Below are 139,392 nucleotides of genomic sequence, written 5' to 3'. Positions count from 1 at the left end.
CTTAGGAATGGTTTGATTTTAATTTCAATTTTAATCGAACCAATTTCGGTGTAATTATGACTCAATTCTAACTATAGTCCGGTCTAATTAATATAGTGGGGTAGAGATGACCTATTGCCAATAGCATTAGTAAATTTGTCTGCATTAGAGGTGCATGATAATAATGATGATGATGATGTTTCTGAGTGTTTAATTATAATATCAAGCTAAGCTTTACCTAAAATTAGAGGGATAATCAGGAGATGCCTATGTAAAGGGAAAGGGTAAATTAAAGGTTAATATAGCAGTGAGTTATTCTATAGCATATTGGATTGTGCTTGAGCTTAAGTAGGTAGGCCCTTTAGCCTGGTAATCTTTATGGGGTTTTGGGGCATAATGCTTCCCACTTTTGAATACTTGCTATATATTCTTTATTTTTCTCTCTTCTTTTCAGAAATGCCCACTCACTCTCTCTCTCGAGCCATCACCCATCTCTGCAAAGAAATAAAAGAAAACTTCTGAAGAATAATGGTCCACGCTAAGAGTCTCTCTCATCATAAACAACTGGCAATGTGATTAAGGTATGCGAGTGCGAGCATTGTACTGTAGCTACTTTGTAAAGTTGGTCTGAGAGATTATTAGATTCCAACCCCACTATCCAATATCTATGCACAGGATTTTCCAAAAAGGATATAATAGTGTAGCTAATAGTCTTAAAATTTTTCTTGGATTTGTATGACATTAATTAGGGTTTAGGGATACCTGCCGTGTGTAATTGGGTTTTGTTTTGTAATAAGGCTGCCATGACCATGCTTCTTGAAAGAAGAAGTAATAATAAAATTAAGAAATGCCTCAAAAACTGCTACTGTTAATTGAAGTGCCATTGTAATTTTTTTTTCAATTATTTATTTTATATTTTTTAAAATTATTAATTTACTTTAATATATATTTTTTGCTGATATAAACATTGCAACAACAATCATTTTGATTGCAGAAGGAGGGTACATTGTACTAAAAGATGTTTTGCCCAATTGCCCTACAAGCATATTGAACAAAGAAAGGCCACCACATCTTGTGAGTGCCTCCTTTGACAGTAGACGATGCAGATGGGTCATCATCTGTTTGGGAAATGTGGAGACCTTGTGCTGTTATCTTGGGCGATATAAACCATGTCTGCTTTCTCTTGACTATCTTTTTATTTATAGCAGAAAAGTATATCAAAATATTATGGCTTTCTTTCTAAAAGCTAGACATTATAAAAGCTTTCAAGCTAGCTATAGAATGGTCATAATTAAATTGTTGTTATATATATCATCACATCCTCAACTAAACATCAAATGTTTTTGTATTGTTAACATCTCATGATATGTATACGTCATGGTTCATGGACCAGTTACCGCATTAACTTTATTTTTTTTTTAATTTAATTTATTTAAAAGCAAAATACTTATATTAAAAAAAAAAAATTATAATTTAATCTTTAAATTCAAACTCCTATCGGTATTTGTTTATACACTTTTACTTTATTTTTATAATGTAATGTGTGACGGTAAATATAAAAAATTTTATCATCAAAAATATAAAATTTGATGTCATAAGTTTATGACAGCAATATATAAATTACTGTATGTTATTGCTACAAAATTATTACGGTAGGTATTTTATAATAAAATTATAATTGCTGAAAAAATAATTATTTGCATTGTTAAAAAAATTTATTAATGGTTGGACAATAATGATGCTTAGAAGAATCAAGGGCTTCACGGTTTAATTGACTTTCTATTTAGCAAGTAGTGTGTCTTAGTAACGACAAAAAAGGCATGTTTTGACCATTATGTATGGGAAATCATTTCATTATATTTAATTATAATGTAAAAGAGTAGTGGCTAGGCTATCATCCAGACAGTAAGGATCAAGAGCAAAATTGCATTATAGAGATTAGAGACAACGCAAGTACGTAACCAGCTCCTGCACCGACAATCCACCAGACAAGCTACACTAAAATTGATCAAATATTAACTGAAAATGACATGACCAAGCAAATTAATCACTGCATGCACTAATCGATTTTCTAGACCTTTTGTAGGACAGATTGAACCTGTTTTTTTTTTCCAATGGGTAGAATGGGAGTCAAGTTCCTACAATTTACATGGTTTCACATCAGTTTAATTTGCTGGTTCTTTTATCATAAAATGACCATTATATTTAAGACAATTTAGTAAATAAACGTGCAGAAAAGTTGAATTTTGTTTGAATGATCCATCGTCCATTTGCTGAGGGTATCTGAAGGGAGTCTAGATATCAATAGAAGGAGAGTTTCTTAACTTTGGCGTGATAAAAAGCTAGAAGGGAAAGAATAAGAATTTGATCCTTTATGTATATAGTCTCTATCATCAATCTTTGAACTTTTGTTAACACGAGGAGTCAAAAATAACATGAACTAACGGTAGATTATAAACCAAGCAAGGTATCATCTTCGAGCTCTGTATAACCCAAAAAAAGAGAGGCATCTTCACATTCTTTCATCATGTTCTTTAAGCTACTTTAATTAAAGATTAATGAAAGAAGAAAGGAATTACGAATATGATTATCCCATTGAATTGCTGATAACAATATAATCTCTTTTCGTCTAGACTAAATGCCCCAAACATTTGTGAAGAGCTCAAGTTCCAACAAGGATCTCTAGCCAGCAAATTTGGAGCTTTAGATAAAGAGGAATGTCATCAACAACGAGGGAAAGTTCAAGAGCTGTAAGAGAGGCTTCTTGCAATGGGATTGTACGCCGGATGGTGAGTCTGCCTCGGAGTATTATCGGAGGATTTTCAAGAGTAATGGGTCATAGTATAGGTCGAATAGGAATAGGATCAGGAAGAAGAGATCATAATCTAGCATTAGACTTTCAACTGCAAACTCCACAAGAACCCCTAATTGTACCAGAAGAGTGGACCTTTCTAGACACTTTTGAGCAGCAATATGGCTCCACTCATCCTTTCTTCTATGCTTGCCATTTCATGGATGCTTTAAAGATAGCAGAGAATGAGCACAAGTTTGTGTTCTTGTATCTCCACTCGCCCCACCACCCTTTCACTCCCTCTTTCTGTAGGGAGACTCTATGTTCAGAATTAGTGGTACAGTTTCTTGATGCAAACTTTGTTTGCTGGGGAGCACTTGCAGATAAAGGAGAAGGTTTGCAGATGGCTGCAACCTTGCAACCTCCGAGCTTTCCGTGCTGCGCGGTAGTGGCTCCGGCTGCTGGTAATAACTTAGCAGTGCTGCAAATGGTACTGTTTATCCATCCCCGTCATATATTTTTCACTAGTATATATACAATTACCTTTGTTGAGTGGATTGAATTGATTATGTTTAGATGGAAGGGCCAATTTCCCCAGCAGAGTTGGTGGAGATTCTGCAGAGGACAGTAGAGGAACAAGGATCAGCCTTTGGCAATCCAAGAGCAAACCAAGAGGAGAAGATTAGAGCAAAGGCCAAGGAAGAAGAGAAGATAAGAGCAGATCGTCAACTTAGAGAAGAACAAGACGCAGCTTATCTTACAGCTCTGAAGATAGATAAGGTGTGTGTCACATGCCTTGTTTATTTATTGGGCTTCCAAATTGACAACCACCCACGAATATTTTTTTTTCCCTTTCCAGGAGAAGGAAAAATCCAAGAACTTGCCTCCAGAGCAAAAGACTCAGGGACCAATTCATACTTTCCCTTCAAATAAAGTAGATTATGAGAAGCCTCGGCGCAATCAAACACAGAAGCAATACTACGGTAAAGCCAAAGAAGCTCCCACTATTAGAGAAACTCAATTTAAAGAAACTGCTACTCGGTCTAAGGATCCTCAATTATCACAGGTATTGCTATAATTAATCATGGAAGCTTTCCATTTTAGTTAATAAACAAGCTTTATGATTCAAATGCTTGATTAATTTCAGATTTTGATACGGTTTCCGAACGGTGAAAGAAGAGAACAGAGTTTCTTCTGCTCAGATAAGGTCCAGTCAATCTACAAATACATTGATTCATTAGGCCTGCCTGGCATTGTCAACTATAGATTGATATCAAGCTTCCCCAGAAGAATCTATGGTGTCGATCAGATGGGAATGACACTTAAGGATGCTGGACTCCACCCTAAAGCAACCCTTTTCCTAGAGCTTCTGTAGTACAAGTTCTTGCACACCTGTATGGAAATGACAAAATAATTAAAACTTGTTTAGCAATAATTAGCATCCCATTTATGTCATATATCTTGCTTTTTAATCTAAAGGATTTGCGTTATCATCCGAAGGAAATATACAGTAGAGCCTAACCACTACATTATGACGCCTACATGTTAGTGCTAATGGTGATCACACACGTGAATGTAAAAAAGAAAAAGGTATATTTCAATGGGCGCATTGAATAATTTTAACCATTGACCTCCTTGTTGCCTTGTTTCCCTCGATCCAAAAGTTTGAGCACAATAAGACTTTTAACTTTAATCAACTCTTCTATCCACAATGAAATAAAATTCAATGGAATCATTGTTGTTGTCTGTAAGAAATCATGAATTGTGAAACTTTGGAAATACATATCCTATCTATATGCTTTACTCAAAGATGAAGCTTGCACATATATCACCTCGTTCATAATACCATTTTTTTCTGAATGGAATTATACCTTATCCAACTTAATGGATCTCCTTGCCAAGAAAGGCATACTGCTATAGTAAAAGTGCTAATTGACTTCTTCCAACTTCATTATTTTCTGCTTAAGGAGAAACAAGGCAACAGTGTTTTTTTTTTTTTTTTTCCAAGAAATGATTTCCTTTGTGGAAACTAAGAAGAAGAAGAAGAATGAAATCCTTCTTGAACCCGCTAGAAAAGTAAAAGCAAGAAAATTATTAGAAAGAGAAAGGAGTAGGCTAGTGGGTATAGTTAAAGTGCAAGATTTTTCTTTACTGCAATGAAAATGAGGAAGAATATATGGATATGATATTATTCCTATCCTCCTTTGAAACAAAATCTATATACATTAAAAAACCCTAGAACAAAAGGGAAGCGGAATAACAGCAATGAAAGATAATTATAAAGTTAAATAATAGTAATATTTTGTCTAGAAAGATAATAAGCTGTTTCAGAAGTAAATTCTAATGATAACTTTTGACTCGATTGCCTTTAGAAATTCATGCTTGGCTGCATATGACAAATTCCACTCCACTTATTTACCTTCTTATTATAAAATATAAGTTAAGAGAAATGTTATAATTCACCCATTTTCTTTGAACTCATCTCGTGTTCTATATACAATTAAGCCACTCCACCGTTGTACTATTACCATAAACAAAATCTGAAAGGGCCGTGCAGTGTCTCAAATCCGATAGAACCCTAAGAATTAAACACGTACAAGAGAATTAGCTAAAAAATAAAACCCATTAACATTAAGGGACAAAATCAAGAACCCTGCCATGATCAAACCTAATAAAGGACAAGAAGAAGCTAACAAGATTGGCTTTATATGGTATTGGCAGGCAACAATTTTTGGCTACCAATAAGCATGAGACATTTTGTGGGCCAGTAAAATAAAGAATGTTTTTAAATTCATATGTAAAAAAACAGTTTACATCCACTAATAGATGTTACCTGCTCTTCCCTTCTATTGCCTACATCGTATACAAGAAAGGACAGGACTCTGTTAAATCTGTTGGAAAAAGAATACATTTCTTCTTTCTCCCTCCATTTTGATTGTGGTGGTTGGAAAGATGGCGTTTTCCAAAATCATCTTCAAGATGATTGCTCGCTACAAGGGTCACACGACATGAAATGAAAGTAACGCGCTTGAGCTCTGTAACTTGGGCTGGGCTTCTGGGCCTCATGTTTTCCTAGATTTCTGTTGGAGGCTCATGATTGCTTATTGAGATTTGCAGTCCAATAACATGGCCCATACCACAAATCTGATAGGCTCCAAATATTAGCCATATAGTCCAACAACTCCGGCCCGATCTCATAATGGCGCTGTTTGCGTCTGCTGCACCAAGTAAAGCTGTTTTCTTTTACCAAAGAATTCCCGGGAAAACAAACAAGCACGAAAGAAGCACTACCATTCGCATTCTCAAGCTCGAATCGAATCCCCAAAACTCCCAAAGGTTGTGAATTGCTTGACAAGATGGCGGTTCGCACTTCCCACAGTCTAGGCCACCCATTACTCGCTCCCATCAATGTGACTAAAACTCCCTCTCGAAACTGCAATTTCTGTGTCCAGAATGAGGCCCTAGTCAGTCTCACGAGGTAAATAATTTTCATTCCCTTTCACGCTATACTCTTGCGTCACTCTTCTGGCTCTGTTTGGTTGCTGAGAAAAGCTACGAACAAGACCATAAAGTCTTGAACTTTTGTAGCACATAACTAAGATTTGAGATTTATTGCTTTCAATAACTTGACAAGAAATCTACCTTTTTCTATTAGTTGCTTTGGAATTCAAAAACCGATAAAAGCAAATAAAAGAAGCAATTCGAAATTGTTATTTGTCATATTTGCTTTCCTTTCAATTTTTCATGCACTTTACTATGGTGGATCCTTATAGCACCTGTCCCTCTCTACCTAGCAGCTAGTTTCAGAGACAAATTACAAGCTTGGAAAGGAGCATCATAGTCTCCCAGTAGGAAAAAAATGGAAGAGATGATGAAGACATGAACACATGATCCTCTGGTTTGTAAAGGACCGGAAGTTTTCTGTTGAAGACGTTGTATCCTCAATCAGCTCATTCTTGCGTTCACAACGCCATATTTTTAATACATATGTACAAGACTCATTTTGCTGCTTTTGAGTAATGTAGTTCATCCAAAAGTCAGCGTTTAGTTTTCATTCTACACTCACCAGAAATGGCGTCAAGAATTTGGCGTGTCCAAATTGACTGAAGAGTCGGTGAAGAGCGTAGCAGACACTGGAAAAGCCTATGCGCATGACTTTCTTGATATCTTTGATAGACCAGTGCTCGTAGTGGTGCCATCCAAGGACTTCCCTGGTGTAAGTTCTGTGGTTGAATTTGCCTGTTTTCTCATTTTACAAATCTCTTTGCTTTGTAGGAAACTGTTATTTCATTTGATCAACTGTCACATAAATGTACAACGTATTTATTTTTCTTTTCAGTCACAAAAGAAAGAAGAAATGCGTATTTTGTGTATATGTTTAGCCATTTTTAGGTCTGCATTGCCATTGAAAACATAATCCACAATATTGACCTTGTAAATGGGAAGTTAAGCTTGGAAAGATATTGGGGAAGGCCTCACCTGCTTTTCTAAATCATCAATCTAATCAACTCAAGAAAGCCTCCTCACTAGTTGGGGTTCACTATTGAAACTAAAATATATCTTAGTTAAGATATTTTTATTATAGATGTTGGAATAATTTCTGGTAAGGTGTTTTTTCATATTCCTAGATCTCCCCTCTTATACATATTGTTATTCTCTTACAATGTGGTGCCCAGCTTCTAGTAACATTTTTTATTGATGACTGCATTATTTGGTTTAGATCCCAACAACCTTGTTTTCTATAAATTTCATAACTCAAACTACGATTCATTTGAATATGGCGTCAATCATTGCTTATGGTGTGGATTCTAATAATAAGCATATAATGGGTGATATCAGGTGCATGATCCTATTGAGAATGAGAAGTTGTGTGTCTTTCTAGTTGAAAAGGCATTGGCGAAGCTCAATTCAGGGTATTTGTTCCCTCTACTTATCTGTCATATACTCAATTCAGTTGTCATTTTTTTATCAAGTATGCCTTTAATGCTTCACAGTTCAAATTTCTTTTTGTACGCTAATGCTCCAACCTCTGCAGGCATATTTTCTGTTTATCATCCTTCATCACAGATGACACTGCTTTAACCAATGTCATGTTAGCCCAATCTGTTTATTGGCACGTAGTGCTGACTATCATCACATCATCCTAATTCCATTTCCCTCCTCGTCTCATGACTTCTATCTGAATATTTGATTGACTAGTAAAACTATGAACTGAAACCCATTTGAAATGAATCATTCTACTGCTCTTTGATACTATATTCTGCTTTTCTGCACTTCTGCATATTTTTGTTTATTTCAACTAATCATTTGTTTCTGAAGGTGAGATTTTGCGCAGCGGAAACTGCAAGGAAGGAATATTTTGCAGAAGAAACTTTGACAGCAAACTTCAGAGATTAAGGGCATTCTCAGTTTCCATCTGTTTGGCTTGATTCTGGAGTTATAATACTGATGTTCAATGATGATTGAACTTGTTAGAGAAAGAATAAATTTATATTATTAATTTTTTTTTATTATTATATATTATATTATTTTTTTTTACACAAAAAAAAACTACAATACATCAACAAAATAATCTAATATATTTTTATTTTATTTATTTTATGATTTTTTTATAATCCAACACTCCCCCTCTCCTCAATCCCATATATATTGTGTGATAATTAGTTATTATTTTTTTTTTTTTAAACAATACAATTATATTATCTTATGGGCTAAAAAACACACACACAAAATCCTGGACGATATCATGTTAAATAAAAGAGAGATTATATTAATTTTAAATAATATAATTTTAATTAAATTTTATTATATATATTATTATATTATTTACAAAAAAAATGAGAAGTCAATGTTGCAATCTAACCACTTATATTTATATTTTTTCGATGTGAGATTTATAATTTCAACAGAATTTAATATACCCCATTTGGCATTAAGGTTCTGAGACTGGAAAAAGCTTTTCATAAAAATATTATTTTAGATGCAGTTCAAGGAAATTGTTTTGTTGTTTTGAAGTTTTTATGATTAAAAAAATGTTAAAATTTAATTTTAAATTAACTTGTAATTTTCTCTAACTAAGAAGTGCCCATGTCACAACTTTACCTGCTGGTGAATACAGAAGGAGCAAATTGGACCACTCAACTGACATGGACCTTGCAGCAGGCATTAGGTGGCCAACATTTCTCCTTTGGCAAAATCCAGGAATCGCATTTTCATAAGGCCATTAGTAATGACAAAAGGTAGCTTACATGGTATTTTGTATCTTATGATTGTACCCATTCATGATTCTTTGAAATGATAGAGAAGGACGTTGGAGTATAGTGTTTGTATCAACTGTCAATTATGGAAGGGTTCTTGCATTACTAGATTCCATTTTATTAACATGTTAAAGATAATCAAAACATTATATTTGGCCTTGACATAAAAATATTAAGAGAATGTTTGGTTTGATTATTTTAATTATAAGTCAATTTAAAAGTAAGTAACTGAGTGCTTGATAAAATTACTTATTAAGATCTCGTTTCGTTCAAAATGGCTTATTTATTGAGAAGGTCACTTGTTGATAGGGAAATTATTTCTTAAGAAAAATGGTTTGAATCTATTTAATTGGTATGTTTAGTGGCTTGGAAATAAAATTGTGTTAAAAGGAAAGTGACAATAAAAGTGACATAAATACCTTTACTTCAAATATAAGTATAATATTAGATACCTTATGATTTCTTATTGTTAGAATTATGATTTCAAATTTTAATATTATTTCTAAATTGAGTGAAACTCCTAATTAGATTTGGATTAAAGAAACTAACACTATGAATATAAGTATTATGAGAATGTTATTTGGTTTTGCTTATAGAGAGTAGCTTTATAACGATGATTATTTTATAAATAGTAAATAAGTGAAAAGGGTAAACCACTTAAATTATTGTATTTTTACTTTAATTTTTTTATAATTTATACACTTTCGTGATGCATAACACTTATTCATTAATATTTTTAATTTATAAGTCAAATCAAATACTATTTTACTTATAATTTTTTTAACTTATAAATATATTTACTTAAATTATAAATCAAATTAAACAATTTTTTTTTTAAGAATCAATTTAATCTTCTAGAATGGGCCCATTTGGGTCAAATGACCCTACGCGATTTGGATCACATATTTGTGTGCTTACTGCTTTTATATATGCGATGCACAGAACAATAACAACGCATCAATAACTCCAGCCATAATGTTATCATCCTTCATCTCACTTTCATGCTTCATGTCATAATCCAGTCCCCTAATATAGCCATAACACGTCATTGTTATAACACCCTTTTATTTTTTTTGCTTAAAATAAATATTAATTATTTAATGGGGTGTTATTACATGCAATTCTTTATACATTTATAAATTAACAAGTATTTAATTAATTTTTTTTATTTAAGTAATTGAGTGACAGTAGACATGGATTATATTTGGATTTAGATTGACCGATTAAAATTAAAATAGAATTGAAATAAATTAAATTTAAATTTAATTAAAATATTTTCAAATCGAATCAATTTAAAATTAAATTGTTCACTTTATTTAGAACATATAAAACTCATAATTTTTTTTTTATAAAATAAAGTTATTACATTTTTGTCACGACCCAACCTATGGGCCGGACCGGCACTAGAACTTGAGCCAGTCTAAAGCCTCTGAGGCCCATAGTAAGCTTAACTATTCCTCAACCAAATTCTAAAGCCCATTTGGGCCCAATTTCAAGAATTCAACCAGACAGAGTCCGGCCATAAAATGGACTATTTAACGGGAAGTTTTTTACTCACTCGACCTGTAAACACAATATATAATAAATTGGGGAGCTCAGTTCACCCTCAACATAATCAAAATGTCATAACTCAAATGGGAGCTCAGCTCCCTCATCCAATCCCATCATGCATACAGTTAATAATTTTACAGGTCCAACATAACTTTTATAATACATGCCAAAAATAAAAATAAGTGCTTCTAACACAAGCGGAATCTAAAATTTAACTCAATTGTATAAAATACATTAAATAATATCAATGGACCTGCGAAGAAGAAGAGCAGGTTAGCCACAATAAATAATCCTCTTGTAGCCCAGAAAAATAGATGAACAGAAGTGAGCATTTGACTCAGAGAGTAAAATATTAATTTTAACCATAATCTTTATAGCTATCTAAAGCTAATGCACCCTGTGGAGTAAAATGCAACATCGTCATAATTTTTATATCATAACAACAAAAAGGCAATTTGGAGCACTCACACACCCAACACTGTCAAACAATACATATATGGGAGTTGATCCCCTATACAGCCCTCTTAATCCAACCTCTGCCAGTGAGTGTCTCTCAAGCCGGACTTTCGCTTAATAAATCAAATGCAGAGTCCCAGCGAGTGTCTCTCAATCCATGTCTACTCCGAAAGACCGAGTCCCAGCGAGTGTCTCTCAAGCCGTGTCTACCTGTCCTGTCCATATCCAATACCATACCACACGCACACCACGCACACACACTGCTCCAAATTATCACAAACAACATCCATGGCACTTCAACAATTATGAATGCAATATAAACCGTGTCTAGTGTTTAACTATATAGATACATATTTGTAAGTGATGCGTGGGCATGCTTGAACATATAATAATATCGAAATTACAAATAAAATTAATATTTTACTCACAGACTTAACCGAAGTCACTGTGGTGGTTGGGCGGAGGAGGAAAGCTGTCCCGGCTCACATGACAATTTTATTACAATTATTTAATACATTTAACTCAATATAAACTAAGAAAAAATCAAAGATGTCCTAAGTCGTACAGAAAATCTGGCAGAGTCTCCCCTATACCTATGATCTACCCAACCTGCAAAATGGTTCAAATAACACTTCTAAACTCAACCCATATCTCATCATCATTATATGGCCCCTCCTGGGCCCTCCAAACCAAGCAATAATCACAACATCAGACAACTCAATTATAAGAATTCAAAACTAATATTTTTCAAAAACTATCCAAACTAACTTTAAAAATTCTATAAACCTGCCACGTGGTCCTTAACAACATTATAAGGCTATTGCAATAGGAATAGTAATTTTCTTATCATTCACGAATATTTTATAAATTTTATTCTAACCCAGTACAAGGCAAAAATTGAGTAATATAGAGTTCGAGTTTACCTATGCTAAATCTGACAACTGGAACGCGTCCAGAACGTCTGAAAATGGTGGGGTAGCCTATAATCTTGACCCGGTTCTGAAATAGTTCTAGCAGCTTATCTGCTCGGCCTGAAATTACAGATCCGGGCGACGATTGAATTTTCACGAAATGAAAGTACATACGCGAAGTCCACAATACTAGGTTTAGAATAATATATATATATATATATATATATATATATATATATATATATATATTATTTAAAAATTAGGGATGTTACATTCTTCTCCCCTTATATAAAATTTGTTCTCAAATTTTACACAAGGTAGAACAATGACACATAGTTGCATATCAAACTTATGAGTACTTACTGCGCATATCCCGCTCTAACTTCCAAGTGCATTCCTCCATAAATTAACTTCTCCACAAAACTAACCATAGGGATTTGCCTTGACCAAAGTTGTCTCATCTGATAGTCTACTATAGCTACTAATTGCTCCTCAAAGATCAAATTCTCATTTAACTCCACTGTGTTTGGTCGCAGCACATGAGAAGGATCGGGAACATACTTTCTAAGCATGAAAATATGGAATACTGGGTGGACATGAGAAAGGTTTGGTGGCAACTCTAACTGATAAGCAACTACTCCCACTCTATCCATGATCTTAAAAGGTCCTATATAACGGAGTGTCAATTTGCCTTTTCTTTTCAAATCTCATAACCCTTTTCATAGGAGAAACCTTCAAGAACACGATCACTCATTGCAAATTTTACATCTTTCCGCCTTGGATCTGCATGGATGGTTAAAATTTTTTATGTTTATCTGCCCCTGTCGTAGTATGCCAGCTACCATCCTCCTTTTGAGTCTAAACCATCACATCTGACTACTCGCTTACCCCTCTTTTTTTTTTTTTTCATTTCTAGTACTCATTATAACTCCACTACTCTCGACTTGATATCTGATAACTTTAATCAACTTTGGCGCTTACCTCACTTTTATTACGCCCTAACATGTCTCTTAGTGACTTTAGTCCTCATTCCTTTGTTTCAGTAATCTCTGTTCCCCAAAAACATGACTTATGTTCCTTGCCCTATAGTATCCTATGAAATGCTTTCCTGTAGTACCTATCATATACATCTAGTTCGAAACTTTTACTTGTCCTATGACCTCAATGGTCAATACCTATAAATCTTCTCACTCCCATGATACTTCAAATTTTCAATCTCTTTTGTGTCATTACTAAGGTCCTTAGACCAGTTCCTGTCCATCTTATGTAACTAGTTATGTAGAGCTCCATCCAAGTGTCAAGCGTACCCTACACCACTTATCAATATTGGAAAGTGAATTGAGTCTCTTTTCTTATAGGACAAATATATTTGTATTCCCTGACAACCTAGTTAATGCAACTTTATCGTTTTCCACTCCTTCTTTGGAATTGAAATATCTAGACTTCTTCCTAAAGCTTCTTAGTATGTGGCATACTTCTGACACATTGGCACTTAGATCGAGGCTCTACTACTTCTTTAATCTATCATCTCATAATAACTTATTTCAAACATCTCTTAGTGTGTTCCTAGCATACCTATTCCTTCTCATTCTCATCATTATAACTAGCTCTACCGAGCTTTCTTCCTGTCCTTTGGATCTTATCCACTTTTTTTTTTTCTATTTCTGTTATCGTTGATATCTTTTCAACATGTTGTACTTATTCCTTAATCTTAGTCCTATCTCACCCTGACACATTTTCCTTCAAGGATGTCCATCCCATCATCAACTTTAACTTTTTTTTTTTTATTTCTTAGTCCTATCTTGATTACTAGTTCCATTACTTCGAGAATTCTAACTTTATGATTGACTCCTTCCAGCACATTCTTCACATTACTTAACACTTGTAATTAACCATAGAAAATTCTTTTTGTATCCCCTTTCCCAACTTACCTATTAGAACATTATCATTCCCTACCAACCTTAGTAGGAAATTGCTCATCCTGGATGGATAGGAGCCCCATAAATTATAAGTTCCATCTGAACTAACACGGCTGTGGGAAATATATGCCATGCCTTAATTCTGAACAAGATACTTCACGTGTTCATTCTCCTTAATATAATCATATATATTGCCCATAACTTTCCAAACTTCAGCCTCAACTTTTCCCATTAGCAACAATTTCATTCCTTGTAACTCATTAGCAAATAGCACTTCTTCCAACTTATAGTTTAAAAGGGTTGTAAGCCCTAGTAATTAGCTCGATTTAACTCCTGTCACCTCTCTGATCATTCTTTCATACTTAACATTAGGTACACCATTATCGTCATTTTCGCCTTAAAAGATTGGATATGTACTAACGCCCATCAAATTTTTAATTAATTAGGTCACTTTGACATAACCTCTCTTCTTAACATAATCTCCTAGAATCGAAATACGAGCCAATTTGAAAAGAAGGAGAAATGTTCTCCCACCATTTATGGTATACCATTGTTTGATAAACAAGATTTAGCTCATACCCCTTAGTCTCCCTTTTTAGTTTCATTATTTATTTGTAATTATTGTGCGTTATTATAAGATATCAGTTGTATCTACCATTTGTTATACTGTTGTACTACCTGACATGTCATCTTAGAATTTACTATTTCCTTTTTACTCTCCATTTATCTTCCATACATATAATTATTTGTCCAACGCTCCTTATACTTAGTTATATTCTAGAAGATAAAAGCACTCACAGATTCTTTCAGATCTACTCCAATCTTACCAACAATCACTCCTCTAATCCATGTACTTCTCAATATCTTATAATTACACCTATACCTATCTTGTCCTATTATGACCGTTATTAGTGTTCTGCTACATATTATCATACTATTATTTATTTATTTATTTATTATTACTCTTTTTTTTTACATAATTATTCTATTGATCAAACTAAAAATATATGTCCAACTCCAATTTTTGACTCTAGGTCTCACCACTCTAAATTTTAATATCAAGCCTCTGTGACATTATCCCTCATCTTGCATATTTATATACCTTATGTTGACTTTTATCCAACTTACTCCTGCTGATCTTGCTTCTTTATCTGACAATACAATTCAAGTTACCACAGCACGCTCAACAGTTACTACCTACTTTGGTCACACACCTCACCTAATTTCCATTATACTGTCAACAACCAAAAGGGTTCTTATGTCATTGCCCCATTATCCTACCTTGGGGGTAGAAAACAGATAAGGTATAATCTAGATCCTGTAACTCTAAGCTCTAAGCTCAGGCTCCTAACACTACATCAATTATGACCTACTTTAAGTCCTGTACTTCTGGGTTCCATAACTTAACAATGTTCTTTCTAATGCCATCCTTTTCTACGTTATCTATCCTTTTTTTTTTTATCTCATTTACCCTTCCTATAACCACATTCACCTCCTTGGTATTTTGGCTCTATTCTTCCTAATCTTATCCTAATTTGTTTTTCCAGTTTATTCTTTAGCCAACTCTTTTTATCTTACCCAAATTCGAACTTTCACTCTTCCATCCTTTAGCTCTATTTTCTTTTTGAACCTGATTGTCATATCAGAAACTTATACCTTTCCACTATCCCTACCACATCATCTATACCTTAATGTTACTCAAAATTGATCCTCTAACTACCCTAGCTAGATTTCTACTAGCATTCAGGCTATCTCTCCTACTGCATTTGAACCGCACTCCATCTATATATATATATATATATACATATTCTATAATTTATCGATGCTAACTTTTGTCCTTTTTCTTTTACTTTATTTGGAGTATACTTTAGTCTTAAGCATTAAGAAGCTAAGGATGAACTTAGGGAATAGCAGTCATACTTCTCCTGCGCGATCTCTATTCTTACCCTTTTGGACTAAATACTACTCCCTACTACCTTAGGGAAGGGATTTGTAGCAACTCTAATTTTTCATATCCATTTAATTAGCTGAAACTTAAAATACTAGGTATCCAAACCCGTCATTCAATTTAAAGGCTTACATACATCTTGATCTTACATGTTATAGTTCCTACCTAGAACTTGTACCCTCTCCAGAACACCTGAGCTAACAACTCTCTATCTCACGCTATAATCCCATCTGGGACACTACTCCATAAGTCATCATTATCAGTGATAACCTTTGATCCCTTCTAAAAAGATAGGACATTACTATAACTTACTGCAACAAAGGTACTACATTTACCACCTTGCCAAAACCATGTCAAATTAATAACTCTCTTATCATATCATAGCTCTGTAAATCATCAATTCATAGTTCTGACCTTCCCTAGGTAGTAGGGTTGTACTTTACACCTTGCTGATACACACAAGGTATACTATTCTCACTAAGCTCTAAGCAAAATGTCTGTCGTACTGCAAAAACCATCCAAAATTCAATATCGAAGACTAGATGGTCTCACTCTATAGATGTCACATTTACTTTGCAACTAATCCGCAACCTCTGGTCTGACAGCAACTCTTGATGTAACTCGAGCTCAAGTTAGGGTAACCGAGTTACTAACTCTAGTTACCACCCAATTGTGACCTTTCGATATTCTAGCTCTGTATCCCTAACCAGGAGTTCCCAACTCCTCTGCAGATATAGAACTCTGTTCTGGCATAATTGTACCAAAACAGAGGCCATCTGCAAACACCCTCATTATGGAGCACCATGGGGATGCACGCAGCTCTACACAATAATCTCATATTGGTACTGTAATCTGTAACTTACAGAGCAGACATCGAGAATATTGTATAGTTACTACAATAAGTCCTGACAGACTAGGTCTCCTAATCTCTTATCTCTCTTGAATCTACTATTATCATAAACTTACTATGACTAGGTCATCCACTAACGACTGCCAGCAGTGGTATCCTCACCCTTATCTAGTGCAACTATACTATCAAAACTCACCTTTATGTACTCGTGCCTAACACCAGATAGGCACAACACTTAGACCCATACTAATAGAAATATAGTGTTTCTTGGAGAACGTATTTCCATGGTAGACCTCAACATGTCTGCTAACTCTATTTCACACTTCTATGTGCTTCACAAAACTGAGGTGCTAAACTGAAGCATTCTTATATTAACCGAGGAATAACGCAGAATCTAGAAATGAAGAATTACAGAAAAAAGATGAAATAGAATCCTATACTCCGCATGTGACAACTCTAGGTGCACACTTTCCCATGAATCTAAAGCCTAAGCTCTGATACCACTTTTGTCATGACTCAACCTATGGGCCAGATCAGCAGTAGGACCTAGGCTAGCCTAAAGCCCCCGAGGCCCGTAGTAAGGTTAACTATTCCTCAACCCAACTCTAAGGCCTATTTGGGCCCAATTTCAAGAATTCAACTGAACAGAGTCCGGCCATAAAATTAACCATTTAACGGGGAGTTTTTGACTCACTCGACCTGTAAACACAATATATAATAAATTGGGGAGCTCAGCTCACCCTCCACATAATCAAAATGTCATAACTCAAATGGGAGCTCAGCTCCCTCATCCAATCCCATCATGCATACAGTTAATAATTTTACAAGTTCAACATAATTTTTATAATACAGGCCCAAAATAAAAATAAGTGCTTCTAACACATGCGGAGTCTAAAATTTAACCCAATTATACAAAATACATTAAATACTATCAATGAACCTGCTAAGAAGAAGAGCAGGTTAGCCACAATAAATAATCCTCCTATAGCCTGAAAAAATAGATGAACAGGAGTGAGCGTTCGACTCAGAGAGTAAAATATTAATTTTAACTATAATCTCTACAGCTATCTAAAATTAATGCACCATGTGGAGTGAAATGCAACATCGTCATAATTTTCATATCATAACAGTAAAAAGGCAATTTGGAGCACTCACACACCCAACACTATCAAACAATACATATATGGGAGCTAATCTCCTATTCATCCCTCTTAATCCAACCTTTGCCAGCGAGTGTCTCTCAAGCCGTGTCTACCCCGAAGGACCGAGTCCCAACAAGTGTCTTTCAAGTCGTGTCTACCCATCCTGTCCATATCCAATACCATACCACACGCACGCCACGCACACACACTGCTCCAAATTACCACAAACAATATCCATGGCACTTCAACAATTATGAATGCAATATAAAATGTGCCTAGTGTTTAACTATATAGATACATATTTATAAGTGATGCGTGGGCATGCTTGAACATATAATAATGTCGAAATTACAATTAAAATTAATATTTTACTCACAGACTTAACCGAAGTCACTGTGACGGCTGGGTGGAGGAGAAAGGCTGTTCCGGCTCACCTGAGAATTTTATTACAATTATTTAATACATTTGACTCAATACAAACTAAGAAAAGACCAAAGATATCCTAAGTCGTGCAGAAAATCTGGCAAGTCTCCCCTATACCTATGACCTACCCAACCTACAAAATGATTCAAATAACACTTCTAAACTCAACCCATAACTCATCATCATTATATGGCCCCTCCTGGGCCCTCCAAACCAAGTAATAATCACAACACCAGACAACTCAATTATAAAACTTTAAAACTAATATTTTTCAAAAATTATCCAAACTAACTTTAAAAATTCTACAAAACCTGCCCCGCGGTCCTTAATAACATTATAAGGTTATTGCAATAGGAATCGTAATTTTCTTATCATTCACGAATATTTTAAAAATTTTATTCTAACCCAGTACAAGGCAAAAATTGAGTAATGTAGAGTTTGAGTTTACTTATGCCAAATTTGACAATTGGAACGCGTCCAGAACGTTTGAAAAGGGTGGGGTAGCTTATAATCTTGACCCGGTTCTGAGATGATTTCAGCAGCTTATCTGTTCGGTCTGAAATTGTAAATCCGGGCGACGATCGAATTTCCACGAAATGAAAGTACTAATTATTTAAAAATTAAGAATGTTAAAATTTTATTTAAAATAAAATAAACACAAAAAATCATGGTAGAAGAAGCTTTTAGAATTAAAAAAAAAAACTTCTTTTATACTCTAAAAAAAATTATTATTTTTTTTTTAATTTATATGAATTCATGTTACTATCACTCTTTTGAAAATATTACAAAACGTCAAAACCTATCCATGGGCCCAGCATTTTGACAAAGCTGGCCAGGCGGGCTACGGTCAGGCTCAAATTTGAAATTTAATTAGAATTAAATTAAATTAATTTAAATTTTTGATGAATTAAAAAAATAATTAAATATGTATCGGACAAATTGAATTTCAATTGATTTGGTTTTAAATTAAAATTAAAATTTTATTTTTTAAAAATGTTTTTAACCATGAAATTTATTGAAACTGTAATAGGGACGGAAACCGAGAAATTCTTCAATTCAATCCGTACGGCCTTAAAATCGTGATTTCGATCAAAAACCGAACCGGGGTCACCGGATCAATGAAACCTGGGGGAAATGGTAAATTCGTCATGCATAAGCCTCATTAGTCCTTTTATGGATGGAATGCTTTCAACGGAATAGCTGCTCGTTTCTGGGGAAAGAGGAACACAGCACAGAGAACGTAAGGATGAAGAAACCCAGGTTCTTGATTGCAGTTTTGACCTTGCTATATTTGGTGGTGCAAGGAATCCCGTTCGAGAAGCCCCAATACGAAATAGTACGCGCTGAATCAGAATTCGAGGTCAGATTATACGCTCAATCCACATGGATGGCTGCTTCGGTCACTGAAATCTCTTTCGAAAAGGCAACCTTGGATGGCTTTCACAGGTGAACTCCTACAACCCATAATCTCTCTCTCTCTCTCTTTTTTTTTTTTCCTGTTAATTTTGATTTTCGATTGCTTTGGACAAGGGGAAATAGTTTGGGTTTCTTAAATTTTGATTATCATGGAAGATTAAACCCATGTTTGGTTGATGAGGAATCTGAGGAAAAGAAATGGAATCAGGATTGAATTATTCACTTTCCTGAATAGCATAATCTTGGATAACTTTCTAGCAATACAAGACATAACCTTTCTAGATTCACTTTCCCAGAAAGTGTGCATATGTTATGCGTTCTGATATTTCATTTTAGAATTCCCAATTTAATGTTATCCTGTTGTTCTCCTTTCAGGTTGTTCCAGTTCATTCAAGGTGCCAATCTAAATTGGACTAGGATTCCAATGACAGTTCCTGTTGTGACTGGTATAGTCCTAGGAGCTGGGCCGTTTCAGTCGTCAGCCTACTCTGTTCTATTTTACTTGCCTGCTGAATTCCAAGATGACCCCCCGGTCCCTATTCCTGAACTGCACCTGAAACCCTTTGCTTGGGACAGTCATTGTGTTGCTGTGAGAAAATTCTCAGGATTTGCAAATGATGATAACATTGTCCCAGAAGCTAAAAAACTTGCTGACAGTTTGAGCAGGTCTCCATGGACCAACACAACTTCTGCAGAAAGTAAATTTGCCTACTCCATTGCTCAGTATGATTCTCCATTCCATTTCATCGGGCGTGTTAATGAAGTATGGGCAGATGTCAATGCAACTGGGGGTTGTGAATACAGTAATATAGCAACTTACTGAAGCCATTGTTAAGTCACTGGGTTTGACAGTTGACTAATGTATTTGCGTGCCTGAAGAAGCCAGCTAAAGATATATTGCCGTTAATTAAGTTCCCTCTCTGCGTATATATTGAAGTCTGTTTCTATGTAAGACCTGAAACGTATTACCACATGTATTTTAGTTCAGCACGTGTATTATAATGTACTTTAATCCTGGAAATAATTTTATGCACTATATAGTAGTTTGATAATTTAAATTAATCACTTTTTCTTTGAGTTTCATATGTTTATGCCATTATGACTATGGGGAAAACAAAGAAGCTAGCAATATTCTGGTTTCTGGGAACAGAAAGAGGTCACTAAGAATGATATAGAGTTATTTATTTGTGAAAACCCATATACATTTATTATTTATTATTATTTTATTTTAATTAGCTAACAATAATTTAATATATTTATAAAAATATATATATATTTTATTAAATGGTCTGTTTATTTATTTTTAGATATATATATTATTTTTTGAAATTAAATATATATCTGCAATCTGAACAACCCAGTTCAATAATAACTCTTATCCCATTCTACACCTAATAGAACTCTTGAAATATATATATACCCTAATAATCCCTTCTGCTAAATTTTGCTCTCAAAATCTGTTTGTCACCTCTTTTTTCTATCAAATACTCTCAACAGAGAAACCCTAAATTTTTACTTCTCTATTTATCACATTCGATTCTGTTTTCAAGGTAAGAATTCTCATTCTTTATTCAATAATCGGTGAATTTAATTTTATTTTATTTTCTTGATCTATTACAACTACTCTAAAAATTTATTTTCGATCATTGGTATTAAATTGGATTGATCATAATTGCTGTTGGATAATAATTAATTATTATTATTATTATTATTATTATTTTATATATATATAGCCTCTCGTCCCACGACGTCCCGTTCACCTCGTCCCGTTCACGTTTATATTTATATATATAAAACTGTTCATCCACATGCACCTCGTCCCGTCCTCCACCACAAATCCAATCCGCAAATATATATATAAATAAAAGTTATTATATTAATAAAAGTTATTATATTTTATTATTATTTGATATTTTCTTTATATTTTGGGTATGTAGGAAATTCAAATATTTATTCTGTCAGCTGAAATTGTCTCTCTTTTATTGAATCTAGCTATTATTTTAGAGTTTCCAGGTGAGTGGTAATTATAGTACATGGCACCGTTTTAGTCCCTTTTAAAATTTCTTAGCATTAAGTTTGTTATTAAATGAAATTTTAAATCAATATTTTAACAAATATTTTATATGTGATTTTCTAGAGTTTTATTTTATTATTGAATTTTATTTCAATTTTGATTAAATAATTGATTTTGTCAACTATCTCTGCATTAGACCCATTAGGATTAGAGCATGTGCCTTTAATGTATTTATATTGATTGATATTTGACTATAAAATTTATCGATGTGTTACTGAATTGATTTGAGATTGATTTGATTTTATTGACTCTCTGAAACTATTGAAATACACTATTGGAATTGCACTATCAGTTATTATTTGCTATCTGAAATTTTTTATTAATTTTGATTGATTTGTACAAATTGATTTTCTGTTTTGAATTGGTACCTGTGCCCAGTATCTGTTTCTGTTATCTGGCCCCGCTGTAACACCCCAAGATTTTAAATTTTATTATTTATGAGTATTTTTGATACTTTAATTTTATTTAAATTTTAGGAATTTTTTTGAGATTTTTCGGATTTTAAAAATCGGGTTCGATTTTCCGAAAATATAAACTTTGATGATTTTTAAAAATTAATTTAAAGACCACGTGGCAAAACTAAAAATATATTTGGAGTCTACGTATTTTTCTGAGTTTTATGGAATTTTTTCGGAATTTTTGGACCTCGTTTTCGGTCCCGAGGCAGAGTAAAAATTCAAAATTTTGTATTTCGAATCGAACCGGCCGAATCGAACCGGACCGGATCGGACCGGTCGAATCGGACCGGTCTTCTTCTCTTTTTCTCCTCCCTCCCGCGCGCGATGGCCCTCTCCCTTTTCTCTCTCGTTTCTCTCTCCTCCCCGCCCCCAGCCACCAGCCCAGCCCCAATGACCGGCCGCCGCCATTGACCGGCCGGCGTACGCGCCTAAAAGCGGAAAAAGCGCGCGCCGCTTCAGCTTCCCCGGCCAAATCCGGCCGATCCGGCCACCGATTGGACCGGGTCTTGTGTCAAAAATCATCTACTCGGCGAGAGCTTTCCATAGATACCAAGAACGCCGAAATCCATCGAGCGGTTTGTCCGATTTTTGCTCGGGAAGATTTTAGCCCATTTCTATTTTTGGGCTAGATTTCTCCAAAACCGTGAATCCCACGAGAAAACCGAGGCCACCAGCACGCTCCATTCGTCGAGAGCTTCGCAACGACATAAATTTCGAATTTTTCCAACATCGTTTTTCGGTGGGCCCCACGGAACTTCGCAGTGTTTTTCCGAGCATTTAATGAGCTTAGAAAATTTTGAAAAATTTATGTACTAACCCCCGTGTTATGGGCTTCGTGTAGGTATCTTCGATTCGCGGAAATTCGACAGTTGACCGGGTCTGCAAATTTCAGGCCAGACAGACCCGATACCGGAAAAGTCTCCAAATTGGACCGAGGTTTTGGCTACCCCCCCATTGTCAGACGTCCCGAGTGCGTCCCCGAAGTCGGAATCGGAAAAGGTAAACCCGAACCTTGTTTTTTCGTAATTTTCTAGTGCTTAAATAGGATTAAAAATCCATAAAATATTCGTGGTAGCTTAGAAAATTACGATTCCTTTTGCAATAGCTTAGTAATATTGCTAAGGACCGCGGGGCAAAGTTTTATAATTTTTAGAGCTTGTTTGGGCAGTTTTTGCAAAAATGATCAATAATAAGGACTAAATTGAAATTTTGCATATTGTGACGGATGACTGATTTGATGGGCCCAGGAGGGGCTGTGTAATATGATTGAGTTGTGGATGTATGGATTGTGAGTATAGAAGTGTATTTTGAGCCCTTTTTGCAGGTTGGGTAGGTCCTAGGTATAGGGGAGACTCTGCCGGATTTTCGGCACGACTTAGGACGTATTGGTCTTTTTCTTTGTTTGTATTGAGTCAGATTGTATTAAATAAATGTAATATGATTGTCAGGTGAGCCGGGACAGCCTTCTTCCTCCGCCCAGCCGCCTCAGTGACCATCGTCAAGTCTGTGAGTAGAATATTAATTTTAATTGTAATTTCGATATTATTATATGTTCAGCATGCCCATGCATCACTTATATGCATATATTTATGTAGTTAAACTCTAGGCACGATTTATGTTGCATTCATAACTGTTGATGTGCCATGGTTGTTGTTGTGGTAATTTGGAGCAGTGTGCGTGCATTGGCATGCGTGTGATGTGGTGTGGACTATAGATAGGACGGGGCAGTCACGGCTTGAGTAATTCGCTGGGACCCGATCCTTCGAGGGGTAGTCACGGCTTGAGTAATTCGCTGGGACCCTCGATTTGGTTATTAAGTGGAAGTCTGAGCTTGAGTAATTACGGCACTGAGGTTGGATTTAAGAGAGTCAGATAGGATCGGCTCCCATATGTTATGATTGATACTACAGGTGTGTGAGTGCTCCAAATTACCTTTTGATGTTATGATGTGAAAATGATGTGGATGTTGCATTTCACTCTACGAGTGCATTAGTTTTAGATAGTTATAGAGATTATGGTTAAAATTGATATTTTACTCTCGAGTCGAACGCTCACTCTGTTCAAAAATTTTTACAGCCACGGGAGGATATTTTGTTCAGGTTAACTCGCTTTTCTACTTCGCAGGTTGTTTATTAATATTTGTGTAATTTTATTTACTCCTAGAATTTCCGCATGTGTTAGCAGTAATTATTTGAATTTGGTCTGTAATATTATTATCATGTTGGACCTGTAAACTTAATATTCTATGTCTGTTTTGATGGATTGGATGAGGGAGCTGAGCTCCCGTTTATTATTATGTTGATGAGTATGTGGAGGGTGAGCTGAGCTCCCCAATTGACTATATATTGTGTTTACAGGTCGGGTGAGTTGAAAACTCCCCGTTGGAAAGTCCATTTTATGGCCGGACTCTGTCCGTTTGTTTTCTTGATATTGGGCCCAAATGGGCCTTAGAGTTGGGTTAATGAACAATTAGGCTTACTACGGGCCTCGGGGCTTTAGGTCGCCTGTGTCCTAGTGCCGGTCCGGCCCATAGGTTGGGTCGTGACAGATGTGGTATCAGAGCTTAGGCTCCAGATTCTTAGGGAATGTTGTCTAAAGTGTTGGGAAGAGTCTACTAGGAGTCACATGTGGAAATATAGGGTCCACATTCGTCTTGCATTGTCATCTTTGCTTCTAGTTTCTGCTCCATATGTTATGTATAAATATGAGTCTATAGAGCTGTGTAATGAGCAGTTTTGAATTTTTGTGGGCTAATGTCTTGAATTTCAGAAAATGCGTAGAAGCGTGAGAGCCGCCATCGCACTGTAACTGGATGTGCCCGACGAGGTGTCGGCACAGATGAGGCGCCGCCCGAGGAGGCGGGGTAGGAGGCCTAGAGGCTCAAGTAGAAGCGGTGCCACCGATTCAGAATGATCCTTTATGGCACAGTGGTCCCATGGACCCCATGGCGGCTACTCTGATGCGGCAGAGAACCATCGACATGATGGCGCGATATATGGTCCACCCTCCACAGCAGCAGCGATCCACCGCACCAAGAGAGGAATCTTACAACAGATCATAAATTTCAAGAAGTTGGTGCACGTACTTATGATGTGTCGAGCGATGCATATCGGTTTTGGATTCTCGCAGACAGCAGAATGTAACTACATTGGTGATAGAAGATTGATAGAGTGTATGCAGCATGTCATGGGGCCTATGCCTAGACAATGGATGAATGACTACGTGTTACCCCGGATGGAGGGTTTGACATGGGCTCAGTTTGTGGAACTTTTTATCAATCGGTTTGTGCCAGAAAGCTTCAGAGATCAGAAGCAGTGGGCCTTTGAGGCCTTAAGACGAATGGCAGTGCAGTAGATGAATATGCTACAGAATTTCTGGAATTGAGCAGATATGCCCCTGCAGTAGCTACAGAAACTATGAAGGTGAAGAGATTCCTAAAGGGGCTTGACAGGAGGTATGCGAACCTGGCCATGATGTCTAATCAGTCTTTTGATGTGGTGGTTGATCGAGCCAGACAGATTGAGATTAGCTATGCTGCGGATGACAGCGGAAGAGCAAAGAAAAACAGAGCAGAGGGTTCCTCAGGTGTCCCTTCCATGGGTACTCCGGACAGTGGTGGCCAGAGTAATTACAGAGGAAAAAGTAGGAACAAGAAGAGTGGTTTTAGACACAAACCTCGAGGATTCAGACCAGTGCGGATCGGCGGTGGTCACGATTCAGTGCAGATTTTGGGTGCAGTTCAGATCCTCCTTGGCACCTTGTGCACAAGGTGGAAGAGGACATTGGACCTTGTTTGATGGGTTCAGAGTATGCTTGAGTGTGGCCAACCGGGTCACTTTGCTAGAGAATGCCCGTTTTCAGTGAGCCACAGATGGGGTCACAGGGTTCTGTTGCAAATGGTCCTCGCCAGTTGTATCCAGGTGCTTCCAACATGGCGGCGATCGATTCGGGCCAACAGGCCGAGGACAAGGGGGACGTGGATTTGGAGGCGGTCAGAGGTAGAAGTCGATCGTGGTTACGCCACTCGGGGTAGGGGTCACGCGCGAGTTTTCACCTTGACCCACGGGATGCTCAAGCTTCAAATGCGATTGTGGCGGTATTCTTCCAGTGCATTCTTATGAGGCTCGTGTTTTAATAGATCCGGGTGCTACGCACTCATTTGTCTCCCCTGTGTTTGCCATGAGGTTGGGTAGAAATCCTACAACTTTAGAGTGCCCTTTGTCGGTAGCTACCCCACTTAGTGACAACATAGATGTGGATATGGTTTTTCCGGGTAGTCCAGTGATAGTGGATGGAAAGATCCTCCCAGCAGACTTGGTTCCTCTACCAGTAATGGATTTTGATGTAATCCTGGGGATGGATTGGTTGTCAACCCACTATGCCACCTTAGACTGCAGGAACAAAAAGGTGTATTTCCACATACCTGGTGTGGAAGAGTTTAGCTTTGATGGTGACAGGAGCGTGGCTCCATATAATTTGGTGTCAGCAATTAGTGCTAGAAAAATGTTGAGGCGTGGATGCCAAGGGTATTTGGCATTGGTGAGAGACACATCTGTAGAAGGTGTCAACATGGAAAATATTCCTGTTGTCAGAGAATTTATGGATGTCTTCCCAGAGGAGCTTCCAGGGTTGCCACCAGGAAGGGAAATAGAGTTTTGCATTGATGTTGTGCCGGGTACAAACCCCATATCGATGCCACCTTACAGGATGGCACCAGCAGAATTGAAAGAGCTGAAGGAGCAACTACAGGAGCTTTTGGACAAGGGTTTCATACGTCCGAGCACTTCACCCTGGGGTGCTCCTGTTCTATTTGTTAGAAAGAAGGATGGGTCATTGAGGTTGTGCATTGATTATAGACAGCTGAACAAGGTGACTGTGAAGAACAAGTATCCACTTCCTCGGATCGATGATTTGTTTGATCAGCTCCAAGGAGCTAGATTCTTTTCCAAGATAGACCTACGATCAGGCTACCATCAGTTGAGAATCAGGGATGAGGACGTGTCCAAAACGGCTTTCAGGACAAGTATGGTCATTATGAGTTCTTGGTGATGTCTTTTGGACTCACTAATGCACCAGCAGCCTTCATGGACTTGATGAACAGGGTGTTCAAGCCATTTTTGGACCGTTTTGTCATCGTATTCATAGATGACATTCTGGTATACTCTCGGACCGAGGAAGAACACGTGTGGCACTTGAGGATGGTGTTGCAGACGTTGAGGGAGCACCAGCTATATGCCAAATTTTCAAAATGTGAATTTTGGCTAGAAAGCATCTCATTCTTGGGACACGTGGTTTCTAGTGACGGCATTCAAGTGGATCCCAAGAAAATTGAAGCTGTAACTGATTGGCTTAGGCCTACAACAGTCACTGAGGTGCGAAGTTTTCTGGGTTTAGCTGGCTACTACAGGCATTTTGTGCAATATTTCTCTAGGATAGCAGCTCCCCTAACTAAGTTGACCAGGAAGAATGTTCCATTCATTTGGACAGATGACTGTGAGGAGAGTTTCCAAAAGCTTAAGGAGTGTCTAACCACTGCCCCTGTGTTGACACTACCTGTGAATGGTGAAGGATACACCGTGTATTGTGACGCCTCCAGAGTTGGCCTAGGGTGTGTTTTGATGCATAATGGAAAGGTAGTGGCTTATGCTTCAAGGCAGCTGAAGAGGCATGAGCAGAACTACCCCACCCATGATTTGGAAATGGCGGCTGTAGTCTTTGCACTTAAAATCTGGAGACACTACCTGTATGGTGAAGTGTGCGAGATATACACCGACCATAAAAGTTTAAAGTACATCTTCCAACAGAGGGACTTAAACTTGAGACAGAGGAGATGGATGGAGCTTCTGAAAGACTATGATTGCACCATCCAGTACCACCCTGGGAAGGCCAATGTTGTGGCAGATGCTTTGAGCAGAAAATCTTCTAGCAGTTTGGCGCACATTTCAGTAGAGAAGAGACCATTGATTCAGGAGGCACATGAGTTGATGGATCAAGGTTTAATCCTAGATCTTTCAGATGAGGGGGTATTGTTGGCTCACTTTTCAGTGAGGCCAGACTTGAGGGACAGAGTTAGAGTTTCCCTGCACAGAGACCAACAATTGATGAAGATCATAGAAAGAGTACAGCAAGGTGAAGGTGGTGAGTTTGGATTTGCCAATGATGGCGCCCTAGTGCATGGTTCTAGGATATGTGTGCCCGATGTGGACAACCTCAGGAATGAAATCATGCGAGAGGCACACTACACACTTTACAGTGTCCACCCAGGTTCCACCAAAATGTATCATGATGTGAAAGATAGCTACTGGTGGAATGGCATGAAGAGAGACATAGCAGACTTTGTGTCCAAGTGCTTGACTTGTCAGAAGGTGAAGTTTGAACACCAGAGACCGTCAGGGAAGCTGCAAGAGCTCCCTATCCCAGAATGGAAGTGGGAAATGATCACTATGGATTTTGTGACTGGGTTGCCTCGTACCACGCGAGGATATGACTCGATATGGGTAATTGTAGACCGTCTGACCAAATCAGCTCACTTTTTGCCTGTAAAGACTACCTACTCTGTGGCACAGTATGCCCGGCTCTACATTCGAGAAATAGTCAGATTGCATGGAGTTCCGGCTTCCATAATATCTGACAGAGGGCCCCAGTTCACTTCTCGGTTTTGGAGAAAGTTGCAGGAGGCACTTGGCACACAGTTGAACTTGATCTGACCTTCCACCCTCGCATGCAGACGGACAATCGAAGGACAATCCAAACACTGGAAGACATGCTTCGCATGAGTGTTTTGGATTTTGGAGGTCAATGGGATGAGCAGCTAGCTTTGGTGGAGTTTGCTTATAACAACAGTTATCACTCCAGCATAGGGATGGCACCCTATGAGGCATTATATGGAAGAAAGTGTAGGTCTCCTCTGTGTTGGACAGAAATGGGGGAAGCGAAGGTGCATGATGTAGACCTAGTGCAGTACACTTCAGAGGTAGTTCCTTTAATCAGAACGATCAAGACACTTCGATGAGCAGAAGAGTTATGCACCCAGACGGAGGGATGTGGAGTTTGCGATGGCGACTATGTATTCCTGAAGGTTTCTCCAATGAAGGGAGTCATGAGATTTGGAAAGAAGGGCAAGTTGGCACCTCGGTATATTGGACCTTTTGAGGTTACGGATAGAGTTGGAGCAGTTGCCTACCGGTTGGAGCTACCACCCAACCTTTCTCACGTTCATCCCGTGTTTCACATCTCCATGCTCAGGAAATACATTCCCGATCCTTCTCATGTAATCGCAAGGATGTGATAGAGCTAAAAGAGAACTTGACATTTGAGGAGCGACTGTAGCCATAGTGGACTACCAAGTGAGGCAGTGAGATCAAAGCAGATCCCTATGGTTAAGGTTTTGTGGAGGAGTCGATCGGTGGAAGAGTGCACTGGAGTCGAGCAGGACATGCTTAGCAAGTACCCTTATCTGTTCAATGTATAATCATGTGCTTTATTCTGCCTTGTGTAAAAAATTCGAGGACGAATTTTCTGTAAGGGGGGAAGAATGTAACACCCCAAGATTTTAAATTTTATTATTTATGAGTATTTTTGATACTTTAATTTTATTTAAATTTTAGGAATTTTTTTGAGATTTTTAGGATTTTAAAAATCGGGTTCGATTTTCCGAAAATATAAACTTTAATGATTTTTAAAAATTAATTTAAAGACCACGTGGCAAAACTTAAAATATATTTGGAGTCTACGTATTTTTCTGAGTTTTATGGAATTTTTTCGGAATTTTTAGACCTCGTTTTCGGTCCCGAGGCAGAGTAAAAATTCAAAATTTTGTATTTCGAATCGAACCGGCCGAATCGAACAAGACCGGATCGGACCGGTCTTCTTCTCTTTTTCTCCTCCCTCCCGCGCGCGATGGCCCTCTCCCTTTTCTCTCTCGTTTCTCTCTCCTCCGCCCCACCATGGCCGACCACCACCACCCCAAGATGGCCGCCCCACCAGTAGTGGCCGCCCCAACGGCCGGAAAACGCGCAACGCCCCTGCGCGCATGCCGCTTCAGCTTCCCCACAATCCCGATCCGGCCACCGATTGGACCGGGTCTTGTGTCAAAAATCATCTACTCGGCGAGAGCTTTCCATAGACACCAAGAACGCCGAAATCCATCAAGCGGTTTGTCTGATTTTTGCTCGGGAAGATTTTAGCCCATTTCGACTTTTGGGCTAGATTTCTCGAAAACCGTGAATCCCACTAGAAAACCGAGGCCACCAGCACGCTCCATTCGTCGAGAGCTTCGCAACGACATAAATTTCGAATTTTTCCGACATCGTTTTTCGGTGGGCCCCACGGAACTTCGCAGTGTTTTTCCGAGCATTTAATGAGTTTAGAAAATTTTGAAAAATTTATGTACTAACCCCCGTGTTATGGGCTTCGTGTAGGTATCCTCGATTCGCGGAAATTCTACAGTTGACCAAGTCGCAAATTTGGGCGCACGGACCGATCTGGAAAAGTCTCCAAATTGGACCGAGGTTTTGGCTACCCCCCCATTGTCAGACGTCCCGAGTGCGTCCCCAAAGTCGGAATCGGCAAAGGTAAACCCGAACCTTGTTTTTTCGTAATTTTCTAGTGCTTAAATAGGATTAAAAATCCATAAAATATTCGTGGTAGCTTAGAAAATTACGATTCTTTTTGCAATAGCTTAGTAATATTGCTAAGGACCGCAGGGCAAAGTTTTATAATTTTTAGAGCTTGTTTGGGCAGTTTTTGCAAAAATGATCAATAATAAGGACTAAATTGAAATTTTGCATATTGTGACGGATGACTGATTTGATGGGCCCAGGAGGGGCTGTGTAATATGATTGAGTTGTGGATGTATGGATTATGAGTATAGAAGTGTATTTTGAGCCCTTTTTGCAGGTTGGGTAGGTCCTAGGTATAGGGGAGACTCTGCCGGATTTTCGGCACGACTTAGGACGTATTGGTCTTTTTCTTTGTTTGTATTGAGTCAGATTGTATTAAATAAATGTAATATGATTGTCAGGTGAGCCGGGACAGCCTTCTTCCTCCGCCCAGCCGCCTCAGTGACCATCGTCAAGTCTGTGAGTAGAATATTAATTTTAATTGTAATTTCGATATTATTATATGTTCAGCATGCCCATGCATCACTTATATGCATATATTTATGTAGTTAAACTCTAGGCACGATTTATGTTGCATTCATAACTGTTGATGTGCCATGGTTGTTGTTGTGGTAATTTGGAGCAGTGTGCGTGCGTTGGCGTGCGTGTGATGTGGTGTGGACTATGGATAGGACGGGGCAGTCACGGCTTGAGTAATTCGCTGGGACCCGATCCTTCGAGGGGTAGTCACGGCTTGAGTAATTCGCTGGGACCCTCGATTTGGTTATTAAGTGGAAGTCCGAGCTTGAGTAATTCGCTGGCACCAGGTTGGATTTAAGAGAGCTGTATAGGGGATCAGCTCCCATATGTTATGATTGATACTACAGGGTGTGTGAGTGCTCCAAATTACCTTTTTGATGTTATGATGTGAAAATGATGTGGATGTTGCATTTCACTCTACAGGTTGCATTTCACTCTACAGGGTGCATTAGTTTTAGATAGTTATAGAGATTATGGTTAAAATTGATATTTTACTCTCTAAGTCGAACGCTCACTCCTGTTCAAAAATTTTTACAGGCCACAGGAGGATATTTTGTTCTGGGTTAACCTGCTTTTCTACTTCGCAGGTTGTTTATCAATATTTGTGTAATTTTATTTACTCCTAGAATTTCCGCATGTGTTAGCAGTAATTATTTGAATTTGGTCTGTAATATTATTATCATGTTGGACCTGTAAACTTAATATTCTATGTCTGTTTTGATGGATTGGATGAGGGAGCTGAGCTCCCGTTTATTATTATGTTGATGAGTATGTGGAGGGTGAGCTGAGCTCCCCAATTGACTATATATTGTGTTTACAGGTCGGGTGAGTCGAAAACTCCCAGTTGGAAAGTCCATTTTATGGCCGGACTCTGTCCGTTTGTTTTCTTGATATTGGGCCCAAATGGGCCTTAGAGTTGGGTTAATGAACAGTTAGGCTTACTACGGGCCTCGGGGGCTTTAGGCTGGCCCAGGTCCTAGTGCCGGTCCGGCCCATAGGTTGGGTTGTGACACCCGCCGTGTGGACTATCACGGTATTAGGTTGCATTGTCGAGTCATGCAACATTGCAGTTTATGGTTTTCATTAGTATCATATGCATTGATATCTGTGAAGGAGGAGGAAGGTATCTAATATCTGGTAGCGCGCTTACCATCTGGCCTTTGGTGATGTGAGGTATCATCACCCTGGTGCACTGTACCATAAAATTTTTATTGAATGAATTTATTTTATATATATGTATTATGAAATTATTTTATTAATGATTTTGACAGCATGAGCATGATTTTATTGAATAGAAATTTATTGTGAAATTAATCAAGCGTCTGCCTGTTCCTATTCCGTTGTGTGCTATAATTATCATTCACTGAGCATCTAGCTCAAACCACGTTTTCTCGTCATATCTGTTTTGCATCGTGAGAATTCTGCAGTTTATCCAAATATTCAGTCTATTTTCTGGAGAGGGACAACTTTGATTTGCTCTCATGGTATGCCCGAATTCATGTTTTCTCGGGCTAATAATTAGTTTAGTTTATTGAACAGTTTAAGTTTTTATTTGAAATCTGTAGAGACTCCGCAGTTTACCTATGGGATATTTATGATGTTTATTCAGCATTTTATTTATTTGGATTTTGTCTATTTTTGGAATTAGTGAGTGACAATATATTCATTCAAGATATTCTGATAAGGCTTGCATGATTTAAGAATACTTAAATTATGCGCCGGTCACGGTTCAGAATTTTGGATCTTGACATTATTCATTATAAGGTGCTCTTATAAAACCAGAAGTATATTTATACATTTTGGATATTGTGTCCAGCAAAGTAATTAAGAAATAGGGGTTTCATTGTTCAATGTCTAAAATACAATTATTTTGGAGAAGTCATTATAAGTGATCGTCCAGAATTATCTAAATGTGTAACCTGGGATATCCATCAGATTTGACCAGGAAAAATGTAGTTCTAAAAGAATGACCTTTAGCATCATTGCAAGGATGTTGATGGCTTGTGTATGTGTGTCTTTATTAACAAGAGGGGCATACAGCCCAACAATAGCTGACTGACTTCCATGCAATCTCTCCTTATTTCACACAGGCCTCCTTACAGCAGACAAGTCACTGAGGTATTTTGATATATTACCCTCTTTCATGATGCTCGAGTTTCCAAACAACAGTACTGTCCAAAGTAGTTTTGGTTTTCTGGAAATGTTGCTCAAGTCACCCCATGATTCTGAGCACAGATGCTCACTTTCTCCCAAATCTTGGTCAAACTTGCTCTTGGGACCAGATCTACTATGTTGTAAACAGCTAAAAAAATCCTGAAAACGCATGAGTGTCCAGACTCCAGTTCGGTAAGCTGTCAAATTAAGGATATTACTGCCTGCAGAACACAAATTAAAGTTACAATAAGAGCTTTCGGTGTAAATCTTAAATATTTCTTCAATGTGAAAAAGGTATAAAAGAAAATGCAAGTTGCATAAACCCATTTGATTTCCAAACAAATCATTGGTATGTGGGCTGGACTAAACTGCAAGTCGGAATCCCAGAAGTTAAAACATCACAGATGAATGCTGGCAAGCATGTATCAAGAATTCCACAGGTTTCAACAAATATTTCCTTAATTTTTCATCATGCCATGAATACTGGGCAGGGCTTGCCCATATTAAGTGTTTGGATACATCATAACTGAGAAGACCTTCCAATGTATACACCTATAAGGTACTAAGTACATGCCAACTGAACATGTATTGCTCTTTGTACCCAAAATAAAAGAACCCAAATCTAAATTGTAAAATGATTAACATCTTCAGAATTAAGACTAAGGATTCCTAATGCTGTCATGAAAAATTTAGAGCCGCAGGAACATGCAGATTTAGAGACATCCAAGTGTCAAAGATGCATACTGGAGCACATATTTGAGTATAACTTGTGAAATCTACCATTGTAAGAAGACAGCCTTGCTTTGCAATTAGCACGAACTGTTGGCCGCGACTGTGATCAATCTAAACTGCTTAAGTTAATAACAGCAGCCCTGGCAGTTCCTTTGCATGCTCCCAGTTTGGATGTCCAACCAAATAAATATATTCACTTATGTGCCTCTGAACTCTCAAGTTCTTTTGATGAGTGATGCTAGGCCCATTACAAGCATAAGAAGCATAATTTTGCGGAAAACCAGATATGAATATTTGTCAGGATCTCCTTCAACGAGGCTGAAGCTGATGGGCTAAAACCGCCCTTGAACCGAACTTAAATCAGCCTGGAACCGCTCAATTTGGGCTAAATTAGGAAGCCAGAGAGCATTCAGAGGAAAGGGGATATTATTTTATTAAAAAATAAAATAATTAATATTATAAAATTATTCTTTAAATTAATAAATTTTATTTTTATAAGGTATAATAAATAAATTATTATTATAAAAAAGACAATATCCTTAATTTGAAACACAGATAAAAATAGAATGCAAGTATATTTTTTACCTTTCTGATAAGACTAATACAAGGTTAGTTAAGAAGGGTGCGGAAGCATTGTATGAACAGTGATGGCAACAATTGAGTAGCCGCTGATATGATTTGATGGGGCGGGCTGAAAGACACTGATTTATGGTTTTTAATAAATTTGTCCTCACAACTTTACGGCGGAGGCCTGCCCGCCGGCCTGCAGTGGCTGCTTGAGTAACACTTAAGCCATTTCTTCATATTCCGTTGAATTGTCCCTCACTCAACACCCTCAATTGTGGTAACCACCGTACTCTTGGGCCATAATTAAAAAAAAATTATAATTTTCTTATATAAATCCAATTTCGATTATAAATTTTTAAGAAAAATGTTAAGTAATTTTCACTTTCTTTAATTAATAATAATATTATATTTTACCTAATTATCCACCCAAAAAAAAAAAAAGTTTACCTAGCTATCTCTAAATAAAACTATATATATATATATATATATATATATATATATATAGTTTTTAGAAAAAAAAAATACATTTTTTATAATATAATAAAAATATATATTTTTTAATTCAATAGGGGTATAAAAAATAATTTTTATTACTATTTCAAATATCCTTCCAATTTTCGGGCTAGTAAGTTTATATTTATATCAATATTAGGGGAAACCGCTTGGTCCTGAGCTCTGTCGCCCTCTCTATCATTCTCTGCGATCTAAAGAATCAACACTCTTAATCGAAGCGTTCAGCAGCACGGATCTGTCTCTCTTCTCTCCGATCACTTAGGACCCGTGAGAGCTTTCTATCGATTTGCTCTTTATCAATTTTCAACTGGACATCTCTCTCTCTCAAAATCTTTTTCCTCTCTAGGGTTTCCATATACACGTTCCCTCCCCCAATTGAAAAAAAAAAAAGAAAAAAAAAACTCAGGCAAGTAATTCTTTTCAAATTTCATCAACTTTTTCATGAAATTGTTTATTAATTTATGGCTATGTTTGTTTGTCGAGAAAGCGAGGGGAAACCAGGGAAAAGAGAGAGATGATATTTTTGGGATTTTGCGTAACTGCTACTTAGCCACTGCGTTTGTTTTAGTTTTCTTCGCCTTGATAACGTATTAGCGGGATGAAGCGGTTCCTGTTCCGGTGGGCGAGATTGGGGGATTTTGTGTAGAGCACGATTTGATCTTCTAGAGGACCCTATAAACTTGCTTCTGTATTTTTTTTTTTTTGGCTTTATTTTGTATGGTGACTGCTCCGTTTATTGGATTTTTATCGTGCTGTGCATTGTTACACATGGCGGTTTCAATTTTGAGAAAATTATTCCCTAGCTGCGTTGTTTTATTTTGTGGGTATATATATATATATGGCGGCACGAAATCAGGCAGGAGTTAAAAGTGTCTGTTGGAAGAGCATTATTTCAGTGAAGTTTCTAATGCTTTTCCTGATGATGATTTTTTTGTTGCCAGAAATATCAAATGTGTATGAACTGTTTGGATTTTATGCATGTCATACCCTCATCCTCAATGTTGAGAGTGTGGTGATCTTTATATAAGGTGAATATGAGGGGTAACATGTTTTATGGATTAGATAGTTGGGAAATGTAGTTACATGTTTATGATGTAAGCAAGCTGTATGGGAGTTTGAGATGGTCTCTATTGGAAGATGCAAAATAATATCATTTGAAATTAAGACAAACTATTACAAAGAAGACAATGTTGATTGTGGAGTTTGTTTTGATGACCTGTTGAGATTATTGACACGCCACCTAGAAGGAGCCTCCACACCTCCTCTCCCAACCCATTCTACTGACAAACAAAAAGGGTAGAAAGATTAATGACAATATTGGATTTGGTGTGGTTATTGGAAATTTGTTATGGGAGAGTCTTTGTTGAATTAAGTTGAGCGAAGGGGATTAGGAAAGGGATGATAAACTGAAATTTGGACCATCCTTGTGGTGTTTTGGGTAACTGACAAGTGAGCCTAAGTTGAAATGGTCTAAAGAAATGATAAGCTGTATTAGAAGGTATATGAAGTGGGTTCCCTTTTCCCTAGGTGGTTATTATAGATCAATTAAAATGTTGGAGAATGCTTCAAAAGTATCAAGCTCAGAAGGTATTGGATTTATTATATTAGTTCTCACTTGTTTGAGGAAATAGGATTATGAAGTCCTAGAGCAGGTTGTAGATGATTACAGCATAAGATTGGCATACAGAGATTTTAAGTTGGGTCCTTAACTGGGTTATGTTGCAGTACTTTCCCCAAGACAAGTAGCATATGCCATGTTGTAAAGAGAATGCAATGAATATCTAAACTAGGGTTCTTAACTAGTTTGTTTTGCCAGTAGTTTCCCCAAGACAAGTAACATATGGTGGGGAGAATGCAATGGATATCTAAACTATAGCTTTGCCCTTATAAATTAACAGGCATGCTTGATTCTATAAATGGTAAAAACCAATGATGAGGGAATCTTGTTTATTTTTATTTTCTGAGGGAGAGTAGAAGTGGTGTTCTTACCTAATCTTTGTGCTAAATGCAATGGAAAATATGTGTTTATGGATCTGTATATGCACTTGCCTTTGTTTATGTTTTTAGATACCAGGTTTGATAGCCACATGCACCTAAGAAAATGATATGCACTAATACATATAATTTGGTAACTTGTTTGCCATTGACATTGTATGGATTATAGATATGCATGCATGCACATCTGGACACATAGATATACACGCGAAAACACAAAACATAGACACCTTAAGAAGCCATACAAGTTTTTATAAGTTCTTACACTTTCTGTTGGGCCCAATGTTGCTTAGCTCTTTTTGTTTTCTCTCTCTTGTAATTTGAAGAAAAGAAATCATTACTTGTTGGACCATTTTTTTTCCTTCCTTAGTTATTTAATGTATGACTAAGTTTTTCCTGTGTCTGACCTGTCTGAATTAGATCCCACAGGTGTGTATATTTTTCATCTGTTTTCTTGTTGAAATTTAAGAACAACAAAATTTGTTTCCTTGTAGAACATTATTTCCTACTTGAGAAACTTCTATTCTTCCTTTTAACCATGCTTTTTATTGCATTATATCTTACTGGTTTATTTCTCATATTTCCAGGTTCTGCAAATTATTTTGATTGACCTTGCTATGACAAGTGAATTATGACGTCAAGTATGTTGAATGGAGAGAGAAGGTATGGGATTTGTACGCATTTTCAATTTTAATGAACTTTAAGCCCTAAAATATCTTTAGTAAATGTTCTTGCTGCTTGAGTCCTAGTTTTACAGTGAACATGGGAGCACAACCGCTCTCTCTTGGGTTGGAGGAGGGTGGTTTGGGGCAGAATCAATTTTATCTCTTCCGTTATCTACACGTAATGAAGACTTGTGAATTTTCTTCGTTGTCAAAAATTATATTAAATCTTGGGAGTTGGAATACCCGGAAAAAATTGCTTACCAAAACTTTACTAATTGTAACTATAAAGCTACTTAGAACTGGTCCGTATTAAAGTCAAGGGAGATAAGAAAAGTAAATGGTGCTGTAGCAATTAAATATCTATGGTTTGTTATCTAATGATTATTAGTTGCAGATGGGCCTCTGCAAGAAGAAGTGGCATGACTGTGTTGGGGAAAGTTGCTGTTCCCAAGCCTATCAATTTACCAAGCCAAAGGTATTATGTTTTAGGTATTAAGGTTTGGTAGGATTGACAATAAGAAGGCTCGTGGTTTGTCCCTAATCAAATTTCATGTTTTCTTTCTATTGTTTCAAGGTTAGAAAATCATGGCCTGGACCCAAATGTTGAAATTGTTCCCAAGTGAGTAACTCGGCTACTATTGTGGGTTTTCAAATGGCTTTTGTTGAATATGTCTGTTAGTGCTCTTTTTAATCTTCATAAAATGCATTTGACTTTGTTAATTTGCTTTTTTTCATTGTTCCGTCATTGGCTTGTTGCTTCCCACACAATAGGGGTACCCATAGTTGGGGCAGTAGATCATCTTCTTCCGCATCAAATGCATGGGGTTCTTCCTCTTTGTCTCCAAATAATGATGGTGGAACTGGTTCACCAAGCCATCTTAGTGGCCGCCCTTCATCTGGTGGAAGTGGCACTCGACCATCAACTGCGGGTAGTGACAAAGCTAATGAACCTATTGTTAATGCATGGGGTTCAAATTCTAGGCCATCATCATCTTCTGGAGCATTGCCATCAAATCAGACATCACATGGAGCATTGCGTCCTCGTAGTGCAGAAACAAGACCTGGTAGCTCACAATTATCGCGGTTTGCTGAACATTTGTCTGATAATTCAGTGGCATGGCATGCAATGGGAACAGCAGATAAGTTGGTGTGTTTTTAATCTTAAAGGGCACTGTTTAAATAATCATTTGGTAATAGTTATTTTTTTCAATGAAAATTTTCACTTCAATCTTTGCCATCAAGTGTTTGATATGTTACATTATTGCAATATACTCTGCTTGTTTTCATGGCTGTGTGTGCGCATTTCATTTTCAAAACCCTGTTTTTGTATTCTGTTATTTGTATGGGAGGCAATTTATATCCCAACCTGTCAATAATTTGTAGAAGCCAAGGTAGTCAAATGTGAAAGGTGCCTGATGCGTTTGGGTGCCAATTCTTATAATAGTTGATTTGATCGGTTAGGAATATTTAGAATGGTGATAAAAAAGAATATGATTGAATTATTATTACTGGTTTACTAACCTAGAAAATCATTCAATACAAAATTAATAAACAATAGTTTTCACACTAAATTTGGAGTGTTTGATTGATTAAAAGTGGGAAAAGGAAAAAAAGAGAGTACAAATTCTGAAGAGAGAGAGAGAGAGAGAGAGAGAGAGAGAGAGAGAATATATAACTAGCTATAGGGACTCATTCTAGCAATAAATATACACTGCTATCCTATTTATATTTCTGCCTAAAGTAGATGCTTTAATTTTTAAGTGCCTTACAATACCATTAGCTTTTCCTTTCTTTTATTAACAGTGCATTACAATGCTCAAATTGATTGCTTTTCCACCCTTTCAATTATATATATAAAAAAACCATAATTAAGTGGAGGCTTTTTGTCTGTCAACACCGTCTCTCATTACCATAATTGGTTCAGATGGGGAAAAGAAGTGATTTTAGATGATACTGTGAATAAATTCAATATAAGGAGGAAGAATGCCTCTGCAGCAATAGGTTTGGTTTATCTGAGATGTGAAGAATTAATTATGGTTATTTAATTGATGTGTTCTACAGTCATACATGTAATTTGCGTTGTACTTGTGTGAGGCTTTCAGCAGCTGCCAAACAGAACACCAACCCATTTCCTCCTGTCTATCTGCTGGGCTTTATTCATGCTCTGTTTCTTTCTAAATTGCCTGACTTAGCATTATTGGCTGTTATGTGCAGGGAGTAACATCCTCTAAGAACGATGGGTTTTCTCTGACTTCTGGAGATTTTCCAACACTTGGATCAGAAAAGGACAATTCCGGAAAGAATGCAGATTCTCAAGGTTTTTTTCTTAAATATTGCGTTATAAGTTAATACTGCTGCCTTGTTCTTTGACTTTGGGCCATAGTTGTCAAATCGAGATTTGAATCGAGAATCGAAATCTTCATTTTGTCATTCAGAATTGAGAATCGAATCATAAGGTTCAATAAAAAATTCTCAAAATTAATTAAAAATGATATATGTTCTAAAAAACAAGTAAAAAAAATGATCACAATGACAACATTTTGATAAATGTAGAATTATCATTTAGCTAATGAGAATGATGCTATATAATAGAACAAAATATTCTTATTGTGTTTTGTGATTTTATGTTATAAATGATGAACTCTTGAATTATGGACAATGATTATCATTGTGCATATACTGAAACTCCCATTTAAATTTGAACAGATAATTAAACAACAAAAAAGGATAGTGGGTCAAATTAGAAGGTCAGAATATATTAATACAAAATGTTATAATTGGACAACTATAACTAAAAAGTATATTAACAAAAAAAAAAAAAAAACAGAAGAAAAAAAGAAGAGGGATAGGGAAAAGAATGGCTAGTGGAAGAAAAATAGTTAAGGTTTTATATGCACGTTTCACAGTGAAAAAATGAAGTGAAAGATTAAATTTTGAAGTTGAGGCCTAACAGCCCTCTAGAAAATGAATTGACTGAATCGGTAGATTCATATCAATTCAGCAGATTCACCATCGAATCGTAAGATTTGGTTAAGATTCAGGTACATTTGAGATTCACTCTATAGATTCAAGTCGCTAGGGCAGGAAATCGAATTGAATCGTAAGGTTCAAATCGAGAATCATAAGAATTTAAGAACAGTGCTTTGGGCTCGTTCCATGATTGGTACAATGCTTGTAGAGTAGTTATTAGTTTGTTCTCCACACAGCACGAAGAAAACTTGCAATGTTTGTCACTTCATAATATTTCATTGCTTAATTACTTTTATCAAGTTTATGCACTGTTATATTTATGTTGGTATTCTTCTGAAAAAAATTCTTCTATGTTGGTGTTTCCTGGATCTTTTATTTGTTTTTCTTAGTAACATTAAGAAACATGCTGGTGGAATGGAGGAGGGAGGGGGATTCTTGATTTGTTGATTTCCCCTCTGTTTGGTATTTTTTATATTAGTTATACTATACAACATTTTAAAGCTTTGAAGAATTTCTTATAGCAATCATATAGTCAACAATATCTATCATGTTGTGTCTTTCATATTGTCATGTTTGTTTAAGCTGGTTCTATTTATGTTTATGCACAACCTGTCAAGTATGTGAAAGTCAGTTAATTGGATGTTTTAATAAGATGCTTCATGGATTTTTCTTTTCGATTTCCTTATTTACTATTTATTACAGATCATGATTCTCATGGTCATCCAGGCTCATCTTCTGCTAGTGTAACATCCAGGAAGGAGGGGACTGGGGATTCTGCAGGTTTGTATTCTTGTACTTGATTTTTATTTTCTGGTTAGAATGCTGCAGTATTTTCTATACATGAAATATATCCGTATCTCAAAATGGGTTACTTGATGGTTATATGGTTGTTTTGGTTTTTAAGGTGATGTTTCTGTGCATGCGAATGTGAAGAGTGGAGCTGATGGCCCCTGGAGAAGAGAGAATTCTCTGTATGGTGAAGATGTAGCCAGGACCAATGTGGAGAAGTGGTATACTGATCACCAACCATATCCTAATTCTAGTATTCCCCCTCAGCATTATGATTCTTGGCATGGTCCTCCCGTAAATAATCATCCAGGTGGGGTATGGTGTAGAGGACCTCCGGGAGGTCCACCATTTGGGTCTCCAGTTGCACCTAGTGGCTTTCCCATGGAACCATTTCCTTACTACCGACCACAGATTCCCCCTCCTGCTCTTGCCAATCCACAGCCAGTTCCTCCACCAGGAGCTGCGCCTAGAGGCCCCCACCCAAAAAATGGGGACATGTACCGACCTCATTTGCATGATGCTTATATGCGACCAATTGTGCCTCTCAGGCCTAGTTTTTATCCTGGACCAGTGCCTTGTGAGGGCTATTATGGTCCTCCCATGGGCTACTGCAATCCCAATGAACGTGATGTTCCGTTCATGGGAATGGCAATGGGCCCTGCTGCATATAACAGGTATCATGGTCAAAATATTCCTGATCCTGGCAATTCTCATGGCAGAACCAGTGGATATGGTCTGAGTAGTAAAGCAATGGTTTTGGATCAAGTGGAACCTGTTCATCCTCAAGATATTCGAGGACCTTACAAAGTTCTTCTGAAGCAGCATGATGGCTGGGAGGGAAGAGATGAAGAGCAGAAGTTTGATGACACCATGAAAACTAATGCATCATATCCTCTGAAGGGGGAGCATACAAGAAAGTCATCTTGGGAGAATGACTGGAGGGCAGATAACAGAAAGGATCATGAGTTGGAAGCAAGAAGAATGGCAGTTATTGAGGAATCGTCTTCTGAGGCTGTTGACAATCAAGGAGTTGTCCCTATGAAAGTGAAGTCACCTGAAAGTATGGGGAAATTGAACGCATCTTATGACAATTCAGTTAAGAAATTTGAAGATGCAGCTTCTAATGTTCCTCAAGTATTAGCAACTCCTAAAGATTCCAGTCTGATTCAAAAAATAGAAGGTTTAAATGCAAAAACCAGGGCTTCTGATGGACGACAAGATGTTAAACCTGTCTCTAGTGTGGAAGAGCAGAAGAATAAATTTCAAGTTGGTAATGTCTTTACTGGTTGTTCTACAAATGAGGCAGTTGTTGGTTCTTTATCTTATGAAAAGACTTGTGTCAGTGGAATTATCAATTCTGCCCCACATGAAGACTGCTTTTCTGCTGGAGTTAGGAGCCTCGAATCAACAATAGTGAGTGGAAGTGGAACAGCCATCCCCAGGTCAGTTTGTACCTTGCAGGCTTTCGTTGATAACATAACTATTATTCAATTGTTGGAGAAACGCTAATATGCAGATCCGCAGGAGGTCCTCTCATGGCATGCATGGTAGAGCTGATCATCGTGGTAAAGGAAGATTTAATACTCAAGAAGCTGATGGGTGGCGGAAAAAATCTCAAGTTGCAGATCCACAAAGCATTGTGTCAACTGTACATTGTGAAATTTCTTCTGTTAACGGGCAAGACCATAATTCAGCAGAGGCTACTCAGAATTCTGTGATGCATCCTTCAGTGAAGGACGATGGAGAATCCATGGCACCAAACTTTGAACCAAGTGACAGCCAGGCACTTCTTTTTCCCTTAATTTTTTTAATGCATTCTTCTATTATATATCTGCTATTATTGACCGACAATTGTGCTTTGTGATCAGCGGGCTAAGATGAGAGAGCTAGCCAAGAGAATTAAACAGCGAGAGAAGGAAGAGGAAGAACGGACAAGAGAGCAGAGAGCCAAGGCTCGTGCAAAATTGGAAGAGTTGAACAGGCGTACACAAGCAGGGGAAGGTGTAACTCAGAAGTTGGAAAATGTTCCTGCCATTTCTATCCAGAATAGGCAAGAAGAATCCTTAAATCTTGCCCAACCAACCATAACTACAAGCAAATCTGGAGCACCAAGTTCATCTTTTGATTACAACCCAAATACTGTTGCACAGAGTAGGGAGAAGTTGGAAACTCTTCCTAGTGGTGTTGTCCAGAATAGGCATGAGGTAGCCGCTACTGCTGGGCCACCAATTGTTGTTTCTAGCAAATCTAGGGCATCAAGTTCAGCTTCGGGATCCAGCCCAAGTATGGCTGTGCATGGTGAAATTAGCATGAATACTGTTGACAAATCCATCAGTATGGCAAGCAATGTGCCTCTTGAGACACCAAAGATTGTAAACAATGAATCTGTTGGGGTGCATGAGCAATTGAAGCCATTCCAACCAGAGAGTAATAATGCTGATGCTGCTCACAGCAGTAGTGCACCACGGGTTAATGACAGTGGTGCTTCTAAGCAGAAGCGTACAGGCAATAGACAAAAGCAGAATAGCCCCTTGGAAAAAATTTCCAATGAGAAATTGAGTTCTTCCTTTGGAACTGAGGCATCAAAAGGCCATACTGATATGGTAGAGAATGTTGCTGATGAGATTGATTTGAACTGCGAGTTAAATTTGCCTAGCATCGCAGCTGAGTCTTCAGTACATCATAGAAGGAAGAACAGGAATGGGAAGAACAGGCACAAAATGGAGGCGGCGCTGTCTGCAGCAGTTTTACCATCCGTGATATCAAAAGATACAACAACTTTAGACACTTTGGTTGAAAGTGTTAAGGCAAAGAGTTCTGAGTCTAAGATTTCTGAATCTATTTTGGATCCTAGTGCAGTCTGTTCCCCAACTGATGCAAATGATGCAAATCAATCTTCAGAGCTGCGCTCATCATTAACAAATGAAGAAACCCACATCAGAGTGAATAATCAGTGGAGATCTCAGCATCCTCGCAGGATGCCGAGAAATCCACAAAGTAATAAATCAGCTGAGAAAAACCACAGTGGTGATGCTGTTGTATGGGCTCCTGTGCGATCACAACATAAAACTGAGGTTTCTGATGAAGCCAATCAGAATAGCTTAGTTGAGTCTGTTCTGTCCACAAAGAGTGATCAACAGGTGCAGAATAATCCAAGAAACAAGAGAGCGGAAATGGAGAGATACATTCCAAAGCATGTAGCCAAAGAACTATCTCAGCAAGGTGGCAGTCATCAAGCAGTTGTTCCCTCAAGCAATGAGATTACATCATATGAAACTGCTGAAAGGCCCGAGTCTGGTTCTTTGGGCATTGAAAGTTCCCAAACCTATGGTACAGCAACTGTGATGTTTAGTGCTGCCATGGAATCCCGGAATGGGGACGTCGGGCAGAACAAGTTGGGAAAAGTGCATGGAGCATGGCGTCAACGGGGTGCAGCTGAATCAACTACTTCAAATCTGAGTAGAAGTTTTCAGAAATCAATCGAGGATCATCAACAACAGAAACCAGATGTATGTTCCACGAAAGAGCAACCAAGGAATTCTGATGAATGGAATGATTCTGATGGATGGAACATGCCTGAAAATCCTGATACAGCAAGTACTGTTCCTGTTTTAAAAGAACAGGGGGTGACTGCCAGAGTAAAGCGGCAACCACACAAGGGTCACAAGGGCACAGGATACAATCACAATCCTGATGAGAAGAGAACTAGGGGGGATGCTGATAAAATGTACATACAATCTGTGGTTTCTGAGATACATCAAATAGACTTATCTGTAGCTTCAAAAGAAAATCATTCGGCTGGGGAACGATCAACGTCTCAGTGGCAGCCTAAATCTCAGCCAATTTCAGCCACTAGTCAACGAGGAAGCCGGATCACTAATAGCTTGAATGAAGGCAGTGAAGGTGGTAGGGCTATTAAGGAGTCTACTCAGCATGGGGAGCCACTTTTACCTCAGCCAGATAAGGATGCTGCTGCAGTTAGGCCTCAGTCTCACCATGGTCAGTCGCCGTCTGAAAAGAACAATTTGGAAGAAGCTCCAGCTGTTGGGCATCAAGAGCCTAAGAGAGAAAGGAAGATAGCTGCACAGAGAGGACGTCCTGGTAGCCCTGTTGAATCATCATCCCCTAATATGGACATTCGGCACGACAAACGCATGTCTTCAGGGTTCCGCAAAAATGGAAATCAGAATAGCCGATTTAGTAGAGACCATGAATCTCGTGGAGATAGGAGTGGATCTGGGAAAGATAGCAAGCAACATAATGTACATGCAGTCCGGGAGAGAGACAGACATAATTCACATTACGAGTACCATCCAGTTGGGCCCCACAACAGTGGCAAAGCAAACAACTTGGAAGTTCCCAAAGATGTTTCCCATAACTACTCTGGGACAGGGTATAGAGAGAGGGGCCAGGGTCACTCGAGGCATGGTGCGGGCAACTTTTATGGACGGCAAACTGGCAGTGTTCAAGTAGATGCTGGTCACGACTAAGGTGAAATTCAGAGAGGGGTTTTTTGGTAGTGCCTAAAACCAGCTTCCAAAGATATTTGTGGCTCGATCTCTAACACTTTCAGGTATTTTGGTTTGGGTAGTCATTTTCAATTGTAAATATTTTTTAGTCATCCCAACTGATATAATATGCATTGAGCAGGGCTTGGAGTATGCAGAGGGTGTCAAGGCCAAAAAAGAAAATATTGAATTATGGGAGTTGCTTGATGTGGTTGATTTCTTTTCATTTTTTCTAAATGTATCTGATCTGATAGGGTTTTAATTTGGTCACAGTATGCATGCTGTGGAACTCTCAATGTGTTTTGAGCAGTGTATTCAGTTATCTTTATTTCTTTGCTCTTAGTATGGAACGCTAGATAGAATTTAGTGGAGATGGGAGCTTTTCTGGTTCTCCTGTTTAATTTCAACCTTCTCTTTTTTTTTTTTTTTCTTCTTTCGTTTGGCTCTGTTAACATTGCAGGATATTCCTCTCTTCCCCTTGCATGCATTGAAAGTTTGATTTTCCGGTGAAAAGTGTGCACTAATGTAAATATCTTCGAATGAGCTCGTCCATCAAGTCCTGGAAAAATAAATTGGATTATTAAATCAAATTCAAGTGTTGAGGTGTATACTTTTTATTATAATGATAGCAATGTACGTCAAAAGAATTAATGCGCTGAAAAAATTATTGAAAATTTTATTGATAAAATTTGAGTTTAAATTAATTATTCAAAATTAGTTGGAGCAATAATCATTGAATTAGTAAGTCATTGGACATTTGATTTTTTTTAGATTAATTTTTTATTTGGTTTAATAAGAGAATTGTTCCCATTTTATTTCAATTAGTAATTTACTAAATGGATCCATTAGGTGGATCCGAATTTAATAACATTAATTGAAAAACATAAAAAATATCCGTGAGAGCATAAAAAAAAAGTAGAGGTATCATTAAAAAAAGGAAATTATATTTAACATTTTGACTCGAAATGTACTTATTTTAATGAAAAAAAAGATACTGATGTCAAGTTTGAATTGATATATATTTTCTACTTATTTATTTTTTTTATATTATATATTTATATTGAAGGCTATCTAAATAAATTTATTTTCTATTAATGAAAAAAAAACATAATTTGATTCTCCAAATTTTTAGCATGATTTAATTAATTATAATTAATTTTTTTATTAATTTAATTCTTAAATTTGATAAATTAGATTAATTTGATATGCAATTTGACTGCGTACATTTTAAAAGCAAAATTAATTAGAAATTTTTCATATTTTACAATTTATTCTTTAAGTTTTATAAAATGCTATAATTTAATATGTTTTGTCTCTAAATTTTTAAGTTATTATCATTTTTTTATTATTATTAAAATATAAAAGAAAATATTATTAAAAAAAAGAAAAATCACTATAATTCTGTTTAGCATTAAATTTTAAAATTTAAAATTATTTTTTTAATAAAAATATTATTTTAAATATCATTAAAAAAATTAATTTAAAAAAAATTATTTTATTATTTTAATATTTTTATAATTAAAATAAATAAAATTTAATATTAATTATTATTTAATACACTCTAATTAATATATTTAAAAAAATAATTTTCTCAATGACAATTTCAACGACAATACTAAATTGATCCTATAAATTTTTGTAATATCAATTATTTTAATAATTATTAATTATTTTAATAAATATAAATTATTTTATTAATTATTTATTATTAAATATTAATTACTAAAAAAATATTTAATAAAAATAATTATTAAATTAATTATTAAATATAAAAATCTTATCAAGATGCCTTCTCAGCCTCTCTGAATTCTCTCTGAATTGGGAGATTGCTTTTCATGAACTAAATAGGAGTGCCGAAAAGGGTTTAGATCAGAAGAGCAAACCAAGGGCCTCTCTCCTTTCTTGGGTCTTTACTGTACCTCTGAAGCCTGAAGCTTTTGCAGTGAAATTGTTATCCACTGTTAAAAGAAAATCCATCCAAGCTTAAAGTTTCCTTTCTAAAAGCCCCAAATAATTCTTCAACCAAAGATTTTCTCTCTCCTTTTCACTTTCTGTCCATTCTGTTTATCAGAATCCAAATTGAAGACAACAGAAGCAAAAAGTTCTTTTCTTTTTTCCTTCCTCGCTCTTGCCATTTAATATCATTTACAACTCAAAAGAATTGTGCTTTGGCGAGTTCATGAATTCATGTATTCAGGTCAGTGCAGATTTTATGTTCTTCTCATTTATTAGCTTAGCCTTAATTCTTTAATTTAAAGCTTCAATTTCTTACTCTTTAACTTGGGGGTTTTTTACTTGGGGTTTTCTTTTATTTAGAATTTTTTTATTTCTTTATGGGATGTGCAATTAGCTTATCCTTTTGCTTTCTGAGAAAAATTGACGGAAAGGAAAAGGGTACGAAACTTGAAGCTTTCTACATTTGCATAAAAGGGAAAATTGATTTAAATGAATTCAAATTGTGTTCTATGGCATAAAATGAAAAAGCTCAGCCTAATTCAGTGGATAAAGAAAGGGAAAATTTGCGATTAGCTCTTTATAGCAAGTCAACTCAGGCTATTAGGTTGTTCTTGAATTTTGAAGATTGCATGTGAACAAACAGCTTGGGAATTTATAGTTTTTTTTTTTGGCGCTAAAAAATTTGTTGTATAATTTATCTCATTTGTCTTTATTTTTGGTTCAAATCACTTTTTTTCCTTCTTGCTGATATATATATTTTTTAAGTAAATTTTTATTGAATTAGGTTTTGTTGAGTAAATGATGGATGCTTAAAGTGGAGAAAATGGCGTTAGTGACCCATCAAATGAAGGTAATTTAAGAAATGTTAACTGAAATATTTACTGCCATCTGAGTCTTGGATGAAATGCAACATGTGTGGAGGTTAATGCCCATAAGTTTAATCTTTAAGCTAATTGTCCTCGATGAATTTGGGCCCTAATGTATTTGCAACAAAATTGTACTATATCATCAATGTTAAATTCATCGATTCTGCATGTACAAGAACCCTTTGGTAATGAAACTGAATTTTTAGTTATTAGAGGGTCTTGTCATGTTTAATTCAACCTCTTTTTGTATATATATCTTTTTTATTTTAATATTTTGTATTTAAGAGAATTGATGCATGTCCATATTTTGTTTATGGAAGGTGAATCAATCATTGACCTTGTGCCGTGTTCTTTTAAGGCTAGTTATCTGCATCACGTAAAGTTTTTGATATATTACTTTGGCAAAATGTTTCTTAGTGGCAAAGGAGGTGATTTATTCAACTTCATATTTGATTTTCCTGCTGAGTCTCTGAATTTTGAAGCTGAATTTGGTGAAATTGATACCTTATGCATGACTCGTAGAAGATTACACTTTAGTGAAGCATGTGTTTGAGATGAATATAATGGAGGAATAAAGCAATGCATTTTTTTTTTTCGTCATTGTCATCTTTGCCCCCCTTTTTTTTGACATATGCTTCTTATATTCCAAATATTGCAATATAAGGAATACATGTAAGAACATATCAGTCAGTCTTGTATATGGTCTGTTTATGATCAGTAGCTAATTTTAGGCATACTATTATTAAACCTCAGTCATGTCCTAGAGCTAAGTTCATGTGATCACCCACAGCACATAAGTTAAAGCCAAGGTGGTTATGAACACACAGTTTTGCAAACTCCTGCCTTTAGCACTCGAATATTTTGTAATTATGTTGGCTTCTCAAGTTATAAAATAGCTTATCAGATTCAGATTACAACTATCTAAATTTTGGTGATATTACTTTTGCCTACAATTCAGAGCTCTTATGCAACATTTCCAGTGAGGTCTTTATCATGGAGCAAAGGGTTCAAATTGAAGCAACATGTAGCAACGTGTCACATGTTTGGAAGAACAGATAGGCGTTTCCCAACAAAGTGTAATCTTTGTTTAAGGTAAGGAATGCATACAAAATCTTTTTATTCGTCATCATTTTTTTTTTCTTTTTTTTTTTTTTGGGTCTATCCAAATGGCTTAGGTTTAGAGTTCTGCAGTCACTTTGATGACAGCATACTGGAGAAGAATGTTTTCAGAGTTCATTAATTGTTTACAAGATGTCAAGGAGCTTTGTTTCTCTAAACACATGCACACACATACTGGCATGTGCATGTCCTTCAAATCACATTCCTTTTTGTCCCCAGTGAATGTTAAACACAGAAATTGAGTTAAATTATTTCCACAGTGTAGGGGCTTGTGTTCATGGATCCAAAGTGAAATTTTTGAAAATTTCAGCCTTTAAAGGAAGTGCACAAAATAAGGAATCTGGAAATAGAGCAAATGGATCTGAAGTTGCCAAGAATTCTGTTAATCTTTCTTATGTACCAAAAGAAAGTGGGGAGACCATAATGGAATCTCCAAAGTTTCACAGTGTTCCAGTTTCTTATACCTCTGATGGAAATGGGGGGATTGCAGGATCACCTGCTATTCATAAATTATTCAAGAAATGGTTGAACATGTTGCGCACAGATTCCCCAAGTCAAGTGGCTGATGAAATTTTGAGAGAACCACCTTCAAGTGAAGAATTACAACAAACTCAGAATACTGTTCAAACCATGGAAGGACATGAGATTCTAAAGCCAGTTTGGTTTCACTTTTTGGGACTAGATGCAACAATAAAGATACCCTTACTGATTTTGTAAGTAAAATGATAGTGATATCTGCAAGGCTCTTTACCTGCTTCTCTCTGTGCATTTCTTGCAAGATATTTCCTCTGTTTTAAACTACAAGATGAAAGTAAAAAATTGGTGAAAGCATGCCATGACTTGTTGTGCAATTTCATTGATCTATTAAATGTTTTTATTTGGTAATTTAAATGCAACATATCGTTCCACGGAGAAAAGAATAAGAAAATGTGAGAAATTGATTTTAATCATTACTTGCACTGCTGAAGGAGAATATAGCTTAAAAAATAGTTAAAAATTTTATTATTTGGTTGATTCCGCTACTTAAAATTAACTTCTTAATTTTTTTGTAACTCGCAGAACTGGCATTGGATTTTAATCACAAACTGAGAACCACTGCCTGTTATGTGCAAGATTGATAATATTAAAAAATATGAGTGTTATTCTGTTATTTATTTCTAGAAGTTAGCAGCTTTACCCTTGTGTTATTATGTTGTATGAAAATTTCAGTGCTGCTAATTGCTGTGCTGTATTTGCAGCATCCCTCTGTACCTTGCAGTCAACGTCATTTATGGGGTTGATGTGTCAAAGGAGTTGACTCCTTTGTGGATTTTGGGGCCACTAATTGTTGTGTTCTACATCAATGTGCTCCGAGTTTTGTGGACTCTCTATGTCTTCAGCTTTAAGCAGACAGTTAAACTAACAAAAAACTTGCCTACTTACTATTTGGTGGCCTCTAGCTATATTTCTCAGGGGAAGCTTAAACAAGATGTAGAAGCTCGTGTGTTCCAACCTGTTGTAAGCATTAAGAACCTAGACTACAAAGAGTTATCAAGGAAAAGGTTGAAGGAATTTGAAGAGTGGTTCATGGATATGTACCTTGATTTTGTGGAATCTATATGGCCCTATTATTGTAGGACTATCAGATTCTTAAAGAGGGCTAATCTGATTTAAATTGGTGATGTTCACGTTAGTTTTCATAAGAAAATGTTTGAGAGCTGGTTGAGATTTTTGAAATAGAGCTGGCAAACCCCATTTTAGACTGGGGTTCTTCTTATGTCTTCAGCAAGTCAAGGATCACAACAAAAGCAGATTTTTCAGATTTCTGTTATTTTGTGGGGCATTCCTGCGCAAGATTCCAATCACCTTGTTTCTTTTTGTATTATGTTTTCAACATTATTGAGTTGTAAATGGGCAATGGAATTTGTATCATTGTATGTTTACATGATTGGCTTTTTATGATATTTTGACAGTCATCTGGTTTATTAAGAGTCTGTGAACTGACATTCATTTTGAGTTTGCTAGGATATTGGAGTCTTGAACTTTGGAGACTATAGATGAGAAAATGTGTTTACTTTCTGGAGTATTTATTAATTCTGAGTTAAAAGATGTTCAACTTGCTGCTGCTTCCCGGAGTAGAATCTTCGGTGAAAGAGCTGTGTTTTACAGCACGAATTCTTTGGACGGGTGTATCTCACCTGTGAGTTTCACCAATCTAATGGACTTGTCCTAGCTAAAATGTTCAAAACTATCCTGATCGACTAAAATATTGTGCGTGCAGGACATCCAATGATTCAATTCAAGTTTCAAACTGCAAATTTGAGCAGCAAATTCTTTGGACGGGTGTATCTCACCTGTGAGTTTCACCAATCTAATGGACTTGTCCTAGCTAAAATGTTCAAAACTATCCTGATCGACTAAAATATTGTGCGTGCAGGACATCCAATGATTCAATTCAAGTTTCAAACTGCAAATTTGAGCAGCAAATTCATTGTGGTAGTACATATTATATTTATTTATTATTATTATTTTTTTTTCAATCTCTGGCTCCAAAATTTCTAGCGTAGAAAATCAAAAGGGAAAGGATGGAAAAGGATGAAGGGGATGTAAGATGACTGGTAGGAAAGTAATGTCAAAATAATATTGATAAAGAATTAAAGATTTAGCAAACAATAGAGCTGAATGGCACTGATTTATCTCAATTAGTTTTAAATTCCTTGTTATTATCGTTGTCTTTGCTTCAAAATTAATTACAAATTATGAAAAAGAAAGAGAAAAAAAAGTAAAATATGGACTGCACTAATTAACGGTGAGAGGCCCATCTAAGACGTTGGATTGTCCAAATTCCACTGCTTTATTTAAGCTCAAATGATATAAACGAAGTCGTCATCTCTCCCTCCCTCACTGCTCCTTCAGAAACTCCAAAGTATCCCAGATTCCTCACATTTCCCACCATCTCTCCCTTCCCCTGATAAATTTCTCATATGGGAATCCATAAACTCCCTTCAATTCAAATGGGCTTGTTTTGAAATAGTCAACACTGTAATAGACTGCGCTGGTTTTTGCCTCGGCATATGTACCAGATAGATTTATATGGCTGCTAAAGTCGGTTCTTCTTCATTTTCCTGCGTCGCCACTTCACTTTCTTCTCCTTTTAACCCAAAGCGAAGCTCCCAGGTATTCTTTAAATTCCTCTATTATGACTCTTCTCTCTCTCTCTCTCCCTCTCTCTCTCTTGAATTTTTTTTTAGCATTGCTGAATTGTGTTATTAGTTTATATTGGCTTTAAGGCTGGGAAATTTAATTTTTAGTGTTTCTATATTGGCTACTTTTGGTTCTGGCGATATCCATTTGTTGTTGACTAAAACTTTTTAACTATGGCCTATCCATGGCTCGAGTGGAGACGCTATGATTTTCTACTCGGCGATACATTTTTTTTTTTCAAATGGTCTAATTAATAATAATATAAAAAATGCATTATGCTGTTCTTAGATTATATAGTCACAACAATGGAAGTGAACTATTTGTAGCAGTCTATCAAATAATTATTGCTTAAATGAGATGCCTTTAGGATTTGATTTATGAAAGACAATTGATTGTAGGACACTAGATGTGCATGTATTGCAAAGGGCTCGTACCTTAGTTTATTATGAAAGTCTTGGGATGCTTGTTCGAGAGTATATAAAGACTTTGCAATTTATGTAGTACTCTTGGTATAGGCTTTTGGTAGCTATTCCTATGTTGAATGGGTAAAATTATCTAAGAACTTGCTATCCAGTAATTACTGCCTGTTACATAAAATTAGTTCATTGCTTTCATGCTTGAGCATACTGGGATTCATAGTTTTTTTTAAAGAGCATAGAGGACTAGTTATTGAATTTTTCCCTAATACATAGGAATGTCATTCTTTTGTATTAGAACTTCTATCATATCAATGGTCTCGAGTTGTTGAGAACAATGAGAAGTCTTTTCTCCTCTAATCAACTTATCTCAACTCAACAAAGCCACAATCCGAAGCTAGTTTAGGTTGATTATATGGATTCTTTTCTCTACTCAGCCTTCCCTTAATCAATGCTTAAAGAATACAACGTTTTTATAATAAGGATCCATATCATGAGAGATGGCTGAATTTTAACTTGGCTGTCAACCTATCACAACCCTTCTCCTTTATCTGAGTTTGGAACCGGCTATATTTTGCTAAGCTCACATAGGTGGAGTTAATCGATGCTTAAAGAATAATTTCTTTTTTTTTCTCACAAGCTTTTGCTGTACGATTTCAAGTCAAGAATTTGTCATCACCTCTGTTTTTTCATATTTATGTTGTTGCCAGATTTTTACTTGTAAATTAACCGGCTTAAAGTCATGAATTATTGTATCATGTGGGTTCTAATTGTGCTTTATTCAGTTTGAGAGTTTTCATTTAAAAGTGATCGATTGATACTTGAATTGATATTTTTCAATGAATTTCATTCACTGCCTGTGCCATGTTACACCATACTTACCCAAGAATGCTCTATATGAGAAGTTCTATGAAAATTTTCTGAGATTTATCACTTTAATTTTTTGTTGTTCAGCTCAGCTTGGTGAGAAGTCCAAAAGTTGAACTGCATCATAATGTTCAGAAGCTGAGAAACACTAAAGGTAAACTTTGTAACTAGATGAACAAATTTAATATGCATCTAATATATTTTTCCGATGCTACTAATAGTACTAGTTTTGGAGCCTTTGTACAGTTATTGACAGGTTTGGTTTCTCCTGTTAAGCTATTAAAATAGTTTATTAAGACCTGAGATTTTTTACTTTTGATTTTATGACTGCTGTGTAAAATTCTGAACTCATTATTACTGCTCTGAATATGTTTTCTAATAATATTTTTCTGGTGTGGTGAGTAGTAAACTCGTGCCAATTCATAGGCGGGCTGCTAAAATTAAGCGGAAATCCCACAAGACAAAATGTGCTTTGTGCAACTTCTCAAGGTCAGGCACAACACAGTGAGGTCCAATCAGATGAATTGGAGCCAGAAGATGAAGATGATAATTCTACTGCTGAAACTCTCTCTTCTATAAGCATGTCATTTAATCACTCTCAGAGAACTGATGGAAAACCAGGTTTAGTTTCATTTTATAATACCCCTTATAAGAAAGAAGATGTAGTCATTAAATCTAATGTGCAAAAGGACAAGAGCAACCTATTATGGTTTGTGGGTCCCGCTGTCCTTGTGGCCTCTTTTATTTTCCCCTCACTTTTTTTGCGGAGAGTACTTTCCACAGTATTTGAGGACTCTTTGCTTACAGGTGAATGTCCTTCTTTCACATTCTCTTTCTACTTTTAATGTAAATAATTTCTTTCAATGAGTTCTAATTTTTAGAATTGACAAGCTTTAAACAAGTGAGTAAATACAATGAATGATGCACAGAAGAATGAAAATATACTAATTTTGTTTGTAAGAAGGGGTTCGTTTATCAATTTTCAGTTATTATATTTTAATTGAAGGAGATTTAGGTGATATTTGGTATGGTCATTTCCTTTATGTTTTGTACAAGTGGCTATTATCATTTTTTTTTGACATTTATCCATGCATAACTGCAAAAAGAGAAGTCATAGCGGATGCTAACAACTTGGAAATGAGAGGCAAAGGATGTTATCTAAAGACACCTGAAATTCTATTAAAAAAAAAATTTTTGAATTTTGTGGAACTAGTAGATGACCTTCCTGAATCTGAGTATTATTGACTGTTTAATAATAGGATATTGGATTTGAAAGATGATTTAATAAAGTTGGAGGCTTTGAAGGTAATTGGAGTACTGTTGTGGTTTGTTATGGTGATTGAACAGGGAATATTATAAGTAACGGACAGTATTTATCAGGAAATGGATGAAATTTGAAGACCAAGTCTTTCATGGGCTTTCACAGCCAACCAGCCTGACCTTGCCAAGACCCACAAACAAGCCAGTGCAGCCTAGGAAATACGTTTTCCTTAAGGTCCAATGTGGCCAATGATCATGTCCATGGAAGACTGATTTGGGAGTTTTATGACCTGGTTTAAGTTTTGGCTCAGTGTAGAGCAGATGTGAAATAGTGGCTATAGGTAGTACAAAATCTTGGCAGGTTTTGGAATTGTTGGCTGTAATTTTGTTAAATTTATTCCTCATGTATCACATTAATCTATTCTTTTGCTGTTTTGATTGAACTATTCTATTCTATTCTATTCTTCTGTTATTGCAGGTTATTTCCTTTCCCTTACGTAAACAGTTCATTTTTCTGTATCTGCAGATTTCCTAATATTGTTCTTCACAGAAGCTCTTTTCTACTGTGGTGTTGTGGTTTTTCTTTTGCTCATAGACCATTTAAGGAGGCCCATGGAACTGGAATGTGCTGAAAATGGTGGCACAACCCTGGTCCCCCATTTGGGACAGCGAATTTCTTCTGTTGCTACCTTGGTACTCAGTCTTATAATTCCTATGGTGACTATGGGCTTGGTATGGCCATGGACCGGCCCTGCAGCTTCTGCAACCCTTGCTCCATACCTTGTTGGTATTATTGTTCAGTTTGCATTTGAGCAATATGCCAAATATCGGAATTCACCTTCAAGGCCTGTCATCCCAATAATCTTTCAAGTAAGGAACCAACTGCTGTTGTGTCTTTCTGACCAATTTTTCTCAGAGTTCCTCTATATGGATTAAGAAAATGGAAGAAAAAGAAATCATTATATCCTTTGATGCTTTTGGTTTTACAAATTATTTACATATCAGATTTATGCTCTGTATAGAGAATCAAGGTTAGTAGAACAGATAGTGGAATATAACACAAGATAGGCATAGAGAACAATAGAAGATATCATAGAAGGAGATCAATTAGAAAGGAACAGGATAGGAGGAGAATCAGGGTTGACACTTGGAATGTTGGATCACTTACAGGAAAATTAATGGAGCTTGTGGATACCTTGGAAAGGAGAAGGGTGAATATTGCTTGCATTCAGGAGACTAAATGGGTAGGAAAGAAAAGAAAAGAAGTGGGTAATTCATGGTACAAACTGTGGTTTATCGGAAAGGAGAGAAATAAAAATGGAGTGGGCATAATCATAGGCAGGATATTGAAAGATACTGTAATAGCTGTGAAAAGTGTAGGAGATAGAATTATACTAGTAAAGCTAGTACTAGAAGGAGAAATAATAAATATAATTAGTGCTTATGCCTCACAAATAGGACTAGATAGTGAGAGTAAACAAAGGTTTTGAGAAGTTATGAATAATCTAATGCAAAGCATACCGAATAAAGAGAATGTTTTCATCAGTGGAGATTTGAATGGACATGTAGGAAGTGATAGGCAAGGTTATGAGAATGTTCATGGAGGTTTTGGATTTGGCAACTGAAATAAGGAGGGAAAAAACATTCCGAATTTTACAATGGCATACGACCTAATACTAGCAAATACCTACTTTATAAAAAGAGTTACATTTAGTGACTTTCAAAAGTGGATAACATAGAAGCCAAATTGACTTTCTCTTAACTAGAAAGACAAATAGAGCTCTATACAAGGATTATAAGGTCATTCCGGGAGAGGCTTTTACAAGTCAATATCGGTTAGTGGTCTTGGATGTTAAGTTTAGAAACAATTCAAGTAAGTTTAAAGAAATAGTGTAGCTCAAACAAAGTAGTGGGAGTTCAAAAGAGTAAAGCAAGTGAAGTTTAAAAATGAGCTTCTTGGTCCGAAGTATGGAAGCTGGATATGGAGGCCAATGGTATGTGGATACAGATGGCATTAAAGATTAGAGAAGTAGCTAGAAAAGTACTTAGAGAGTCTAGAGGACATGGACCACCCTCAAAAGTGAGATAGTGGTGGAATGAGGAAGTATAAAAGGCAGTGAAGAGAAAGAGAGAATGGTATAAGAAATTACTTAGTGTGATAATAATGAGGAATATGAACAGTACAAAATAGCAAAGACAGAAGCAAAAAAGGTAGTTAGTCAAGCAAGAGCGCAGACCTTTGAAAAGTTATATGGGAAACTTGGAACTAAAGAATCGGAGAAAGATATTTATAGATTAGCAAGGATGAGAGAAAAGAAATGTCAAGATCTCAATCAAGTTAGGTGCATTAAAAATAAAAAAGGAAAAGTGTTGTTGAAAGATGAGGACATTAAAGAAATATGAAGAAATTATTTTGATGATCTCTTTAATAATAGTCAAAATAGTAATAGCGTGAATATAGACTACAGAGCAATAGAAAAGAATGTGAATTATACTAGAAGGATTAGATCTTTAGAAGTAAAGGAAACACTTAAGAGAATGAAAGTGGGTAAAGCTTGTGACCCGATGGAATACCAATTGAAGTGTGGAAATGTTTGGGAGATATGGGAGTGACATGGTTAATTAAATTATTTAATAAGATTCTAAATTTAAAGAAAATGCCTGATGAATTGAGGATGAGTATTTTAGTACCTATTTTTAAAAATAAGGGAGACATACAAAGTTGCTCAAATTATAGGGGAATTAAACTTATGAGCCATACTTTGAAGTTATGGGAGAGAGTTGTGGAACATCGACTACGTCGTGATACTTCTATCTCTCCAAATCAATTTGGCTTCATGTCTGGTCATTCAACTATGGAAGCGATTTTTTTTATTAGAAGTTTGATGGAAAAATATAAAGATGTGAGGAAAGATTTACATATAGTTTTTATTGATTTGGAAAAGGCTTATGATAGTGTTCCAAGAGAAGTCTTATGAAGAGTGTTAGAACAAAAGGGGGTATCTATTAGATACATACAAGTGTTGAAAGACACGTATGAAGGAGCAACTACTATTGTGCGCATTGCGGGAGGGGACACAAGAGATTTTCCTATCTCAGTTGGATTACATCAAGGTTCAGCTGTAAGCCCTTATCTTTTTACATTAGTTTTAGATGAATTAATGAAACATATATAAGAGAGTATCTCTTGGTGCATGATGTTTGCGGATGATATAGTTCTGATAGATGAGACGCAAGAAGGAGTCAATAGAAAGCTAGAGTTTTGGAAAAGTACTCTAGAGTCAAAGGGCTTTAAGTTAAGTAAAACAAAGACCGAATACATGCATTGCAAGTTCAGTGAAGGCCGAACTGATGACAAGGAATGAGTTAGTTTGGATGGAGTGGTACTCTCCCAAAGTAATCACTTTAAATATTTTGGCTCAGTCCTTCAAGTAGATGGGGGATGTGAGGAGGATATTAGTTATAGGATTAAAGCCGAATGGTTGAAGTGGAGACGTGCCACGGGAGTTTTATGTGATCGCAAGATTCTCAATAAGTTGAAAGGAAAATTTTACTGTACAGTCATATGATCGACCATATTATATGGTAGTGAGTGTTGGGCGCTGATGGAGTTGTATGTGTCTAAGATAAGAGTTGCGGAGATAAGAATGTTAAAGTGGATGAGTGGCCATACTAGACTAGATAAAGTCCGTAATGAGAGTATTAGAGAAAAGGTAGAAGTGGTGCCAATTGAGGATAAGTTGAGAGAAGGGAGATTGAGGTGGTTTGGTCATGTGAAGCGTAGACATTCGGAGGCTCCAGTTAGACAAGTAGAGCACATTAGGGTAGAGGATAGAAAGAAAAAAAGGGGTAGACCTAAACTGACTTGGAAGAGAGTAGTACAACATGATTTAGAAGCATTACACATTTTCGAGCATTTAACTCAAAATCGTTTAGAGTGGAAAAAGAGAATTCATATAACCGACCTCAATTTTTTGGGATAAAAGCTTAGTTGAGTTGAGTATAGAGAACATATTTCGTCTCAATAAATTTGGGCAGCTTCATAAAAGAAAGTTATGATTTAACTCTCTTATTCAAAAGATGGCTATCCCTAAATATAGGATATTCTTTGTGATTAACAGGTCTATAGATTGCACCAACTGAATAGAGCAGCACAACTGGTGACAGCCCTATCATTCACAGTGAAAGGAGCTGAAATGACCTCACACAATTTGGAGATAAGCAGTTCATTGGGTACACTTTTGAATGTCCTTCAATTCCTTGGTGTTATCTGCATTTGGTCACTCTCAAGCTTCCTCATGAAGTTTTACCCATTCGCTGGCAGGACTGCAGAGTGATATTCAATCAATATTAGTTTAAGAAATGGTAAACTTGACACCATCATTGTAGAGAAGACTCTAGTTGCTATTGATTCAGCTAATCTTTACATGTAGGGGTTATAACTCGTTTTCAGTATGGTTTTGCTTTGTGAGAATTTGAAACTAAAGCGTCCACCTTATCCAACACATAGTAAAAGGTTGTGGCAGGATTACTTGAATGAAGATACTAAATTCTTTTCTGCTTTTCACTGAGAATCTCAACTTTTGGTCAAGGTTTTTGGTTTAGAATCATGATAACATCTTTTTCAGGGTTTCCTAGACATCATGTTTATATTTGTTGCCCTTGCTTTTGGTTCCTTTTAACATTCAAGTTTGTAGCTAATTCCTTGATTGATTAGTTGGTGTATGGTTATTTAAATTTGCAATTCTTTGGACCGTGCCCTTCAGATATGTCTCCTATCCAGTTTTTATCATATGATTATTTAGATGATTTCACTATTTTTCAAATAATTAAAATTGCTAACCAGTGGTCAAAAAGAATATTATCTTGATTATAGAAGTATTATCTGTTCATGGGCCTAGGGCTTTGCCCAACTCCTTTGGGCTAGGACAAGGGTGGAAGGTCTGGGCTTGGGCCCTGCCTTGAAAACTTTTTTTCAATATATATATCTTTTATCGATTTACTGAATATGTTTTCTTAGGATGGAAGTTGATATGATCGCATAACAAACCCAGACTGTAATGGAGGCCTTTTTTCATATAAAATACATCGCTTTATTAACATCATCTTTGTTGTTGCGTCAATCCTTCAATTATTTTACCTTCTTTGGTTGTATCCCCTTGTTGCGTTACATTCCTTCTCTCAATGTTTTTATTTTTTTTTATTTTTTTTAATAACATAATTATCCCTCCTTTTCATTGATAACTTCTTATTCTTTCTAGAAAAGAAAAAGGCTTCGATTTTGTAGGACCTTGGAAAATTATCTCAGGATGATACATTTTCTTCTTTTTCCATTTTTTTTTAAAGGAAAAAACATTTTTTTGGCGTGTTTTTGTTGTTAACCAAATTCAACTGCACATCTTACAAATATATCTTCAGCATGCAGATATGCACAATGAGAACGTCTTTTACAATGTCAATGTAGTGCTAGTGCATGTGTGGAGAGAGAGAGAGAAAGAGAGAGAGAGAGAGAAGGGTATGTTCAGTGCAAAAGGTAGCCATGGCATTTGGGCAATATTTACTCCTCTGCAAAAGCAAAACGTGCTTAAGCACTTGGGTAGCAACATGATCCTTGTAGGAAGTACCTTGCTTCCATGCCAAGAAAATTTTGATGGGACAATTTCTATTGGATTTCCATTTATAAAGGTTGTCTCTGCTTAGATCCCCCAAAGGTTAAGCAATGGTGAAAGTATTACGCCACCACTAAAAGCCATGCTAATATCCTTCCAAATTTTAAGTGAACTTCCTTGTCCTTGTACGTTTTGGTTCTTTTTAAAAAGAATCCTTTTAATGCTGTGGGGCAAATTCTCTTTCTCCGTAAATAAGACATAATTGGACCCATGAAGGAGTTGTTAATTATGCAACGCCAAGAGCACATGGTCTTGACTCTTTTATGGGTTTGAATATCATCAACTTTGGTTTCTACTGTAAAATTGATCGCGGTTGTTTTGCTCTTCTGTTTTCTTGCTGTATTCAATTGGGAATTAGGTAGGGAGAAGGGATTTGATATCTGGACTGTACACGAAAAATTCAACACAGAATATAATTTTGCAGAGAATTTGGAAGTTTTCAGATTCAATGCACGCATTCACCTAAATTCAGACCATTAAGAAAATAAACTATTCTACTATTACATTCAGGAAAATCATCACAAACCCACAGAAGACAGGCCGATTCTAGCCATTATTCCAAGGCAAGCCTAATCAAGTTATTTTGATTGCCAGCTTTTCAACATCAAGAAATTGTTGATGCAAACCCAAGTGGGTCATCTTTGTCTGACACTAATGATTCTTTGATGCATGTATAATTTCGGTAAGATAATGGGTTTAGACCTATTTTAAGTCGACAATTGTTGAACTTTGATTGACTGTATCTCCCAGAAAGTCAAATTCTACTTGATCTTTTGGATCACTTCTTGTGGATTCTTGCAAAGGCATATGGAAAACTATAAAATGACTAGAAAGACCCTAGCTTTGGTGTATTCTTTCAAGTGGGTATTTCACTGTACAGCAATACCCCATCACTCTACCTTATCGGCACACGTTTTCCCACCTTACAGGTAGTAATTCATGGTCCTCACATTTCATGATTGACTTGGGAGAAAAAAGAGGGGGGAAATTGAAAAAAAAAAAATCCAACCTGTAAGCAAAACTTAGAAAATATGTGAAAAGAGACTGCCATGAGTCAAAGGCTTAATTACGCTGTTAAGTGTTAATGCATTATTGTTCTCTTTCTATGCAAATGATGATTAGGTACGTTTCTTCAACCCACTATATAAACTTCAAAGCTTTCATCATCCCAGCAGTTTGAACCTTTTTATTCTCTCTCATTCAAATTCCCTCCTTTAATTTCTCATTTCATCTCCTCTGTCTCGTCTTTCTGAATGTGTTCAAATTGAGCTTCTCTTGCTTGTTTCTTCTTAACTTTCTCTTTCGTTATGGAACTGAGCTTCCCAGGAAGCAATAACGAATATTTGAAAACAAGTATCTGATACTCCCATCATTGTGATGAAACTTGAAATGGGTAGCAGTCGTGTTTCTCAGTTGATGCTGTTTTCAGCCATAGCTTTTGCTGTTCTTGCTGCTGTTCATGGTCTTGGTGGAGATAATTCAACAGACTCCTATTGGCTCCTGAGGATAAAATCAGAACTGGTTGATCCTTTACGAGTTCTTGATAGCTGGTCTCCAGGAGCACATATGTGTAGCTGGAATGGAATTACATGTTCACATGATCAAACTCATGTTTCGGGCTTGAATTTATCCTGCTCAGGACTATCAGGTTCCATTTCGCCCGAGCTCTGGCATCTTGCTTCGCTTGAAACACTTGATTTATCTTCAAATTTCCTCGCTGGCTCGGTTCCTTCTGAGCTTGGAATGCTTCAGGATTTGAGAATACTGCTTCTTTATTCAAATTTTATCTCTGGTAAGATTCCTGAAGACATATACTCTTTGAAGAAATTACAAGTTCTTAGAATAGGAGATAACCAGTTCTCGGGTGAAATTACACCAAGTATTGGCAACTTGACTGAGTTAACAGTTTTGGGTCTTGCTTCTTGCCAATTTAATGGAAGCATTCCGGTTGAGATTGGTAATTTGAAGCATCTGGTATCTCTTGACTTGCAGAAGAACAATCTCAGTGGCCTGATTCCAGAAGAGCTTCGTGGCTGTAAAGAGCTCCAAAATTTTGCAGCATCAGACAACAGGCTTGAAGGGGAAATCCCTACTTCAATGGGAAGTCTCAAATTACTGCAAGTATTGAATTTGGCAAATAACAGCCTTTCTGGCTCAATCCCTGTCCAGTTAAGTCATCTCTCCAACTTGAAGTACTTGAATCTGCTAGGAAATAGATTGAGTGGCCAAATTCCTTTGGAGCTCAACCGCTTGGTTCAACTTGAAAAGCTAGACTTATCAATGAATACTCTCTCAGGACCCGTAAGCCTATTCAGTTCCCAATTAAAGAATCTTGAAACTTTGGTCTTGTCTAACAATGACCTGACAGGCAGCATTCCAAGCAATTTCTGTCTCCAGAATTCAAATCTGCAGCAACTTTTCCTGCATCAAAACAACCTGACAGGAAAGTTCCCCTTAGAGCTATTGAACTGCCCCTCTTTGCAACAACTGGACGTCTCTAATAATAACTTTGAAGGAGGGCTGCCATACGGCATCGACAAACTAAAAAACCTCACAGATCTTAAACTCAATACTAACAGTTTTAGTGGAAAGCTGCCTCCTGCGATCGGGAACATGAGTAACTTGGTGAATTTTTACCTGTTTGACAATGTGATCACGGGAAAACTTCCACCAGAAATTGGCAAGTTAAAGAGGTTGAGTATTATCTATCTTTACGATAACCAGCTGTCAGGAGGAATACCAATAGAGTTGACAAACTGCACCAGCATAACAGAAATTGATCTCTTTGGAAACCACTTCACAGGATCCATTCCCCCAACCATTGGGAAGCTTAAGAATCTGATCGTCCTTCAACTGAGGCAGAATGATTTATCAGGTCCAATCCCACCAAGCTTGGGCTACTGCAGAAAGCTTCAGATATTGGCCTTAGCAGATAACAAGCTCTCTGGAACATTGCCACCAACTTTCAGATTCCTTTCAGAACTTTATAAAGTTACTCTTTACAACAACTCCTTTGAAGGTCCTCTTCCTTCATCTCTCTTCCTTCTAAAAAACCTGCAAATTATTAATTTTTCTCACAACAGGTTTCGCGGAAGCATTTATCCTCTCTTGGGTTCAAATTCTCTGACTGCCTTAGACTTGACCAACAACAGTTTCTCTGGTCCTGTTCCTTCTAGACTAGCCATGTCAAGAAATCTTAGTCGTCTCCGCCTTGCGCACAATCATCTTATTGGCAATATTCCTAATGAGTTTGTTGAGCTCATTGAGCTTAGATTCCTTGATTTATCATTCAACAATCTCACTGGAGACGTGTCACCCCAACTTTCAAACTGTAGAAAACTCGAACACTTGCTACTTAGTAATAACAAACTTACGGGCATAATGCCTTCCTGGTTAGGGAGATTAGAAGAACTTGGGGAGCTAGATTTCTCATCCAATAACTTTCATGGAGAAATACCTGCTCAGCTTGGGAATTGCTTAAGATTACTCAAGCTTTCTCTTCATAGCAACAACCTCTCCAGCAAGATCCCGCAAGAGATAGGAAATCTAACTTCTCTCAATGTCCTAAATCTGCAAAGAAATAACCTTTCTGGCTTCATTCCTTCGAAAATTCAGGAGTGCAAAAAGCTCTATGAACTGAGGCTGTCTGAGAACTTCTTGACGGGTTCTATACCACCTGAGTTAGGAAGGCTGACGGAGTTGCAAGTAATGTTGGATCTCAGTAAGAACTCTCTCTCCGGTGAGATTCCATCTTCTCTAGGAAATCTTGTGAAGTTAGAGACTTTGAACCTCTCTTTCAACTACCTCCAAGGAGAAGTACCTTTTTCACTTGCAAAGTTGACCAGCCTCCACATGCTAAACCTGTCAAATAATGATCTCCAGGGCCAACTTCCTTCCACCTTTTCCGGGTTTCCACTTAGTTCCTTCGTAGGTAACAACAAGCTATGCGGCCCACCATTACTATCGTGCTTGGGATCACGGGGTCGAGAGAAAAAAAGCCTTTCCAACGCTGCAGTTGTGGGTATTGTAGTGGCCATTGTCTGTACTTCCACAGTAATTTGCTTGACGATGCTTTACATAATGGTAAGAATGTGGCGAAACTGGAGAAGGGTGATGATATCGAGCTTGGATGGCGGAGGAACTGAACAAACAAGAGAGGAAGATGAATGGGCTTATGGAGAGGAAAAAAGAAAGAACGGTGAATACTGGAAAGTGAACTCCATGGCAATGAACCTTCACTAGATATCCAAATTTCTAGAATTTGCATTTTTCCTTTCAAAATGGATACAGAACCCATAAGAAACAGACTGGCTTGAGATCGAGTCTTTTTTTCTTCCTCCTTATGCTTTCGCAAAGGCTGTGTTTTTGTAAAATTCTATCCTTCTCGCTTTCTTTTTACTGTTCCTTTGCTATTGTAATGATAATAGTAACAGTTCAAAATTTAGAGAATTCCAAACTCCATGGCTAATATGTGCAACTGTGGCTGGTTTTGTGATGTCTTGAACAACTCTGTACGTTGAAAGTCTTGTTGGTTATAATCACCTATGCTTTTATTTGAGGATTTATGCATATATGTAGACTCATTATTGTTGAAAGGATCAGCCAAGCTACCGTTCATGGGCTTGAAATGCTGTCGTCAATTTGCTGTCATCACAGTCTCAAAGACAAGAAATTGAAGAGGTTCTGCCCTCTAAGTCAATGCACATTTGATTGCGTGATTGGATTCAGATCCACGATATGACTTTTCGATTCAATTTATAACTTTCAAAAACCATTTCAATCCTACCCACCACTCTTGAACATTGCAGAATTTTTTTTTTAAATATAAAAAGATTAATTATTATTTTACTTAGTTCATATTATTTCTAAATATAAAATTTTAATTATTTACCTTTATACTTTTTTTTAATGAAAAAATTATAATATTTTATAAAAAAAATTAATTTAAATGGAAATATTTTGATAAGTCATGTCATAATAAATAAAATTAAATTAAAAATTCGAATATAGAGATAAGAATCTTAGAATGAATGTGAAATGTCTGCCTCTTTCTCCTCAATGGGGCTCTAGTAACATGGAATATATGCTAGTGCCTCCTCTCCTAATCTTTGATCGCTCTTCTAATGAAAATGTGCGGCTAATATTAAAACATCTAAAAATTCAAAAAAATAATAATAATAAATTTCCAAATTCACAATCATGAATGACACATTCAATCACCAACAAGCATTGATGTGTTTCAGTGGCCAACCACCACAATCAACATATCTACACTCATGTGATGTGCATATACATAATATAGCATAATCAATATGAGACCGTGATTTACTCGTGGTTATTAATAATATTTACATATTATTTATAATTTTAATATTAAGCTTTTACAATTATAATAATTTATATATTTTTTTTTATTTTATTATATTTACATTTGTTTAAATTTATGTAGATTTTTATTGAACTAAAAATTTTTTTTTATTAAAATGAAATCAAGTATAATGTAAGTTGATAATAGAAAATTGAATTCAAAGTATTAATTAGTAAAAATAAAAGTATTAAGATGTTAAAAAATTGTTAAACATAATATGTTAATAAAGAAATGGAGGGGAAAAAATAAGGAATAAATTCAACTTTTAAGATAATATAATGTAAAAATAATGATAAAATCAAAAGTTTTTTTTTTAAAAAAAATAGTGATAAAATGGACTCAAATTAAATTTTAAGAGTTTAGTTTAATTAAATATTAAAATTGTGTGATCGATTATAATTTAATTTAATACATATCAACCATATCGGTTTGATTTGAAAATTCACCCTTCAAACCACCCACCCCAAACCATGTACTTCAGCATATCATGGTTTCGGAGACATCATTGTTGGGTAAGTATGGGCCAGAAAACCCAATCTCAACTTGACATTTTAACAATACCATTATCTGAGCCCAAAACTAACCCAGAAATTCGACTCAATACTTTTTTTTTTTTAAGAGAGAAAATTAATCCATTAATAAAAAAGGCTTTAAAGTCCAATGGGTGGCAGGTAGAGCTTTGATGGTCTCTCATTTTCTTGTAGCCATCAGAGGGACTGGATGCTCTAAGGCTATATCGGTAATGTCCTCCTAAGAACTTGCATGCAACCACAGAAATGGCATATTAATTTTGGTGACCCTCCCAATATCGGCCGGATTTTTATTTATGCATATATCTCACTCGGAGGTAGAAAGGATAAAACATATTTGTCTGAGCGAGAAAACTGGCGATTCCCTACTCAGAAAAGGCAAGAAAAAGTCTCGATTAACAAAGAAGAGTAATCTAATATCATTAAAAAAAAAAAGAAAGAAGGAAAGAAAATGAGAGAAAAACCTCTTTCTAGAAAAATAGAGAGAAACACAATCTCAATACCTTTTTGTAGAACCACATAAATCCCTTATTCAATTTTAATAAATTATTATGAAATTTGAAAACAAACATATCAATGTAAAAAATGCTACTTTGTGAATTATGAAGGATTTAAAAGGGGTAACCAAATTACAAATGGACAAAAATATAGAAGAGAAAAACAGGAAAAGAAAAACGACTTTAACAGCGTATCCAAAGTTACATCCGAACAAATAATTACAATATAAGAAAAATAAACTCAACATTCTAATGGATGTGAATGCATTCAATAACTTTAGCAGGTTTAAGAATTTAGATAACTCTTCTATAATTCTTTATTTGGAATGTATTTTTAATTTAATAATAAATTCTATTTTCTTTTTTTTTAATTATAAAATGATAAATTTTTCACAACTAAATACCTTTTTTTTTCTCAGCTAAATACCTCTTGAAATTGCAAAATAGTGTGTTTTCTCCCATATATATATTTTATAAAGATCTATACATGTAGATGGACGTGTCTTTAATTAGGGGAAAATAACCCAAAAAATATATGAGGTTTTGTTTGAAAAAAAATAAAAGAAAAACCTATGTGAATCTTCCCCCTCCATGGAAAATTTCAGGTATCATAAGCAGTTAAGCATCTCTACATGATGAACCAACCTTGTCTTTCCATTTTATGTGCAAGAAACCTTCAACTTCAATGGCTTCAACACCTCATTCTTCACTCGCAGATTTTCTTGCTCGATCAATTCTTTTGCAACCCACTTCAGGCACCACAAAGAGGCCTGTTTCTTGACTTGCATTTCTTGAATATACACTATACAGTGGTCCTTTTTCAAAAACTTGGAAGGCTATGAAATTGATGCTATCTTGGCTCAGACTTTTCTACTGAAGCACTATTCCATCCGAGGCTAGCCTTAACGAATGAATCTTGGGTGCCATATGAGGGCAGTCGGGTTAGTACTTGCCGATTTATGGTCATGGAAGAACTCTTTGTAAGTGAAACTTTTGTAATAGAGTTTGGAGTGGAGTCATCTGCACTAAGCACACTAGCATTCAAGAATGGAGGTTGCTTTGGCGAAGGGATTTCGTATTCTCTATTGGTTAGCATCTGAACTACTTCAGCCATGGACGGTCTTAGTGAAGCAGAAGCTTGTGTACATAGAAGTCCTATTTGAAGTACATTTTCTGCATCTTTCCCAGGATGTCTATCTGTAAGCCTAGGATCTATGGCTAGAGCAACTGTTTTTGCCTTGTAATGCTTCCAAACCTGACACCATGCATAACAAGAAAGCTATGTCACTTGACTAGTTTCTGCTTGATCAATTACAACTATCTGATAGCTATTTTAAAATATGGCCTAAGATGGTCAACCATAGCAAGTTTCCAAGGCCAGAAAAAAAAAAGAGGAGTAAGAATCTTACAGAGTGCAAAATTGAATTGGATCCCTGTGAGTAAATGCTGTTCTTTTTGCCAGTAGAAATCTCCAGGACGAGAACACCAAAACCATAAACATCTGCCTTTTCTGTTAGCTGTCCTCGAATAAGATACTCAGGAGCCATATAGCCCCTGCAAAAAAGAAAAAGAAAAATCATCAATTAGAAGAACAGAAAAATGTAGACCAAAAGTAAGAGCAGCTAGTAACTTGAAATGGGATGCTAAAAAAAAAAACTTGAAAGGAGATTGTTTCTCTTACAGTGTTCCTGCAATGCCAGTGCTAATATGAGTATTATCGGTAGCAAAGCAACGAGCAAGTCCAAAATCAGCAATCTTTGGAGTAAGCATCTCATCGAGGAGAATGTTACTGGTTTTTATGTCTCTGTGAATAATCTTTACTCCTGAACCTCCATGAAGATATGCAAGCCCTTCTGCTGTTCCAAGGATGATATTATACCGCTGCTGCCAGCTTAGAATATGTATTGTGTTATTCACTGCAAAGAATGAAGGTTATGTTATTGTTACTTTGTCACAACTCAACTATAACACAGGAGTTGAAAAATGAGGAAATCAGAAGTATGCATCTAACAATTCTATTCTGCTGCTGCTAAAGATAATAAATAGATCAAGTTGGGCAGCTTACTGAAAAGAATTTGATCAAGGCTCCTGTTGGGTACATATTCATAAACAAGAAGGCTTTCAGGGCCTTCAATACTGCAACCCAGAAGTCTTACAAGATTTTTGTGTTGAATATCACTAATCAAGTTCACTTCATTAAAGAACTGATCAACCCATTGCCGTGTATTATAGACCAATCTCTTAACTGCAACCGTTCTTCCATCTGGTAGATTTCCTTTAAATACAGAACCGGCTCCTCCTTGGCCTAGTTTCATTTCATTGCTGAAAAAATTGGTTGCCTTCTCAAGCACTTCATACTTGAAGTTCAAATTAGACCTGGTTGAAAGGCCCCTGATGTTGTTTTGTTCTGCACAAAAGCAAGAGTAAATCATGTTAGGACACAGGACATGGATGATTATAAATTCAAATCGAAAGACTATCAAGGATATTGTTTTGTGGTTGAAATTTTACTTTCTCTCCTCTTTGATAATCTCTCATACCCAATAAAAGCACCGAAGGAAGCCAGCACAATGAAGGCGGCTGCTGCTAAAGCAATTGCTGCTATTATGCCAGCTTTAGTGCCTGTACAAGTAGCAAAACATGTTAAATAATAAGAAAACCTGGCAGAGATGGAATAACAGCAAACAACCACTCATTTCTAAGATTCCCATAAGCAGAAAGCCAGAAATTACAGAATAACAAAAACCATCATCAAATATGATTTAGCCCTTCCAAGCAGAGGATAAACACATTTAAGACAAGGCAATTTAATCAAACTAAACCCAAATTTTGAAGAGAAATGGAGAGAAAGACAAGTAAAAGCCAATCTTACCATGTTGATCTGCTGCTTCTGAGCTGGTGTTAAAGAATCTCTCAGTAGAATATCTCATATAACAACCGGTAAACAGAGCCTGGCCCTGTGCCCCAGGAGCACACCCCTTCAATTGTGAGCCTGCCTTGACCAAGCAATCTCTGCACTCCCCATAGGTAAGCGAATTCCAACACTGAGCCAATGCATAAGCTGGAACATCTCCTCCTTTTGCCACCACAGTGGCAAAAGTTCCATTAAGGAGGGCTTTCTCAGTGACATTCGTGATCACTTCTGCAACCTTTTTCCTAAAATCCATATGCAAAGAGCTATCTATCAAAACACCTGTTGGATGGCTACAGTTCACATTATCATATTTAGGGTCGATGGATTCATGGAGGAAGCTGTAATTATCGTAACGAAGAAAGCAGCCATCAAGAAAGATACGAGCAGCAGTGCTAGGGAGGCAACGTGGGAGCTTTACTCTGCCCTGGCTAAAACAGAGTTTGCAATCAAGGCTAGAGAGATCACTGTGGCATTGGGCTAAGGCATGGACCTGAGGCAATGGCCAGGTAACAGCAGAATGTCCCCAGTTTCTACTAGACACTTGTTGTTGGATAGATTCCATGACTTTAACAAAATTCGGAACGAAAGACGTGGAGACGGTGGAATTGAGGTCGTCCGTCAGGGAACCACAGGTAAGTTGGATTTCAGAGTTACGTGCAGCAGAGGAAGACAAAAAGAAGAAAATTGGGAAAATCAAGAATACCCATGAAAGATTCTGAAGGATTAAGAATGATAATTGCATTGAAATCAAATGCGATTTGCTCTAATTTGTGCTATTTTCTCTCTGTTTTGCTCTGTTTTCCCTTTTTTATATCTAAGGTGAAAGAGAAGCGAGCGCATTGGATCATCACCTTCAATAGGATAATCTTTGCTGCAATATTTCTCTCCTTGCTCTCTTCCTCCCCCTCTCTTTCTCTCTCTCTATGGAATTGTGAGAGTTTCAGAGGGAACCGGAGAGGGAAAGAATATTATTTGGGATGAATTATGGGGTGGTTTCGTGTAAGAGAAGTTTTTCTGTTTGGTTTTGTTGCATGCTTCGTAGTTTCTGGTTACGTTGCTTGGCCCTCCAGGGAGAGGGAGAGGGAACAAGCTTGAATCAATGACCCAGATTTGGTTTCTGTTTTCCTTAATTAGATTATCGTTACATGAGCATCACAAACATTTTACATACAGCATTTCTATGTTAATCGCATTTATGGATCAGTGTTTTTTTTTTTATTTTTTTAAAGGAGTAATAAATTAATTCAAATCATTCAAGAGAATACATCCAAGAAAGTCAGAAGGATCAACCCAAACAAAAACGCTGTCAACCACCTGAACATTCCTAGCAAGACTGTGTGCAGCACTATTTGCTTGCCTCCTAATTCATTTAATAGTGAAAGAAGCACTATGAGACAGTAATTCTTTACAATCAGAGGTCATAGAGCCAAACTCCGAACGACCCTTGATTTGATGGGAAAAGCCGTTAGATGGATCACTGGGTTCTATACCTTTGATTTAAAGGAGTAATTATATGGTAAAGCCATTATTCCACGTGGACAGTTTATATATAATGATAAATTAATTAAATATAAGTATATATTTAGAATGGTTAAGTATTTTTTAAGACTATTATAAAATAATTATTGTTTGATGGGACTCTTTGATCTATATTTATTTATAATTTTTTAATTTAAAAAAAATTATTATTTAGAAACGGTTGGTAGAGTGACTTATAATTTGAAATTTTGATTTAAGTTTTGTTCAATAATAGATGTAACCACTTTATTTTATATTAAATATTTAATTAATAAATAAAGTGACTAAGAATTTGGAGCTAGTCTTGTTACTTAAAAAAAATTAACGTTTAAGAGACTCTAATATTATATTAAATTATTAAATTTAAAAATTTAAATTTATAAGTGATAAAATCAAAAATAATTTTATACCTCTTTAAATTTAAATAGACTCTCTTACAGTCTAATTTAGAATCATAATTCTAGAATCACAAATAGATTGAAATTGATAAAAATCATATTAATAAATAAATCTTATTTAACTTAATTTAATTTAATCCAACTTCAAGTTAAAATCAAATTAAAAAAAAATCAATCATTAAATTTTACCAAAAATAAAATTGAAACTCGAATAGATAAGTGCGTACAGTTGAATTTCAATATCCCTCACTTTGAACCAAAATAACCCTGATTTTAAAGGCATACACATTCCATATTTTTGGCCAAAACCATAAATTAATTTTAAGTTTGTTTGACATTATTGTTAAAATTATTATTGAGAAAATTATTTTATTAAATACACTAATTAGAGAGTATTAAAAAATATTTTAAAATTAAATTTAATAAATTTTTATTATAAAAATATTAAAATAATAAAATAATTTTTTCTAAATTACTATTTTTAACAGCATTTAAAGTGATATTTTTATTAAAAAAATAGTTTGGGCATAATTTTCTTTTAAATAAAGAAAATGTCAAGATTTTAATACCTAGTTCTTATATTAGTAATCGATTTAATTTTTTAAAATTTAACTATTCTAACCAACGGATTGGATTCAATTTCCAAAACTATCATTTTATTCAAACCTTTACCATGTTGCAATGCTTATTATTATTATTATTATTATTATTATTATTATTATTATTATTTTAAAAATTAAAAGAAGGAAAAGGGTTTAACGTAAGTATAAAAAAATTTATCAAAATTTTAAATCCAATTTAAAATAAATAGAATTCCAAACTAGAGAGATGAGAAGAGATAAATAGAAAGAATTTAATTAATAAGTGTTAAATTGAGTTTTAACAGGAGAATTCATAATTTGAAAAGTCCAATGCTTGTCATCCATAAAGACAATTCTACTTTCTTGAGTAGCAAGTGAAGAAAACGTACCTTGTAGTCAAAATTTCAATGCCACGTTTCTAGCTATGTAATTAGATTTTCTTTCAAGTCAAATATAAAGAATATTCGTCATAATATGTAAAAAAAAAAAAATTATAAATTTTGAATGCGGTAAAGATTAGTGAGGGATTCAGAATTTTTTTTTTTAATGAGTCTATTTGATATGTTAAAATTATTAAAAGAATAATATAAATTATATTATTTTAAAAAACCTTTATAACATAATAGAATAATTATAAATATTATTAAATATATTTTTTTATAAATAACAAAAATTTTAAAATATCTCTAAAAAAATTGCTATCAAAAGTGTGTTCTTGAAAATAATTAATAATTAATAAAGATATGATAATATTTAAAAATACTTATTGCTTTAAAAAAATTTATTTATTATTTTTTTTATGGTGTAATAGAGTATTTCTTTATTTTTATTTTATAATTTATAAAATATTAATCTCTTTAATATGAGTAAATTGAAATCAATTTCGAACTGAAATCGATGATTTTAGTTTCAAGGTGAGAGCTATTAAAGTTGGATTGAAAGGTTTTTTTTTTAATTTTAATTTAATTTAATTTAAATTTAAATTTAAAATTAAAAAGAGTTTGAATAATTTGAATGATGAGAAGAATGCTATAAATTTAAAAAAGAGTTAAATTACTATTATAATTAATTGTATGAAAGAATAATTCTATTATAATAATTTAAATTTAATTTTATAAATTTTATTGTAAATATGGGATAATTATTTATAAATAAAAATTATTCATTTATTCTAAAAAATTGAAGGATGGTTATATTTATAGAAGGCAATGGGATTTTTTTTTTTTTTTAATTTTCTAGAAAATATTAGCTTATGTATGATGCCTAATTTGACTTTTATTCAGCAACTCTGGAGCATTTTTTGCCATGGATTTCAACAATGGCTTGCTATGGCAAGAAAAAGATTTATTTATTATTAAAAGTAAAAGAAAATATAATAAAAAAATGTCAGGTTTCAAACTCCCGTCAATTTGCTATTATGATAACATGATCAAATGCTTCTAGACAACACGATTTTATTTATAAGGAGCAGGTATTCAGAGATTCAAAGATGGCATTATTATAACACCAATTCCTTCCTTCGTATTCAATAAATTATTTTTCAAAATAAATTAATTGACATAATCTTTTAAAAAATAGTGAACAGTGAGTTTGTCTGAGCTAATTATTAGATATATCATGAGTATTAAAATTAATATTTTTTATCTCATAAAAAAATAGACCCTTTCGATAATATAGAGAATAAATTTCACATAAATATATAAAATGATACATATACATCAAGCGTGCACCTAGGCTTTCATTGTCACTGTTATATACATATATTAAACTTTTTTTTTAATAAAAATACCATGAACTTTGGATTTTTAACACTTGTACCATGCCTTCTACTCCACCGTCAATTTTAACGTTGAAAAATATCCAAAAAAAATTCCAAATTTTACATTTTTCAACAATTGTACTCTAAACCTTTTTTTTTAATAAATATATGCTGAATTTTGAAATTTATTACAATTGAACCTCACCATTAGTTGTCCCACTAAACACTAATAGAGACGCCAAATTAGCACCTCTAATCCCCATAATTGATGAATTAATGAGTTCTTTTCTAAGGCTGCCAAGATGGGTCTGGTTCAATTGTTGAGAGGGGATATTGATAACAAGTGAGATTGAGTTTTCATAAGAACAAAATTGTGTTGGACAAAGGTGAGCGTCATAGATGATAACTTATCAAGATAATTAAGTGATGGAAGTGGTGTTATAAATAAATTTTTTGTCTTTTCTTTTAGTGTAAATTATGTTTAATTAGTATAATTTGAGGATTAAAATTGCTAACTGATATCTCTATTAGATTAAAAGAGACAACGAACGATGGGATTTAATTGTAATGAAATTTAAAATTTAGGGTACATTTATTAAAAAAAAACAATTTTGTGTACCATTGTTCAAAAAAAAAAGCCAAGTTTAAGATTTTTTTTAGACATTTTTTATATTGACGTAGCAAAATCTTTTATCTTTAATCGTGGAATAGATGAGGGGATACAATTATTAAAAATTCAAAATTTATGATATTTTTATTAAAAAAGAATTTGGAGTAAAATTGTCAAAAATCTCAAAATTTAAATTTTATTAGACATCACCCCTTTTTATAATTATAAAATTTATCTCAACTTCTTTTTTGGTGCAGACTTAATACCATTAAGCGTAGAAAAATTTAGAGGTCGATTAATGTCAAAGGTTGGTAGAGGGAAAGATTAAGTGCATCTTCAAAACCAAGGAAAGTCCAAAAACCGTGAATGGAGTCTTCACAAGAACTTGATTTTTGATTCTAGAATGATGTTTATCAGAGTTAAATGGCAGTTGTTGTGAATCTAGAATGAAATTCATGGAGGACCATTTATTGTGCAGGCCAACAATTTTGAACTCATCAAATTATCTCAAGGAATGTTGCTGTCAACCTACTTTCTTCACCAATCACCATGATCATTATTGCTGACTTGTTCTGCCTAAGATATATCTATCCTTGTCAATTTTTCCCCTCTAAAGAGGAAAATCCTATATATTTATTATGATTTGATTTTGAAATTAAGAAAATATTATTTTGCTATCTCATCTAAAGAGAAAAACCCTATAATTGAAGCATTCGTGATTCTAGAATGGAATTTAGATGAACCATTAGTTGGTGCAAGCCAACAATTTTGAACTCGTCAAACCATTACAAGGAATGCTGTTGTCAACCCATTTTCGTCTCCTATCACCATCATTATTGCTTACTAGTTCTGCCCAAGATACATAGACCTATCATTGTCAAATTCTCCCCCCCTAAGTGACAAACCCTAATTTACATATTTATTATGATTAATATTTTTATTTATTTCTTAACATAGTTTAAAATATATGATTAAACTAATCATTTTCACGATTATCATATTATTACAAATAAATTAATCTGCGTGACATACATACCTCATAATAGCATAAACCTTCTAGCAAATACTTCAAGAATAATATTTAGTGGGGTCGGATTCTCCCCATCAGCAAATAAACAGAATTGAACACCTACATTGTTAGATAATTGAAGTGATAAATTAAGCATTAGCACTTGATTTGGCAAGCATCAGCTTGAATTTGTCCAAGAATGTACAAAAAACGAGCCAAAGTTAAAGCAAAATCCCCCGAGTCCTCAGTCATTCATGAAAAATGGTCCATATATACTCTCCACAACAGCAAACTGCATGTTCTCCGATGGTTTCCAATGCCTCTTCCTTTGATTTATAAACCAGTTATTTATCTGCTTCTGATCTAGCCCTGTTGCATCAGCGAGAGCGACCTTATCTGCTTCCTGCAAAAATAAATATTCAAGGCTTCAACTGCTAGTTCCTAAACCTAGTAATTTGACATTAAGTGCTAGAGATAAATTAGGGTTTCAAGGAAGGATTACTGTTGGGTATGGCCACTTGTAATGAATATTCCACCAGTTAAGTAGGATTTGCCTTGCTTCCTTTGGCAGCTTTCCCTTTTTCTTCTTCTTTGAAAACTCCTGCTTTAGGGTACTTATGTAGCCACTGTATTTTCGTAACAGTTTGTCCTTGAGCTCTCGATCTTCATTTGCACGTACACAATCCTGCACCTCTGCCTCTACCTCTACCTCTCCTCCGCTCAAATCCTCATCCGTTGAACCCACAGCTTCATCTGGTAAGAGAATGACATTAGAAAGAGAAAAACGCCCACAGCTGAAAAAAATACTTGTTAGCATTAATTAATGCACAATTAAACTCATGTACATTACACTTCCCTATCTAATTACAGTTCCATAAACTCGTGATTAAGAAAGATAAAGAAAGGGTCCAGTCTCTACAGTTTATTTAATGTCAGGATAAGCTCGGACCATTGAATACAAGGAGGCACTCTCCTAATTGTTAAATTTTAATTTATACTTTGTTAACTATAATTAAAATTTACCTTGTACTCCTATTTATTTCTGACAAAAAAAAAATCAAAATTAAGTAATGATGACCCAATTCACCTATCAAGAATTCAATACAGCCCACGAGATCACAACCACAGATGACATACGAAAGACTGCCAGGGCAAACAAGACAAGTAATGTAATATACAACCTAAAAAATCTACCATAAATATGAATGATCAGTTATCTTAAAAATTAGCAAAACAAGCTATTTTAAGCAGAGACAGTTATCTTAAAAATTAGCAAAACAAGCTATTTTAAGCAGAGATTGATGCTTAATTAACGGAGGAATTCCACTGAAAGGAATATTAATGGTGCCATTAGTCAAAATTTTAATTATTTCGTTGAAATTGGATCCAGCAACTGAAAATGTGAAACCAGCCCAACAAAATTGGAAAATTGACCATGGCAACAGCAAATGCCGTGGGAGCTCAAAGGCAGTAGCAGGAGGATGTTAAAAGAGGCCGTGCTATGGTAAACAAGCAGAGGAAGTGGTGTAGTGGGCCCCAATGAGTAGAGAACACATGGAGGAGGCAATGGCAAAGATTCCATGTCTCCGTGGATGTGATGTTACTTGCACCATCACCATGAAATGCTGCATGGGCATTGGGACCCACAAACAATTTTTTCCCTTTTTTTTAATGGACACAGTAAAAGGCATTGGGACCCACAAACAATTTTTTTCCTTTTTTTTAATGGACACAGTAAAAGCGACAGAGAGAGAGAGAATTTGTGATTTGTTGGGTCGCGTCGCATACAGTGAAAGGGGGTGGCGTCCCTAGGAAAAGAAAACAGGGAAAACCATCATCAGAACGAGTAAATCAAAGCCAGAGTACAGAGACTAGAGCTAAAGAGATAACCCGCAAGGCACGCACTCCTCTTCCCAAATGATATCTTTTTAACTTCACTGACAAAGCTTCTACAATATATCATCTCCCTTCTTCACCGCGTCTCCACCTGCCGCTTTGCATAAGTTTTAAAAGGTTCTCCGGTCAAAGCAAAAAACAATGTCGTTTCCAGTTTCCACTACGGAATCATTGTCTCTTCTTCATTCCTGAGCATACATTAATAAACTCCCCAATTAAAGTGTTAGATTTAAATTAAAAAGACAAAAATCAGAGCCTTGTCCTTGATGCATGCAATGACACAACAAAAAATGACAACCTGCTTTCTGCAAACGTGACAATCCCAGATAAGAAATGACTGGCTCTAGAATCCAGATGCATTAGTTCGGGAAAGAGGAGGTTTTATGACACGAGAGGTTTTTAGTTTCTTGCTTTTGACCACTGGTTCAAAGCAATTGCAATGAACTTTCATGTCCTGCTCCACAAAGGAACAAATCTAGGGAAATGTAGGAGCAGGAAAGACTAGGAGTGATTTATCAGAGACCACCGAAATGATGGACCAATGCGCTTCATTGTTTCAGAACCTGCCTCGCAGCGCTAACTGCGGGGGGTCCTTGTGTTGTGGTTTACGACTTTCCCTATGCGAACTTCATGTCCATAATGCCCTTCAGACATTAATTTTAACCTACACATTCCCTCCACTCTACGAACTTAGAGCCAAAACTGTAACATGCATCGCACAGACGCACAATGGGAAGCAATATATGATTATGCAGCTGGAATAGAAGTTAAGGGTCAAGTTGAAGACGTTTTACAAAGAGGGAAAAACAACACTAGAAACATGCAAATGGGAATTGAATGTTTCCACTTTAAAGATAATTTTTAGGTATTTATGATCTTTAACGTCACCGGTGGTAAACCCTGATCAAAGATGAAACTACATAACTTTGAATACAATGTGGAAGCACCTTGCATGCTGAATGAAAGAGACAAAACATGTAGTCTTAAACGTGTCCGAGTTCCTATTTGTGAAGTTGGGAACTAGGGAGGTGGAGCAAGAAATGAAATGAGAACAAAAGAGGAAGTTTTAATTATATCCTTGCTATATCTTAATAACATTAGGTCTAAACCTTAAGACTTCAATAACACTCGTCCAGCCGACAATAGCATACTGGCAAGCACACCAAATAAGCTATATATGCTTAATGATGAACAGCAAGCATAGCAAGTTCAATCGGAAGAGATTAAAATATGTGCAGAAAAACAACAAATTTTCAACTAGGCTAATGGGGAAGTTAGAGAAAATATATAAAAAGAAATTTTGTCTAGCTGTATGGAACTCGATTACACAGCATCTACACCTCGGTAGCTACATGCCAAATCCTACTTACGTAAATCTATGTAAGCAAATCTGTAGATTTTGATAGAAAACAGTCTATTAGGTTCTATTACTTCACTAACATTTTAGAAAGCTTTATAAATTAAACCTTCGATATGATGAACTCACAAAATTCACATAATATCATTAGAGACTTCCTCTGGTACTCTTTTGCACGATGCATATAAAAAAAAATGAACTCCAAAAAGGAAATGTAGCTGGCTTGAGGAAGAGAAACAACTAGATGTTACCATATAGCATTAATATAAAAAAAATAAAAAAAATAAAAAAAAAAGACGAGCAAATCATCTGGCTTTGCTAAACACATCAACATAATGTCAATTTAGCCTAGGCACCAAAACTTTGTCTAAAAGCTTTAACATAATTCACTTAACACCTAGAATACCGCACATAATGTAACAATCCCGTAACATCATTAAAACCCAAAATCATGGAATGAGTAGAGCTTTCTAGCTAGTGAGACAAGGAAATGACTAGAACAAAGGACCCTGAGCAAATTGATTTTGAGTGGAGCAAGAACCTTCAAGACAAAATCTACTCTCAACATTAGAATTTTAATTTTAAATACGAGAAAATAATATAATAATTCAACCAATCAGGGTATAAAGTTTTTATTCCAAAACAAAATCCATAACCTCCATGCCAACAACTGGAAACAGTGCATGAAAAGCAGCTTTATCTCGAAGAGATGATACTAAAATTAGCCTGCAAACACATTATATAAGTGATCTTGTAGCCATCGCCACAGAAAAAAATTACTAAAACTGCAATTCTAGAGACAAAGACCATCTGCAAAAAGTACAAAAGCAAATGGCTCCAACCATTATAGAATTATATTAAGCCTCAAAAGCAGGAGATCAATGGAGATCAAGTATCTTAAAAGGAAGGAATAGACAGACAAAGAAAAATGCGAACGATATCCTAACACGAGCAGATGTTTTCCTCCTCCTTTTTCTTTGCCCAAGAGCATGTGTAATATTTTAAAAACCTAAACCCTGGTAGTTCAAGTCTGCCATGATATCTTGTCGTTGTGAGATTCAGTTTGCAATCTAATTAATCTAATGATGTGGATGATTTAACAGAAAAGAGACTTGCTTTCAGTTTAAGCTTTATTTTATAAGGTTGCAACTCCCTGCAACTCTTCCCAATGAATTGTTTATGTGCAAAGAAAACAGTTCCCAGACTTTTCACTACATGGATGCCAGAATTAATCCAATGATCCTAAGACCTTTCCCGAGGAACACTTTTCAATTCCCATCTATGGCATGCACTACAACTCATGCTCCATTGAAGCTTTAATCTCTAATCACAATTCAAAATAACAATAAAGTTGACCACCACTTGTTTAAATTAAACCGCCATTGCCATTTGCACGCACACCAGTAAAGAGCACTGTATTTATGAGTCAGCATTGTCTTAACATTATGAAGTGAAGAGGGACCATGAGCCGCTTTAGTTACAAAAACACTAATGTTTTTGAGAGAAATGAGCATCCAGAACTTGTAAAAGCATTTCCCCTAGTACTTCCATTTTCTTAATTTTCTTTACAATTTGCAGCAACAAATTAAATGAATTCACAGGTAAAAACCTGATAAAAAGCAGTCTGGATGCATACTCAAATATTATATTAAAAAGGTGTGTTCCAAAAAAAAATGATAAAATATTTTTTCAATTGACATGAACAACAAATGTGATGTTATTAGCTTAATAAAACATATCAACAGACTATTACTTCTACATATCACAGTAAGCTCAACAATAGGACTACTAGCTTTGTCATCAAGAGAACCCAGAATGTCAGAAACTTCAAATTATTTAAAAATTCCAGACTGAAAATTCATTTCTACTCCAATTTTATACTGCCTAGCCTAGAAAACAACGAGGGAAATAAAATTAGAAACTGGAGAGAACAAAGAACTACAAAAGTTTCAGTGCTGTAACTTTTAGAGCTGTTCTCCCCCTGATTTTTATATCCTTGAAGGTTGAAGATATTTATTCAGAGGAGAAGAATAAAATTTCTTCCATGAAGAACCAAAAGGAAGGGACATATATATAGAGATGAACCAGCCAACCATTCCGACCCTAAGCTAATTAGGTAAAGCTACATCTTCCCTAATGTCGATGTATTCGATGTAGATCCATTTCTAAGAGAAGGGTTTTTTTTTTATTTTAGGGTTTCGATTTTTTTTTTTTTTTTGGAGTTTGCTATAGCATTGCCACATATGAGATGAGACCTTGGTTACTAGTTTAACCCTACACAAGAAGAAGAACAAGAAATGATGTAAAAGGTACAGATTTTGTCCAGATCCAATATGGGAAATTGGCCATGAAAGCAAACACTATTCTTCATGTGAGTTTGTCCGGCTAAAGTGCGCTAGGTTTTATGCTAGCGTGCGCCTCGCCTCTATCCGATGTGGGTTATCTCTATGTGAGATCATATATATCATAATCCATACTCTCAGAAAACTAAACTCTGAGAAAACTAAATCCAAAGCACAGACATCCAAAATAAATAAATAAAATAAAATAAATCAAGACTGGATGTGTATGTTTAAGAGAGAGAGAGAGAGAGAGAGAGAGAGAGAGAGAGACCAGAAACATGGGTTCTGGAAGAACTGTTGCAGAGGGTATTTAACTGTGCTTCAACATCGTTCAAAAATGTGGTAGCTTCATTGAAAGGCCTTGAGAGATCTGATTTATACTTCACCAAAACGTCGCAATAAGTTTCCTACAAAGAGAAAATTAAGAACAGATCATTGCTTTAGCCATCTGAATTATGAAGAGAAAACCTAAAGAGCAAGATATCATAAAACTACATTTGAAGGAGGAAACCTAGAGCCCCAGAAGCAAGATATCAGATAAAAAAGAAAGCTGGGAATTAAAGAAAAAGACCAATATACGGCGCAGTTTCTTCATTAAAAATCAATAATAATAAATTAAATAATACTAGTAAAGAAGTTAACTAGAAATAAAAGCCAAAGAAAGGGGAAAAGAGAAAAGATGAAGGAAATAAAGGCCACAAACATGGAAGGAAGAGGTAGACAGAGAGAGAGAGAGCTCGAGAGATAGAAAGAGAGAGCTGGTAAATATTTTATTAGGGTTTGGGTATGCAGAAGTAGTAGAAAGAAAGAAAGAAAGTTTCTGGAGAAAGAGAGAGAGACAGACCATGAATTCGTCGAGCTCGGGATCTGCACCCAAGCAAGAGGGAACAACGGTGGACCTCTTGGAAAGGTCACTTTCCTGCCGGATTTCATCTAAGAGATAAGCCATCTCCGGTGGTGCTCCCACCTGCGACGAAGAAGCCATGTTAGACGATATTTATTATTATTACCCTTAACCAGTAGCATAAGAGTCTTTCTTTCAACTATAGAAGAAAAAACTTGTCAAAAATAGAGCAACAGTTGACTGAAGAAACTACACATGCAATTGCAACCACGAACATTGAAAACACTGGAGAAATGGTTCCAACTCTAGATTTCAAGGATCAAATTGAGACTGTACAAACAATTACTAGCTCGACTCCAAGAAAGTGTCTATTTTTTTTTTTAATTCTTGATCAAATACTGCTTAATGAAGTACTTCAAATGATGAAAAATCAAAATTTTGTAACTAGAATAATCTTGCTTCCTCATAATTCTACCATTTGGCACCTATGGAAAAACCAAGACTCTCCTATCCACTGGGCCTACTTCTAACGTTGCCATTCTGGCTTTGCTCGAATTTATATACTTTTGTTTGTTTGAAAAGAAAGACAACTAGCTCAAAAGCCTTGTACATATAATACCTTCTGGCAATCAATATAAGCTTGAAGCAATTTCGGGTAAAGAGGGTGAGATGCAATTTTAGCCCTAATTGCACTAGAAACCTCCTCTTCTGAACCAACGTTACCACCACTACTACCACCACCTCTCTGCATCTCAGCCACCATGGAAGCAGCGTCAGACACGGAAGAACCAGAAAAGAAATGGTCCGATCCCACAACAGGAAAAGACGAGACCCCAGGAGACGGAAAAGCATGGTAATCAGCAGGAGCAGGAATCATATTCTCCGGCACCACCACCTGCATAGGGTAATCAGTAGGGGCGGAGTTGAAAGCGTACAGCTCATCCATGGGTCACCAAGAGAAGTATTAGGTAGAGAAAAACTGTCTTCTTGTTGTTGTTATATAGGCAATGAAGACGGACAAGAAAAAAGGACAGTGTTTATATAGCTCCACAACCACAAGGAAAGATGAAGTGCAATAGAGAAAGTGGTGTATCTGTAGCAGCAGCAGTAGTAGATGATAATGAGCAAGTGAAGAGAAAGTAGGAGTAATGTCCCTTCCCTTTTTAAGTGGCGGAAATATATAGAGAGATGAAGAAAAAGAGATTATTATTATTATTAATTATGGGATAATAATCTTTAAGCTCTTCATTGAAGAAAGCTACGCTTTCCTTTCCATGGTTATGTCTTCGTGACGCGCCTTCTCTTCTTTTGAACTGGATTCAGACGCAAGATCTTCTGAAAATACAAGAGATTTTGAGCCAATTCACAGCTTAAGGGGAATTTATTCTTTCAGGTCAAACTAACTTTTTTTACCGTTGACTTTGATTGTGCTCAAACTCGAATCTTTAATTCATTGATTAAGGTAAGCCTTCTTTTTGTCAATTTTTTAATTTAAATATAAATATTCAACCTTTGATAACATAAAATTTTAACTATAATGAGTTTATTATGTTATATAAGAAAAATGTTTAGTGTAAGTAATATCTGCACTTTTTTATAAATATATAATTCTCGCTGTTGTTGTGATCTGGGGTGCCTTTAGATATTGTAGTGTGTTTTGGACCAATTGGTGAATAGGATGGCTTCGAAAGACTACTAATGAGTACTGGACAAACCACAGGAGGATGATGACCACCACTTGTTGACCTAAAGAGGGCTTTTATGGATAAATGTAGGTAATATGCAAGACAAGAAAAAATCAAAGAGCAAAGTGTGGCTTTCTTATTTGACATTCCCATGTCTAAGGTAAATAAATGAGAATGGAGAAAGTAAATGCTAAGAATAAATGAGTTTTAGAACATTATATATCTAGTACTTGTAGAGAATTGTTCAGTATTGTCTGACCAAAAAGAATATGTTATATGGCTTGTTAAAATAAGTTGATAAGCAGCTGTTAGTATTATTGAATTGGCCTTATGAGCAGAAGTTTTGTTTGCAGCTCTTATAAACAATAACGGTCACCATTATACAATAAGATTTTATTGATGATTATCTTGAGATAAAGGTTCTTATTTGAGTAAGAATTTTCTTAAATTCGTAAATTCTTAAAGAGTATAGAGCACTTCATGGAGCTTGCAGAGCTCTTACGTACAATCATGGTTTTTGTGTGCAGATCATAGCAGCAATGGTCTTGAGCTGTACCTTCTCAAGCACCTAGACATAACTTTAATGATGGTAGATGATTTTTATACCTCTAGCATTAAGATCGTGATCGTTAATCTATGATTAGCATTCATCAAATTATGTGAATATTATTCAATATAATTAAAAATTATTTTAAATATTGCAAGAAAAAATAAATTATTTTAAAAGTTTTATAATTAAAATTTAAAATAAATATTTTTTAACAATAATTTCAATAATAATATCAAACATACCTTAGATTAAATTATAAAGATACTTCCTTTAAAATACTGTTATTTTTTTTTCTAATAAATTAAAGTCTAATGGAGACATCTTTTTGTTAAACTAGGTCAGAATTCTAAATGTGGGATTCCTTTGCACAAGTTCCATCATGCCCAATATGGCCTATGTAGTAGAAGGAAGTCTATATTTATTCTGATCCTAATTAATCTATAATAGTTTATACAGTAAATGATAATTATAATCCATAATTTGTTTATAAAAAAAAAATCCTAAACCTTTGAATTAGACAAATTAGGGTCTTCCTCAGCCTCCATGGCTAACAATTAAACAAAATATAAAAAAAAAAAGAATAATAAAGAGTGAATAGCACAAGAAATTAATAATAAAAATAAAGAAGGAAAAAAGGTCTGGGCATTTGAAAATAGGGATTTCTTTCTTCTCTAGTTGGTGGAGAAGAGGAAAAATATTCCAATTAAAAAAAAGGAAAAATATTTGATATTCCCATTTCCCATATAATTATGATTATAATTTTGATCATATACATCATTAGTTGCAGCCATAGTGGAACTCAACTTTACATTAAACTATGGAAAAGCACTCATCACCATACCATTGCTGATGACCGTTGAATGTCCAATTCATTAATGCCACAACCCCTTTCTTTTCAAGTACCATGTCCATTTTTTTTGTCCAAAAGTACTAATGTCATTTGAAGAAATTAGTTTGAAGAAATTTTATAGAGAGGAAGGAAAGGTGGAGAGAGGAGATTTATTGTTTTAAATTCTTATATGCATTATCATGCGAAGGTAATTAGGGGAAAAATATGTAATAAGTTTCTTATTTATTGTGGTGGGAAATAATTTTTTAAATGAGATTAGAGGATCATAAAGTATTGATTATATTTTGACGGCTCTATCATCATGCATTAATAAATAAATAAATCAAACCTCAATTCATCATAGCAAAGTAAGCCTTTTATTAACAAAAAATTAGACGGCCGAATCAGGGTTAAGAAATGTGATTAAATTCTAATTAAAATTGACTCACTAGGAATAAAAGTATAGACCAATTCCCCATGAACCTAATTAAGAATAATAATTACTAACCAAACTCATCTTCTTTCCATTAAGCTGCCCACTGATTAATAATAATAATAATAATAATAATAGCATGATACACTAGTAGTATTTAAACGTTTAATATTACAAAATTATATTCAACCATGAGACTAGTAGTATAATGAGGTCTGTGAGTATATGAGTAACCTAATTAGCTGATCAAATACATTATTAAGAAAAAAAGAAAAACTCAAATAGCATAAAAATATACTAAAAAAGCGTGATAGAAAAACTCTTTATATTAGTCTAACGTATAAACTTGAGAAAAATTCAAATTTACAGGCCTTGAGGTAAAGAGGAGAGACACCTTGTTAGTTGCACTAACAAGCACAAGCCTAGCTACCTACATTGCAATGTCTTTGTTCAAACAATTTTGAAGGTAGGAGCGTAGGTTATTGCATCCTAATTTGGAAGTGCTATTCATATGCCTGGCATTGGCAATGCTTGGAGTTGGAGACCTTGCCAACCCTCCAGAGCCAGAGGTAGACTAATCCCAAAATTCTGGCACAGACCAAACTTAGATTATGCCAACTTCTGGCAAAAAAATCTCGTGCTTCCCTTTCAAATGCACTGCAACTGTATCATGGATGACCAACTAGGCTAGTGTAGTTGTATCACATGCTCAAAGTTCAATTTTGTGTTGATTGTGCTCGCCAACCCCAATTTTTACTCTTAATTAAAATGATATATGTGAATTTTCAAACATAATAGAATTTTTTAAATTGTAATTTTATTTTGATTTTGACACTTATTCGGACTGTCATATTTTTTGATCTAAAAAAAATTAAATAAATTTAATTTATCATAAATAAAAAAACATAACTAGATATCTCATCTATTTTATTATGTGAATTTATATTATGCGTTAAATCCATAATCGTCCTATTAGAATTTTCCATTTTCAATGACTTTATTTTTCCGTTCTTTTCTTGCAAACACGCTACTTTCAGTCAATAAAACGGTGACGTTTTACTCGATGCTTACCCTTTTTGGCGCGTTTTCTCCTTAGCCCTCACCTTACCCTCGCAGCGTGTTCTTTACAAGGGCACTAATCTGGGTCGACAAGCTGTTTGATATAATGCCTCAACCATTTGAACGAACAACATATCAGTAGAGGACTTTGTTCGGGCTTGGATATGGAAGCGGCGCACTACTATCTTGATGGCAATGCAGATGCGGTAGAGTTTTGTCCACATGACTTGTACCGCCACGTTTTAGCGGCCGCAACTTACACGCTGCAAGAGGGTGATCGGCCGAGCCGATCTGGAAGCATTTCGCTCTTCGATGTTGATGCTGATGTAGGCCGCTTCGATTTGTTTCATCGCGTGGAAACGGCTGGGATCTTTGATATTAAGTGGAATCCTGTTGGAGGCACGATAGATAGGCCAATGCTTGCACAAGCTGATGCCGATGGGTGCTTGAGAATTCATGAGTTAGAGTGCCTTTCAGATGGAGAAAAAGGTAGGTAAAATATGAGAACTTTAATCATGTGAAAATAGATAATTTTGGGATTTTAGAAATAAAAAGGGAAGGGAAGGATTTGATAATGAAATTTTACTTAATTTTAGAGTTCTCATTGCCTTATCCATGCATTTTCAAGATACAAATGAAGCCATTCTCATACTTGATAGAAGTGATATTGAGAATGAACCCCGTTTTGACGTCTTTGGCAACCACATCCACAGTACTCATATATAAATCTGATTATTTGTTTTTTGTTTGTTTTTGGTTGGTTTTTGATAACTTCTTTTTATTTATGAGGCAGGGGGCTGTCTAAGAGAGATTAATGGTGAAAAAATCAGCTCTTCTATGTGCCTTTGCTTGGATTGGAACCCATCAGCCACATCCATTTCGGTTGGAATTTCAGATGGTTCTGTCTCAATGGTCTCCTTCTCAGAGTCACAACTCTATGTAAGTCAAGAATGGAAAGCTCATGATTTTGAGCTATGGGCTGCTTCCTTTGATATGCACCAACCACAATTGGTATACACTGGCTCGGATGACTGCAAATTCAGTTGTTGGGATTTGCGGGATAGCCCTCCGAATATGGTATTTCAGAATTCAAAGGTTCATAAGATGGGTGTTTGTTGCATTGCAAAGTGTCCTAGTAACCCTAATACCTTATTTACTGGTAGTTATGATGAGTATCTAAGGCTTTGGGATGTAAGATCAATCTCAAAACCAGTAAACGAGACATCAATTCATTTAGGGGGAGGAGTTTGGAGAGTCAAGCACCATCCATATATTCCAGGTCTGGTCTTGGCAGCTTGTATGCACAATGGGTTTGCAATTGTAAAGATTGAAGATGACAAAGGTGAACTGATTGAAACTTATGGAAAACATGGCTCCCTTGCTTATGGGGCTGATTGGCAAAGAAGAGAATTGTCTCAAGGGGACGAGCAGAAAAGCAGTGTGGTGGCTACTTGTTCCTTTTACGATCGGCTTCTGCGGGTATGGATTCCAGAAAATAGTAATGGTATGTGACTGATTGGTTCAGTGCAACTAAACATGCTGCCTTAGTATATTTCAATTTCAAACCATGTGTTGCCGCTGGTTTTGGGGATGTTTTGTTGTACTTTGTTATGTATGCATCATCGATGCTGTCCAAACCTTTTTTTTTTTCCTTTTTCTTTTGGTTTAGTAATTTACAATAAGAATTTCTAGTTGTATCTACTTTAGAGAATTGAATATGGTAGACTATCGAGAGCAGAACTCAAACTTACATCCTTAAAGCAAGGGCCCCTAGTGTCTTTACTTTTCATGATTGTGAGGGCTTTTCATTATGCTGCTTATAGATATCAATGGCATACATGACTTTCGTATATTTTTATTTAATTTCCGAAATTGTTATTAATTCCTATTTACTTTAGGATTGTTGGGTTTTCCGTCACCCACATTTATGTTCTATCCTGTTATAGTAGCGCTAATGTTAATTGTGGTCTCCTATTCTTTTTGATGTTCATTGGACTCATTTCTATCATGTCTAAAAGAAGGTGGAGGTGGAAAAGATGGACATATCATTGGTGCTAAAGTAATCAAAATTTTCATTCGCATAACATGTATACTTGGTGTATGGTGATGAATATTGCGGAGAATCTTTTCAAAGTCGCCTATCATTTTTGGTGGTCGCTTAGCTTTGTTAAACATAGGTCATATATTGTTTGATGTGGTTTTATTAAAGAGGGCCACTTTCATCTGTTAAACTAACAACTTTGCTACAACCATGGTGGACAGTTTCTCATTTTAATATGCATAGTCACCCTAGGCATTGCCAAATTTCGTTGAGGATTTGGCTTTGTTTATGGCATTGCTAATAAATACTTGCAGTCAAGAGGTTGCATAGCTCAACTTCTCAAAGTTGAGAGTTGAATACAAATCTAAGCATCTATTTTCAGGGGAAATTGAAGGACTAGACGAAGAGATTCTGGGTTAGGTTGCACCTTTGCATCCTGGTCTGCCTGGTTCCTTGATCGGGAGTTATATTGTACCAATTTTTCTAACCAAATTTCTTAATGGGTTGTTTCCATCTGTTGACATTAATGGGGATCATATATGCCTTCTCATGGTCCACTTTTACAGGGTATTCTCACAGACTGGCCTTTTTAAGAGGCTTCCAAAGTCCACTAATTTTTGAAAAGACAAAAATTGATTGTCAAAATAGTTAAAGAGTTTAAAATTCAATAGATTCAACTAATGTACTATTTATTTGATATATTATTTAATAAATAATAATTTATATATAATCTTTTATAAATTAATAATAGTGTATTTAATTATAAAAAATTGATACTTTGATCTCTCTCTATATATATATATAAAACAAATTATTAAAATAGATCTAGTAAATTTTAATATATATTTTTCTTCTAAAAAATAGTTTTATAGCACAATAAAATTAAAGAAAACTGATAAAATTTTTACATTGTAAAAGAAATTATTATAAAAATAGTTAAATAATTAAAATTAAATAATTATTCAAAATAAATTATATATATAAAAAACAAAATGCATGCATTTTATAGTTTTATTAAAAATTATAAGTAAATTAACATATTAAAATAATTAGGGTTTAGAGGAGTACTTTACAATGGAAAAATAGTTTAGTTATTTTAATTGTATTCCTAAAAATTAAAATATTTTTTATTTATTTTATATATAACAATTTAATAAATGTATATATAACCTAAGAAAATATATTTTCTTATATATTTTCTTTTTAAAATTAAATTATATGTATTAAATTATTATTTTAATTAATAAAATATAATGATTTTTAAAATTAAATTATCAAAGTTTCTCCATAATTTAAATGGTGTTCGACTTAGGAGTTAATTAATTGGGAATATAAATTTTAAACAATAATCTTTTACAATATATATATATATATATATGCAAAATTTTGGTTTAGTTTAAATTACAATTAATTTTTAATAGCTTTTTCTAAAAAGGTTTGAATGGACCAACGAAGAGATCAAATTTTCGGTTCTTTTCAGTTGAATCGGCTATACCGACGATCCATGTTGGCTGCCTGGTAATCGAGTTCTGATATGTACCTAACTACCCATAATAAATTCCTAGGCATGGATTTATTGCAGTAGCTGAGACCAGCTCATTCATTTCTATGAGACTATATTACATTTCTCAATCATTCTTCTATATGGTCTCCTCTTTCAGTGCTTCTAATTAAGCTCTATTTTATTTTATGTTAAAAGGGTATCTTTTATTTATTTGTTTTTTTCACTTTCTTTTTCTGGCGCAACAGAGGAAGTTATGGGGTGAAGAGATAATGTTTTTGAGGTTGAGCTTTGAAGAAAGTTCATCTTACAGCTACCACTGCATTGGCCACGAGGATCAATTAATGATCAATCATATTTGATCTTGGGTATATGGAGGTTTATTATTATTATTTATTAATGTGGGGTCCATTCGACCACAGGACAAACAAAACTTCCACATCCACTTCCAGAGCATTCAATGAAATATTTCAAGGTTTAAATTAAGTTCTTAATCAATGCAGTGGTTCTAATTATAGAGATTTCATCTTTCCCACACGGTTGAAGGGAATAATTTGATTGAGATGAGAGTACCCACTAACTGTACACTCATTAGGGCATAAAATTAGAAAAAGGGAAATATGACAAATTATGAGATGAATGATTAAGATTAGGAAGAACAACAGCTGGGATTTGATTAGCATCCTTACATATAATCCAATAAACTTAGAGATAAGTGGGGTTGTTGGACAGCATAAGCTTATCAAACATGAACAACAGTATTGTAGTTCCACCCTGTAGATGCACGTGAACCTTATTATTATTATTCCACCAATTTTTAAAGGGGCTTCCTTGCCCTCCTCAGACTCAGTAATTGCACCCTTTAATTTAGTCTTGATAAATTTAAGATGCCCTTTTCAAGTACTGTAAAAATATGTACCAAAAAAGGAGAATGAAATTGCTTTTACGGAAAACGTTAAAATGTTTTGGCTGAAAGCAATAAAGAGGGGGCAGGAGGATGTCTACCAAAACTTTTCCGTGTATATCAGTCGGTTTTGGGCTGAACTGACAATTTAGAAATGAGATATTAGTTATAGGTAATTCTGATTTAACATGGCTCAAGACTTAGTTTTTGATGAGGAGCATTTTATTTTATTTTATTTTAATAAAAATATTTATTAATTATTTAATTTTAATTAAAATTAATTATTTTTTTATTTTATTTAAATTTTTTATTATATTTATTTTTATCTAAAACTTTTTAATTCATTACAATTTAATTAAAATTTAAAATTCTATAAATATTCATTACATTTTTATTATGTATAATTTTTTTTTTAATAAAGTGTTCTTACTGATAAAACTAATTCACTTTATTGTATCCTTAAATTCTGAATTTAAAACTATTCGGCATTACAGGCTGCGTCAGTTTTAGTCTGATTGAATGACAATTTCTGTTTCAATTCCAATTTTTTCACTGTTCAATCCAATTTGATTCACGTGGTGCCTTCTTACATCCTACATGTTTTCTTTGAAAAGAAAATGGTTTAAATCGAATTGGATCGACAGGACAAACCATAAGTTTCATGTTGGTTATAGTTCAAGGCTGAGAAAGAAGGGAGTGAAATTAACTCTGTTATATAAAGTTCAAGACCAATTCGTGTCCATATCCTGTTGACCAGGACCAATTCGTGTCCATATCCTGTTGACCAGGACCAATTCTGAGTTTAACTCAGTCCAGGTCTTCTTCAGAGGCTGAACTGGTCTTGGAAAATTTCACTGTTTTTTGATCAGCAAAACAAATGGATCCTTTGGTCGAAGAAGCCCTTTTAAAAACTTGTTACAAATCCACTGCATGTATTTACATTGCTGGTAAAATGTATTCGATCCATGAGTATATGCTTTGGATGTGTGTCATTACCAACAAAATCATTGGCGATTCAGAATGGTCTTTCAGAAGCATGAATACTGAGTATAATAATTTCACTTTAATTTTGAAAATTTGTTGGGAGAAAAGAGCTATTGAACTTAAACATTTAACCTGTTAGATTTCATATTTAATCAGTGAATTATTAGCCAATGCAGAGATATCCAAGTAGCAACAAATTAAAAATAAAAAAAAAGCCTAATAATGAAGCCCAACACATGGTTTCCTTTCCTCTGGCAGTCAAGAAGTTGTCAGAAGACCATATTTGGCCTATATGCTACAGTGATTAAAAGAATATAAAGTAAAAGTGATATATATAAGAAGTTGAATTGTAATATTTATTTAATTAATTATTTTAATATATAAAATAATTTAATTATTTATATAAATTTAAATTAAAATAAATTAAATTATAATTTAATTTATATTCTCTTTAAATTTAATGGCTTATACATGCCTCTGAGGCTTTAGAATGGAAGAAATTAGTTTGATTTTGTTTTGTTTTTATGGTCCCATGTTCAGATATTCATTTATACTTGCTATTTTTCTTGGAATCCCAGTACTTGAAACATCAAATTTCATTTTCCTCCTGACGGCTCCAAATTTAATTTTCTGTGGACTTTTTTAATTATAACATATTTTATTAGGTTGGTTCCTAATTCTTTTGGGTAGCGTTATTGGCAATTGTGACATGCAATTTTCAACGAATCCTTTTTGCAGAATTTTCAGTCCCTGACCAAAAATTTCATGGCCAAAACAGAAGTGATGCTTACCTGTTGTCTGTCTTCTTTCAAAGACAAATCCTTATTGGAGCACCTCTCTCTCTTTCTGTCTCTCTTATCTCCACAGAACACACTGGTTCTGTACTGTCAGTCTCATGTGCACTATCCTTAAACTCATCCTTCGTTAATCACTAACCCCATTTCTATGCCACTCTCTTGCTTCCATTATTTCATCTAATCCTTCTCTGTCCTTCTTGACCACATTTTCCCCACACCCATTTACATGCAATGCCCTTCTAATCCTCCTTTCACTACCCACCAAATGTCTCCCATTTTGGGCTCATCATGGTTTAGACTTCAATTTTAGAGTCCGTACAGAAATGGTTTTGTTAAAACTTTCACGGTTGGTTTCACTTTGCTGGGTCTTTTCACTTTTGGGTTTTAGAGCTCTTTGTGTTGATTCAGAGGTATCTGTGAAGTTCTTGAAGGCTCCCCACGCATTCTCACATTTGAAAACAGCCACATTTGTGTTTCAAGTTTTAGTGGGTGGGAATGAGAATTCTTGCACAAACTGTAGCATAAGTTGCAAGGTTAGATTAACTCTGCATTTGTGTTAGTTGTTGCTTTTTCTATAGTTAATTATGGGTGGCCTCTTTTTCTCACTCTTTCACCTGGTTGAATTCTCTGTAATTTATTCTGCTTGTTATGAGGAAAACTGTTTGATTTTTGCTAGTGTAATATCTTCCCATGAATCTGCTCTGAGGATACACTGTTATGTTGTAGGGTCTTCACAAGTCCCAAGTAAATACCATTCCCTAATTTATATCATACCATTCCCTAATTTAGATGCACTTTTCATAAAATGAAACTAAGATCTCCTCATCTGCTATCTGAACAGAAAAGTTGAAATTTTTTATTTCTCTAATTTCATCTCCCCCACCCCGTCTTTTTATTGAAAATATCATATTTGTTCAGAAACCTGTTCTTAAACGTACAAGTTGGTAGTAGAGGCATATGCTTATAATTTGTTGTTTTTACCAAGTAAGAAGAGACTCGGTTATTCATTGTGAATATGGGATGCATGTAGCTGGATGAGGGCACTTCATCAGATTGCGGAACCAGGAAGGTTTTATACGATGGCTTGCAGGATGGAAATCACGCATTTGAGGTCTGCATCAATGGGTCTCAAGGAGCTGCCTGTGCTACATATAACTGGACTGTTGGTTAAGAAACTTTCCCTAGTCCTTTTTAAACAAATATTGCTAAAAATTTTATATTTCACATTCTAATTCTGTGAATTCCTTTAGCTGTATTGTTATGTGCCAAATCACAATTAAACTTTTATTATATGTAACTAGAAAATTTGAATAGTTCAGATGAAATCACCAAACCGAAGAAAATAATTATATAGTTCCTCGAAAATTAGATTTTGGATATGTAGGCAATTATATTGACTAGAAGTCAGGCTAATGTCAGTTATGCTTTGTTTTTGTAGATACTGTCCCCCCAACAGCGTATATAACTGCATCAACTTCTTTTACAAATGCTGGAAATGTTTCTGTAAATATTTCTTTCACTGAACCCTGCTCTGGTGGAGGGACTTTTGGATGTTCATCTGTGAATACATGCAATGTGAGTAGGCGCCAGAGAATAATATCAAAGTTCTATCTGATTATATAATTTTCTTTTATGTGCTTGGTACATGGCATTCATTATTGTGGATTTGTGACGGAAAATTCTTCTTATACTTCCTACATTGAAGGATTATTTTAGTTTATTGTCAAATGTCAAATACAAAATTCAGTTCACCTTGGATTGACTGATTAGAGGTTTCAAAAAAATCTGAAAAACACTCTCTGCAAGACCAAGGAACTAGTAATCTGATTTTCTCCAAGAAGTACACTGCAGATAAAATCCGGATTTTCTTGTGTGTGTGTGTGTGTGTTCTTGAAAATTTGATAGTTTTGATGGTTTTTTGGTTTCATAGATCAATAGACTGACACTAATATGAATAAATGATATACCTAAGAGTCATTTTCTCAGAATACATTCTTTTTTAATTTGTGTGTATTGATAGAAATAAGTAGTTTCTCATAGATTGCTGCATATTCTCTTTACAGCTGCTGGTCTATGGTGCTGGCCAAGTAATACCATCTTCACTGACAATTCTGCAACCAAACGTCAAATATTCTCTACTGGTGGGTTTGTCACCTACTGATCTGTATGGACGGGTGATCTTGGTAATGGATAAGAATTTTTGTACAGATACCGCGGGAAACACATTTACAAGGGTAGCAAATTCTAGTTTCTATGTTCATTTTGGTGAGTTTTGCTGCTTATTCCTCGTGTTGTTAACTTGAATCTATATCCGCATCACTTTCTAAAATATGATGCCAACCATAGTTATGGCAGATACAGAAATTCTCTCGACATTTCCCTTCTGTTGTGCTTTATATGCAAACTTTGATCTTTTAGTTCCTTAAGAAGTGTCCCTGCAAAATAATTTCATTTGGGGTTTGTGCCATTTTTCATGCTTTTCATGTTGAGTTCTACTATGGAAATTTTATAGACAGTGGTTAAAAAAGCTTCATTATGACTTTGTGGGTGTTCCATTACGATTGAACTTCCTATTGAGTTTGATTTAACGGCTTTTTTCCCATTCCTCTTTGTTCAATGTTGAAGAAAAATATAAACCATGGATCACAATCCAAGTTCATGCATTTACTCTAGCATCCATCATTTGTTTCACTAGTCCATAATATAATCACATGCAAACAAGAATTATATTAATATTCTACAGTCTAAATGTACCTTTGATTTGCAGAAATATAATTGCTCCAACAATTCTTGAAAATGAGAGAGTTTTTCTTAGAACAAGAACCAAAATGCTTTTCTTTTCTTTATGTTTTGGTTTCGTTCTTCAAGTCACCAACATGCAGAAAACTAATCTTCTTTATATATGTGTCAACACTAATAGACACAACTCTTAAGAGATGATTTAGCATGGCCCATGTTAACTGCATGGCAGTTAACTTTTTTCTTCTTACAAATTCTATATTTAATTAATTTATTTTTTTCTTTTATCTATTACATAAATAAATAAATTGATGGAACCGGTTGACCCACATGGGTGACCCGTATAATATTTCCAACAAATGTTTTCTAAATTCACTGTGTATTTGATTGTTCATTCTACAGATAGAAGAAGCGTCTTTGTTGAGCTGAGGATTCATGTTCCTGAAAAGCTACTTCAGCTTGAAAATCAAACTAGAACAGTGCAGGCAACAAACAATTATGACAAGTTGAATGTATATTTGTACTTCTCACAACCTGTTCTCAATTCTTCTGCTGAAATTCTAGATTCTCTCAATGTGAGTGAGGGTTCACTTGTTCCTATAAGTGGAGAAAACCTTGGGAACCGCAGATTTGGATTTCAGGTCAGTAGATAGATACAGTGATTTTTTTCTTGATGCTCATTATCTATGAACTGATTTTTTTTCTTGTGCATTTTAGTGTTCACTTCTCCCATGCTTTCTTCATTCAGGTGGTTAATGTATCTAGCATTGCGATCATCACAGTAGACATTCATCCAAACTCTATAATAAGCAGATCCGGGACTCCTGTTTCTTCAATTGCACCAGTTACTTTCCTTTATGGTATGCTCAACCAAACTTAGAAGAGGTTAAAAGAAGCAGAAGAAAATTTATGTTCAGTAGATTCAGTTATCATATTCTTTTCCATTCCTTTTGAAATTAACAACTTTTGAGATGGACAATAAGTTTTTGTAATCTTAAATCAATTGAAGATGATATGTTCATAGAAGATTTAGGGATATGATTACATCTACTGAGATGGATATTGATGCCTCTTTTAGATTCTGAAAGGCCTGCTGTGAGACTAAGTACAACATCTAACTCAAGGACGAAGGAAGACAGCATCCCAGTATCAATAAAGTTCATGAAGCCTGTATTTGGTTTCAACTCTTCTTTTCTATCAATCTCAGGGGGGCATTTGCAAAGGCAAGTAAACTCATTTTACCAACATTTCTGTATGCTTACCTACATGAACACTTGGCATTCCTACCAACACACACACACACTCTCAGGTACACTAGGCAACATTAAAATATTTCACTTCTCTGCTTCATATTTAGGTAATTCTAGGCAAAGAATATGCTATCATATATAGAACAGAGTTAAATTCATCAAATGTTGATTTATTGCTTTTAATGGAATCCAGCTTTCATGAAATAAGTAGGACCAAATACATTGCACAGATACAAGCTGATAATGATATTGTATCTGTCAATGTTCCCCAAAATGTAACTGGAGACGTTGCTGGAAACAAAAATCTAGCGTCTAACATTCTACAAGTGAGACACTGTAAGGACCTCGGTTTTCACTTTTTTGCTTATATTGAGTTTTTAGTATTGGATGATGTAAATTTTTGAAGTGGTCTTCCCCAGAATTTTTTCCCTGGTGATATGCTGATGTATATTTTTAAATGCACATTCAGATTGTGTACCTACAATATCTACTGTAATTTCTGCTTTTGCAACTGCTATTTTCGTGGCAACATCTTTGGTTGCTGGACTGCTCACAGTGTCGACAGCAAGCCTTCAGTCTGTTGGAGCATTTTCAAGGCGAACTTCTTTGCTGACTTCTGATCCTACAAGGAATCTTTTTGTATGACACTTGACTCATGAAAAATTCTCTCATTCAGTAATGCCTTGATAGTTTTTGATATTTTACCATTCTAATTGTTAAAAGATTTGGGTTGGGAAGGTTGTTGTGAGATTCAGAAATTTCTTTTCACGTTGATAACCTCACGTCTCAGACAGAATACTGGAAGCACATCAGTTCATACCTCAAATGTTCTTACAGACATCTTTACCCATAATACTGCATAATTTTGCATGCTTCTGTAAAATAACACAATTGACTCTCTAAATGATTTCTTGTTTACAAAAGAAGGAACTCATTTTTATGGTTGAGTGATATCATATAGGTTAAATTTCTGGAACTCGGTTGCTGATGGCATCAAAACTTTTCATTCCTTCTTGGCAGTCCAAGTGAGATGACTGAAACTAGTGTAGAAGGAATGCTTCCTCTTCATCATTGCATCTAAATGAATTTCTCCAAGAAAATGTATCCTAAAATTATTGAATTTCATCTCCACTGTATTTTGGTTGGTGGTTCTGCATTTGTTGACTTCACAGACCCCAGTCCCAAAATCATTATATATTTACTAATTATGTATGATTCATTGATGTCAAACCAATTGAAAGAAATAATTTCATGATTTGTAAATTTATATCCTTTTTTTTTTTTTAAATTCTATCACTTTGTGATATGATAATTGAAGTTAACAAGCTTTCCATCATCATTATAAAACTAAAAGCATCTTATATTTTCCTTTTACACAGAGAATTGCATGCTTCATTCAGGTTTTTGCACTGTCTAGATGGTTAGCTGTTTTGCTGCCAATTGAATATTATGAATTTGCAAGAGGTCTACAATGGAGTATTCCCTACTTCAGTCTCCCATGGGAATCTGGGGGTATTCACCCAATCATGTGGAGCACAAATTCCTCTACTGCTCCACATTCCTATATTTCCAATATTCATGATTCGGAAATTTCCCAGAGTTTGCAACAGGAAGAAGAAAATGTGAATATTGCTTCTCCAATATATGGATTGCCACTCACTCCAATGGAGTACAGATCATTTTTTGAGGTCAGCATGCTTTTTTCTTATGACTCATTTTCAACTTCAAACAGCTATAGCAATTATTTTATATGATAGAACCCATTAATTTTTGCAGAGCCAAAATATTAATCCAGAAGCTGAATACATTTTTGATCCACAGTATTCAAATGGGTGAGTGAGTTGTGGTTTCTTTCTTTTCATTCAATTTACTCTTCCTGGACATAAAATCATTATAAAAGTTCAACTCATAATCAAAGAGAACTTAGAAACGTCTGAATTATAATAAATGCCAAAACCCAAATGATTAACCAAAACTAAAATTTTCATAGGATTGCCATATGAAATGCTACTTCATTCACTCATTTGCAGTGGAGGCTGCCAGAAACAATTGCTACCATCTTGTATTATTGCAGACTGGTTCTTAATCTGTTATATGGATGCTTAACAGTATTTTTGTCTTTTCATTTATTATGATTAATTCTATGCAAGCCTCCTATGGTTCAAGTCCTGCAGAAAAATTATCTTCTGATATCTTTTGCTTTTAACTGTTGTAGGTGGAGAATTTTTGAGAGAAGTATGTTCTGGTTAGCTGTAGTTGGTGGCAGCTTAATACTGCTACATGCTCTGCTCTTTTTTATTCTAAAATTCAGGAAGAAAAACTCTGAAAAGCAGAGGGGTTATGGAGCATTAACATTCCCAAGATTTGAGATATTTCTCATGATTCTTGCATTGCCTTGTATTTGTGAGGCCTCTGCATCTCTTGTTAGAGGTACCATGCAAGTTCACCTTTAACTCTTATATATATCCTTCTATATGCATAGGAAGCACATCTGAGCATGAAAAGAGAGCTTGCATATTATAATGGGAAGTGTGTAATTTATTTTCTCATCTTATAATTCTGAAACTACATTTAGATTTTTGTAGGGAAAAGAAAACCATAAAACCTAGAGTAACTTCTTGCAACCTTCTTCCCTGATTCTCGAGAATATAATTGCCATATAGTGCACAATATGCATGGTCACCGGTATTGTAGTTCCTAATATTATTAGTAAAATTGTGATAAGGCCAACATTTGATTGCTTTGTAAACAGTTATGCTTTGAGTACCTTACCAGGAATATATTAGTTGACTATGTGGTTCCTTTTCTGTGTGTTCACTAGCCTGCAATATCTGTAGTTTGAAACATGGCGAATGGCTTTTAAACAAATTTAAAATTGGCATTATCAAAACAATATTAAATCTATGCATTGGACATTCAGAAAATTTGTAAAATGGTTTTCATTCATCATAACCAATAATTTGGAACAGTTGCTATAGTTAAATGCACTATGCCTTAGCGCACTCTTTCTGTTTTATCAATATTTAGGAGAACTTGAAATTACATAATGTATTTGCATAGTTTAGCTGATGTTGCTTTTGTGGTTCAAGGAGGAACGCCATCAGGGCGGGTTGTTGGCATTCTGCTGCTGGGTGTTGTGGGTTTTTCAGTTTTGTGCTTGTTCTTGTTCCTCTCCATCGGAATTACGCTTGGGAAGCTATTACAGTACAAGGAAGTCCATCAAGAAGGCCAAATATTTCACTGGTATCAAGACATGATCCGAGTATCTTTAGGTCCTGGTAAAAGAGGGCAATGGACGTGGAAAAACCAAACTAACTCTATTTATCTAATAAAGTTTGGTGCTTTGTTTGAAGATCTAAGAGGGCCCCCTAAATACATGCTCACACAGATTTCTATCGGTAATCCCAGCAAGCAAAGTGATCGTATCATTGCATCCGATGATGAAACAGAAGATGCAGAAGCACCTTTTATTCAGAAACTGTTTGGAGTGCTTAGAATATATTACACGCTGCTTGAAACAATCAAGCGAGTTACTTTGGGAATTGTGGTTGGTGCCTACTTAGATAACTGGTCCTCTAAAACCCCAATAGTTATCTTATTGTGCATCGCCTCCTTTCAGCTCTTTTTCCTTGTCCTGAAGAAGCCTTTTGTTAAGAAAAAAGTCCAATTGGTTGAGATCATCACTGTTTCCTCTCAAGTAGGTCTATTTGCTACATGTTTTGTACTGTTGGAGGAGAAATTAACAGACAGGGATGAAACTAAAGTTGGAATATTCATGATTGTGCTCTTCTTAATTGGATTCTTGGCACAAATAATCAATGAATGGTACGCATTGTACATACAGACAAAGCAACTGGACCCTGCTGAGAAGTCCTTTTCGATCGGTCTGAAAACTGCATCAATTGGATTTCTCTTGTTTTTCATCCCAGAGAAAATGAGTAGAAACCTGGAATGCAAGCTGCCAGGGAATCCACAGCAAGATAGAGAAACCGGAGGGGAGACTGTTTCATCTTCGGACGGAAACAAAAGCTCAGGAACCAGGAGCACAGGCACATCAGATAAAACATGGCCAAAACAGCTACGAGAACTGGCAAAGGCTAGCTTTACTGCTGAAAGAAGTGGAAATCCAAATGACCCTTCAACTAGCCATACTAAATGGAGTGGATTTTGGACAAACAAAAGCAGTGCTGGCTCATCTAATGGCTCACCTGCAGATTTGAAGTTAAAACCAAACCGGTTATACAAAGATTTAGAAGCCATTTTTGCATCAAAATAAAACATTGACTTCACATATTATTCTACAGCTATTGTATATGAAACTACTCTGAGAATTTTAAATGAACTTTTAAATGATTGCGTGGCCATGAAACTGGAATTGCATAGAGTCTTGTATGCAAGTTCGATTAATGAAATGATAGTGAAGGTAAAGTCTACTCTTATAACAAGCACGCAAATTTAAGGCACACATGCAAATCGCATAATTACACAGTATTGAAAAGAAAAGAAGAATAATACATGATTTAACGTGGTTCAACCGTAAGGTCTATGTTCACGGACAAGATAAGAGAAAAAGGTTTCACTATGATGAAGAAAAAGAAGATAAAATCAATCAAAACTCTCAAACTCTAACCCGAGTGTGTTTCCCGAATATCTCACAACTCTACCACAAATGGTAGAATATTACAATATTTATACTGGTTCATACCGCATGGGCGTTGCCCCTGCACACCCAAGGAAATCAGTGGTGGGCTTCGAGCTCGTGCCTATCAGCTCATGCCCTCCGCCACCACCACCACAGATCTCACTTTTTATCACAATCGGGTCTTAGCGCGAAACTTTCGGATGAAGTCACAATTCGGGTCCATGAAAAAATATATCCAAAATTTAAGCCACAAAAATAACAATTCTTCCCCTTGGCTTGAATTCCCTTTATCATCAACAAAATAACCATAAAAATACTATGTCTTATCATATGCCCTCGCAAGGGTATTACTGAGCATTACAAACACCAACCAAGTCTAGGCAATGCCTAGACTTGCTGTCTGGGACTCCCTTGGTCATCATATCTGCTGAATTATCATGTGTAGAGACTTTCTGCACAACTACAGTCCCCTGAGATACAATGTCTAGAATGAAGTGATATCTGACATCAATGTGCTTAGTTCGCTCATGGTATATCTGATTCTTTGTGAAATGTATTACACTCTGGCTGTCACAAAACACCATTGCCTTGTTCTGTATCAACCTAAGATCACCCACCAAACCTTATAACCATAAAACTTCCTTTACTGCCTTTATTAAGGCCATATATTCAGCTTCTGTGGTAGACAAAGCAACTATAGCTTGCAATGTTGCCTTCCAATTGATAGTACTTCTAGAAAGAGTAAACAAATAACCTATCAAAGATCTCCTCTTGTCTAAGTCCCCTGCAAAATCTGAATCCACATAGCCAACAACTGAATCACTCATCTTAGCCCTGTCAAATGTCAGACCAACATCTATAGTACCCTTTAAATACCTCAAAATCCATTTCACTGCCTGCTAATGCTCTTTCCCAAGACACGTCATGTATCTACTCACAAAACTAACTACATATGAAATGTCAAGTCGAGTGCATACCATAGCATATATGATGCTACCAACAGCACTCGAATAGGGAACACTGGACATATGCTCCATCTCCTCATCTGTTTTGGGTGACATGTCTACAGATAACTTAAAATGGGCAGCAAATGGAACAGTCATAGGCTTAGCATTATTTATGTTGAAATGCTTAAGCACTTTCTCAATAGAAGCCTGTTGAGACAAGAAAAACTTCCCAACACTTCTATCCCTGGTAATTTCCATTCCTAATTTCTTCTTTGTAGCACTCAAATCTTTCATCTCAAACTCATCACTCAACTGCTTTTTCAAAATGTTAATTTGTGACAGCTTTTAGCAGCAATAAGCGTGTCATCCACATACAACAGCAAATAAATAAAGGAATCATCTGAAAGCTTCTTATAATACACACAACTGTCATAGGAACTACGATTAAAGCCATTTCAAACCATGAATGAATCAAATCTTTTATACCACTACCTAGGAGACTGTTTCAGACCATATAAAGATTTTTTAAGCAAGCAAACATGGTTTTCTATACCTGAAATGACGAATCCCTTAGGCTGACTCATATAAATTTGCTCCTCCAACTCACAATGCAAAAATGCTATCTTCACATCTAGTTGCTCAAGCTCTAGATCATGAAGAGCAACCATAGCAAGTAAGACTCTGATAGAACTGTGCTTCACAACTGGAGAAAACACTTCATTAAAGTCAATCCCCTCCCTCTGAGTAAAGCCTTTTGCTACCAACCGTGCCTTATATCGAGGTGCTTAAACCCCTGGAGTGCCGTCCTTTTTCTTAAACACCCATTTGCAACCTATCACTTTTTGTCCCTTAGGCAATGTTACAAGCTCCCAAGTTTAATTCTAATTCTTGTGAAGAGATTCAATTTCTTCACTCATAGCACCAACTCACTGATCTGTATCTGAACAAGAAATAACTTCTTAATAATTGTTGGGTTCATGCACATCAACTGTTTTAGCAACTGATAAGGCAAACGCAACTAGATCTGCATATGCATATCTCTGTGGTGGCTAATCTATTTCTCTCTCTACCATTTGCAAGGCTATATGGTTCCTATTGTTGTTACTCAAGTGCATCCTCTTGTTGATCAGGATCTTGTTAGTAGTATGCCCTAGAGCATATCATTTAGTATGTATTGTGTACATGTTTTTATGAATAAAAGGCATTTTCACTTTTCCGTTTACATAAGATATTTATGTGTAATAGAAAAGGTCTATTGATATTTTGTTAGAAATTCTATTCTTAAGTTGTTAAGAATATGAGTGATAGTATTTCTAGTACAAAGTATCATAAATAGGTTCACAATCGAGGATACTTCATAATAAGGATATGACCTATCCAGAAAGATTGTATTCATGTTTGTTCCCAAGTTATTTATATGAGATATAAATAAGATGGAATGGTGAGTCTCATGCCATATGACAAACATGATAGGCACTTATAAATGATAGGTAGGCCGAACCAGAGACACTTATGACAAGCACATGGAGTTTACTCTTGTCAATGTTTTGTCATAAATCATATCAGTGCATATAATCTTTAGACTTGAGATAGCACAGTTATCTTGTATATAGGTAGTTTGAGTTTGATACTGCTTTCATACTTGTACTGTGTATGGGTATATGGGCATGTGTTGGCTCCTACTAGTTATATATGGAGGTAGGTGTTGATCAAGATGGAATCTGTTCCTCTAAGTAAATAGAGATAAAATCCTATGTTCATTTAATTATTCTTGATGTTTCAAGTTTCTGGCAAGGACAAATAGATTTAATCAGAAAAGAGTTTCTGATGAGAAAATCTTTTTAATCAAGAATTGGAATTAAAAGAGAACATAATATTCATAGCAAATAGAGTTTGACATAAACCATGACTCCAGCTTGATTTGGGATTTTGTAACAGAGAGATTCTAGTGCATGGTAACATATGATTATAGGTTCATTTGAGGTAAACCTTATTATTAATTGGGTGGCCATGGCATGCTATGCTAGGTGTTAACCATGATCTATGAGGTACATAAAATGATTTAGAGAAATCATTTATGGTAAGAAAGAGTTCTGATGATATTAAGAGTTGATATCATATCTCATTGCTAATTAGTGATAAGCCTAGTAAGTCACACACATACATAAGTTATCACCTAATTAAATATGATTTAATTAATTAATTAAAGAGTTTAATTGATTAATTAAATAGGTTTGGTTTGCAATTAGATTACAAAGTCCCTAGCATGACTTGAAACCAAATCTAGATTATTGGATGTATAGTATAAGTTAAATTTATATTTAAAGTGTTTAAATATGAATTTCATTAATGAGAAATTAATTAATAGAGATGAATTAATTAATTAATTTATATTTGATATAAATTGATTAAAAGAAGAGAAATAATTATTTTGGGTTAAGAACTCAAAATTAAGACATAGGGCATTTTGGTCATTTCACAGGGTGACATGTGGCACCATGAGATTGTGACACATGAAATTACACATAAGCTTGCCAAATATCTTTTAATCATGTAAGATGATTAAAATTAAGATTAAATATAGGTTTGACACTTGGCACAATGTGATTGGGTCAATTAAACCTAGAACCAATCAAAGGGTGACATGTGGCAAGGGTTTAAGTGGTGACCTGGCTATATAAGTGTTGTTATGAAAAAATAAAATATACAAGCTGCTGCCTCCCATTGTGTGCCGCCACCCTTGAGACTCACATTCTCTCTTCCTCTTCATCTCTTATCTATTCCAAGAGATTAGTAAACAATCTCTTGAATTAAAAATACTAGAAATCGTTTCTAGTGTCCTATTTACATCTTTAATCTCTTAAAAGGCAGAACTTGATTTTCTAAATAATAGAAAAAGCTTTAGAAGCTGTTTAACGGCTGCCATAGGTGTTCTTGGTGTGGACAAGCTAGAGGGACAATATCTGGTGTCTTGAAGATGAATCTCAAAGGCGCAAATGCACTGCAGTGCATCAAGAAGTTAGTGTGTTTGTTCTTGATTTAATCTATGGTTCTAAAATTAATCTGATTAATTCTGAAATCTTAAATGGTAAATACAGATCAAAAAACATATTAAAAGTGTTTTAATATGTTGTTTATTATCGAAATCAAATAGATAAAAATAATTCTTGCATGAAGCATGTGACCCTAGGTGAAAATTTTTGAATTCAATAGTATAAACTTGTGTTTTTCACGCTTTCATTCCTTCAATTGGTATCAGAGCCACTATATTTGCTATTTAGATTGTTGATTATATGATTTAATTGTGTGTTTTGATTGTGTGTTTTGATCATGAGATGATTTATCCATTGCTGGTTGCAATGGATGTGTGGCGGCATGCTTGAAGAACACCATCAATGGCGCGCATGGTTTAGCTTCAAGGGTGGTGCAAAGGTTTGGCTTTTAATTTGCAATTATTATATCATCTAAAAGCTCATCTTATGTCTAATTAAATTGTTTAATTAGAATTTTAATCACACAATTAAATTTTGATTCAAATAAGAATTTTAAAAATTGTTTGAATGTGATTCAAATATGAATTTTAAAAGTTGTTTGAATGTGATTCAAATCTGAATTTTTAAAGTTGTTTGAATCATATTTAAATATGATTTTTTAAAGTTGTTTGAATAATATTCATATCTGAATTTTTAAAAATTATTTGAATGTGATTCAAATCTGATTTTTTAAAAATTGTTTGAATGTGATTCAAATCTAAATTTTTAAGGTTGTTTGAATGTGATTCAAATTTGAATTTTTAAATTTGTTTGAATGAGATTCAAATCTCAATTTTTAAATTTATTTGAATCATATTCAAATCTGGATTTTTAAGTTGAATATGAGATATTCAATTTAATTTAAGTATGTATGTTTTATTTAATTGTTAAATAGTGATATGCATGATATATGATCATGGACTATAAAAGACCAATGTAATTGGATTTATTTCTTTTATGTTTTTTTGGGATTGTAAATTAATTAATTTAATTTAATTTATTTTGGGCATATATTATTAAGGTTGTAATAATTTTGGGTTGTAATTTCATTTATTTAAGTTCTTGTAAATTTGCCTTGGTATGCCAAGGATTACTATGTAATTGGATTGCAAGAAGTTCAAGGAGGTCAAGAGTATTGGTAGGACCAGTGGGAGGAATTCAAGATCAAATGTTGATTATGTACTCCTTCAGCAACTCTTGTAAAATGAATGAATGAAATGCACTTAGGAATGCCTTGATTCAATTCTTGGTGGCTCAAAATTGAATCCCTTAGAAAGTCCATGATAATACCATATTTACTGCTTATCCATGAATGCATGAGATATATGGGAATGTATGCAATTATATGATATATGTATGCTAAATGGATAATGTGCAAAGTGAGACCTTAATAGTAATTAGGATGACCATAAAATCTTCCAAACAAATGATTAAATTGGAAATGCTATAATTAAAGTAATTATAACATGGGCCCTCCATTGGGGCAATTATTTTAAGAAATTTTAAATGGTTGCATAAGATACAATTAATTTAAGAGATTTTCTTAAGAATAATTGTTAAACATGAAATATTGTAAATATGTAAATGATTTGGTAGCCAATATTGGATGTACCTGAGGATATTAAATTTATTTGCATAATTACTGGCTCAATGGGATCAACTTAACTAATGCAAGATAAGTCAATAATGGATGTACCTGAGATTTTGAGCATTAGGGGCTAGGTAAAGGATTGAACCTCACATGAGATGTGATGGGCAAGGAGTTGCTCACTTATAGTTTATTGTAATTCCAATAACGGATGTACCTGAGGATGATCAATAGAATTATAAGAATTCAATCACCTACTAGAAATCCATCCAACTAGGATTTCCGTTTTTTACTTTGGAAGTGTAGGATTCGCTAAGTTAGTGGGAGGACCAATTTGATTAAAAGACCATAATCATTTTGATTAATTACTTGATACATTTACTAATTAATCTGATTATTTTTTGCAGTTAATTTTCTGATAATAATGAGCACATAACAACCACCACCATCCAATATCCTTGTAAGCATACTTGATCGTAATAGGTTGACAGGATCTAATCTCTCTGATTGGCTAAGAAATTTGAAACTTGTCCTGAACCTTGAACATATAGGATATGTTCTAGATTCAAATGTTCCTGGTCCTTTACCTCCAAAGGCCACTCAAGAGGAACATGAAACTTTAGACAAGTGGAAGGAGCATAATATGAGAGCTAAGTGTTACATGCTTGCTTCCATGAGTAATGAGTTACAGAAGCAGCATGAAAACATGCAGAGTGCGAGTGAGATCCTCCTTCACCTACAAGAGTTGTATGGTGAGCATAGTAAGAATGCTAGGTACGAGATATCTAGGCAGCTGTTCCGCATGAGGATGTTTGAGGGACAGAATATTGGGGATCATGTCCATAAGATGATTCGGCTGATTGAGCAGTTGGAACATCTTAACTTCAACTTGGATTTCCAACTACAGACGGATTTGATCCTTCAGTCCCTTCCTAAGTCTTTTGGAAATTTTGTGACAAATTTCCATATGACTAAACCGGAATGCACCTTAGCTGGTTTACTCAACATGCTGGTTTTTGCCCAAAAGAATATGCCAGGCAATAAAGAAAAAGAGGTAGTTTTGATTGTATCTTCTTATGCTGGAAAGTCCAACAAAAAGAAGGGCAATAAGAAAAAGAAACCTCAGATTCTTGGTCCTTCTAAGAAAATAGCTAAACAGAAAGGGAAAACTAAAGCTGATGGAGGCAAAGGAAAGTGTTTCCACTGCTAGAAGGATGGGCATTGGAAAAGGAACTGCCCAGAGTATCTTGCTTCTCTGAAGGACAAGAAGGATACACCTTCAGAAGGTATGTCCATATCTTGTTATTTAGATTCTGATGATACTCATAGTTCATCTACAGCTTGGGTTTTAGATACTGGTGCCAGTTCTCATATTTCTAATGATATGTAGGAACTAGCAAATAGTAGCAGCTTGCGTTCTCAAGATGTTAGAGTTCAGATTGGCAATGGTTCAACTTTTGAAGCTTTAGCCATAGGATCTAAATCTTTTTACATGTTAGGACATGTTTTGTGTTTGGATAATATTTTATATATACCTGATGCTTTTAAGAACATCATTTCTATATCTAGTTTGACTAGAAATGGCTATAGATTTCAATTCACAGATGATGTTTGCAATATTTATTTTGGAAATAAATATGTTGGTTCAGGTTATATGAATGATGGTCTTTATTATTTGGATAATAATGACAAACACAAAATGAATGCAAGTGATCTAAATGAATACAATGCCATGGTGAAAACCAACTAAAGTTCAAAATATATTTGGCACTTAAGGTTATGTCATATTGCGGAAGATAGGATTGCAAAATTGGAGAAAATGGGGATTTTATCCTCATTGGGCTCTGAGCCTACTCCAACTTGTGAATCTTGCCTTCAGGGCAAAATGACTAGATCACCCTTTGTTGGACAAGGGCTAAGAGCTGAAAATATTTTGGAGCTAATACATAGTGATGTATGTGGTCCATTTAAGGAAATGGCTAGAAGCAGTTTTCATTACTTTATTACCTTTATTGATGATAAATCAAGGTTTGGGTATTTGTATTTGATGAAATACAAACATGAATCTTTTGAAAAGTTCAAAGAATTTAAATCTGAAGTAGAAAATCAAACAGAAAAGAGTATTAAAGCTTTTCGATCAGATCGTAGAGGTGAATATTTGAGTACTAAATTTGATGAATACTTGAGAGACATGGCATTGTTTCCCAGCTGACTCCTCCAGGAACGCCACAGCTGAATGGTGTATCTGAAAGGAGAAATCGTACCCTATTGGATATGGTACGTAGTAAGATGAGCTATACTTATATGCCAATGTCCTTTTGGGGATTTGCATTAGAATCAACTTTGTATATTCTGAATAGGATTCTATCAAAATCAGTTTCTTCCACACCTTATGAGATATGGCATGGAAGAAAACTAAGTCTTAAGCATGTTAAGAATTGGGGTTGTCCAGCTTATATCAAAAAGCTGAACACTGATAAATTAGAAATCAGATCAGAAAATGGTCGATTTGTTGGATATCCAAAAGATAGTTTTGGATATTATTTTTATTTGCCTACATCACAAAAGGTTGTGGTGAGTAGAGATGCCACATTTCTTGAATAACAGTTTGTTCAAGAAGGAGGCAAAGGAAGGCAAATAGAGTTGGAATTGGAGAATTCTGACCAACCAACAGATCAGATGGATATAGATCCATCTAGTCAACCTACACCCATTGATGAAACATCTACAGCTATTCCTCATAGAACAACCAGGGTATCTCACCTACCAGTGAGATATGATTTCCTTCATGAAAAAGAATAAGAGTTGTCTACTCATGAAGAAGTAGATCATGGAGATGATCCACTTACCTATGAAGAAGCTATATCAGATATAGACTCTTCAAAATGGATTGATGCTATGAAATCTAAAATTGATTTCATGGATAAGAATCAAGTTTGGGATCTTATTGATCCACCCGAAGGTATTGCACCTATAGGGAACAAATGGGTTTTCAAGAAGAAAATTGGTTCTGATGGAAAGGTAGAGACCTATAAGGCAAGGCTAGTAGTGAAAGGGTTTCGCCAAAGGCAAGGAATCGACTATGAGGAGACTTTCTCGCCTGTTGCCATGCTTAAATCAATTAGGATTCTATTAGCAATAGCTGCATACTATGATTATGAGATTTGGCAGATGGATGTCAAAACAGCTTTTCTCAATGGATACATTGAAGAAAACATTTTCATGGAACAACCTAGGGGTTTTGAATCCCAAGATGGCTCCAAGGTATGCAAGTTAAAGCGATCTATTTATGGATTAAAGCAAACTTCGAGGAGTTGGAACATTCGTTTTGATGAAGCCATTAAATCCTTTGGTTTTATAAAAAATGAGGATGAGCTATGTGTATATAAGAAGGTTAGTGACAGTGCTATCACTTTCCTTGTCTTATATGTGGATGATATACTATTGATGGGTAATGACACAGGTATGTTGACAACTGTAAAGGTATGGTTGTCAAATAAATTCTCCATGAAAGACTTAGGGGAGGCAACTTATATTCTTGGGATTCGCATCTATAGAGATAGAGCGAAAAGAATAATTGGTTTATCCCAAAGTCTATACTTGGAAAAGGTGTTAAACAGGTTTAACATGCTTGATTTCAAGAGAGGATTGTTACTAGTGAGACATGATATCCACCTTTCTAAAGAGATGTCTCCAAAGACACCTGAAGAAAGAGATAAGAAGGCCAGGATTCCATATGCTTCGGCTATTGGAAGTTTAATGTATGCAATATTGTGTACTAGGCCGGATATTGCATATGCTGTTAGTTTGACTAGCAGGTATCAATCCAATCCAGGTTTGGAACGCTGAATAGCTATCAAGAATATCCTTAAGTACTTGAGAAGAACTAAGGATTTATTCTTGATCTGTGGAGGTGGAGACTTACAATTGGATAGTTATACTGATTCTGATTTCCAATCAGATATCGATGATAGAAAGTCTACCTCTGGATTTGTGTTCATTTTTAATGGAGGTGCAGTCAGTTGGAAGAGTTTCAAATAGAGCACGACTGCAGATTTCACTACCGAGGCTAAGTATATTGCTGCATCAGATGCTGCAAAGGAAGTTGTTTAGATAAAGAAGTTCATGACAGAACTTACAGTAGTTCCTTCCATTGAGTCAGCAGTTCCACTACACTGTGACAACAATGGAGCAGTCATACAGGCTAAAAAACCCAGATCTCACCAGAAATCCAAACACATAGAAAGGCGCTACTACATTACCAGAGAAATAGTTGGACGAGGCGATGTAGCCATGCAGAAAATAACATCAGCTGAAAATTCAACTGATCCATTCACTAAGCCTATGTCACAGACTCAGCTAGACCGACATCTTGAGAAGATAGGTCTAAGATATTGTAATGAATGGCTCTAGTGCTAGTGGGAGATTGTTAGTAGTATGCCCTATAGCATATCATTTAGTATATATTTTGTACATGTTTTTATTAATAAAAAGCATTTCCACTTTTCTGTTTACATAAGATATTTATGTGTAATAGAAAAGGTCCATTGATATTTTGTTAGAAATTCTATTCTTAAGTTATTAAGAATATGAGTGACAGTATTTCTAGTACAAAGTATCATAAATAGGTTCACAATCGAGAATACTTCATAATAAGGACATGACTTATCCAGAAAGATTGTATTCATGTTTGTTCCCAAGTTATTTATATGAGATATAAATAAGATGGAATGGTGAGTCTCATGCCATATGCCAAACATGATAGGCACTTATAAATGATAGGTAGGCCGAACCAGTGACACTTATGACAAGCACATGGAGTTTACTCTTGTCAATATTTTGTCATAAATCATATTAGTGCATATAATCTTGAGACCTGAGATAGCACAGTTATCTTGTGTTTAGGTAGTTTGAGTTTGATACTGCTTTTATACTTGTACTGTGTATGGGTATATGAGCATGTGTTGACTCTTACTAGTTATATATGGAGGTAGGTGTTGATCAAGATGAAATCTGTTCCTCTAAGTAAATAGAGATAAAATTCTATGTTCATTTAATTGTTCTTGATGTTTCAAGTTTCTGGCCAGGACAGATAGATTTAATAAAAAAAGAGTTTCTGATGAGAAAATCTTTTTAATCAAGAACTGAAATTAAAAGAGAACATAATATTCATAGCAAATAGAGTTTGACATAAACCATGACTCTACCTTGAGTTGGGATTTTGTAACAGAGAGATTCTAGTGCATAGTAACATATGATTATAGGTTCATTTAAGGTAAACCTTATTATTAATTGGGTAGCCATGACATGCTATGCTATGTGTTAACCATGATCTATGAGGTGCATAAAATGATTTAGAGAAATCATTTATGGTAAGAAAGAGTTCTGATGATATTAAGAGTTGATATCATATTTTATTGCCAATTAGTGATGAGCCTAGTAAGTCACACACATATACAAGTTATCACCTAATTAAATATGATTTAATTAATTAATTAAAGAGTTTAATTGATTAATTAAATATGTTTGGTTTGTAATTAGATTGCAAAGTCCCTAGCATGACTTGAAACCAAATCTAGATTATTGGATGTATAGTATAAGTTAAATTTATATTTAAAGTGTTTAAATATGAATTTAATTAATGAGAAATTAATTAATAGATTAATTAATTAATTTATATTTGATATAAATTGATTAGAAAAAGAGAAATAACTATTTTGGGTTAAGAACTCAAAATTAAGACATAAGGGCATTTTGATCATTTCACAGGGTGACATATGGCACACATGGAATTACACATAAGCTTGCTAAATGTCTTTTAATCATGTAAGATGATTAAAATTAAGATTAAATATAGGTTTGACACTTGGCACAATGTGATTGGGTCAATTAAACCTAGAACCAATCAAAGGGTGACATGTGGCAAGGGTTTAAGTGATGACCTAGCTATATAAGTGTTGTTATGAAAAAATAAAATATACAAGCTGCTGCCTCCCATTGTGTGCCGCCACCCTTGAGACTCACATTCTCTCTTCCTCTTCATCTCTTATCTATTCCAAGAGATTAGCATACAATCTCTTAAATTAAAAATACTAGAAATCATTTCTAGTATCCTGTTTACATCTTTAATCTCTTAAAAGGCAGAACTTAATTTTCTAAATAATAGAAAAAGCTTTAGAAGCTATTCAAGGGCTACCATAGGTGTTCTTGGTGTGGACAAGCTAGAGGGACAACATCTGATGTCCTGAAGACGAATCTCAAAGGCGCAAATACACTGCAGTGCATCAAGAGGTTAGTGTGTTTGTTCTTGATTTAATTTAGGGTTCTAAAATTAATCTGATTAATTCTAAAATCTTAAATGGCAAATACGGATCCAAAAACATATTAAAAGTGTTTTAATATATTGTTTATCATTAAAATCAAATAGATAAAAATAAATCTTGCATGAAGCATGTGACCCTAGGTGAAAATTTTTGAATTCAATGGTATAAACTTGTGTTTTTCATGCTTCCATTCCTTCAGATCTTGCACCTCATCTTCTGAATCACTGGACTGAACTGCTGAAGTATCAATATCAAGCTCTACCTGTTCTCTGACACCGTGATCTGATTCTGCTATTGACTTCTCCCTCTGATTATCAAATGAAGCAGACTCATTAAATGTCACATCCCTGCTAATGATTAATCCTACAGACTTTGGATCATTGCACCACAACCTGTAGCCTTTCACTCCAGATGCATAACCTAGAAATATTCATTTTCTTACCCTCGGCTCAAGCTTACCATCTCTCACATGAGCATAAGTAGGGCAGCCAAATACTTTCAGCTGAGAGTAATCAACAGGTGAACCGGACCAGATCTCAAAAGGAGTTTTGCACTCAATAGCTATAGATGGAGATCTATTAACCAAAAAATAGGTTGTATTAATTGCTGTAGCCCAAAAATCCTTTCCCAATCCAAAATGTGAGAGCATGCTTCGTGCTTTGTCACAAAGCATTCTATTCATGCGTTCTGCAATACCATTCTGTTGTGGTGTCCTTGTACAAGTGCAATGTCTCACTATACCTTCATTGTTGCAGAATGCATTGAACTGGCGATTGCAAAATTCTAACCCGTTATCAGTTCTAAGACGCTTGACCTTCTTTTCTGTCTGCTTCTCAGTCATCGTCTTCCACTTTACAAAGATTGAAAATGCCTCATCTTTTGTTTTCAGAAAATACACCTACACCATCTGAGAGCAATCATCAATCAAAGTCATGAAGTGCCTGGCATCGCTCTTGGAAGGGATTCTATTAGGACCCCGCAGATCTGAGTGGATATAATCCACCGTTCCTCTGGTCTTGCACATTGCCTTTTTGTCGAACTTTACCCTGGACTGTTTGCGAAACACACAGTATTCACAAAAGTCCATAGATTCTATTTTCTGCCCATCCAACAAATCCTGCTTGCTTAACACAGATAATCCTCTTTCACTCATATGACTAAGATGCATATGCAACAATTGAGTCTGATTCTGATTATTGCTTCCGGATGCTACTGCAGCTTCCCCTGAAACTGTACTGCCTTGAAGAAAATACAATCCTGAAATCAAACTGCTATTTATGAGTACCATAGAGCCCTTACACACTTTGAGAACTCCATTCTCTACATGGTATCTGAATCCATGAGAGTTAAGTGTCCCAAGAGAAATCAGGTTCCTCTTTAGTCCTGGAACATGCCAACACTCTGTAGTTCTGACAATGCCATCAAACATCCTCAATCTGATGTTACCAATTTTTTCAACAGATAATGCACGATCATTGCCCAGAAACACCTTGCTACTCATCTGCTTGTAAGTGACAAACTAGTTTCTGTGTAAGCACATGTTATAAATAGCACCAGTATTAAGAGTTCAGAAATTTTGTCCATGATCTGAACTCATGGATAAAATTTCTTCAGCACTGTCATCACCATCAGAATCAATAAAACTATCAACCACATTCGCAGAACTTTCTGGTTGCTTTCCCTTTTTAATTTTCAACTTGGGACAATCTCTCCTGTAGTGACCTTGCTCCCCGCACTCAAAATAGTTGGCCTTTTTCATTCTTGACTTAGATCTAGCCTTAGATTTCTTCCTGCTGGAAGAACCCTCCCTTGAATGTGTTCTTCCCCTGCTCACCAAACCTTCCCTCTCAAATCTTTCTCTATTATCTGGAAATTTCTTTTTCAACTCCTTCGATTTTAGAGAATTACTAACATCGTCTAGTGAAATACTGTATTTCTCATACAACAGAGTATCAACAAAAGTTTTATAGGAGGGTGGCAAAGAACATAACACAATAAGCGCCTGATCCTCACTATTAATCTCAATATCAATATTCTTCAAATCCATAATGATTGAATTGAATTCATCAAGATATTCTTTAATGGGTGTACCTTCGCTCATTCTCAGATTGTAAAGTCTTTTCTTCAGATACAGGCGGTTGGTCAGCGATTTGGTAGAGTATAACTTCTCTAATTTCTTCCATGCCGCAGATGCTGAGCTTTCACCAGCAATCTCGCGTAGGACATTATCAGTTACGCTCATGAAAATCGCACTCAAGGCTCTCTCTTTTAGATCAGCCTTCTCTGCCTCTTTCATACCTTCTGGAAAGTTATCCTCGATTGCCTTCCATAGACCTTGTAGGATTAAGGAAGATTTAATTTAATCTTTCACAGACTGAAACTCGATTCACCATCAAACTTCTCCATCTCATGCTTCGTTAAAGACGACGCCATCTGTAAACCCTAGGTTTTGCGCATGAAGCTCTGATACCAGTTTGTTATAACAAGCACGCAAATCTAAGACACACACACAAATCGCACAATCACACGGTATTGAAAAGAGAAGAAGAATAACACAGGATTTAACGTGCTTCAATCGTAAGGTCTATATCCACGGGCAAGACAAGAGAAAAATGTTCCACTATAATAAAAAAAAAGCAAGATACAATCAATTAGAAATCCCAAACCCTAATCCTAGTGTGTTTTTTAAATATCTCGCAACTCTACCACAAATGGTAGAATATTACAATATTTATACTAGTCTATATCGCAGGGGTGTTGCCCCCGCACCCCCAAGGAGATTAGTGGTGGGCTTCAGGCCCACGCTTATCAGCCCATGCTCTCTGCCACCACCACAAATCTCACTTTTTATCCCAATCGAATCGCAACGCGAAACTTTCGAGTTGAGTCATAATTCGGGTCCATGAAAAAATATATCTAAAATTCAAGCTACAAAAATAACACCTACATGTCAAGAACTTGCTGCACTAGCATCAAGCTTGTTGGCTTGTTTGGACTTTAAATCTCCCAAGTTCATGGGAAATCATTCATGGCTACATTGAAATATTATAAATCTGGATGTGAGTTGTAACCATCATTTGCCTATGAAGTCATTAAAATTTAAATGAACTTAAAGCGTTCATGAATCTTCGGAAAAAAAAAAAAAAGATTGTACGCAGCAGTAATTAGTTGAAAAATTATTGTGTGCTCTCGTTCCTCGCGGATGTATTTCATCACTCACATTTACGTGGATTTTACTCTTTATAATTCATAGGAAAACTAAATTTTTTAATTTGTGTGAATGTTTTCATAAAAAACTTCTATATATAGTAGCAATGTCTTCTGCATTTATCATCAAAGAAAAAATATCTCAAAATTAAATTTATAGGCAAATTTGCTTAAAAATTGTCAGAATAATTAAATCTTATTCTTCATTGAATTTAGCATATATTTTTGAGATTTTAGTCAAATTTTAAGACTTAATTGTTTAAAAATAGAACTTACATTTACTTACAAGATGATTTTTAAGGCTCAAATTGTTATTTTATCATGTTTTATGATTTTTTTTTAATTTAAAAGAGATTCGACGAATTGAATAATAAATAAATGGTAAGATTTGAATTCAAGACAATCTTATTTTGTATACTTTAAAAATAAATAAAAAATAATTAAATTATTTTTAATCGACTAAATACATTGATGTTTTTATTTGTAATAATATTTATAAAAAAATAATTATATAATTTTATTTAAAACGACATAAGAGAATTCGATTGATAATCATTAGTATCCTATAAGATGTTCTAATATCTTAATTGATTATTAATAGTTGGCTCTATTTTTTAAAATTTCATTTTTATTTTAATTTTTTATTATATATTTAAAATAAAGTGTATATATATTTTTTTAAATATAGTTATATTTTATGTTTATGTATGATAAATATCATTATAATATCTATATTATATAAATAAAATTATAATTAAGTATAATAATTTTTTTTTATTAAAAAAAAAAATCCACAAACAAAACGACTCGGATAAGTTTTTGACCTAAAGCAGCCAAGAGAAGAGGCGTTTCTCTGCCGCTGCCACCAAATCTTTGCACGAAAATCCATCACAAGGCACTTGTGCTCCTTCTTCGGCGGCCTTTGTCTCTCTCTCTCTGCTCTCCACCACCACCAACACCCCCAACAATAGCAATTGACAAGACACCCAAATGGGTTCGATCTTGAGTTCCTCTTCCTCCAAAGAAGAAATTCAGTTGGCACTTGATAAGGCCAAGGAGACTTCCACCTCTGCTCCTGTCGTCGTTTTCAGGCATTTCCATTTCCCTATCTTTCTTTATTTTTAATGGGTATTTGCTTATAGTCGATTTCATGTTCTTGTTTCCAGCAAAACCTACTGTGGTTATTGCAAGAGGGTCAAGCAGCTGCTGACCCAGTTAGGATCAAGCTTCAAGGTCATTGAACTGAACGAGGAAAGTAGGAATATAATAAACCCTTTCCCTAATCTAAAATTCAGCATTTTAAAGAAAATTTCTCTCTTGAAGGTGATGGGTCTGCGATTCAATCAGCATTGGCACAGTGGACTGGGCTAAGCACCGTACCTAACGTGTTTATTGGTGGAAAACACATCGGTGGTTGCGACTGTGAGGACATACTCCATATTCTCTTTTAGTTACTCCATATTCTCTTTTAGTCTTCTTCATCTTTTTCTGTTTTCCTCTTCAATTTACATGTCTAATGATTCCAATTGTTTTCCCCCGTTATCTTATTTGTAGCTACGCTGGAGAAGTACCAAAAAGGTGAGCTCTTGCCTCTTCTTAATGATGCTGGGGCCATTGCTAAGAACTCTGCTTAGCTGTGAATAACGTCGAAACCAGATGTTCATGTAGAAACACAAGAATAAAAAATGCGTCTCGTTATGGACGAAACTAAATGGTGTCTTTCACGTTGATACAAGATTTGGATGGTGAATGTAACGTAGTATTAATGGCTTTTCTGCTGTGTTTTTCATCTTTTCCTACTTAAGAAAATTTTGTAATTTTCCTGGCTTACAAAAGCATCCCCCGCAAAATTTATTCATACTAAATTCTTTGACAATTTGTTACAAGCCAATCATTGAAAATTTCCTAATGGAATTGTCAATTGTGTGGGTATGGCTGCTTTTCACATTCGTAATTTTATGTGATCGCCTTAAAATTTCAGGCAGTCTTGACATAAGTTTCCCCTTTCACCTTCTGCTCCTGTCAAACAAAAACGGATGGAATAAAACTAATGATGCTCAATTCCAACAAATGCCAAAAGGATTGGAGACTCTAGGTAAATTTTAACTTACATTTGAAATTTTTATCCACAAATCCAGTGTCCTCATAGCTTTTCCTGATAAATGTGTCTCACAAGCCAAAGCTACACCTTCCGCTAAACTGCTTGTGCAGCCGCTTACCAAGAGAGCTGCTCCTGCATTAAGGATCTGATATAATAATATTCTTGCATCAGAACTTGGTTTCAAAAGATTACCCATGCTATGAATTCATATGCATACAAAACATAAGCAGAAACATCAACAAGGGTTGAAGAAACTCACAAGTGCATCTGCAATGGACCCTTTCTCCCCAGATAACACCCGTTTTAGTATTTCTGCGTTGTAATCTGGCCCTCCACCTCTCAAGCTGTCTAAAGTGCAACGAGGAATGCCAAATTCCACTGTATAATAAAAAATTATTCAGTTCATAAGCAATTTAAATCATCATCCACACTGCTGCAGAGAGGAGCATACTTTAGGACGAGTGACATACTGCAAGTCTTAATATTCTCCATTTGAGTTCTTTGAGCTAAGCCACAAAAAATTACTTCTCAAAGAAAGAAATGAACAAATTACAAGTCAGTGAGAAGATCTTACGTGGATCAAATGAGAATTTCTCAATCTTTTCTGGGCTGATGTCAAGGACTATCCCAGGTCCTGTATTCATAGCAAAATGCAAAAATATTGAAGAATAAAGGCAAAATGGAATAGTAAAATCTAGCAGTCAAAGAAATCTAAAGTCTAATTATGTCTTTCATCCATCTAGATAGTTTGAGATACAGAACGAAGAAATCATACCAAGGGGGCTCATCTCATCTAAGCCCTCCGAGTGAACAACTAATGCTTTCTTCATTCCAAATCTTTGCAATGCTTTAGCCATTTTGTAGACCTATCCAAGGCACATAGAAGAATTCTATTTGTTATGACAAAAGTTACATAAAAGAGTGCAGGTTACTTGAAAGGAACAGTCTTTTGGAGAGCAGAGGTGCGAACTGGGAAGTACTCTAGCACCAAAAGTCTCCCATAGCCCCATCCCCTCAAACATTTGCTTTGGCCTCACCACCAATTTCTTCTTGGCTCTCCCACAAAGGATCTTAAGGTTTAACTTAAAAGACCTTAAATAGCTTTATATATGTTTCTGATTTCAATGTAGGAGCTTCTTCTTGCAATGTGGATAATCGAGTGCAGTGCTAACAATATTAAAAGATTTGGTATGACAGAAGTCACCATTGAATGTAATCAACACGTTAAAAGCTTAAAATTTAGTAGGCCAAGACCCAAATTGGATTGGCTCCTCAACTTATACCAGATGGTCAATAAGCTCAAAATGAATTTTCCTTTTTCTCAATTTATGATAGTAAGTGTTAGCAATTTCAATTGTTGACGAGAAGATATATGTTATATTTATAGTTCATAGTACAGGAACTTACTAAGTCTTCTTTGAATACTCCAACAACACCAAAAGGTACACGTGCAGGGTTCAACATAGGGCCCAATATATTGAATACGGTCTTTACTTTTAGCTTTTTCCTCACAGGGCTTACAATCTTCATTGCAGGATGGTATTTTGGAGACATCATAAAACCAATTCCCACTTCATTCACACATCTTGATACACCCTGGTTTAAAGAAGAGAGAGAGAGAGAGAGAGAGAGAGAGAGAGAAGAAACTAAATCAATATATGTGAGAACGTTAAATTTTATCCATAAATAAATTTATTTGCAAACCTACGGTTTGAAATTTGCCTGAGTAATGATCTATAAGGTGATCCATTAAAAAAATCCACAATAAAAATTAAAACCATAATGACACCGCTTATATATATATTCTAACATCAATCATTTAAAAAAAATTGTTAAAACAAAAAGAAAATAATATCAGTCATAGAACAAGATGTATGCCTATTTACATCTCTGGTTTAGATTAAAGCCCTAAAAATGTGGAGATCATGTCAACTGAAACCTCACAGTATATACTCTTTCTTTGGTTATTCAATGTCCAGAACAGAATTTCATTCATAGCTCAAGAAGACAAATGATAAGAAACGCTAGCAAGAAATCGGCACTTTACCAGTGGTGGTTCTTAGACATGGACTGGTTATTGCTTCAAGTTAGTGGGAACTGTTAATTCTGCAGCCTAATGATAATGTACACCAAACTAGACATTAAAAACTTGTTCAAGGTTTCGAGTGCACATGGTTTTAACCAAAAATTCCATCCCTTTACTTTAAATTGTATCAGCTACCACATAAATTGAAAACACCCCCACTAATAAGAATTTTGTGTGCATGGATTAACCCCTCAAGGCTCTAAAGCATAGATGTATATGCCTCAGATTGACTGGCATTTTGTAGGTTTTGACATGAAGAAGGAAACACTCTTTAACCATGTTACTACCATATAGAAATAGGGAAAGAGGGGGGCTAACATTTCACAATGGTAGTAGCATCCACTACAGATATTAATGACTTCCATCCATAAAGAACCTACCTCCGGGTCCAGGTCAATTACTATCCCCAGTGCTTCTAATACGTCAGCACTTCCACATGCAGAAGAACTCGATCGATTCCCTTGCTGTGAAGCAAAGAAGCAAAGGTTCAAAATATTTACATGTGATACTCAATCATATGACATGGCACAAAAATTTTTTGTGTTAGTTTAGAGATGGAAAAATTGCGACCTTGGCAACTTTTGCACCACAAGCAGCAGCAAGTATTGATGCCCCCGTAGAAATGTTAACAGTATTTGCTCCATCCCCACCAGTTCCTACAATGTCAACTGCATCAACTAACCCTTCAACTTTCCTAGCATGCTTAATCATCGCCCTTGCCAATCCCACAACCTGTTACCCAAGAAATCCCGTAATTTTTTCGTTCTATTACAACTCATTGCCTTACCAAAACACATTTCCTGTAGTAACACCTTTCAAGAAAGTAATTGCTTTGTGGAATTAAATTAATGTTATAATTGAAAACAAGAAAAGCAAATTGATGCAATTATTAGTTTAGGAATTAATAACTACAAGGCAGACAATACTTACTTCTTCATAAGTCTCCCCTTTAGCTCTCAGCAACACAAGGAAGGCACTGATCAATGCCTCGTCAGCATCATTTAATAAATAGTCAAGCGATGCTTCAGCCTCGGATTCCGATAAATCCACCCGATTAATCAGCGACTCGATCAGCTAGAAAGAAGGGGGGAAAAACCCAGAAAGCAAAATCACAAAAAATTACAAGGAACAAAATACCCAGAAGAGAAAAATTAAATTCAATGGCACACCTCATTAAATGCAGTTACGGGTGGAGACGAGGTTTCACAAAAACTAGAAATAGCAGTAACCAGAGTGGTACTTTTACTGCTGCTGCTTCCATTTTCGTATCTGATAGCGCCTATCTGCTTGGCACAATAAATTCCTGTTACCATAACAGAGCAGCTGCCATCTCGAAGATGGTAAATTGGCGATAGCGGCGACCGAGTCAATGAAGAAGCAGGAATTACAAGCTGACGAGAAGAGAATGATGAGAAAGCAAAAGCTGCAGCCGCCATTTGGTGCCTTTACGATCCCCAAAAACTATAATAATAAACTCTGTAGTGGGGAGGTGAAAATCGAATGGGAGTATAAAGAGATTGAGAGAAAAAAAAAAAAAAAAAAAAAAAAAAAAAAGAGAAGAAGAAATGGAAGGTGTTTTTAGGAAGGAGTTGGAAAGGAAATCGCCCAATTAATTGGTTTCTTAAAATGGAAATGGAGATTATACGTATGAGATTGGTGGGGTGGTGGGTTGGTTTTGAGCTGTGCGTACCATAGAAGGGAAGTAATGACGCAAGTGAACCACGCACAGATATTTTCTTTTTTTTCTGCACATGATGCCCAGGTGGATCACAATGAATACCCACCAGAATTATTTTTTATTAGATTCAATTTATTAAAAATTAAAATATAAAATATATAATAAAATTTATTACCCATTAAATATATAAATTTAATATATTTACATTTTAAATTTATAATAAATTAAATTTAAATAATAATTTTTTATTCACTATATTGCCTAACAGCATTAAACTATCTATATCAAATATTTAGTGTATTTTTTTTTATTAATAAATGATAAAATCCATATCCTATATCATCTAAAAATTAAAAAAAAAAAAAAAACCATATCAACCAATTTTACTAAAAAGAAAATATAATTTAAAAAATTAATCAGCACTAAATTATAAACACAAATTATTAAACCCTACATGATATCATATATGCAACGAAAATTGCTTTAATCTTTCTTTTCCCACGTCTTGCATTTGGTAAAAAAAAAAATTGAAAAAGAATTTAATCAATGCATAGGAAGAATAGTGATAGATAATAAATTTAACAAATTTTTGAATAATCAATCACAAAAATTCACATATGATTTGATCCTCTTAAGTACCATCTGTCTTTTAAAAAAAAAAAAATCTTTCTCCATACCTGTACGATGACTGTTGGGCTCAAATAACGCTGTAGAGATGTTGGGGTTGGCTCTTTGCTTTAACTAGGATTGGCCACAAGTGCTAATATACTCATCAAAGATCTTGCAAATTGATTTAAAAACAAAAAATAGTAATAATAATTAATTGACCAATTTAATAAATATTAACAATGAATAAAAATATTGTAGAATTTGTTTATTTTTTGATAATGACGTCAAATAGGGTTTATTCTCATCTTCACTCTTGTTCTAAAGTCTTATCTCAAGCCATAAGTCCTAACTGATAAGCTTGGGTAAGTGCCATCAATGCCAATATAAGAGATTGATTAAAACAAATAATATAGCTGGGAAAGGAAAAAGGGTACCTGCCAATTTGCTCGATCTGCGCCATGTTCTGCTGCTTGTTGCTGAACTAACTGCAAATCACAATGTTCATCCAGTTATATATAAATGCAACAATGACCGGTGATAATAACAGAGTACATGAATCTGTTTGATATTATTGTGAAAATTATTTAAAAAAATTATTTTTTTAAATATAATAATTAAAAAATATTAAAAATAATTTAAAATTAAATTTAATAAATTTTAATTATAAAAATAATAAAATAATTTTTTTAAGTTATTTTTTTTAATAATATCTTATAATAATTTTATTTAAAAAAGTAATTTTGAATCTCTAAATCCGATATCAGATAAGACATATATTCACTCAAGAATTCGACTATTGAATATACATGTAGGTGTTTAAATTTGGAAAAAGAAATTTTTTTCATAAAAAGGGAAAGCAGAATTTGTAATCTTACCTGAATCACAATTTAATGCGGAATTGAAATTCCCACACATACACAACTTTCTAACCCCATCACTGCCATACCCACAAGTGCCACCAGTTGCCTCACATGCCTTGCAGAATTCTTCATTCCCTTGCACAGAGTATCTCACACGAATCCCATAAGACCATCCGCTAGGCCCATCAACCCTCAATGTTGCAAGACTATAAGCACTGCTATATCCTTCACACTCGAGCTTGCTCAGATTTATTGCCTTAATAGCCTCAAACGCCGCTGCGCAACACTCCGGTGGCTGGCCGAAAGCAAACTTCGAGCCCACGTGCCTGTGAGCTACTACACTCCAGGCCGGACATCCAAAGTACTCCTCGCAGCCCATGCCTGAAATGTTCAGACAAGGTAAGTGCTTCCCAGGGAAACCTTGGAATAGCGGTGATTGCGCTGAGCAACCGATGAGCGTGAACACATTATCTGCGGTTGGATTGAAGCAGGTTGACCGCCACGGCTCTACAAAGAAGCCGTTGCCCTTGCGGCCAAGGACGATGGTGTCACAAGTTGACAAGTGAGGCTCATGGAGAGTAAGTGATTGTTAAGAGTAGTCTACTTCTAGTACATGGTATGATCCCGAGGAAATGTGAAACATCAACACGTCGCTCATGCAAAATAAAAGATCGCGAAAACCTGGGTGGCCACAGCCATATTGGAGTGAAAAAGGGTAGTCTATAGTGATGTTTCCACAGTAAGATCGGCAATGGTTTACATGGACTACATTAGCAGAAGCTAAATGGTGTATTAATGTTGAAAAATTTGTGAGAATGATCAAGAAGAGAGTAGACATGGCTGTGACTAAGAGAGATGAAGAAATGAGAAAAGAATGCTGTTGGGGGAAGAAGAGCAGCGAGCAGATTGCAGATACTTTGCTTGAATGATTGAGGAAATGTTTATTGGTGTAGGTAGGCATGAATTTTTGGAAACTTTATGCACATGGCGGTGCTGAGGAACCTGACTATTGTGTGTATGTTGTAATGTTTAAGGGTTTTCCTTGTCTTTTCTGAAGGAATTGATTTTCTTATAGCTTTAGTTTGCCTTTTGGTAAGTGCAGAGCGATTAGAGAGGCATGAAATGATTTGCTTGGTTTGCTTTAAAATCAAATTTCTTGTTACAGTGGGACATTCAAATGAGATGCTTCAAAAAAGAAAGAAAATATGGTTTCTTCATATATCTCTTTCATTTCCTCTTCCTCCCAGTTAAAGTCTATGACATAAAAATAAATAGAGTGGGAATCCAATTTAAGCTTATGCTGCTGATTCTTGTAGGTAAATAAACTTGTTTGGCTGGGACTGTATATAAATAAATATATAGATATCTAGTGAAGTCCAGTTGAGCTCTATCCAAATATAAACATGCATGATGAGGTTTTCATCATTAGTTCTTATTTCTTTCCAAGCTATAATTTAAAATAAATAATTTCAATTTTTTTATGTATGCAATTCAAATTAAAAACTCATATGCAAATTTATTTCTATCCAAACACAACTTATTATTTCAGACAGTGATGGTAGCTTTATTGAAAAAGGTAAAAGAGTTGCTATAATTTGCTTAAAGCCTAGAATCAAGGAGTAAAAGGAAGTCATTATATTTAACATTTTAATAAAAATATCAAAATAATTATATTACAAACTGCAACTTTACAATTATATTGAAATTATGAAATTGAACTTTCTCAAAAAAAAAAAATTATAAAATTGAACTGTGATGGAGAAGATGGAATTATTTATTGCATGATTAAAAATTTAGATTAAAATTTTTTCTGATACACACATTACTTATCTTTGTTAAAATCAAATGCCTATTTACTATCTTTGTTAAAATCAAATGCTTATAAAATTTGACTTCTTACTCCAATTTTAAACTGAAATTTTTTTTTTTCTTTTCTATGAAAATTGTCTATAGTGAGTTTGATGATTATCAGATAATATGTTTGACTGATGAAATAAAGTAGAATCAAAAGATTTTATTTTTTTACTGATTCCATATGTTATTGGCAGTCTTCGGGTTAGGAAACACATCAATAAGATGCTCAAGCTCGATTAATTATAAAATGAAAATATTTAATTTTGGTTATTGGAGGTGTTTTTGTTGCCAGAATGCAGTCTCAGCTGGGATTGAGATTGAGACCTTATTAGTTGTGGTTTTGGTAGATGGGAGCTATTTTATAATTTATAGAATCTTTAGAAGGTCAACATGTCTGAACATTCCAATATTTTATCCAATAAATCCAGGTGCTTTTGATTGAAGTTACTTTAGTGTAGATTTGTCAACATGAAGTTTGTTGTGTCAATGTCATCAGTACAGTAAATACTTGTGATGCATCTCCAGGCTTACAATAAAATCTTCACTAAATATCAAGTTCTCTAAACGATGCAATTTCTTACAACAATTTTTCTGGGTTGTCCCTGTCCATCTATTCCTATTTTACATGCATATAAATATAACGTGAAAGACCTTTCCCCCTTTCTTTTTTCTTCTCTAATCAGGCAAGTCCAAAATTGGCAGGAACTGTTAACTGGGGCACAGTAACAGTCATTGTAGTGTTTGCAGGCATGCCATTTGGAGGTAGCAAGGAGGCAGCTGCATCAGTTGTAAGTTTATGCCAAGGAAAACCACCACTGCTTTTTTTTTTCTCATGGAGACTTATGATAGTATTTTATTGGGACATCCACTATCATCATTGTCCTACTCTAACAGGAATATCAAAATGGGGGACCAGATTATATTTGTGGATACCAAGATAAATGTAGATCAATTAAAACAAAAAGGAAAAAAATGTGGAATTTTAAGTTATCAATATTTACTTCAATTTAGATATGTTTCGCATTTATTTACCTTAATTACTTGAGGACTTGGTCACTTGAGTGTTCATTAGTACCTCGCTTGAGTGTTCATTAGTCCCCCCTGTGAGAGATTGATGGTTGTTAAACAATGCAAGTGAAATATTAAGAACTAACAGTTTTAGTTGGTATAATGAATAGAAAGGCTGGATGAACACTTCCCCTCATGCATTGCTCATGTGCTTTTTTTTTTTTTTTTTTTTTTGCCTTATAATACTGAAATTATGCATGCTTTTTTAACAATTTTGCTGATGATGTTGAGATCCAATCCTCTTTTAACATTCCATGGATACATATTGTGTTTGTGTAAGCAATCCTCTCTTCTGCATTATCTACTGAAAGCTATTTCTTTGTTAATGCAAATAGCTGTCCTGTTTATGTATGCATTCATATTCTGAAGCTTGTGGGGACTTCACTATGATGTCAGAGCAAGGATGCATAAGTAATGTTGAAGCTTGGGAACACTCCAGACATGCGTGAACAGTACGTATCGACCAATGAGATATGAGAAAAGGTTTATTCTAGTAACTCGGGGTTCAATAGTTAGGAGAGTGCGCCTTGGAATGTTCACTGCCGCATTTTACGTACGGTTTGCAAAATTTGTCGGCTGATTTTTTCATAGTTGTGGGAGCTGGTTCATCACTGCTGCGACATTTGGTTTAATTTGTAATAATTCATATCCCATTCATCAGGCTTTTTTCAGTTGCTGAATGTATCCAACTTCTCATTTTCTTAACTAAACTTGCCTGTTTATTGATCTCTCCGATGGCGTGCAAGGAATGTGCTGCTTGGATCAGTTCCGGGTGCAGCATTCTGTTTCCCTCGTGGTGATGAATTATATGTGGAAAGTGAATACTAGGGTTAATTGAGGAAGGGATACTTCCGATAAAGTTGTGCATATCGTGACAGGTTGGATTCACATGAAGCTTATAGAGAAACCATGAATTGATGGAATAAACTTCTGAGTAACTGAGCTTGTGGAATTTGGCCAAATCACAGGATATGTATAGATATTATCATTATCTTGAATTAACTTGCATGTATTCTGACATTTAAAGCAAAACTCAAGGTAAGATTGAATAGTGAACATCTTGTGAATCTGTATTCCATAAGCCTTGCTTTGGAAGGCTCACAAACTGCTCTTATGTACTCAATGGGGAGAAGAATACCTTGGATGCCGCCACAAATAAGCCTTAAAGCCTAGCGAATTGTTGGGAAGGAATCGAGCTCTGCTTTGCTTATGGGTTTGCCTTCTGGACTATTTTCAAGGGCAAAGCCAGAAACAATGAAGGATCACAATGAGTTATTTACCGAGCACTTCTCTTTGATCACCTTTAGGTGTTAGCTGAATAACTGCAAGTTGCCTACACCATTGTGGCAAAAATTTTGAGGATTTTGGGTGGGAGTTTTTTTTTTTTGGATATATATATATAGTCATGGAAAAGCAGTCGGTGATCTTCATACAAATTAAACCGCTAAATGTCATTTTATTATGCTTTCACTTGTTCTTTTTTGGATAAGTGATATTATACACCATAGGACAATCAAGCTAATAAAAGGGAATGATTTATTCCTCATCTTGGCCATGATTTATGGGACTGTTACTTCTGGTTACACACATACTCGCTACATTGAATGTTGCATTGAACACCAGGATGGTAAATCAAATAGGAACAAAGTAGCCAATCAGTGAGAGTTGTCATTGAATTTCCATTGGAGAAAAGAAAAAATAGAAGAAGAAAGTTAAATATAAGTAAATTAGAATTTTGAATTCTTTTCAGTATCTATATATAGTTACAATCATGCTGCTCTAACTATGGCCATACAAGCTCAAGATTGCTGCTTTCTTGTTAGACCATTTTTGTGTATTCCAAAACTTGCTGATTGATATGATTTTTTTATACCTTTTCTGATGACAAAGGATGTCACTATTGTCACATGTTACCTCTGGTCTTCTGTTCTCTATTCTATTTCTGTTACTTTCTATATATATGATGATTCACATTTTCTTCAACATGTTTGAAATTGGTTTAGCTCCCTAGGCTCTTTAACCTCAGCTATCTTGGACATTGATAGGAATCAGGGAACCATCTTGAGAATAGAGTGTGTTTCAGCTTTATAATAAAAGCGAATATCCCATAGCATGGGATGTGCATTACTCCCACAGAGAAGTACCTTCAAATTCCATTTCAGACAAAGAAATGGTTAGTAAGCACTTTACAAGTGCTTAATTGAAATAATGATACAAATTTCTAACGTTGAAAGAAGATGATAGTTAAGAGTTTGTACCATAAAGGAGCATAAGGAGATGACAAGTCAAGGAATGGATATGGCCACCTGTGTATACAATAACAGAAAGTTCGTGTTACAGAAGCATATGAACAAATCTTTATTCTTTGCAAGTGTGAAGAAAAATGATTTTACCATAGTCTGACACAAGCATGAACAAGCCACTGGAACAGGAGATATGTTATTGTCCATATGTAGAAATATGCAATCCGAAACCAAGGAAACCGCTGAGAAGCAGAAAAAAAATAATAATAACAAATGAAATTGGAAAGATGTTCCTGAAAAGAGTTGCAAAGCAGGGAGTCTTGTGCAAAAGCAACTTACCATGCAATTTAAGGCAGTATCACCTAATAACAAAATAGCATTCATGGAATGCATACTTATAACCAACTGTCATGAGAAAGAACAAACACGTTGTTTAAGAAACATAAAGAAAAGAAACAAAAATTACTAGCTAGTGAGAATTGTACGATTTGGTTTTAGTTCTAAAATGATATATATATATATAGATATATATACTCACAGCAGTTAGATGGTAATCCTTGATTGCAAAGAATGGAACAATTACAAACCAAAATACACAATCTGTGAGCATAACAGCTCCTGCATTCATCTGTTCCCATGCAAGAAAATGTCAACAACCTAAAACTATATGAATTCAAATGAACAAAAAATTTTGGCCAAATCCACTCACTGATTTACCTGGAAAACTATTTGAAAGAAAAATGCCCATTTCCCTGCAGGTTGCCGCCTGTCAACTTGTTCATTGGAGTTTGAGCTTCTCTTTTCTATGGAAGTATTGGAACTTTCTCCAGGTGCAGAAGTAGGAGTAGCACAGTTTCCTTGCTCTGAATCTACCTCTACATTGTCAACCTTATCTCCACTAACTCTTTTGTGATAGAGGTAGCATCCGCGCATGGACAGAAAAGATCCAAGCTACAAAAATGATTAACTAAATTATTAAGCATATAACAGATAAAGGAAAATTGAGATCACCAAACAATTTTGTGCTCAAAAACATTTTAGAATACTATTTTAAGGCATAACACATACCCCAAAGTAAATGGTGACTAAAGTAAATGTCCACCTGTCCAGGACCAAGGAACATCTTTGATCAGTCCATAGTTCAAATGATCAATTAATATGAAAAGCTACAAGGGACAAAATTTGTTGTTTGAAAATGAAAGTTCACATCCTTCTTGTCTCTCTAATTGCATGATTAAATTATATTTAAGCAAGGCATGAAGCAAGATCAAGGAAAAGGATAACTTACTGAGTATAGTAGTAAAATATGCTGCCTCCGTCCACTAAAGCAAAAACAATCAGCAGCGCCAAAAGCACAAAGAAAGCAAAAACTCTGAAAACTAGCAACCAGGCTGGGTGGATTCCTTTTAGGCATGGTCTCCAGGTTTCATCATCAAGCAAATCTGCTTCGGTTTCTTGCTTGTTTTCTCCATTATCCCGTTCGGCTTTGTGAAAGTTTTCATTTTTCCATATAAGAATTGATGCAATAGTTATTGACATTAAGACCCAAATGGTGCAAAGGAAGAACCTCCAGTTTAGCCAGTATCTGGCTATGGTTGTATTAGCAGTCATGGCTGGATGCCAAGTATTCTGGGAGGATCCTGTTATAAAACTCATTTAATTTGTCACTTCTACTTCTCTGATTGTGCACTTACTATATATTTGATGCTCTGGTATAGTAGATAGGATTATTTTCTGATTGTCAAAGGGAAGGAAGAAATGAAGATAGATTACGCACAAAAGAATGGCTAGAATAAAGCAAAGATTTTCAGATGTGAAAAGAATGAAAAATTGTATATGATTAAGGAGAAGAAATTAAGGAAGGTAAAGGAAAGAAAGAATGGAAGAGGGCAACAATTGAAAATCACAGATATGTTGATAATACAACTTCCACAAGGCAAGTGAAACTTTAGAAAACCTGAAGACATTCAACCCTGAAGAAAACAGCTTTGAAATAATTCATAAAAGGAATAAATTGGGAGAGACGTAAAACTCAAAAGCTCCAAATACACCATCAATTATACAGAGATATCCTTGTGTTCACACATTTTTTAAAACATGGAGATCCAACAGAACTTGCTTATGCATGCCATTAGACCAAATTTAGGAGAAGTTTAAGAGGAAGTTCCAATTAGTAATAGGGGGTGCTCATATAGAACATCAACATCACAACAAACAGAGAAGAATTGGGCCAAGGGAAATTTAGAATATTAAAATCCCAGGTTGATTTTGAACTCATTAATGGCCAAAACTAATCATAGATTCCAAACTTTGGGTGGTTTCCTGAACTGAGAGATAAAAATTCAAATCTATAATATTAAAAAAATAAAAACAGAGAACAAAAGAAGCAGGCAAGCAGCTAAATTCTAAGGAAAGGAAAGGTGAATACTTACAACTTACAAGGGAAAGCAAAGACAATGTAGTGGTGTGCAAGAGCCTACAAGGAGATGCTTTGCTTCTATGCTTTGGAAAGAAAAGCTAAATAAAGAGGGAAAAGAAAAGAAAGCAGAGAAAACATATAGGGAGAGACAGGAATAGAACATAAAAGGGTGGTCTGCTTTGAGCCCAAGCTTCTTTCTTTTTCACTTGCAATCTCAAGAAAATCTTGAAAATGGACCAGAGACTCTCTCTCTCTCTCTCTCTCTCTCTCCAAGCCCAATATCCCTGTATGCATGCAAATATAAAAATTCTTTGGGGACATGCAAGCTTTTGTCACCTTTTTCTTGGATTATCAGACTCTTTTCAGTCTTTTCAAAATTTTCTTCTCATTTACCTTCTCACCTTTGGGAGTTGTGTGTTTTGTGTCGTGTAACTTGAGCTAAAGAAGGAATAAAGCATATGGGTGCGATTCTATGCACTGTAGCTCCATTTTTGGAGAGAGAGACCCATCTTTGACTAATGATCTAAACCATCCATTTTTTTCATGATTCATCAATCAAACAGCTCAAGCCTCTCCAGTCCCCATTTTAGGGGAGAGAGAGAGAGAGAGAGAGAGAAGAGAAACAGTGTTGGGTTGATTGCAGGCAAGATTAGTCAGTTAATCATGTAGAAAGGGTGATTTAGAAATCATGATATTAGCTTTTAGCTTTTATTCAGTTAAAGCATGAGATCGGTGATGGCTCACATTGTGGGTCCCATTTTGTGACTCCTTTCAATTCTTTGACTTATAGCCTGTCACCCAAAATATGGTTACAGCTTCCTCTTCTTCTTCCTCGGCTCTTGGTCACCAAGATTTCTCTTCTTTCTACTTGTGGTTAAAAGTTTCTGATTACATGCTCTATAGGGTTTATTCGGATGATACGTGTCACTGAGAGATTGGAGATCATGCACTTTGAACGGAGCGAGAGGCCCCACACGGGCCCACTTAGGAATCTTTCTTAAAAATATAATCAAAGTCGCATAAAAACAGAATACAACGCGAAGAACAGGATTATGGTTTTGAATCGATTCACAAAGCAGTGACGTGTATTTGTACCAACCCTCTCAGCTTTTTACCGACGTTTATGGCTTTCTTTTTTTAATTATATTCCTCTTTATTTTACTGCCACCACCAAAATATAACTATGGAAGGAGAAAAACAAAAAAAAAAAAAAGAGAAAAGCAAATAAAAGAAAAGAAATAAGTAGGCAGGAGAGAGAGAAACTTGTCCTTTTATTTTTTTTAAATATATATCCAAATAAATAGCAACTATTAATATTATCTATTTATTATTTTATTTTCAAAAAAATAATTTAAAAATATTATAAATTATAGAGGTTTAATTATTAATATATTATAAAAAAATAATTTTGGCATAACATCAACAGTTGGAAAGTGAAAGGAGACAAGTTAAACAATTGAAAAAAAAAAGTATTGGTGATAGAGACAGAGAGTCACGTCCTTGGAAGAATGTTTTTGACGACAGTTTGTCTGACCCAAGAGTGGAAAATGACGAGAAGGTGTCTCGAGTTTTGTTATTGCGTGGTAACCACGTTCTTTCATTTTAATTACTTAGCAATGTGTGCACCCTTAAATTTGTGATGTCATAATAAAAATTTTAGTGGTAATTTATAAATTAATTGTTAATAATTAAAATTTTATATTTTTATTAATAAAATAATTATTTTATTAAAATTTAAGTCATAATAATTTAGCTCATCACATTTATTTATTTTAATTTATAATTATTAATAATAAATTTTAATAAAATCTTATTAAGTATATAATACTAATAATAAAAAGAATTGCAATCCACTTAGATGAATAGGAGTAATAATATAGTTTGATAGACCCAATTAGGCACGTTACATGGGCGTATTGCGTGCAACAGATTGATTCTATGCAATAATAGCGTACTGATTGGATCAGTTTAAAAAAACGACAAGAGATTGTAAGATGCTGGAGATTCTGAACAAGAACATAGGAGTTGGGATAGAATTTATTAATATGTTTACCAAAATCAATGATTGGTGCTTAAACAATGGAGAACGTGCCATTATTATTTTTAATTATTGTAGGCCAAATGGACATTTTATGCTATTATAAACAGTGTGAAGCTCCCAATTGGCATGGTAATAAACTGCCAAAACCTTTTTATTAGGGAATCTGCCCCCACTTTATGCAGATTTTATAGAGGGTTAAAAAAAAAAAATTAAATTCAAACATGAAAGCTAAAATTAAATATTTTTTAAGCGAATGTGTAACCTCTAATGACTTGTTTGATCAATTCATCAGGTCATACTAATTAATGAAAGTTTAGTTAATGTTTGATTTATATATTATCTAGATTATTGCATTAATCTGATGATTCTGTTCGAATTTAATAATATTAAATCGAGCTACATACACTCCTTGGTTCATAATTTGACATTCTAATGGCTAGCTATATGTATTAAAAGTTTTATATAGGGACAAACTCAGAAACAAATCTTAAAATGAATTAAAAGCCATTAAACACACAATGAGAGAGAGAGAGAGAGAGGGAATGTACCTTTCATGTTTAATGAGGGAGAGCCAAGTTTGGTGTTGATAACACTTGAGAGTCTGATACTGAGAGGAAGCAGCAAGGTATGTTCTTTAAATAGAGTTCATAAATTGCGTGTTGAATGGGTTGCAGGGCTGGTTTCCATGAAATCGGCAGTGAAATACGCGCAAGCAACACAGAAATTCATGTGGAGGCAGCAAAGCCTCTAGTAAAGGTAACGTCTATGTTTTTATTTCTCCCCACCTGCATGGAAATTGTGGGACTCAAATAAATTAATTACTACTTTAGCTAGGCCAGAGGATCCCTGCTTTTGGTTTTGGAACAAGAATTAAAATGATCTTAGCCAGTTCACAACTCCAAGTGTACATCTGGGTTACATCCATCTCTATTCAATATTCAATCACCATTATATTTTATGGAACAGCTTTTGAAAGGGCATATTTGGTTGAGTGGTTAGCATCAAGTTTTAGATTTTGAGCTCCCATATTGAAAATTTTCATGTAAACTGGGTCGTGATTAAATTGTGGGGGTTTGTGTGCAATTTTTATTTTTTTTACTAGTTTGTGTGTGTAAATTGAATGGAATTTGCAGGTCTGCCCTTTCACACATCTGTAACTCATATCGACAAAGATGCGTCTCAAAAACCAAAGAAAGTTGCGTCTTAACTGAATAAGTAACGGTGTTAACTGCAACTTCTTACGGGTAAGATAACCTTACCATTCACATCTCATGAGCTTATAACTCATAAAAAAACCTTGTAAATGTTATAATCCTAGTAATTTGGACTTCACATGATGAGAATGTAATACATATCACAAAACAAATTTTTTATTGATGTACTTTTGATCATCTCTACTAAGTACTGACTGTTTGCTTCATCAATATCACTACATACAATTATGGCAGTTTGTAAATTTCTAGACAAAAAATTTATGAAAATATTAGTTTATATTCCCCAATAATGGAGATGGCCTTTACATTCGCATAATTAAAAAAGCACTACTTTACAGTATTTTGAACACTCAATTTGATAAATGCGACATTGCGTGGAACAGAATGCAGTTTCTCTACCTCTGGAAAGTGGCAGCTCAAATTTCATGAAGGTTCACTTTCATCTCCTAGTATTGACAGAGAAAATAGTGCAACAGCCACGTTGAAAGTTCTTGAGCCTACTCTATCGATGTGTTTCATCTCAAAGTCACCTTCCTGCAATTGCATTGAATTAAGTAAATTTAACAGATGTCTATGAACAAAATCAATTCTCAGAAATTTGGAGCTTGTCATCACATAAATAAAAGGATAAAATATGAACAATGAAAAGAATGCAAATACATATTTATAGATTTTCAAAATATGCAATCACAAAACATTTAGCAAATGCTGCTAACAATGCAAACGTTATTATTAAGCATATACTGCTAAGAAAATATTTCATATACTGTGAATAAAATTAAAAAATATATATATATATATAACATCTAACAAATGTTAGGAATCTGGGCTAGAGGAAAATTCATTCACATCATGCTCTTCAATTGTTGGCAACTCTTCGAAGCAAAAGAAAGGAAAACTGTAGCTCACCATTCTGCCATTGGGGGTAGATAATGGGCAAGCAGATGAGTACTCAAAACCCATCCTAGGAGGCATAACTGGCTGCTCAGCTATAACTCCAATCCCCCTGGTGTGTGGCAAATGTTAGACATAATCAATTTTGGAATTCCAGTTTTAAGCTCATGTCCACATAACAGTAAAAAGACAAATAGAAAATAAAGTATCCTGGTGATCACCAGAAATTTCATTTTTTCAAGGATTGCAAATGACAAAAGCAAAATAAATAACTCACCAAACATTTTCAATTTTTTCATTGGCATCAGTGATAATCCAATGTCTCCTGAGAAGCTGAACAGGACAATCTGAGTCATTGGTGATTTTTATTCTGTATGCAAAGAAATATTGCCCCTTTGAAGGCTGACTTCGGCCCTCAATGTAAACACTCCTAACCTGAGCTCTGATCCCCTGAAATGCATAAGATTTTTTACAATTTACAGCTAATTTAATAGGAATCTAAATTTCTGTTACATGTCTTTTTTAAACCCTCTTAAACAACATTATGCATTCTCTTGCTGAATCTGTCCATGCTTAGCCCAAAAAGCTGAACATTTAACCAAATGGTTCAAATTCAGAACTGCCTCAAAGGAATCATTGATCTATTCTGCACCCTCCCATCTATTCCATGGATTTCAAAGATGTTTCCCAGTCTATTAGTATTTAATTTTCAAAAACAATGTTTGGGGAAAGGATTATGTTCCCCAAAAATGGTCCTTTAAGAATGCTAGAAATGTCTCTAAATTATTCTAAATCAGAGTTCCAAGCAGGCCAGACTTAACTACACACGTCAAATTCTAATACAAAACAATGATTAGACCCCTTGTGACAAATGGTAATGAACCTAGGAAGAAAGAGGTAAATACAATGGACTGCATAAAAATAGCTAATAAGAATAATAGCATTGCTAAAACAGCTCACTAACTGCTGCACTGTTCATATTGGGGGCATACCAAGGTTGTTGCATTGCTTGAACATTTCAGGAGGGAATGTGGTGCAATTTCATTTAGTTCATCTTGATGTCTAGCCGCATCCTGGCCGAGAATTACCAGATGGATAAAAGATCAGCAGGAAGGAGGGGAAAAAAAGTTGACAATTTAAGAATAATATAGTCACATTCTATAACACGATTTTGCTGAGTAGTCCCCATATCAAATGGATGATAATGCATGACAACCCCATTCAAGAAACAAAGGACTACGCAGGCTCTCATACATTCAAAGAAAACTGCAATGGATTGACCTGTCTTTCTTGCAACTTTATAACTTCCATACCCACCCTTCAGTTCAAACTAGTTTGTTTCAACCCATGAATACTTGAAAAAGGGTTAAAATTGATTCAGAACTTAAAAGATTATTTTCCCAGTAACAGAAAATCCAGAAACGTATGTGAATCGGTACCTCAAACCGCTCTTCACTGATAGCCTCCTTGAGTAACCCGCGAAGTCTCAGAACTGGCTCCTCCTCTTCGAAGGACTTCAACGAATCAAGAATTCTAGCAGCTTCTTCGTAGTCCTCAAAAACCATAACAACGTCATAAAAACAACACGAAATAAGAAAACGATAGGGAGAAAAAGAGGTAACCTCTGATTGGGCAGCAACTTCCATTTGCGGCTTCAACAGAGCATAATTTTGAGTCCGAGACAAAAACGAACTCGCATTATCCTCCGAACCCATTCCCGACCCGAAATTGGAACTCGAACTGGCTCCTTCACCGCCATTCTCATTTCTCTCAACCGAACACGCTACAATCTTTAATTGCTAACGGAGTCCCGAAAATTGAGCCAGTGTCTGCTCACGAAAGCGGAGCTCCGAACCCGAAAGAAGGTCCTGGTGCCGGCGGTGAAATCCGTTAACGCTTTAAGACTGGGCAGCGAATGCATTTTCCGTTGGGTTTGCGGAGAAAAAAAGATTGTGACGACAGAATCGGGGTGTGAATTTGAAGCAATAGAATAACGATTACCTGTGACTGAGAGCGAGCGTTTTAAACTTGTATCCATATTTACGGGTGCGAAGTGACTGAATTGACCCCGGTGATCAGGGCTGAAGCCGTTTCGTAGGAAGGGTAAAAATGGAATATGGTCTAAAAAAAAAGGGGGATATTTATAGTATCTGAAAGGAGAGAACATACGAAATTCTACAGCTATTATACGCAGAATATATTAAAAAAAATTTACTTTAAAATAACAAGAGGTAAATACTTCACAAACTTAAAAAATATTAAATAATATATTTTTTAAAATAAATATATTAAACAGTTAATTTCATTAAAACATATGGACTCAATAATAATTTTTCAATTTATTCTATCCTTAATTTATCTGAATCGATTCAATTTAAAATATTTTTAAAAAAATTCAACTAACTTGTATTTTAAAATAGTATAAATCCAAGTTCTATTTTTAGACCAAAAAGTTGTTATTCAAATAAAAAAATTGAGTGCATATGGAAACTCGCGAATAGAGAAAATTGAATGGATGTAAAAAAAAAAAAAATCATATTTATTGTATATGATAAATTTATCATAAAAATCCATAATACAGAATATTTCGTGCTAAATCTCTTATTTCGTGCTAAATCTCTTAGTATTATAAATGTATAAAAATTAA

General features: G+C 35.1%; 15 protein-coding genes, 1 long non-coding RNA gene and 2 pseudogenes across 35 annotated transcripts; 12 read left to right on the top strand and 6 right to left on the bottom strand.

Moving 5' to 3' along the window:
• Positions 1-2,479: 2,479 nt before the first annotated feature.
• Positions 2,480-4,274, top strand: LOC110664754 (plant UBX domain-containing protein 10). The gene is made up of 4 exons (XM_021824595.2): positions 2,480-3,260; positions 3,347-3,550; positions 3,630-3,836; positions 3,918-4,274. Exons 1-4 carry the CDS (start codon positions 2,697-2,699, stop codon positions 4,143-4,145), a joined length of 1,203 nt encoding a protein of 400 aa, XP_021680287.2. The 5' UTR covers positions 2,480-2,696; the 3' UTR covers positions 4,146-4,274.
• A 1,558-nt stretch (positions 4,275-5,832) lies between these two features.
• LOC110664753 (uncharacterized) lies at positions 5,833-8,320 on the top strand. Of its 3 annotated transcripts, none has more exons than XM_058132542.1 (5): positions 5,833-6,248; positions 6,568-6,705; positions 6,840-6,986; positions 7,610-7,683; positions 7,806-8,238. In XM_058132542.1, exons 2-5 carry the CDS (start codon positions 6,658-6,660, stop codon positions 7,915-7,917), a joined length of 381 nt encoding a protein of 126 aa, XP_057988525.1. In that variant the 5' UTR covers positions 5,833-6,248; positions 6,568-6,657; the 3' UTR covers positions 7,918-8,238. The 3 variants fall into 3 exon arrangements, with proteins under 3 accessions (XP_057988525.1, XP_057988526.1, XP_057988524.1); XM_058132543.1 differs by having other exon boundaries at positions 5,834-6,248; positions 8,090-8,238; XM_058132541.1 differs by having other exon boundaries at positions 5,839-6,248; positions 7,610-8,320.
• Positions 8,321-19,383: 11,063 nt separating this feature from the next.
• On the top strand, positions 19,384-20,705 carry LOC110664752 (uncharacterized). The gene is made up of 2 exons (XM_058132540.1): positions 19,384-19,673; positions 20,019-20,705. Exons 1-2 carry the CDS (start codon positions 19,405-19,407, stop codon positions 20,464-20,466), a joined length of 717 nt encoding a protein of 238 aa, XP_057988523.1. The 5' UTR covers positions 19,384-19,404; the 3' UTR covers positions 20,467-20,705.
• Positions 20,706-35,402: 14,697 nt separating this feature from the next.
• On the top strand, positions 35,403-46,632 carry LOC110664750 (protein MODIFIER OF SNC1 1). 4 transcript variants are annotated; one of them, XM_021824588.2, is made up of 12 exons: positions 35,410-35,548; positions 35,628-35,687; positions 37,864-37,939; positions 38,336-38,416; positions 38,516-38,560; positions 38,713-39,088; positions 40,156-40,258; positions 41,614-41,691; positions 41,816-43,142; positions 43,225-43,483; positions 43,569-46,273; positions 46,351-46,632. In XM_021824588.2, the coding sequence occupies exons 3-11, from the start codon at positions 37,908-37,910 to the stop codon at positions 46,188-46,190; spliced, it is 4,923 nt and encodes a 1,640-aa protein (XP_021680280.2). In that variant the 5' UTR covers positions 35,410-35,548; positions 35,628-35,687; positions 37,864-37,907; the 3' UTR covers positions 46,191-46,273; positions 46,351-46,632. The 4 variants fall into 4 exon arrangements, with proteins under 4 accessions (XP_021680281.2, XP_021680282.2, XP_021680279.2 ...); XM_021824589.2 differs by lacking the exon at positions 35,628-35,687 and having other exon boundaries at positions 35,403-35,548; XM_021824590.2 differs by having other exon boundaries at positions 35,406-35,687; positions 41,638-41,691.
• A 1,360-nt stretch (positions 46,633-47,992) lies between these two features.
• On the top strand, positions 47,993-52,214 carry LOC110664749 (uncharacterized). 5 transcript variants are annotated; one of them, XM_021824584.2, is made up of 5 exons: positions 47,993-48,379; positions 48,949-49,014; positions 49,989-50,122; positions 50,410-50,862; positions 51,388-52,214. In XM_021824584.2, exons 2-5 carry the CDS (start codon positions 48,970-48,972, stop codon positions 51,800-51,802), a joined length of 1,047 nt encoding a protein of 348 aa, XP_021680276.2. In that variant the 5' UTR covers positions 47,993-48,379; positions 48,949-48,969; the 3' UTR covers positions 51,803-52,214. The 5 variants fall into 5 exon arrangements, with proteins under 5 accessions (XP_021680276.2, XP_021680277.2, XP_021680274.2 ...); XM_021824585.2 differs by having other exon boundaries at positions 47,993-48,405; positions 50,011-50,122; XM_021824582.2 differs by having other exon boundaries at positions 47,993-48,405.
• A 785-nt stretch (positions 52,215-52,999) lies between these two features.
• On the top strand, positions 53,000-60,442 carry LOC110664748 (uncharacterized). The gene is made up of 5 exons (XM_021824581.2): positions 53,000-53,305; positions 54,703-54,769; positions 55,021-55,422; positions 56,402-56,745; positions 59,997-60,442. The coding sequence occupies exons 1-5, from the start codon at positions 53,222-53,224 to the stop codon at positions 60,210-60,212; spliced, it is 1,113 nt and encodes a 370-aa protein (XP_021680273.2). The 5' UTR covers positions 53,000-53,221; the 3' UTR covers positions 60,213-60,442.
• Positions 60,443-61,904: 1,462 nt separating this feature from the next.
• LOC110664746 (LRR receptor-like serine/threonine-protein kinase GSO1) lies at positions 61,905-66,021 on the top strand. Its single transcript, XM_058132538.1, has one exon. The coding sequence runs from the start codon at positions 62,922-62,924 to the stop codon at positions 65,784-65,786; it is 2,865 nt and encodes a 954-aa protein (XP_057988521.1). The 5' UTR covers positions 61,905-62,921; the 3' UTR covers positions 65,787-66,021.
• Positions 66,022-68,443: 2,422 nt separating this feature from the next.
• Positions 68,444-72,046, bottom strand: LOC110664747 (cysteine-rich receptor-like protein kinase 1). The gene is made up of 6 exons (XM_021824580.2): positions 70,812-72,046; positions 70,451-70,561; positions 70,005-70,346; positions 69,621-69,855; positions 69,349-69,493; positions 68,444-69,194 (listed from the first exon to the last, which is right to left on the bottom strand). The coding sequence occupies exons 1-6, from the start codon at positions 71,593-71,595 to the stop codon at positions 68,790-68,792; spliced, it is 2,022 nt and encodes a 673-aa protein (XP_021680272.2). The 5' UTR covers positions 71,596-72,046; the 3' UTR covers positions 68,444-68,789.
• Positions 72,047-76,837: 4,791 nt separating this feature from the next.
• On the bottom strand, positions 76,838-84,488 carry LOC110668110 (homeobox protein knotted-1-like 6). Its single transcript, XM_021829209.2, has 5 exons — positions 83,787-84,488; positions 83,168-83,290; positions 82,595-82,730; positions 77,231-77,481; positions 76,838-77,131 (listed from the first exon to the last, which is right to left on the bottom strand). Exons 1-5 carry the CDS (start codon positions 84,111-84,113, stop codon positions 76,973-76,975), a joined length of 996 nt encoding a protein of 331 aa, XP_021684901.2. The 5' UTR covers positions 84,114-84,488; the 3' UTR covers positions 76,838-76,972.
• Positions 84,489-87,686: 3,198 nt separating this feature from the next.
• Positions 87,687-89,573, top strand: LOC110668177 (uncharacterized). The gene is made up of 2 exons (XM_058132537.1): positions 87,687-88,212; positions 88,517-89,573. The coding sequence occupies exons 1-2, from the start codon at positions 87,888-87,890 to the stop codon at positions 89,233-89,235; spliced, it is 1,044 nt and encodes a 347-aa protein (XP_057988520.1). The 5' UTR covers positions 87,687-87,887; the 3' UTR covers positions 89,236-89,573.
• Positions 89,574-93,734: 4,161 nt separating this feature from the next.
• LOC110668129 (uncharacterized) lies at positions 93,735-102,314 on the top strand. 3 transcript variants are annotated; one of them, XM_058132534.1, is made up of 13 exons: positions 93,735-94,483; positions 94,981-95,116; positions 95,389-95,525; positions 96,014-96,215; positions 97,092-97,330; positions 97,438-97,549; positions 97,768-97,912; positions 98,133-98,275; positions 98,409-98,578; positions 99,319-99,627; positions 99,716-99,771; positions 100,155-100,369; positions 101,029-102,314. In XM_058132534.1, exons 1-13 carry the CDS (start codon positions 94,274-94,276, stop codon positions 102,213-102,215), a joined length of 3,261 nt encoding a protein of 1,086 aa, XP_057988517.1. In that variant the 5' UTR covers positions 93,735-94,273; the 3' UTR covers positions 102,216-102,314. The 3 variants fall into 3 exon arrangements, with proteins under 3 accessions (XP_057988517.1, XP_057988518.1, XP_057988519.1); XM_058132535.1 differs by having other exon boundaries at positions 93,765-94,483; positions 99,340-99,627; XM_058132536.1 differs by lacking the exon at positions 93,735-94,483 and having other exon boundaries at positions 94,974-95,061.
• A 16,216-nt stretch (positions 102,315-118,530) lies between these two features.
• Positions 118,531-119,610, top strand: LOC110668131 (glutaredoxin). Its single transcript, XM_021829236.2, has 4 exons — positions 118,531-118,769; positions 118,845-118,933; positions 119,002-119,100; positions 119,233-119,610. Exons 1-4 carry the CDS (start codon positions 118,669-118,671, stop codon positions 119,310-119,312), a joined length of 369 nt encoding a protein of 122 aa, XP_021684928.2. The 5' UTR covers positions 118,531-118,668; the 3' UTR covers positions 119,313-119,610.
• LOC110668130 (anthranilate phosphoribosyltransferase, chloroplastic) lies at positions 119,506-123,560 on the bottom strand. Of its 3 annotated transcripts, XM_021829232.2 has the most exons (10): positions 123,035-123,552; positions 122,796-122,939; positions 122,436-122,597; positions 122,246-122,329; positions 121,187-121,375; positions 120,555-120,645; positions 120,354-120,413; positions 120,039-120,157; positions 119,790-119,924; positions 119,506-119,697 (listed from the first exon to the last, which is right to left on the bottom strand). In XM_021829232.2, the coding sequence occupies exons 1-10, from the start codon at positions 123,299-123,301 to the stop codon at positions 119,656-119,658; spliced, it is 1,293 nt and encodes a 430-aa protein (XP_021684924.2). In that variant the 5' UTR covers positions 123,302-123,552; the 3' UTR covers positions 119,506-119,655. The 3 variants fall into 3 exon arrangements, with proteins under 3 accessions (XP_021684924.2, XP_021684925.2, XP_021684927.2); XM_021829233.2 differs by lacking the exon at positions 122,436-122,597 and having other exon boundaries at positions 123,035-123,558; XM_021829235.2 differs by lacking the exons at positions 122,246-122,329; positions 122,436-122,597 and having other exon boundaries at positions 123,035-123,560.
• A 964-nt stretch (positions 123,561-124,524) lies between these two features.
• Positions 124,525-125,997, bottom strand: LOC110668186 (uncharacterized; annotated as a pseudogene).
• Positions 125,998-126,567: 570 nt separating this feature from the next.
• Positions 126,568-128,847, top strand: LOC110668109 (uncharacterized; annotated as a pseudogene).
• Positions 128,848-129,653: 806 nt separating this feature from the next.
• Positions 129,654-135,235, bottom strand: LOC110668112 (uncharacterized). 4 transcript variants are annotated; one of them, XM_021829212.2, is made up of 9 exons: positions 135,186-135,235; positions 131,466-131,817; positions 131,246-131,279; positions 130,895-131,128; positions 130,716-130,805; positions 130,517-130,582; positions 130,328-130,419; positions 130,193-130,240; positions 129,654-130,078 (listed from the first exon to the last, which is right to left on the bottom strand). In XM_021829212.2, exons 1-9 carry the CDS (start codon positions 135,190-135,192, stop codon positions 129,961-129,963), a joined length of 1,041 nt encoding a protein of 346 aa, XP_021684904.2. In that variant the 5' UTR covers positions 135,193-135,235; the 3' UTR covers positions 129,654-129,960. The 4 variants fall into 4 exon arrangements, with proteins under 4 accessions (XP_021684904.2, XP_021684905.2, XP_021684906.2 ...); XM_021829213.2 differs by lacking the exon at positions 135,186-135,235 and adding an exon at positions 132,610-133,801; XM_021829214.2 differs by lacking the exon at positions 135,186-135,235 and adding an exon at positions 132,617-133,801.
• A 20-nt stretch (positions 135,236-135,255) lies between these two features.
• Positions 135,256-136,133, top strand: LOC131171955 (uncharacterized). Its single transcript, XR_009142631.1, has 2 exons — positions 135,256-135,393; positions 135,771-136,133. It is a non-coding gene; the product is annotated as an uncharacterized LOC131171955 (long non-coding RNA).
• Positions 135,990-138,726, bottom strand: LOC110668117 (uncharacterized). Of its 4 annotated transcripts, XM_058132532.1 has the most exons (6): positions 138,368-138,726; positions 138,185-138,298; positions 137,738-137,818; positions 137,023-137,195; positions 136,761-136,857; positions 135,990-136,385 (listed from the first exon to the last, which is right to left on the bottom strand). In XM_058132532.1, exons 1-6 carry the CDS (start codon positions 138,458-138,460, stop codon positions 136,275-136,277), a joined length of 669 nt encoding a protein of 222 aa, XP_057988515.1. In that variant the 5' UTR covers positions 138,461-138,726; the 3' UTR covers positions 135,990-136,274. The 4 variants fall into 4 exon arrangements, with proteins under 4 accessions (XP_057988515.1, XP_057988514.1, XP_021684911.2 ...); XM_058132531.1 differs by having other exon boundaries at positions 138,185-138,726; XM_021829219.2 differs by lacking the exon at positions 137,738-137,818.
• Between the last annotated feature and the right edge of the window lie 666 nt (positions 138,727-139,392).

Source organism: Hevea brasiliensis, chromosome 13, assembly GCF_030052815.1.
Source record: "Hevea brasiliensis isolate MT/VB/25A 57/8 chromosome 13, ASM3005281v1, whole genome shotgun sequence".
Taxonomy (NCBI): domain Eukaryota; kingdom Viridiplantae; phylum Streptophyta; class Magnoliopsida; order Malpighiales; family Euphorbiaceae; genus Hevea; species Hevea brasiliensis.
Note: the sequence above shows the minus strand (reverse complement) of the source record. Positions and strands in the feature narration are given on the sequence as shown.

Excerpts from the sequence above, each read along its gene's own strand:
- LOC110664754 (XM_021824595.2), top strand. The coding sequence starts at position 2,697 with ATGTCATCAACAACGAGGGAAAGTTCAAGAGCTGTAAGAGAGGCTTCT. Across the intron at positions 3,261-3,346 it reads ACTTAGCAGTGCTGCAAATG|ATGGAAGGGCCAATTTCCCC; the intron begins GTACTGTTTATC and ends GATTATGTTTAG. Across the intron at positions 3,551-3,629 it reads CAGCTCTGAAGATAGATAAG|GAGAAGGAAAAATCCAAGAA; the intron begins GTGTGTGTCACA and ends TTCCCTTTCCAG.
- LOC110664753 (XM_058132541.1), top strand. The coding sequence starts at position 6,658 with ATGATCCTCTGGTTTGTAAAGGACCGGAAGTTTTCTGTTGAAGACGTT. Across the intron at positions 6,706-6,839 it reads AGTTTTCTGTTGAAGACGTT|AAATGGCGTCAAGAATTTGG; the intron begins GTATCCTCAATC and ends TACACTCACCAG. Across the intron at positions 6,987-7,609 it reads CATCCAAGGACTTCCCTGGT|GTGCATGATCCTATTGAGAA; the intron begins GTAAGTTCTGTG and ends GGGTGATATCAG.
- LOC110664752 (XM_058132540.1), top strand. The coding sequence starts at position 19,405 with ATGGAATGCTTTCAACGGAATAGCTGCTCGTTTCTGGGGAAAGAGGAA. Across the intron at positions 19,674-20,018 it reads ACCTTGGATGGCTTTCACAG|GTTGTTCCAGTTCATTCAAG; the intron begins GTGAACTCCTAC and ends TTCTCCTTTCAG.
- LOC110664750 (XM_021824589.2), top strand. The coding sequence starts at position 37,908 with ATGACGTCAAGTATGTTGAATGGAGAGAGAAG. Across the intron at positions 37,940-38,335 it reads ATGTTGAATGGAGAGAGAAG|ATGGGCCTCTGCAAGAAGAA; the intron begins GTATGGGATTTG and ends TATTAGTTGCAG. Across the intron at positions 43,484-43,568 it reads TTGAACCAAGTGACAGCCAG|CGGGCTAAGATGAGAGAGCT; the intron begins GCACTTCTTTTT and ends CTTTGTGATCAG.
- LOC110664749 (XM_021824584.2), top strand. The coding sequence starts at position 48,970 with ATGCTTAAAGTGGAGAAAATGGCGTTAGTGACCCATCAAATGAAG. Across the intron at positions 50,123-50,409 it reads AAGTGTAATCTTTGTTTAAG|TGTAGGGGCTTGTGTTCATG; the intron begins GTAAGGAATGCA and ends TTATTTCCACAG. Across the intron at positions 50,863-51,387 it reads AAGATACCCTTACTGATTTT|CATCCCTCTGTACCTTGCAG; the intron begins GTAAGTAAAATG and ends CTGTATTTGCAG.
- LOC110664748 (XM_021824581.2), top strand. The coding sequence starts at position 53,222 with ATGGCTGCTAAAGTCGGTTCTTCTTCATTTTCCTGCGTCGCCACTTCA. Across the intron at positions 54,770-55,020 it reads GAAGCTGAGAAACACTAAAG|TAAACTCGTGCCAATTCATA; the intron begins GTAAACTTTGTA and ends TGTGGTGAGTAG. Across the intron at positions 55,423-56,401 it reads TGAGGACTCTTTGCTTACAG|ATTTCCTAATATTGTTCTTC; the intron begins GTGAATGTCCTT and ends CTGTATCTGCAG.
- LOC110664746 (XM_058132538.1), top strand. The coding sequence starts at position 62,922 with ATGAAACTTGAAATGGGTAGCAGTCGTGTTTCTCAGTTGATGCTGTTT.
- LOC110664747 (XM_021824580.2), bottom strand. The coding sequence starts at position 71,595 with ATGCAATTATCATTCTTAATCCTTCAGAATCTTTCATGGGTATTCTTG. Across the intron at positions 70,347-70,450 it reads ATTATCAAAGAGGAGAGAAA|AACAAAACAACATCAGGGGC; the intron begins GTAAAATTTCAA and ends GCTTTTGTGCAG. Across the intron at positions 69,195-69,348 it reads CCAATTCAATTTTGCACTCT|GTTTGGAAGCATTACAAGGC; the intron begins GTAAGATTCTTA and ends GCATGGTGTCAG.
- LOC110668110 (XM_021829209.2), bottom strand. The coding sequence starts at position 84,113 with ATGGATGAGCTGTACGCTTTCAACTCCGCCCCTACTGATTACCCTATG. Across the intron at positions 82,731-83,167 it reads CCGAGCTCGACGAATTCATG|GAAACTTATTGCGACGTTTT; the intron begins GTCTGTCTCTCT and ends TTCTCTTTGTAG. Across the intron at positions 77,132-77,230 it reads ACAAGTGGCCATACCCAACA|GAAGCAGATAAGGTCGCTCT; the intron begins GTAATCCTTCCT and ends TTATTTTTGCAG.
- LOC110668177 (XM_058132537.1), top strand. The coding sequence starts at position 87,888 with ATGGAAGCGGCGCACTACTATCTTGATGGCAATGCAGATGCGGTAGAG. Across the intron at positions 88,213-88,516 it reads CCTTTCAGATGGAGAAAAAG|GGGGCTGTCTAAGAGAGATT; the intron begins GTAGGTAAAATA and ends TTTATGAGGCAG.
- LOC110668129 (XM_058132534.1), top strand. The coding sequence starts at position 94,274 with ATGGTTTTGTTAAAACTTTCACGGTTGGTTTCACTTTGCTGGGTCTTT. Across the intron at positions 95,117-95,388 it reads TACATATAACTGGACTGTTG|ATACTGTCCCCCCAACAGCG; the intron begins GTTAAGAAACTT and ends TTGTTTTTGTAG. Across the intron at positions 95,526-96,013 it reads CATCTGTGAATACATGCAAT|CTGCTGGTCTATGGTGCTGG; the intron begins GTGAGTAGGCGC and ends TTCTCTTTACAG.
- LOC110668131 (XM_021829236.2), top strand. The coding sequence starts at position 118,669 with ATGGGTTCGATCTTGAGTTCCTCTTCCTCCAAAGAAGAAATTCAGTTG. Across the intron at positions 118,770-118,844 it reads GCTCCTGTCGTCGTTTTCAG|CAAAACCTACTGTGGTTATT; the intron begins GCATTTCCATTT and ends TCTTGTTTCCAG. Across the intron at positions 119,101-119,232 it reads ACACATCGGTGGTTGCGACT|CTACGCTGGAGAAGTACCAA; the intron begins GTGAGGACATAC and ends TCTTATTTGTAG.
- LOC110668130 (XM_021829232.2), bottom strand. The coding sequence starts at position 123,301 with ATGGCGGCTGCAGCTTTTGCTTTCTCATCATTCTCTTCTCGTCAGCTT. Across the intron at positions 122,598-122,795 it reads AAGGGGAGACTTATGAAGAA|GTTGTGGGATTGGCAAGGGC; the intron begins GTAAGTATTGTC and ends CTTGGGTAACAG. Across the intron at positions 119,698-119,789 it reads TGTGGATAAAAATTTCAAAT|GAGCAGAAGGTGAAAGGGGA; the intron begins GTAAGTTAAAAT and ends TTTGTTTGACAG.
- LOC110668112 (XM_021829211.2), bottom strand. The coding sequence starts at position 131,833 with ATGAGTTTTATAACAGGATCCTCCCAGAATACTTGGCATCCAGCCATG. Across the intron at positions 131,129-131,245 it reads TAGTCACCATTTACTTTGGG|CTTGGATCTTTTCTGTCCAT; the intron begins GTATGTGTTATG and ends TCATTTTTGTAG. Across the intron at positions 130,420-130,516 it reads ATACTGCCTTAAATTGCATG|CGGTTTCCTTGGTTTCGGAT; the intron begins GTAAGTTGCTTT and ends TCTGCTTCTCAG.
- LOC110668117 (XM_058132531.1), bottom strand. The coding sequence starts at position 138,460 with ATGGGTTCGGAGGATAATGCGAGTTCGTTTTTGTCTCGGACTCAAAAT. Across the intron at positions 137,819-138,184 it reads TCAGTGAAGAGCGGTTTGAG|GATGCGGCTAGACATCAAGA; the intron begins GTACCGATTCAC and ends ATTCTCGGCCAG. Across the intron at positions 136,858-137,022 it reads GAAAAAATTGAAAATGTTTG|GGGGATTGGAGTTATAGCTG; the intron begins GTGAGTTATTTA and ends GCCACACACCAG.